The 123,450-nt window shown below is 47.8% G+C and overlaps 2 protein-coding genes across 7 annotated transcripts; both read left to right on the forward strand.

Annotated features, from left to right (window-relative positions):
• Positions 1-8,474: 8,474 nt before the first annotated feature.
• Positions 8,475-55,463, forward strand: LOC104552654 (serine/threonine-protein kinase tousled-like 2). 6 transcript variants are annotated; one of them, XM_062016656.1, is made up of 23 exons: positions 8,475-9,156; positions 11,214-11,302; positions 13,066-13,131; positions 20,537-20,608; positions 23,236-23,305; positions 24,308-24,351; positions 24,622-24,717; positions 27,430-27,597; positions 28,141-28,236; positions 30,958-31,050; positions 33,361-33,471; positions 34,982-35,118; positions 36,344-36,496; positions 39,683-39,749; positions 41,608-41,705; positions 42,034-42,115; positions 44,456-44,547; positions 46,251-46,340; positions 46,766-46,935; positions 48,456-48,594; positions 49,661-49,772; positions 51,716-51,823; positions 52,739-55,463. In XM_062016656.1, the coding sequence occupies exons 2-23, from the start codon at positions 11,222-11,224 to the stop codon at positions 52,910-52,912; spliced, it is 2,319 nt and encodes a 772-aa protein (XP_061872640.1). In that variant the 5' UTR covers positions 8,475-9,156; positions 11,214-11,221; the 3' UTR covers positions 52,913-55,463. The 6 variants fall into 6 exon arrangements, with proteins under 6 accessions (XP_061872640.1, XP_061872641.1, XP_061872644.1 ...); XM_062016657.1 differs by having other exon boundaries at positions 11,217-11,302; XM_062016658.1 differs by lacking the exon at positions 8,475-9,156 and adding an exon at positions 9,436-9,500.
• Positions 55,464-63,779: 8,316 nt separating this feature from the next.
• Positions 63,780-88,518, forward strand: LOC133628570 (C-type mannose receptor 2-like). The gene is made up of 30 exons (XM_062016938.1): positions 63,780-64,014; positions 70,101-70,499; positions 71,251-71,424; positions 71,641-71,805; positions 72,005-72,118; positions 72,982-73,125; positions 74,069-74,257; positions 75,090-75,244; positions 75,495-75,602; positions 77,847-77,962; positions 78,061-78,209; positions 78,341-78,558; positions 79,697-79,839; positions 80,062-80,164; positions 80,278-80,416; positions 81,263-81,298; positions 81,628-81,788; positions 82,794-82,861; positions 83,040-83,140; positions 83,231-83,376; positions 83,702-83,816; positions 83,917-84,080; positions 85,025-85,133; positions 85,468-85,706; positions 85,799-85,967; positions 86,148-86,297; positions 86,575-86,694; positions 87,024-87,203; positions 87,521-87,547; positions 88,298-88,518. The coding sequence occupies exons 1-30, from the start codon at positions 63,921-63,923 to the stop codon at positions 88,516-88,518; spliced, it is 4,416 nt and encodes a 1,471-aa protein (XP_061872922.1). The 5' UTR covers positions 63,780-63,920.
• The last annotated feature ends 34,932 nt before the right edge of the window (positions 88,519-123,450 follow it).

Here is a 123,450-nt window from a genome sequence, read left to right on the forward strand (position 1 = left end):
TGCCCTGTCATGATGATATACTAAACCCAAATAGACAAGACTCCTGTCTTTGATAAGAAATTTGTCTTTGATTGCTTGTTGAATTTCTTAGAGGAAGCCAAAATTGTGGCTTTCTCAAGGTATTTCCCTCCCTCCTTGCTTGAACAGCAAATACCTTTCATCTCAGCTTGTTTTCTTTTGTCATTTGGAGGGTGTGGTACAGCAGGTATTAAGAAGAAATGTTGTGGTAATGCTTTTCAGGGCTGGTTTGATGAATGGTAAGTCAGACTTGCACAGCAACTCACATGCTTCTGCAAGCCTGCTGTCAAGGGTTTGGGCCACCATTAGGTTACTACAGTTGTTTGCCTCTTCTGGTAGCATGAGTGTCTGGTTTCCTCTTTCAAGAGGGGAAAGCCTTGACTGCTATCTCCTACTAGTACATGAAGCAACAACATCTGTTGTGTGTGCACTGCTAGCTGAAGAGCAGGCCATGCTACACAAAGCCTCTTGGTTTTGTTAGCTAGACACTTGTATTGGGAACATACAGTTGCTTAAGAATAACTGTCAGCTAGAGTGGGTTATGAAATAACTGCTGGCTTGAAGAAGAGGAGGAAGGGTGAATGAGGAAATGGCATTGCTGTCTTTGGAGAGCCCACAGGAGTCCTGGAGAGTCAGGCCCTGGTTTGTAAAGCACTAGAAGGGGCTGTAGCAATCCTCAGGAGCACAACTTCATGGTTGCTGTGTTACCCTGCAGGTATTGGTGTGTCTGCTACCTGAAGGCTTGTGGCTCAGGATATTTCAGCCCTTTCTGGGGAAGGCTGACCCAGCAAATCCATTCACACCATCAAGGCAGGTTGCAATGCTGGGGCAGGAATGGAAATGTACCATTGCTTTGTTTAAACAGCTATGTAGCTCTTTAAACAATGTTGAAAGGGAATCAACTGAGAAGAGAATCCTTCAGAGAATTTGCTCTACTGTCCTTTCAACAGGAGGCTAAGAGACTTCCCATCTGCAAACGAACTAGGAGATAAGGTTTCTTTCTTTCTAAGCACTATTTGGCTTCTGCCCCAATACAGAGCTTGTGCAGTTGCTGTTACATGTTCATTCTAAACCTACAAAGTCTATTTCCCTGCCAAGGTTGGTACCTCAGACAAGGTCTAGGCAAAACTACGCTTTAAGGCCTCTGGGAGCTGAACAAGCTCATGTCTCCTCATCTGAGCCAGGGAAAGAGTCAGGCTTGGCAAAAGAAGTCCTGGGAGAGCATTTGAGGTGATGTGACTTGTGTAACCAGCTCTGTTGCTTTCAGTAAAAGACCTCCCATGTGTTCCTGGTCCCTTAGGGGAGTTCCCTGGGGTCCTTTCCCTCTTGGTCCCTAGAGGGATAATTCCTCCTGGGATAACTTTATCTCCCTAGAAGAAAAATTACTGATTAGGGTAAAAAAACAAGCAACATAATGAGTGTTAATTGAAAATTGCCTTATTAATCATCCAAAGGCTTGTAAGGAGCACAGGGAAAGATGCTTGTGATTATCAACATGATTTGCATCGAGTGGATGGACTCCCCTTGAAATTTCAACTCCTTGAAAGGGAGAAAATGAAGCCTGGTGATTAATTTGTTGCCACTTTGAAGGCTTCATGCAAAAACTTGCAGCCCTGTGAGCCTGCAGCCATTGAAGTGAGATGAGAGGCAGGGGAAGGACCTGATCTAGGTTGACCTGCTTCTGCAAGGGGGTTGGACTAAATGATCTCTAAAGGTCCCTTCCAGCCTCTATGATTCTAAGTGGCTCTTTGCTGTTCTTAGTGCTCTTCTTTCTGCCTGGAGTATTGAAGCACTCACTCAAACATGAGCCACTCTGGGCAGACATGCTTTTTGGTTCCAATCCTGTTGATGGTGTTCAGAAAGCATCAAGTTAACAACCATGCATTGAACCAGGCCAGATATTGCCTGAGCTTCCTTCTCTGAAGCTGCTGCTCTCCTGCTGTTCCAGGCACAGCCCTGCTCAGGTACCTTGGTCCTGACTTGCAGCAGCTTCTGTCATTCCCACTTTGGGCCTGCTGAGCAGGCTGGGTTACACAACTGCTTTCTACTACATCCAAAGGAAAGCTCCAAAGTGACTTCTAGTATCTTGAAAATCCAGGTTAAAGTGCCTTTGGTTTTCTTCTTCTCTGGAGCTTTCCTTTTTAGCATTAGCTTTAAAGCTCTCCTGAATGTATCTGCTTAGATTCTGTTGCCAGCATTCCAGCCTTGTGGTCTTTGGGTTATAGGCAATGCCAACATAGCCATTGAACTTCCCAAACAGAAGAGATGGAGCCAGATATTGTTACACTACCAGAGGATAGTGGATTTCCTTGGAGGTTTACAGATTGTTTTGGCTGGAAGGGAACTTTATTATCACCTCTTCTGACCCTTTGCATAACCTTTTCATGTAGGGATTGTAGTATCAAGCCTGTGACTTGAGCTAAGCCAGAACCAGTCCTTCAGAAAGGCTTTTGATGCAGCCATGATGCTGAGGGAATGGCAAAGAACCATCAGGTACATTGCTCCTCTCGTGGCTTCTTGATTTCACAGGCTTAGAAACTGGGAGGCAGGAAGAGAATAAGGGTCTGGGGGGTAATTCTTGATAGCATGACTTCAAAAGTAATCAAATGGTTCAATTCCCCTGAAAACTGGAGTTGTCTCAGGATCTCCCTGACCACACAGACTCTTCACTCTCAAATACATCAACTCCAGCTTTTCTTTAGGGTATGTCCCCACCATTTCTAAGTCTGTAGTTAACTGTAGAGATCCAGGATAAAAGAGACCTGATTATTTTCCTCAAAGCAGAAGTGTGAGCAGAAGGAACCTCCATGTATGCACTGCCAGTGCCTTCTGGCATTGCATCTTTAACTAAAGCTGACAGAGCTTCCTTTTGTCCTTGGCATAGAGGTGAAACCCTGGCTGGTCCCCAGTTGGATTCCCTACAAGAATCACAGAACCAAACTGAATTGGACTTGGTTTTTCCTGAGCACACAAAGGAAAGAGGCACAGGTTTGAGTGGCTGGAAGTGAGGACAGAGGTGAGGATGAGGCCTCGGGGATTGAGTTAAGGGGTTTGGGGAACATCTTTCCATCTCTAAAGAGAGATGGAGGGCTGTTTAGTCTGGAGAAGAGGAGACTGAGGGGGGATCTCATTCATAGTTACCAAGATCTAAATGGTGGGGGTCAGGAGGTTGGGGCAGCACTTTTTTTCTGTTGTATCCAGTGACAGGACTAGGGGTGATGGGATGAAGCTGGAACACAAACAGTTCCATTTAAACATAAGGCCAAACTGTTTCAGTGTGAGGTGAGGGAGCCCTGGCCCAGGCTGCCCAGGGAAGGTGTGGAGGCTCCTTCCTTGGAGCTCTTCAGGACCCACCTGGACACGTTCCTGTGTGACCTGATCTAGGTGGGAGCTGCTTCTGCAGGGGGGTTGCACTGGATGAGCTCTAAAGGTCCCTTCCATCCCCCACCATTCTGTGATTCTATGATTTGTTGGGCAGAGCAGTGCCACCACTTTTGGGTTGGGGAAAATAAGGGTGAAAGAGCAAGATCACTTTTGCTGTTGTAGCTGCATTGACAGGGATGTGTGCTTGGTGTATTCTCATTCTAACACTGGTGTCATGTATGTTTGGAGGGCAAGATGGAATTTACTAGAAAAGCAAGGAGGAGGGAGGGATTATTTTGGTGAACTCTGCTGCAAGGCAAAGTGCTCTAGAGGGAAAGGAATTGTCAGGCTCTGTGCTTAATCAGCAAGGCTTTGGAGTTTGTGCTTAGCTCTTGCTGAAGGCAGTAAGTTCCTGTGCATAAGTGCCTCACTGAATGAGAGCTTGTCTTGTTTAGAAAGTGGGACACAGCGCAGGAAATTACCTGTGTAGGCAACAGTGAGTTCTGATCTGAAGCAAACAGGATACAGCTACTTTTGTTCTGGAGAGCACAGGCCAGAGCTGGTGACTTGGCTGGAACACAGGCACAGGGAGAAGCAAAAGAATCTTGGCCATGTGTGCCTCTGGTTTTTACCTCCTACCCAAAGGTATGACAGGAGGTGTGATGCCAGGGAAAGCCTTTACTCTTGAAAGGATGCTCTTTCACTCCCAGCTGGATGAGTGGGAGCTGGCTGTGGTTGGAAAGCACTGATGGCAAAGATCACTAGCAAATCTAACATGTCAGCACCTGCCTGGAGCTCTCAGCTCTGCTGCTCCATGGCTGTTTCCAGGGAGGAAGAACATCCTGGTGGGGTTTGGACCCAATCACTATAAACTCTGCTCCCTGGTATTGAATAACCCCAAAGAGTCTTCAAGTGCAAACACAGCAACTTGCTTTTGGGGTGGAGTGTGAGCCTGACTGCTGGATTTAGGTTGGTTTGAGGGTTTATAGTCCAAAGCATCCTTGTAGCTCTTGCATTATTGTGTCATTTGGAGGTTACTGGGATTTGCAGCCAATCCTTTGGCCTAGGAAACTTGTTCAGCTCGTGGGAAGTTGCTGTTTGCAGCCCTAGGTCACAGAGGCCAGGCTCACACTGCTGTGGTGTGTGTGGGGAACTGTTCTACAGCCATCAATAGATACCTCTGCTGTCTTCATTTAGAGAGAAAACATACTCCTTCATCCATGAAACCAAGCACAAAGCACAGTGCTGGCTGCTTCTCATCTGGGGAGTCTTTCATTCTACAGCCTTTCATTACACAGCCACGCATTTTTTCCCACATTTAGTGCCAAAGGTGGATGTGAAGAGGTCACTCAGGGTTGTGTAGAAAACTAAATCTGGCTTTTCCTGCAGCTTCAAGTGACTTCTCCCCTTACTAAGACAAGCCCTGTTATGAGAGTTGGTTTGTATTTACAGACAGAGGCTGAACATACTTAGAGAAGTATGCATGGAGCTTGACAATAGGATGTTGATTTAATCTTCCTTTTTGAAAACTCAGCAGTTGGTTTCATTGAGGCTTTGCAAAGCCTTGGAAGGTAAGGTGTTATTAGACTTGGTTTATGCAGGAGGAAGGGAAGCAGGGAGCAAATCCTGCTGAGGAGTAATACCCTCTTGTATTCTAGGAAGCTGGTAGTGAGGAGAAGAAAGGACTTGCTGGCACAGAAAGGGAAATGGCATCATTTCAGGTATGTGCAGAAGGAGGAACAGTTTGCTGGTGCCATGTGGGGAAAGCAAGCACGATCCCACACGTGTTCCTTGTCCTGTTTGGCTCAGGGCAAAGCTCTGAGGTTGCCCTTGGCTTATGCTGTATGTGTGGAGGTTTGAGAGACCTGGATGCTTTCCTACTGGGTTTGGGTAGCAAAACCTCCTTAATGGGATACCTGAAGGTGTAGACAGAGGGAGGGGCAGGAACAACCTCTGAGATAAACCCCATTGTGTGGGAGGGTGGAGGCTGTGGCCTCAGGAAGGAGTCAGGTGAGGGCATGTTATCTCTGAGTAGTTGAGAGGCCAACTTTCTCCCTGTTGAATGAAAATAAGGAAAGACCCTTTGTAATGTTCCTAGTGAGGGAAAGGCTGCATGCTGGGAGCCTTAACCTTACTAAAATGCTTAAATCCACAAAAAGGATGAGATGTTTTGAATGCCCCAAGTCTGGAAAAGTCTTCCCTTGTGATTGGTGCCTCTGCAGACAAAGGTGGATGTGATGCCTAGGGGTGAGATCATCCATCCCTCAGTGCTAAAACCTGATGAACACTTTCTGTATTGGCTTGGTTTGTTTTTCTCAATGGCTGTAAAGTTTTGGGATTTGAGGTGACTGTTGCCAGCTTTTGCATTTGAAAAGCTCAGGCTATTTGATGCTCAAGTCTCCAGCTCCTAGCAGCCTGCTATCAGCTGTCCTCTTTATGGATGTGTTAGATGATGTCAATACCTTTATCTAGACCTCATGGCACTACAGAAAAGATACTGCTGACATCCAAAGAGAAGCAATGCAAGGAGATGAGAGGGGATGTAATAAGAAGCATTACCAGTGGGTGACAGCAAACCTGGAGAGCAGGATGCTGTCCAGGAGAAATCTGGCAGAGATGATGGTGTAGGAGGGCTGGCTGTGTTGCTGATAACCATCCCATCTCCAGCTCTTAAACCAGCTTATGGGCTCTGGCTGCACTGGGAAATCAATCCATTAACTCTCCTTCTACTGAGGCTATCTGACAAACTTGTCTAAACCTCCTTCCCTTGTTGACAGCAAAATCTACTCCCAGTTTTCCATGTCCAGAAATACAGTTGCAAGTGATTGATTCCCTCTCCCCCTCTGCACCACAGAAACACAAATTGCCATGGCCAATGGGAGCTGCTGTTTTGGCATCTTGGAAAGGAAAATACATCTCAAAGGGTTCCCCTGAGCTGCTCTTCAGAGGCTGAAGGTGGAAAGGACAAGAGTTGAGTTTGTAGGGAAGGGATGTGACTGTGTGGCTAGCCAAGGCTAAGAGGAAAGGGTTTGTGAGCACTTGCAGCTCACTGAAAGTCAAGGAAAGGAGCAGACCATGAGGGCTGTGTTCCCAAAGCTCCCCCAAAACACACTGATGTGCTTCAAGGGAACACACTTCATCCCTGAAATCATAAGTGAGAAACCATTTTGCTAAGTGTAGAGGAATATGGAGCAGGGAGAGAGGCAAGATCCAAGAGGAGGATGGTGCAACTTCAGCTTATCAGGTTTGTTATCAGAAGCCACCACCAAGTCTTTGAGGAGATGTTTCTCTCTGCAGGAAATTCTCTGGGAGGCTATTACCTCCCTGGGCATCTGATCTGGCCAGAGGAAAGAAAAGCAGAGTCGTTGACGTGTCTGACTGTGGTGAAACACCAAGAGGAAATGGCAGCCCCATGGCCTTTTTGTGGTCACTTCCATGAAAAGATTGGTGGCCACGTGGTCTCTGGCAACACATGGAAAAGGAAGGGAGAGGAGCCTCAGCAAGCTCCCTCCAAAAAGCAGGGGGGAAATGAGATCAAAGTGACCCCCTAAAACATAAAGTGGGGAGAAGTGCCATCAATTTGGTGTCTGATCCCTGGCTGAGAGGGTGAACTCCTGGCTTTAAAGCTGGGGGCATTTCTAGGGCTGTGGTGGTGAGGGTCCAAAAGAGCCAAGTGGTTACTGGAAGTGGATCCCTTGATTGGGTACAAAGGCTCCCCAAATCTCTTCCCTCCACCCCAAATCAAACAGAAAGGCACAAACTTCTACCTCCCTGAACAATGTTACCAGCAAATGGTCCTAATTAACACTCCCTTAAATAGCTGTGAGGAGTTTTACCAGCTGATGGAATATTTACTCTAGAATTGTTTCTTTCTGTTAAAGAAAAAAATCAACCAACACACACAAAAAAACCCTCTCTGCAATAAATAGCATTATTTATTTATTTACTGCATAAATTCCTGCCAGTGGTTGTGCTGAAAATGTGACTTAAGGACCAGAAGCTGAAACCGGAGCATCTCAAAAAAGCAGCTGAACGGGTTGAGGGGGGGGATGTTCAATAACACAACTTCCCTTGGTTGCCTATGAGAGAAGGGGGTTTGGGGGTGGGGTTCTACTTCTCCACATCATCCCTTTTGCCAAACTGGTAGGTTCCAGTTGGGTTATAAATCACTGGATGTGAGTGAGGGATGCCCCTGCCCCGGCCAATCCTTGTTAGAGCTCTAGGAACCTCTGTTCCCATCGCTAATCCAGGCCTGCCTCCCCTTGGACAGGCCTTTTTACCCAACAAACCTCTGGCGCTTTTTGTTGTTGTTGTTGGTTTTGGGTTTTTTTTTTTTTTCCCTGCTTGTTTGCTTTGCAGAAAGCTGATTCAGCCCTTCAAGCCCAGTGGATTCCAACACCAGCAGCGTTTCTCCTGGGAGGAAGGCAAATAAACCGCCATGGAATCACTCGTTCTGCTCCAGGATGAGCCTTTATTTTGTATCGTTTTCATCTTTTCAGGGGCTTTTTTGAACACCTAAATGTTATGGCAGCCTTGGGCTCAGACAGGAGAGGGCAGACAATGGTTAACAGGAAGCTGGGGGTTGTTTCACATGCCATGGCCATATTTGATCAGCACTGTGGGGCTGGGCTGGTTCCTGAAGGATGAAAGGGTGGGGAGGGGGTGCTGGGGTGCCCCTTGCACCTTCCCTGAGGGTGGCTTTGGAAGCCAGGTCACTCCTGGCTGTGGGAGGTGGAGAATGGAGAGGGGGTGAGGAAGTAAGGGCTGTGTGTATGGACACCCCACCTTCAGATCAACCTCCTCACCCCTGAGGGGAAAATACCCCCAGCTGCCCTTCTCTGACCCCCAGACCTCTCCACAGCTCCCATCTCACCCCACTTTGTGCCTGCTGTCCCCCTCAATCACCCCTCTAGACCTATGTGACCCCCCCATCCCTTCCCTGTACCTGCCGCCCCCCCATGGCCGCCCTGACCACCCCTGTGTACCTGCCCCTCAGCGCTGGCCCCGCCCCCCCTCTGACCTTCCCCCCCCCGACCTGCCCTCCCCCGCCCTCTCGCCGCCGTGCAAATCTCGCGAGACGCTGTGTGCTTTCACTAGTGTGTGTTGCACCTAACGAGCCGGGCTGGGCCTAGCGCCGCGGGGAGGGGGCGAGCATTGGCCCCGGCACCTGCCCGCGTCCCGTTCCCCCCCCCCCCCCCCCCCGAAAGCGAGGAGGGGGTCCCCCGTGCACGGTAGCCCCGTGCCCTTCTTCTCCACGCAACCCCAACTCGCTCTCTCCCACCTGACCGGGCGCCGCCGTCCCGCCGAACCCTCCCTCGGGCCTTTGTCCTGCCGCCAAGGCCTTGCGGGCCGCCGCCGGCCTACGCGCACCCCGGCCGCGCAAGGGTTTTTACGCGAGGCCGGGGATCCGCGGCCTATCCGGCCCTTCTCGCTCCCCTCTACGCCCGCCCCGGAGCCGGCGAGGGGAGAGCCCCCACCTTTCCCCCCCCCCCACCCCAACCGCTGCCACCGCCCTCCTCCCCTCCGCCCTTCTCCCCCGCGTGCAGCCTGGGTGCCCGCAGCGGCGGCGGCGCCTGGCTCACGAGAGGCCGCGGAGCCGCCCTTGGCCTCCCCCTCCCGCCCGTGCCGCTGCCGCCGCCGCAGCAGGTTCCCTCCCTCCCCTTCTCCTCCTCCTCCTGTTCCTGCCCCCGGCGGCGGCGGGATCCGAGCGGTGCCCGGGGAGCGGTCGTCCCGGGCAGGAGGGGAGAGGGTCGGCGGCAGGAGCAGCAGCGCCAGGTGAGCGAGCCCGGGGGCCGCAGGGGAAACGCGGGGACCCCCTCTCCTTCTCCTTCGCCTCCCTGCCCGGCGCCGGGCCGCTCTGGGGGTTGGCGGGGCCGAGGGTAGGAGGGAGGGAGGGAGGGAGGGAGGGAGGTGGGTGGGGAAGCCGGGCCAACGACCCTGGGCCGCGAGCAAGGAGGCGGCAGTTACACGCTCTCCGCCGCCGGCTGCGGCGGGGCCGGGCCGGTGTCACGGCGGAAGGGCCCGCGGCCTGGGCCTCGGGTGCCCGTCTCGCCGGGCCACGGCGCAGCACCGCAGGCCCCGAGGCGCGGCCAGGCCCGGCCCGGCCCGGCGGGCGGGGGGTAAGAACGAAGTGGGGGGGGAACGAGGAGGCCTTGGGGCGCTGGGGAGAGGAGTGGGCACGGCCTGCGGATCCCCGGCCTGGGAGTTGAGACGGTGCTGCCTGCGGTGCCGGGGAGGAGGAGGCAGGCCGAGGCGGTGCAGCAGCTGGCAGCGGGGCAAGGCTGCTCACTCACCGGCTGCTTTTCAAACGCATGCCTCTGTTTCCCGAGTTGAGGGGGGGAAGAAAGGATGGGAGAGAGAGGTGCTGAAAATCACCCCGCTAAGGAGTCGGGGAGGGTAGGGAGGGCAATGCCATCCCCTGCTGGGAGGGACGGCGCGGGGCAAAGGAGGGGGGGGATCCGGCGCAGTCCCCAGGCGAGAAGGGGAAGGCCCTGGAACTTGTGGCAGTGTCTTCCCCACATCAGCATCTTGGCGTGGGGATGTGATTCCCTGCTGGATGGTCACCCTGTGCCCAGTAATGCAAGAGAGACCTGGGAGCACTTGAACATCTTTGCCTTCATGGCTTGTCTGTCATTTTCCTCGGTGCACAGTTTTCCTGTTTTGAAAAGCTGTCAGCTTTGTTATGGTTTAAAGCCCAGGGTAGAAATGGCCTTAATAACCACCACATTTAGTATCCTATTAGTTTTATTTGTAGTCTTATTATCTATTGAGAAGAAGAGTTGAAAAATACCGCCTGGATGGATTCACTTTGTCCCCTGGAACTTAGATCCTCAGTGTTTGGAGGAAACAGCAGGGACAAAATGGACAGTGAATAAAAGGAACAATTGTATACTGCCTATTCTAGAGGGCACTTGCTGCCCTTCAAGAACTTTCCTCATTGCATATTCTCTTAATACAGCAAATTTTTATCACCCTTCTCTCTTTCTGTATGGTGGTTGGTGGGTTTTTTTTCCTCCAACTTTAGTCCAGAAAATGAAACTGGAACAGACATTTCTGGAAATGAATTTGATTGGTGTAGTTGGGAAGATGTGATTCACACTTATCAACGTTGCAATTTGTCCCATTTTTTGGTGGTTGTTTTTCAGTTCAAATTCTCCATTTCCTGCTCTTTTTTTAACCTCTTTACACTGCTTTTGAGGGGGATGTTTTTAACCCTCCCAGTGTTGACATCCTTTGTGTTGGATTGCCAAGAGAATACCCTTCCCCCAGTCTATAGAAGTACTTGTTAGGTTAAAGTTATCTAATGCTTTATCAATTAAAAGGTGTTACATGAGCCTTATTATCTTCTTATAATCCTTTTCTGTGCTGTTGGCAATGAAACCTGGAGTTTGGTGAGATCTGGGGTTTCCAGGATTAGCCAAAAATCAAATGATGGGGGTAAAAGAATGTTGCTGCTTCTTTTCCTCTTCTAGTCATGAGCAGCATGAATGAAAAGCTTTGAAGCTTTGAGTCATACCACACTGATCCCATGGGGTTTTTTCCCCCCTTCCTTCCTTTTAATAAAGCATCCAGTGGGAGAATGTGACATAATTGGTTTCTTGGATTTCCAGATCTCGAAATGGCTGGTACAACAGAAGAGAAAACTATCCAGTGGAGTTGTGGTTTAAATACAGTAACACGGTGGCAAAGTCATGTTGTTATTGCGTGTCAATGCTTTCTACGTGGTTATGCTACACAACAGGCACTTTGGGAGTCTTGTCAGTGGCAGGGAATAGTCTATAGCTCTCAATCCTTCCTTTGCATTGTGTAATCTGAGTGGTGTTCTTTCACAGCAGCAGAAATGATGGAAGAATTGCATAGCCTGGACCCACGAAGGCAGGAACTACTGGAGGCCAGGTTCACTGGAGTTGGGGTTGCTAAGGTAAGTGTTAAATCCCTTTGGGAACAGGCATGACTGCTTCTCCAGCCTTTCTTACACTGTGATTTCCATTCTACATTGCTGATCTTGCTTTGCCAGCAAGGTGGCTTGTATCAATAGGTTATGTTTCGACCACTGATTTCCTTGGAATGTTGAAGAGGAATGAAAATGGGATCTCTATGAGAAGATGCTTTACTACACAGAAGATTTTTGGGGTCCTAATGAAGTTCTTAGGTGTTGCTTCATCTGAAGGCAACTTGTACAGCCCCTCCCCCAAAAAAACACCAACCCCCATGACAACTTTGGAAGTGTGAATCTCATCTGTCTTTTTCCTTTTTCTCAAGTGTGACAACTGAATTTAGCTGCTTGTTTGACACAGTTTCATGTTGTTTGCTACAATGTGTAACCAGACTCCACTGAGGTATTTGTTCAGCTCATTTGTGGGTGCAGTGTGTTAAAATGATGGACTTGGTCACATAGATCACACACTTAGGTATTTGAAGGTAAGCTTTCCTGTATCCTTGATCCACAACCTGCTAGTAAAATCCTTGTGCACAACTTCACAACTGCTCTGCAGCTGCTTTCCTTAAGGCACTTCAGTTGTTTGGTTGCTTCTCAGTTTAGCATGAAGCTGTTATTTCTCCAGATGTTGATTGCTGGTGTTAATTTGATAGTCTCTCTTAAGCAATGAAACGGTGGCAGAACTCATCTTGAAACCAGGGCAGTGATAAGGAGTTTACTTTCAAGGAAGACAACTGAATTTGGGACAGCATCAAAGCAGAGGGTAAAACAACCAGATAGTTTACAGAAACCTCTTTAGAATGATTTGGGAGAAGAAACTTTGTAGGTGCTCTTATCCCTTAGAAGAAATCAAAGGACATCAGAGCTCGAAAAGGGGTTTTTTCTTGAGTTCATTCTTTGCTTTCTGATCTGTACTTCAGTCAGGACTTGAAACAGGGTGAAGTCTTGGAAGGGAACGTGAGGAAGTGGAGTGGTTCATCTCTAAGAGTAGTAAGGAAGATTCACACTAGAGGTTGTTAAGGGGTAACAGTTTTGGTTCTTGAAGTAAGTACGTGATGGGTTTTGATCTTTTCCCTCCCTCTTTAAGCCTTTTTTCCTAATCTTAAGGCTTTTACTAGCATAAAAGTTTATATTTATGATCTTGGGACACTTGTTTTATCCAATACTACAACTTTTGATGTACTATTTCATCTGTTTCTTACCTCTTCCCCTCCCCACCTACATCACTTGAACATCTTTAGCTGTACTAGCATAGATAACACCCAACAACTTTCCAGAACTGCTGTCATTACTTTAAAACACTGTCAATATCCTCAATGTTCACAAAGAATGTTAGGAACTACTCATTTGAAAGGAATAAGCTTTAAAAAGCACAGGAAAGCAAGTCTCCGTTACCTTTTCAATACGTTTGGAGCAGAAAGTATGTGCCCTTCGCTCTGCACGAGTCAAGATTGAAAACTAATCCTTGTTCCTAAAGCATATGCAAGTGAAAAAGTCTCATTTCTGAGAGGTTTCATTTGAAGCAAAGCTGTTCTGTACCTGAGTTTTATTTGTACCTGTTGTACAGTGTCTTTCTACTCATCAGTAAACTGCTAAAAGTGTATTTTTCACTTAAACCAACATCATTTCCTTGAATACTTGCTGATTTACAAGAGCTTGAAGCAACCATTGATATGAATTAGCATGACTCTGTTGCAGCAAATCTTGGTTGCAATATTAATCTCAGCTACTACATTCCCTCCCAGGTTGGTGCTTCAAATTCCCTCCCTACCCCTCCAAGCCTCCATCCGTCATGCTCTGCACTGGCATTGGTAGGTCACTATCTTCAAGGGAATAATATTGGGACTTCAAGGGAGTAATATTGGGAAAGCTGGGATATAGTTTTGTCTGATTCAACTAAGATATGGGGTTTTGTGGGTTTTTTAAGCTCTCTTAAAGCTATGTAGAGTAAATTAGTGCCACCTAGTGGGACTGGGATTGGCACATCCTCCTGGGATAAGAAGGTATTTATTCTCTTGCTGTTTATTGCCGAAAAGGAAGAAATGTCATCTTAGATGCTCTCCTATTGGGTGAAGGCAGCAGGCAGTTGTAACTGAGCTTCTTGCCTGGCTCTATCACTGTTTGGTTAGCTTTCTTCCATGTTTAAAAAGACAGGATATATTTTGGACCTGCATACAACTAATGCACTGGTTTACATCCTTAATACCACTGCAGCTTTAAAGCTCACTTTTTCTCTCCACCTTTAGAAGTGAAGCACCTGATTCTGAGAAATGAATGAGACTCGGCAGATCTAGAATCACTTTTTTAGGCTCCAAACTAGGGAGAAATAAAAGCTTCAAGCTGTCAGAGTCATGGGATTCTGGAAGAGCTTTCCAGTAACAGTAGTAGAGGACAGAAATCCTAAACTGTTTTGGAAGCAACTGTGAGCTGTCACCTCCTGTGGTAGCTGAAGGCACAACCCAATGACCAAGGTCATTTGCAGTCCCAAATGCCTCCAAATTCTGTTGCAAGGCCATGATGAATTCTCTAATTTAGTACCTGGAGAAGATATTTCTCTAGAAGCTTGGAGTTAATACATGGAATCAATCTATGAGCAAGGAATGTTTCTAGGCAACTGTTAGACTCATGTGGTTCATCCAGGTCACTGGGTAGCTTCAAAAAGCCAGTGATGCTTTAGATATATCTTCTTGCCATATGGTGAAGTGCCATTCTTCCCCAAATTCCCAAAGGAAGTCCTTGAATTAACAGCTGATTGTCTGACACCTACCAGCATTCCTGCTTCTTTAGCTCCTGTTTGTGTTTACTTACCAGGGGAAATCTGAAGTGTATTCACTCTAGGTATTATTCTGACTGTTCACCTCAGACATCTTGCTTGGGTCAGTAGGTACAGGAGACAAAATGCAGTTTCTTTCTTGAGATAACATGCTTTAATTTTTGCCTGTTCTCATCTGTGTGCTGCCTTTTAAGACACCAGGCAGGATTTGTGTCATTTCCACAGCCTTTTCATGGGTAAGAGCTGGAATAGATAATTGTGATGGGTGAAGCTGTAGTTGCACGTGGCTTAACCAAGGGCAGACAGTCACAGCAGCATGTTTGTCTTCTACAAGTTTTGGTCTTTAAAAGATCCTCTCGCTAAACTTAGAAGGCTGAAATATGTCTAGATAAGAGTAAACTTCTCCACCATGCTGCACTATGATCAGTTTGGATTTTACCCTTTCTCTGTCATTCTTGAGCAGTAACTGGCAGCTGTGTGCTCTACGTAGCAACACTTTGAGCAGCAAAGTTGCCGAGGAGTCATGGTGGAGAAGAATCAGGCCTTCCTTGGTGTTGCATAGTGCTGGTCCTTCCTAGGAGAACTAGGTAGTAAGAGTTTTGAAACTTGGAATGAGACTTATCAGCTGCCACAGAATGTGTTGAGATACTTGACAATTGTTTGGATGCAACGTTACTTGTTTCAGACGTGTAGAGCCCACAAATAGTTGTCAGATCTTGATTCAGTTTCTACCCCTGAACTTAGATTTAGGGGCAATTTCATGACCTTTCTGTCCAGTTTGCTGTCAGTAAAAGTGTTATTTTCTTCAACCTGAGAGAACTCTTTGAGGCATAATGGAAGCTTGAGTAAATCCTCTTGCAAATCTGCTTTACCCATCTGATACAGTAGAGTTTACATGTGAATAGCTGCCAGTAGATTAACTTCTCATGGCAAAAAAAGACCTAGGTGATTTAGAGATTTCATCATTGGCTATCATACTGAGCTTTTCAAAAGCCCAATTAAGGAGCAGCCTGTAATTCTCCGACATCTGTGATGCTTGAAATAAGCTAAGAATATGTTCATTAAACCTGTCTTTACACAGTAGCCCTGGACCTGAGTAACTGGAAAGTCATTCAACCATTTCACTTTGGTGTTAAGCCTGTGTGGAGTCAGCACTAACTTTTAGTGGAACTAAGGATTGACTTCCCTCCCCCCCCCCCCCCCCCCCCTTCTTTGAGATCTCTTGATTTGCTGCAGAATTGAGAAGAACTCAGGTTACCTTGGCTGGGAATAATGAAGCATGTCTCCTCCAGTTAGTTAGCAAGTGAATTTTGCGATGCATGTCCACCTTGGAGGCTCTGGCTTAGAATTGTTAGAGCCTCCCTTTTAATAGGAGCAGTTGTAGAGCACAAAGTGGAGTCTGGCCAATGGAAGAGTTGCACACAGGCCTGAGGGATCATTTTGGGGAGGTTGGAGAGGCTGAGGAAATGCACAAGTCACGTGAAGCAGAGGGTAACCTGGAAGAAGAGCCTGAGTCAGACTGACTTTAAGGAAGATACAATGACAACTATTATTGGGCTAAGTTGTTTCTACTGAATCTACAGACATTGTAGCTTCAGTGGTGGTCTTTCCTAGGGCTTTTACAAAGAGATAAATGACTAGTCAGCTTGTGTGAGTGGCCAGATTCTTGCCTTTGAGTAGGAGTCTTGAGAGCTCCCTTTACCTTTCTATCCACTTCCCACCAGGTTTTGTTGTGCATAGGTAGATCACAGACTCAAAAGCAGCAGTTGATAGGTGAATCACAAGGGAAAAGAACATGCCAACTTATCAGAGAGAGAAATTCCTTGTGGAGGAGGAAGTGTGTGCTGTTCTTGTGCTTGTCATTTGGATAAACACTATAGAAACGATTAACTCCTTTCAGATGACCACGTCTTTGGAATTTTTGCTGAGCCCCCATCATCAATTCTCTCGACAGGGTACAGTGGATGAGTGGGCTGGAAGTGCTATCAGAGAAGTGCAGTGTTATCCCTAAGTAGCCTCTGTTAGATGCCAGTGCAGATGACTTCTTCTGGAACAAAATTCATAAGCCTTTTCTGTGTAAACTATTGCATGTTTATTATTCCCTACTGCTACTTTGCCTCTGCTTACTTACTTACTTGATTTTTTTTCCCCCCCTAAAATTCAGGTTTGTTTCTTTAATTCCTTTTGTGTCATGACCATTTCAAATGATGTGCTAAATTAAGGCCTGAACATTTATCCAATGACAGTTGCTGAGTTAAATATAAACAGTCAGGAATGATAAAACATACATTTGAAGGGGTTTTTATTTATACACACACTCCCTGCCTGTTAGTTGAAGGGGGAGATGCACAGATGTATGGTTTCTCATCTCCATTGTCTAAATCTGTTGCTATAAGCAGTTGATAAGATGAGGTTATCTGTGATACTAAAATCTAGCTATGGATGATCAGGGAAACTTGCTTTGCTTTTCTCTTGCCTTAAATACATGAGAAGAGGTGCAGCTGAGGACTAGACTGGGTTCCTTAAGCATCCTAGGTATTGCATCTTTATTGCTTCCAGCACAGCATGTTCCAGTGAAGAATTTATGTTTCCATAGTCAGAATACCTCAAAACAAGACTCTTTTTGGGCCAACTTTGACATGAACAAGGCACTTCAGCTTCTTGCCTGTAAGATAGGGAGGATCAGTGAAAGGCCCTCTAGAAGATAACTTAGAGAAAGGAGATTTCATGCAGTGGAAATGGGTCAAAACTTGTCTACAGAGAATTAATTGTTCACAATATTAATACACATGACAGTGACCTTGCTGGATACTTGTAGACAGCTGACAAACTGTTCTTTTCTGCTTCCATATCTAAGTAGTTTAGTTCCTTATCACTCTACTGCTGTGTTGAGTTCAATTTCAGGATTTTATCAGTGTAGTTTGAAGAAGAAGTTTTCAACTAAAGGAGAAAGAAAGTTGCTTGGGGTTGGCTTTTTTTTTTGCTGTTCAAGAATCTGAGATCACAAGTGAACTGCTTGGGTTTGATTCCAACTGCTAGAGCTGTACATTTCCAAGGCAGAAGAGTCAGTACAGGTAGTTGTGGTACTGGAAGTTGGTTTTTTATGCCTGGAGAGGATAAACTTGTGTTTTTAGGGGAGGGAAACAAAAATCTCTTAGGCTTGTTTCTATTTCTAGATGGCCTTATCAGTTTGTTTCTCTGAATGGCTCTAGAATACAAATCCATTACTGAAACATTGACCCTTCATCCCCTTACAACCACAACATTCCTGAAAAGCACAAATGTGACATTTTGGGAGCAGCTGTTGCTGTCATTTGCTATCCACGTGCAAAATAGAGACAGCAAGTGTGGGAACAGCTTTCACTTTCATCTTGATGATAACAGAACTCCACCCTGTCCATCTGAGACCAGCAAATGTGAATTGAACAAGATTCTCCTGCACCTAAATCAAGTTTTCTTGCTTGCATAGAAGGTTGATGTCTTGGACTTGCTGCTGGGGGGTTTGAGTTCATGAGAGGAAGGGAAGGATTTTAGAGGATAGTATCTGTGCAGTTTACAAACCAGCTTTCTACATGGGTGAAAAGATGAACTTACCATTGCCACTTGCTATAAGACGCTGAGTTTCTTTATCAATGACACTTTGATGTGCACATAGCTAAATTTACTGTTGACATTTCTGTTAAGTCCTGTTGACCAAGAAATAAACCCCTGGAAGAGGAAGGAAACTTACTACTTCATTGAAAAAGCAACTATTGCTGAAGAGATGAGGTAAAATATCTTTCTGGTCTTGAGCTATTTGTAATGGTATGGCTTAAAAGAGTATAAATCAGCGGTTTCTCTTCAAGCAACTCCCTTTTCAAAAGGAATCTTAAATGTGTGGCTTCTTGAGCTACTCAAATGATTTGGTTTGTGTTTGTCGAAGCAACTAAGCATATCCTTTTAGGAGAAACAAACTTGGTAGTTAACATTCACAGTGTAATACAGAAGGTAAAGAGAACTTTTAATTTCTGTAGGTGCCTGCTTGGAGATTGGGGTTTGTAACAGCTAGGTTATGTCACAAGTTTCATTTGATGGTGATGTTTGTCTCATAAATGGGAAAGGAAGAACCTGCTGCCCCCAAAATTAATCTCCTGTGGGATTCTTCTGTGATGTTAAGGCTTCTCCTCCACCCCTCCCATAAGTCTTCTGCTCAAGTGTATCATGAAAAGTGGTTTTGCTTTGAGGGAAGATTGATTGGTGGGAAATGAGTGCAAGAATAAGAATGCTAAAATAGAATGAAGCTTGAGGAAAAGATGCTCCCCGAGTTATTAATGGAGAGGTGACTTTCTCATGTCATTCTTCTTGTTCATACATCCCATCAATAATCATGAATCTTGTTTTTATACCTTTGTCAAATTTCTCTACATTTTTTAAGTTAGATCTGTAGGAGGATATTTTGGGTCAGAGCCTGAGGCTAAAACACAGTGACTTTGCATGATTCATAGGATCATGGAATGGTGGGGGTTGGAAGGGACCTTTAGAGCTCATCCAGTCCAACCCCCCTGCAGAAGCAGCTCCCACCATCAGGTCACACAGGAACGTGTCCAGGTGGGTCTTGAAGCCCTCCAAGGAAGGAGCCTCCACACCTTCCCTGGGCAGCCTGGGCCAGGGCTCCCTCACCTCACACTGAAACAGTTTGGCCTTATGTTTAAATGGAACTGTTTGTGTTCCAGCTTCATCCCATCACCCCTTGTCTTGTTGCTAGGTGCAACAGAAAAAAAGTGCTGCCCCAACCTCCTGACACCCACCATTTGGATCTTGGTAACTGTGAATGAGATCCTCCCTCAGCCTCCTCTTCTCCAGACTAAACAGCCCCAGGGCCCACAGCCTTTCCTCAGCAGGAAGATGCTCCAGTGCCCTGAGCATCTTGGTGGCCCTGTGCTGGCCTCTCTCCAGCACCTCCCTGTCCCTCTGCAGCTGGGGAGCCCACAACTGGACACAGGATTCCAGATGAGGCCTCAGCAGATGTGGTAGAGCAGAGGGGGAGCAGAACCTCCCTGGCCCTGCTGCCCACACTCTGGATGCCCCCAGGCTGCCATTGGCGTTTTGCCCACGAGGGCACGTTGCTGCTTATGGTCAGTTTATTATCCCCCAGCACTGCCAGGTCTCTCTCCTTGAGCTGCTCTCCAGCAGGTTACCCCCAGCCTGGCCTGCTGCAGGGGGTTGTTCCTCCCCAGCTGCAGATACCTTTGGGCAGTTTGCAGATCCAGTCCAGCTGGGCTTCACACTGCATAGGCAGGGAGTTGTTCTGACTGGCCCCAGAACTGATCCCTGTGGAACTCCACTGGCCACGGGCCTACAACTCCATTCTGTGCCATTGATCACCCCCCTCTGAGCTCTGTCATTCAGCCAGCTCTCCATCCACCTCACCTGCACTCATCCAAGCCACACTGCCTGAGCTTTCTGATGAGATTGTTGTGGGAGACAGTGTCCAAAGCCTTGCTGAAGTCAAGGTAGATGCCATTCACTTCTCTCCCCTCATCTAGCCACCCAGTTATGCACTCATAGAGGGCATCAGGTTGGTCAAACAGGATTTCCCTTTGGTGAATCCATGTTGACTCCCCCAATAACCACCTTTTCCTTCATTCACTTTTCTTTCCTTTTTAAAACCAGTTTTGATCACATTTTGGTTTCAAAACTGCTTGGATACATCAGAAAAAAAGCAGATATGTATCCAGGAGAGCCTATGCAAAGATGCACACAGCCTCTTGTAGTTATCTGGATGCTATTAGGGTAAATCAGTCTCTTGAATTTCTACTTGAGCCTTGTAGGAGCAATTGCTTCTTTAGTAGATCAGCCATGGATGCATAGAATAGCCTGGGAGGAGAAGTTGTCTCATGGGTGCCATTTGTACTGCTGTTAACACAACTTTCACTTGTTTGTTTTACTTAGAGGTCAAATAAAAGCCTAAAAACCACACATTTGAAGAAAAATGAGTGGTACTGACAACATCTGATAGCAGTAATAGCTGCCTTGCCAGATGCCTCTGAATTCTTAGCCTAAGGTCAGACAGATGCTTGCCTGAAGAGCTGAGCTTGGAACTATTGCTGCTCAACTCATCAGAAGTTTTGTTTCTCAAACCAAAGACTTTCATGCATCCTTGCCTTGGCTGATTTGGGGATGTGGTTAAATAGAGCAGCTAGTCTATGAATTGATACAGAAATATTGCAAAGGCTGAATCAGTGTACTGAGGAAAGACCGTCCAACTGGCTGTCCAACTTCCACCTCTACTCTAAACGACTTTTTAGTGCCCCATCATTTGTTCAGGTATTTGACTCATGTTGCTGCTGTAGCCACATGATTTAGAGCAGCCTAGTTAACCCAGAGATGCAATATTTGCTAAGACATTACCTGCCTTGTATGGATGTTGTTTCTAACAAGTCTTTGCTTGTCCTTTTCACTAGGGTCCATTAAATAGTGAGTCTTCCAACCAGAGCTTGTGCAGCGTGGGTTCTCTGAGTGATAAAGAATTGGAGGTAAGCAGGCACAAACCCTTGTGGTAGTTGAGTTTAAGGTGGACATGATTGAAGTATTTAGTCTGAATCTTGACCCTACAGTCTTTAGACCACGCTGTCAAACAGTCTTCCCCAACCCAAAGGACACAGCATTGGTAAAACTCAGCTTCTGAAATAGTTTTCAACTGCATTGTGATTTGTTTGCTGCTCTTGGATCCAGTTTGAACCCAAAACATTAAAAAGCAAGAGTGGAAAAGTTTGTCTTACCTATCAAATCTGCGACTCTGCAGAAGTCTGTAGAGAGCAGAGCGACTGGAGGAATTGCTCTGTGGCAATGTGGGGAGATGAAAATGGATGCTTTGTCCCTGTTGAATCTCACTGCTCTAGGATTAACTGTTTGAAAACACTTGCTAAAGCAGCAAAATGAATTGCAGGGTTCCATTTTTCCCTTCAAATTCCATGTTAATGAAACAAAACCCTTCAACTGCTTTTTCTTATGCGTCTAAAGAACTTTCCACGTGGTTATCGGGTAAGTTTTGCATCAGATTTCCCTCTGGTATGCGGCAGTATTGATATGAGGTGGCTGGTGAAGCTGAGTCTTTTGAGAACACAATCTCTTAAACTCCATCCACATGAGTTTAGTTAATAGTGGAAAAGTGACTCTTCATTCTTAACTTGGATGTTTTGATGAACCAACTGGAGAGGGGTTTAAAATGACCGAGCTGATCTCATCAGATCTCCCATTCCTTGCTTTTTCAGCCTTTAACAGATAATGCTGTGTGTGGTTTTGGGTTGGTTTTTTTTTGTTTTTTGGGTTTTTTGGGGGTTTTTTTTGTTATGTAAGTGCTTGAATGGAAGAAAAACAACTTCATCTGAATCTCATTAATATGCCTGCAGCTCCATGGAGGCTGTAATGGAGCCTGTGGTGTTACAGTCACGCCAACACTGTTCATGACTTCATGATGCAGTGAGGAGGCTGTGGCACTGACTTTTACACATCCAGGAGCTGGCACAGCAAGTCTCTAGACAGTTAGGGAGTTTTCAGTCCCCCTCATTCTAAAAAGGACTTCACAGACACAACAGCCACCTTTTTGTCTTAACATCCCCTCCATCCTTTAGCCAAAACCATAACGTGTCAGTGACTGCCCAGCTGGTAAAATGGGACTGTAGATGTCCAGCATCCACTGGGGACACAGCCAGATTTAGATTCTGCCTGTGTCAGCTTTTACCTCCTTGAATGAAAAGGATAGATTGATTTCTGTGCTTCCTGTGTGCAAGTCTTTTGGCAGAGATCTTTAAACAGGGTACTTTGGACTTTGGTTCCAAAGAGCATTAAACTCAGGTTTACCACAAACTTTCTGGCCATGGCTATCCTTCCCTCAGAGTTTGTGCTTTGCACGCTGTGGTTTGCTTCCTTCTCTCAGCCTGTACTTTAGTAGTCACTGAAGTGATTGTAAAACAAATTATTTGAGACCCTTTGGGCTAAAAGATGTTTTGAAAACGACATTGATGATGGAAATGAGGAGATACCTTTTGTTCAGGAAGCTGATTCTAGCATAGTGAGGTCACCCTTCCCTGTTGAGCTGAGGGAGCACTGGAAGGGGCTGCCCAGATGGGCTGTGGACTCTCCTTCTCTGGAGACATCCCAAACCCAGCTGGATGAGTTCCTGTGTGCCCTACTCTAGGTGGTGCTGCTCTGGCAGGGGGGTTGCACTGGATGAGTTTTCCAGGTCCCTTCCAGCCCTTGAGATTCTGTGATAGTGCTTGCTAATGTTTTCACCAGATTTGGCCACATAAGGGACCCTGGTGATGAGGAAAGCACCATGCCAGGGGCTCCTCCACTCTCCCTTGTCTAGGCTTCTTAGCCTTGTTCAGACAGCTAGGCATGATGCTTTTGAAGCCTTCAGGACTCTCACCTGTGTGCTGTGTTGGGCCTGTGGTTAAATATATCACTGTCCACTGATAAGTTGCCTCTCAGTTCTCTTGATTGCTCACAGAAATGGCAGATGCAACTGCCCCTTGACTTTAATGAGAGCAGATGAGGAGCAAACCAAAGCCCAGGTGAACTGCTGCATCTGTGGCAGCTTTCCCTTGGGGATCTGTGTCTTGTTTTGTGTAAGGTTCCAGTCATGCACCAGTAGACAAGATACAGATCTTGTAGCCATCTGCAAAAGGCTTTGGGAAAGAAGCATGAGCTGCAGACAAGATGAATTGTCCTGATAAAAGTTGAGTAGCCACTGAATTGCACATTTGGATGTCTGTACTCAAACATCTCATCCTTACTCCTCCTGTACCAATACCCTCATGGTGCTGAAACACTTCACACAGGTTTTTATTAGTGTCTGAACTTGTGCTGACTACATGAGGTAACTAGGCAGTAGAAACTGGCTTGCTGCAGCTCAAATAGAAGGAGAAAAAGCCTAATTAACCTCATTACTAATCACATTCTCCCCCTTCTGCAGTACATATGTCAGAAAGCAGCAGTTATTTCTTTAAGCACTAGCAGTAGTAACAAAGAATGGCAGCAGAGAAGTGAACTAGCCCCTGGGGATGTGGAACAGAGATGATTGTGTTTTGCCTTTCTCTTTTTTGTTCTTGAAATCTTGCAATAACTGCAGAAATGTTAATTTTGAAGTATTGTTTAACAGACTCCTGAGAAAAAACAGAATGACCAGAGGAATAGAAAAAGGAAAGCAGAAGCATATGAGACCAGTCAAGGTAATTCATGCTCCTGGTTCTTCACACTCAGTGTCCTAGGAAACTAATGGCTCTCCTCTAGGGTGTGTCAGGCAGCTTGTTATAAACTACTCCACTGTGGTTTATCTCTCTTCTGGGAGCCTTGTTACCCTCATTGGCAAAAGAATACTCTGTGTTCAGCTTATTCACACTAAAGTATTGCATTTTTTAGAGGACTTAATGCCCAAAGGCTTAATGTGGCTTCTCTCAAGTGTTGTTTTGGTCCTGCGTCTCCACTCACACAAAATACAGGCTGTACTCCCTTTCTTGCCTTTTGAGATGTGTGTGTCTGCCTCCTTAGAGCAAGTTCTCACTGTAACAAATGAAGAATGAACTGTGCTTCAAGTATAAAGCAGGCAGTACTATCTGAGTACTGAGAAAAACTCAGAGTGTTCAAATCCAAGTGAAGGTTTTGTAGTAAATGGGCATAGGGGCACATTTCTGTTTCTTTTTCTTCTTCACCATGAGGGTTGTGTTGACAGAAGTGGTTTGATAATATTATAAGAGAAAAGGGCTAAGTTTTAATGAGGTGGTATTAAGCCACTACTAATTATCTCTCCGACTCTCACAAGAATGTTTGTGAGAGATCTTAATATACAGTAATTTACTTGAAGGCTGAGGAATAAAAGTGTGCTTTGCTCTGTCCTTATCTTGAAGGGAATTTTACACAACCTGTGCAACAGTCAACCACATTTAGTGTTTTCTAAGTACTTGAGCAAGTGCAAGTGTTGGTTTGATTGCATTTGACATGTTTGGAATTGAGAGTTAATTGAATTGTCAATGGTAAACCCTCTCAACAACAGCACTAGAGCTGTAACCCTGGGGCAGTCTTTTGTTGTGCACAAGCTTTTTGTTGTGATAGATGTTGCACCTTTCTGCAGGGGAATGAGTGTCCGAATATAGGAAGAGGAGTTTTCTTTAGAATGGCCTAATAACTTCTGGAGTACAAACCATCATTTTCACCTTTTTCTCTTCTCTTTTTAGGAAAAGGCACTCCTAGAGGACATAAAATTAGTGATTATTTTGAGGTAAGGATGTCTACATGTACATTGAGAGTTGGGCACAGAGGAACCTGCTGAGGTTCACCAAGGGCAAGGGCAGAGTCCTGCAGCTGGGGAGGAACAACCCCCTGCAGCAGGCCAGGCTGGGGGTGACCTGCTGGAGAGATTTGTTTAAAGGAGTCCCTAGAGACTCTAAGACTTACTTTTAAAACTAATATGACCACCTCTGTGTTAAATTTGGTTAAATCTAATATCTCTGTGGTGTTACTGATGATCAAATGTGTTCCTTTTGGTCAGTTTGCTGGGGGAAGTGGCCCAGGAACCAGTCCAGGTAGAAGCGTTCCGCCTGTCGCCAGATCCTCACCGCAGCATTCCTTATCCAACCCCTTGCCCGTAAGTTCTCTCCCTGGGGACACAGCTGGTGGCATGGCATTCATTTAGACTGGTGACCCTGCTTCAGACACATAACAAAAGGTTCTGAAGAGGGAAAGAGGTGTCTCTTGATGAGCAATTTGCCACTTTCTCTCTTCAGGGATTTGTTTGTTTGGGATTTAAATCCGAATGTGGGTTCTGGCAGCAAAGCCAGATGTTCAGGACCCTGTAACAGTGTCCAGTTGGAAGTGATGTAAATATCTGAGCTTAAAGCATGCAAGGTGAATGTTTTTAGCATGTTTTGTGTTTACAGATAGATTACTGCCCTTAACAAAAGTTGGAACTGCCCTATGAGTCCTATTTCACTCTCGTTATGAGCTTCATTGAGTTGTAGGAGTATGTTGTATTCCACTGTAGCTCATGAACTCCTCCATTGACTTAGGAGGATGTTGTGGTTGTGCAGCACCAGCACAGTGATATTCCCACCTTGATTTGGACCCTTTGGGGACACTGAAAAAGGTTCATACCACAATGATACTAGAAGGACTTTTACTTCTGTTTCCATGCATGTGACTTGTAAGGAGCCTTAGCAAAGAAAGCTTGCAGAGAAAGCTCTCTTAGCTTGCAGAGAAATGTATATACATGCACATCTGTTGCTATTTAGGGGGTGTTTTTTTGTAATCCCATTTTGCTGTCACAGCATTTCTGCAAGGTCTGAATGGGAAGAAATAACCAGTGTTTTTAAGCCATTTTAGCACAGAGCAGCTAAAGAAATTACTTTCAACCAGCAAAGCAATATTCAGGTGCTCTGGTGCCTCTAAGTTTTCACCATTGCCTGAGCCCCTCTTAATAAATTGTGTCACAAAAGTACACAGAGCATTGTAGGAAAGTCTTTAGTGATAACATTACCTTTGCACAGTTTGTGAGTGTGGACTGAGCTAAATCCCAACACTGAATCCTTGCCCTGCTTGGAATCCAACGTGGTGTTGGTTTTCAGCAGCTCTGTGATGCTGCTTGAAGGGAGAGCTTCACATATGCTTCTAGATACTTTTTTGATGTTTATTAAAACTAATATGCACTTTGTTAATTGAATGGCCTTTCCTTCTGGCTTCTGTTAATTCACTGCTAACATCCCTTTAAAAGGAAGGGAACGAAAGAAACGCCGTCCCTGACTCTTGCAGATCTGTGATGTATGAGAGACAGCTCTTCCAGCAGAGGTGCCCTGCAGGTGTTTAGAATGGGATGAGTGGGATCCCTCCTTTTAGTTTTCTTCTGCACTTTTATCTACTTGATACATAAAAGTTTGAACAGAGGACTTCTCATGTAGTGAGTACTGATGTTACAGTTAGTTTCAGCTTGGCTAGTTTGTCATTCTCCTTACACAGGTGCTCTTTGTGTTTCTTATCTTCTGTTCCTTCCTCTTGCAGCTAAACCTAGAATGTTTGCTTATTCAGAAGGAGATAGTATGTACACTTGCAAAATCTGTCCTCTTCTTTAACTGAGCATCAATGGTTTGAGCTAAGCCCCTCCAAGTGAGTGAAAATTTGAGAAGATTGAGTATCTTACTCATCACAAGTGTCAACGTGGTCTAGGAAAAGAGCAAAGTGATCAAGTATCTTTCAAAATGAGACCAAGCTCCTCCAAAGCTCTGAGTTAATCTGTAGTGTACTGGGAAATACTCTGCAGTCAGGACTTGCATAGGAATTGTAATGGTTTCAGGATGTTATTTTTTGTCTTCAAATATCTTGACTGCTTTGAATTGCCTTGTTTCTCCTTTGATCACAGGAACGATCTGCAGGTCTTCAAGCTCTTGCAAGGTCTCTCTCATATCCAAGCATTCTTTTGGGGAAGAAAGCACACTCTTGACATTTGTCATGGTAGCCAGAAAATATATTTCAGGCTGCAATTTAAGCTTTTAAGAACAAAGAAAGTCAGGTCAGGCTTCAGTATATGTGGCATATGCCTGGCCCGGAGTTACAGCTTGGAAGGACTTTGATTATTACCCAGACTGCCAAGTTTTAGCAGTGATGGACTGGCTTTTAGAGCAAAGGCAATGAGATTCTGAGTGCTGTAATCAATGGAGCTCAGATGATTCTGGTTCTTATTGAACACAGTTCCTGTATCAGAGTCAGAGAAATGAACGTACTGCAGGAGAAAGGAGGTGGCTTTGGGGAGATGTAATGCATCTTTAAAAGAGTTGGGAAACACAGGAGTTGATCTGGCAAGAGATTGGTCAGAAATGAGCTTACTATGACATCTGGGTCCCTAGACATGGTGAGCTTCCTGACATTTAGCAGTTGTGACTCAGTTTTATATCACTGTATCGTGACATTGGCTCTGGTCAGTGTGTTGACCAAAACTGCAGCTCGCAAAGATGTTGAGACCTACAGCCTAAAATCTGCCCCCACTACCTCTGAAACAAGTGGATTTACAAAGCCAAAGGGCTGTGTTAACTGCCAAGGAATCCCGTCCTGTGTCTTCATTTGTTTTACTCCCTTTTGAATTGTTGACTTCATCTCCTTGTTGATGTCTGTCGTTGGAAGGATCGTTTTAGGAGCCCCATTTGAGCTCTCAGCCCCTCACCGCGCTGCCTGCCCATTCCTGAGCTGCTGCTTCACTGACAACACTTTTGGCAGAGTCAGAGAAATGCTTTTTAATGATTCTTTGAAAATAAGAAGGAAGAAAAAAAAGCGGGACAAGTAGTTGATTGTCTTTTCTTTGACTGTGTTACAGCGGCGAGTGGAGCAGCCGCTCTATGGGGTAGACGGCAGCACAGCAAAGGAACCGCAGGAGGAACATTCTGCTCTGCCAACGCTGATGTCTGTGATGCTGGCGAAACAGAGGCTAGAGAATGAGCAGCTGGCACAGAGGGGAGGTGGCCTCTGTTTTACTTTTGTCTCGGTGAGCAGCTGGGCAAAGATTGGAAATGCTTAAGGGATGGTTTCTAGTTGAAGGACTGGGGAATTGGGAAGCTTTTTGTGGTCTCAAAGGCAGTAGAGCCTTGGGTAATTGATGATCATCTTCTGATAAGTTCTAGCTTGTGAAGAGTTCTAGGTCCCAGGCTTTGCTTGTTGAATAAAATTATGTGTGTAGGTGAAAAGAATAGCATCCAAGAGGCTGAGCTGCTAGATGCAACCAAACAAAAGGATGAAGTATAGTCTTGCCCTGAGAAAGTGTTTGTTTTGGCTTTGCTTAATCTCAGCTGACATGAAATCTATTAGGCTTAAAAGCTTTTTCTTTTAGCAGGTTGGACCAGGCTTCTTTAAAGAAACTGACTCTCTTGTTTTTACTGAACTAAATCTCTAGAGCTTTTTCTTAAACCTTAACATGATAAATATGGTACCCAGGCCAGGCTGCACCTCCCATGTCAAGATAAGTGTGTCTGCATGGGCACTAGTGATCATGCTGAGGAGCATATAACAATACACTAACTTTCTTTTACAGGCCCAGCAAGGCAGCCCATCTTCTACTGGATCAGGGAACACTGAACATTCCTGCACTTCCCAAAAACAGATTTCCATCCAGCACAAACAGTCACAGGTATAGCTCACTAGATGCTACATCTTATGGATGTGAGATTGAAGCTTGATGCCAGAGGGTCCAACTTGTAGGAAATACATTGCTAGTAAAAAGAGACAGTAGTCCTAACTCGGTCTGTAACTGCTGATTGAAGTGAATCACTCCAAACTTTGTTCCTTATCCCATAAAAGATGCTTTCAGCTGCTGCTACTGGAGTTTGTCCAATCTGTTCCTGAGGCTTTCCTGTGTCAATGCTGTGGGCAGGTCTTCAGCTGCATGTAAAATGTGCTCAGGAGAGGAGCACCTTTGACTCTGCCTGTTTCAGTTCTGTTGTATCAGGAGTGTTCTTCCTTTCTCTCTCTCTAAGTGAAGACATGAAGGAAACCTGGGTGATAGTTGTGAATGCCTCTGTTAAAGTGCTGGGTTATGGGATGGGTCCACACTGCATGCAGTACAAATATCCCCAGTCTAGCTGGGAGTTCTTTGACCTCTGCAGCTTACACCCATGGAATAGTTTGTCCTGTCAAGGTGTGTTCCTGATAGTGCCTCTCAGCAACTGCACTGGCCTGAAGTCAAGGAGTAGCTCTTTTTACTGTCCTGCTGTCTATTTGGTGCTTTTAATTGTTAAGATTCTTGTGGCTTTGTGGAGAGATTTACATTTAGCTCTGTCATCTTCTGTTGCTCATAAGGATGTTCAGCTTTACCTGCCATGCACTTTGCTTATTTCTTCTCCAAGCCTGCTTTTAATCTTCTTCAGATTTTCATTTCTGATGCCTCTGTGACTGACCCTTCCCTTGAATGACTTTTCAACACTTTTGGGTCAATCATTTTCTCACATCAATCTCTGTCAGGGATGATTTCATTGCTGAGAGAAGTTCATTCTCCCTCTCCCCAGCAGGTGGTACAAGTTCTTTGTGCCTCAAGAGCAGCAGTCCTAGCTCTGGGGATGCTCACTAGCTCAAGTCTGAGTTCTCCTGTGTCACTAGGATCACATTTGTTGTCTGTATTGTTAAAATGCTGGTCTTGTGAAGATCCCTGTTTCTTGTTTAGTGCATGGAGAATTCTTGGATGAGAATGATGCCATAACTCAAGAACCTGCCAGAGATACCTTTCAGTCTTTGCTATCCCAACACCCACACTTAAGACAGTGGATCCCATGTGAACTGAGCAAGATGGTTTTCTTTTCTCCTGTGCTTAATCTAGGAAGAGACTTAGCTGAATGATGAGAGGATGTGTGTACCTTCTTGTTTGTCCCTTCCAAACCTGTTTGGAGTTTAAATAAGTAAATCAGCCCTCAGTGATTTCCAGTTTGAATCACTTCTGGCAAATGACAAAAGCAAGTCAGAATGAGCATGACATTCTTTGCCTTTTCAGTCAGTGCTAGGGCCCTCCAAGAGCTCTGAGACAAGGTGAGTTGTGATGAAGCCATGGGTAAGAATGTGCCTCCTGAAATGTGACTTCACCTGAGCCAGTGCAAGCATCTGCATTTGGCAAAGGAACTTAACTAAAACACATTTCCTGCTGCTTGGCTGAGTGGATGTAACTTTGGCTTTCAACAGACAGCCTGCTCCTTGCTCAGTGACAAAAGCTTGTCACACATGCTTCCTCCAGGCTGTTGGGAAGCATAAACCAAGTTAGGCAGAAGGAAGGTGACCTGCCCAAGCCCTTCTCTTTGTCTTTTGGGATTTAGGCTCATCTTGCTTGATGTTCAATGCTGGCAGGTGTCCTTTTTGACCTTTTCCCATACTGGGCATATGTAGGGAAGCAACAGTCAGACAGGTTTGTCTCTTTATGGTGTTAGCTTCCAGGCAAGCCTGAGATGTGGAGAACAGTTATGTCCCAACTCCCCAGGTAAGTCTCTGCTAACTCTTCTCAGAACCAACATAGTTGCTTGCCAGCAAGCTGTGGATGTAGTCAGAGAGAGAGATTCACTTTTGTTGACTTGGGTGGTTTAGATGCTGTGTTGATGTACATACTGATTCCTTCCCCACCTATTAATGAGACTGATGAGCTGGAAATATTCCTACTGCTAGAGAATAGATTATATGTCTGTTGTCTTCTGTTCCTGGATGTAACTCACTTCATTGCTGAAGGTATTTGAGATAAGCTGCACCCCATAAAACTTTCCAACTAAGTTTCACTGGAGTACTAGAAAACTCTTGTCCCTAGTGATCACTAATACATCAGTTTGTCAGAAACTAAAGCTTGTGCCTAATATTCCTGCTGACTATCTGGTAGGTGAAAATGAGGACCTGTGTTTTCTGTCAAGACCACCTTAAAAACCCCCAGATACTGACCTTTGTGTGGCAGGTGATTCTGTCCATGAAAGAGCTCATAGCTTTGACAGTTCAGCTGAGAGTTGGGATGAGTCTTTTTCTTATACAAGCTATTGGTGCACTGTAGGAAAGGACAACTGAATGTTAGAGCCCACCAAGGAGTAGACAGAACACAAGTATATCAAACCAGACTTTGCAGGGCACTGAGGATATTGCAGCCCTTTACTACACATCCCTAGTTTGTGTTCTCCAGAGCATCTTGACTGATACCTACCATGCAATAAGAAGAATGGAGAAAGTTCTTCCCCTGACTGCTAAGCTGCAGGGAATGAGTCCTTCCTTCTTGAACCTCACTGTTCAGACCAGAGCAGAGTCACACTGTGATGTTACATGCTGACTATCTGAAATCATATCTATTTTTCTTCAGTGTGGTTTATGGTGATTTCATTTTTTTTGTCCCTTACAGTCTGACCTCACAATGGAAAAAATATCTGCACTAGAAAACAGTAAGAACTCTGACTTGGAGAAGAAGGAGGGCAGGATAGATGATTTATTAAGAGTAAGTATTTCAAGTGGGACACACCTCTAAGCTGCTATTTAAAAACACTTAAAATGCATGTGGTAGCCAGGCTTTTCTGTTGTATGCTGTTTGGAAAACTAACACTTGCAAGGCAAATCAAATGCAGTCATCCCTTAATTACAAGAGAATTAGCTTGTAGATGTTGGGCCTGCTTGAATCCACAAGCACTGTAGCTGTGAGTGTGGCCTGTGGCCACTGGAGTTGCACAGGGATGGGTTCTGAAGCTGATCTTGGTCAACATCTTCATCAAGCACCTGGGTGAGGGCACAGAGGGACCCTCAGCAAGTGCCCTGCTGGCACCAAACTGGGAGGACTGGCTGATTCACCAGAGGCTGTGCTGCCAGTCAGCCAGATCTCAACCAGCTGGAGAGTTGGGCACAGAGGAACCTGCTGAGCTTCAACAAGGGCAAGGGCAGAGTCCTGCAGCTGAGGAGGAACAACCCCCTGCAGCAGGCCAGGCTAGGGGTGACCTGCTGGAGAGCAGCTCAAGGAGAGAGACCTGGCAGTGCTGGGGGATAATAAACTGACCATGAGCCAGCAACGTGCCCTCGTGGGCAAGAAGCCAATGGCAGCCTGGGGGCATCCAGCAGAGTGTGGGCAGCAGGGCCAGGGAGGTTCTGCTTCCCTTCTGCTCTGCCACATCTGCTGAGGCCTCATCTGGAGTCCTGTGTCCAGTTGTGGGCTCCCCAGCTGCAGAGGGATAGGGAAGTGCTGGAGAGAGGCCAGCACAGGGCCACCAAGATGCTCAGGGCACTGGAGCATCTTCCTGCTGAGGAAAGGCTGTGGGCCCTGGGGCTGTTTAGTCTGGAGAAGAGGAGACTGAGGGGGGATCTCATTCATATTGACCAATAGCTCAATGGTGGGTGTCAGGAGGTTGGGGCAGCACTTTTTTTCTGTTGTATCTGGTGACAGGACAAGAGGTGATGGGATGAAGCTGGAACACAAACAGTTCCATTTAAACATAAGGCCAAACTGTTTCAGTGTGAGATGAGGGAGCCCTGGCCCAGGCTGCCCAGGGAGGGTGTGGAGGCTCCTTCCTTGGAGCTCTTCAAGACCCACCTGGACACGTTCCTGTGTGACCTGATCTAGGTGGGATCTGCTTGTGCAGGGGGGTTGGAATGCATGAGCTCTAAAGGTCCCTTCCAACCCCCACACTCTGCTGTCTGGCTATACGGTGCAGAGTTATTGTAGCTCAGGTGTTTGTGTCCTCACCACATTTTGGCCTTTGTTTATGTCTTTTGCTTCTGAACCTGACATGTTCCTCTTCAGAATTATTCCCCTCTTGTAAGTACTGAGGAGCTGCCTCTGTGTTTTGCCTCTCAGTAGACTGGGAAGCTGTATTCTGAAGTGCTCATTCATGAGTCAGTGATACATATAGAGATGAGGAGAACATCTTTTGGTCAGCCTGAAAGAATAAAGCTTCTCTTAACTCATTAGCATTCTCCAGTAAAAGAGAAATACCTTCGCAATCAAGAGAACTTGGAATTGATTTCACTTTCATCAGCCAGAGAGGCATCACTCACAATGTGTTGAAAAGGCTTAGGAAACACATTAAAGGGAGAAGAGGGAAGGCTGTGTGTGTGTGTGTGTCTGGTCTCAGCCACCTAAAAGGGCTTGGATAGACATGCAGAGGCACTGTGGGTTTTCAGAACACAATCCATGGACCAGGAAATAGATCTTTTTGTAAGTGTTTTGTTTAATCGGAAGCCAGACTTGGTTGAAATGGAGGGGGATGGTTCAATTTAACTTCTCAATGCCAATGACTCCATGTAAAATCCTGCTGGATGCTGTGGTGGTGGTAGAAACAGCAACTGTTGCTGGGAGCAGTCAGTTGTAGCACTGATGATGGATGATAACTCTAATAAGCATTTCATTGAAAGTGCAAAAGGAATTACCCCCATCCTTTTCCTCTCCCGGTCTTATAGCTGAAGAGGGAGGATGGTCCAGGGATGACTAAGTTATTTTTGAGACTCAGGATCTGTGTCAAGGTCTTAATTGTTTTTCCTTTTGCTTGTGTTTAGTCTCTTTGTACCTTAATTCCTGTATGTGAAAGCCAGGATGATAGCACTGCCTTATTCTAGAGGGATATTAAGATCTGAGTGGGTTAAAACTTGAAGAGCTTGGCTTGGATATTTTGCTAAGGGGAAACCTAGTCTTATACCCTGCTGCTTTTTGCTTGCTTTAATCTGATGCCTAGAGCTAACTGGAGAAACCTCTCTCTAGTTGTTGCTTTGTTTGGCTCTTGGAATGGTTTAAAGTCAAAGGCTTTTCTCCTCTGTTCACTTTTAGGCCAACTGTGATTTGAGACGGCAGATAGATGAACAGCAAAAGATGCTGGAGAAGTACAAAGAGCGGTTGAATAGATGTGTAACAATGAGCAAGAAGCTTCTTATAGAGAAGGTAAGCAGGGGATTGATAACGGAAGAGTTAGTAAAGGTAACAACGTAATTTCTCTCTCATACTGATGACTGATCTTTCATGTATTTGTTGTGCCACAGCCTCTTCCCACCTGGACGAGTTCCTGTGTGCCCTACTCTAGGTGGTCCTGTTCTGGCTAGGGGGGTTGGACTGGATGAGCTTTCAAAGTCCCTTCCAACCCTTCAGATTCTGTGTGAAAAGTGGTTTTTCCACATCTCTGCAGTCACAGTTGACAACTTATCATCTTTTGAGCAGAGAAAAACTGCTCCCATGGTTTCGTGAGAACAGCCAACTGGAATTGTGTCCTGAGTTGATTATTTCTCTGCAAATAAGAACATAATCCTAAAAGTGTAATGGTTGAGGATGTGTTGGTTTGGTTGCTTTTCACAGTCTTAACAATGTTATCTCCCTTTCTTAAGTCTGAGCTCTAAATGCAGCAGTAGTTTTAGGAACTCATACACCTAAAGCAACATAATCCAGCTCTGGCAATACAGGAGCAGTATCCCATTGTGCTGTCTAATTGCCAGATATTTTCTGTGACCTGGACAAGTGATTACTTCCCTTCCTTCACTTGGCAAAGTTGGAGGTTGTTGCTTTGTCTAACACTCAACACATTAAAGACACTGGGGAAAGTGCCAGGTTGCTGTTTCCCAGCCTCCAGCCTGATGGTTAAACAATGTGAGGCTTTAATTGCTCTTTCACCTTTCGGCCAATTCCACCTATTGTTTCTGGGCATTGGGTGGGCAAAAGTACCAGGGTGCTGAGCAGTACATGCACTTTGTTTGAGCTGATTTGGTCACAGAACTGGTTGTTGTTTGTCTGAATGGGACTCCCCTTTCTGAGAGGGCTAGATGTTAGGTAGATTTGGCATTCAGAGAGGTGATGTAGAGCTCCAGAGAGGAGCTTTGCTGGTTGGCAGTGGTTGGACTTGATGATCTTAAAGGTCTTTTCCAACCAACAGGATTCAATCGATTCTATTTAGTCTTAAGTGGCTGAAACTTTGCTGCTCTCATCTCAGGCCTCTGACTCACCAGAAACACTCCTTGGCAGACACTATTACCAGTTTTTAGGGATGTTAGTGATCTAACTGAGATTGTGTCACTTCACAAAAGTGGCTGATAACTTTATCTTGCTCTGAAGTAGATCCAGAGTGTATTTTCTTCCTTCAGCTCCTGGTTGAATGAAGGGCTTGATCAGTCTGGAGTCTAGATAAGCTACTGATACAAAGGGATAGTTGTCATCCTACTGTTAGGCTGCTTTTAAGTGATGATAGAATGGATGAGCTGCCCAAACTGCTGTGGGGAAAGAAAGGTGAGACTGAAATGCCCCAAAGGAGGGAGTCGGATTACCTGATCAGATTCTCTTCAGCTGGATTTCAGATAAGAGACAATAGAAAGCCTTAGGAACTGACAGTGATTTCAAACCCAGCACAGCTCTTGGCTGTTAATTTATGGCTGTATATTTTGATGTGTGTGTTTCTCTTTGTTTTCAGTCAAAACAGGAGAAGATGGCCTGCAGAGATAAGAGCATGCAGGATCGATTGAGGCTAGGTCACTTCACCACGGTGCGACACGGGGCTTCTTTCACTGAGCAGTGGACAGATGGTTATGCCTTCCAGAACCTCATCAAGTGAGGGCCAAAACAGGCTTGTCTTGAAACTTCAGAGGCAGAAACAGAACATCTACAAGTTGTTTATGTGTGATGTCTTGCATGTAAAACTTGAGGATGGCCGTGAGTGATGCGTGAAAGGATCAGATAGGAGCTCAGCTCCTTGACAACGGGGGGGGGGGGGGGGAGGAGTTTGAGTTGGTGCTTGGGGTGCAGGGGTGAATTAAACTCTCATGTGCATCTCAAGTCAGTTGATGTTATTTGCATTTATTAGTCAAGGAAAGCTAATTAGCTTTTTCTTTTAAAGCAGAGAAGCTTAAAAGAGAAAATCCATACTATTTAACTATTTTGCCTCCTGGTAACAGGGATCACAGGGTCTGCAGAAACCTGGAAATGAAGATGAGAGACCCCTTTTATGCAAGATGTTAATGGAAATAGCCAGTCGATTCCCACCTGGCCTAGACCTTGAAGTAGGACATGGCAAATGAATTGCATTAGAAAATGTTATGTGGCAATCCTTTAAAATTATCTCACTTCTCTGTAGTCTGACAAAGGAGGTGCAGCTCTTGTTAGGCACAGATTAAGGACTTCATCATTCATCCTTAGTGCTTTAAGACATGGAAGAAATACTTCTGCAGTCTTTCCCTTCAGTCTCTTTTAAAGAGTGAATGAAGTATGCAAATGCTCAAATCATTTAGGCTTGAGATTTCAAGAGTGCTTTTATCACTGTAAAAATGTTTTAAGGTAGACTTTTCATCTCAGAGGACTGTCTGTTTTCTTAGTGAACTTGGGAATGGTGTCAGTTGTGTTTCAGAGGACTGAGGATAGTTCAACTGTACCCTTGAAGGATAAGGATACCTTCTCAGACAGTGCCAGGCTTCAGGAGTTACTTTTTTTAACAGTGAAGTCTTGAGAACAGAGCCTTCTAGGAAAAAGTGTGTGGAAAGTCAGTGATCCCTGGCTGGTTTTGGATATCCACTGCATGAATAAAGCCTTTCACTTACTGAAAGGTTTCTGGAAGGGGGAGGAGGCAGAAAAAGAATCACCTTATATGTAAAAACCAAAACACCTTTAAGAATCTTGAGTCATAATATTTGGCACATCCCCTTTTTCTTTCTGTACAAGCAGCTTTTGTTCCCAGTCTTCCAACCTTCTGATTGGAAATTCACTGCTGTTAACAACAAACAAGTTACACACAGCTGTCTGCTTGATTGGAGTGCTTTTATTTCTCCTCTCTTCATCGCAGACAACAAGAAAGGATAAATTCCCAACGAGAAGAAATAGAAAGACAAAGGAAAATGTTAGCAAAACGAAAGCCACCTGCAATGGGTCAGACCCCTCCAGCAAGCAACGAGCAAAAACAGCGCAAGAACAAGACCAACGGAGCAGAAAATGAAACGTAAGTTGCCTGCCTGCCTCTGTGCATCGTGTTCCAGCACAAAACATCATCTAGTGGGAAATGGAATGTTAGCTTTGCCTCTAGGCTTCACTGCATGCACAAATGGATGTTGTGCAATCAGCCTGGCATTCAGCAACAGCTGGCTGTGGTTCTAAATAGTTGGAGTAAAAGAAGGAACATTGCTGAGTCCAGGTTTTGGATGAGCTGAACTTCATTTTTCTTTCCTGAATGCAACAACTTCTTGAGTGGTTCTTGTTGAAAAGTGATCTGTCTTCTGTGTTGCAACTTCACAATGGCTTTTAGTATCACTGGTGCTTGCTTTTAAGAGGGGGAAAAAAAGCAGTTTGTATACATTTAAGAGCCTTTATTTCCATATTTCACTGTTTGGTGAAGCTTTCCAAACAGTTAACTGAAGGAAACAAGGTGCTGTCTATAGAGAACAGTGCCTTAAGCATTGACCTGGATCTCCAAACAGCCCTTCACACGTACCCAAGGCAGAGAAATGGAAAGGTAGTTGAAGTGCTGCTCTCTTCTCACAGAAGATTTGGTCATTTCTCCCTATCTCTTTACAAGTTAGTGATGCTTTAAGAGCCCTGATGTTCTTAGAGAGGAAAGCTGTGTTTCACAAGAAATGGAGAACATTATTGGTCTGGAATTCATTGTGAGTTGCATGTTAAATCAGACACTTTCCCTTCCACCACTTTCCTTCCCAGTCTTCACTTGATTGCTGCTGGCTAATAGCATCACTCTCAATTACACTTTTCATCTTGCACATCTTGTTAAATCTCCTGGCCGTGATTTGACCTCAGAGTTCCTGGAGTCTTTGGAATCCTTGGTCTTGGTCTTTAAAAGTACATGTGAAGCAAAAAATCTCTCTCTGCCTTTTGCAGTCAGAGCAGTGAATCTGATGTTCAGAGTGCTCTCAGCATCCAGGGTAGTGCCTGAACATCAGGTATGTTGCATTGGAGGGAACTGTGTGCATTCTTCAGATAAGTAGCTTGAATAGAGACATTTCCCTCTCATTCTGGCTTTGAAAGAACTAAATCAAGTTTTCAAGCAATCCTTTTCCATCACAGATTGGGTTTGGAGAAGGAAATGCAGTGTCTGTGAGTTCATTGTGATAACCTTTGTTTGAAGGGCCAGGATGAGAGTTTCCCCCATTTCTAGAAGGAGGTTTTCCCCCAGCAGACTGGTGCAGCTGAAATGTGAGTTCTTCAGAAGGTCTTTTTGTTTTACTTCTGGGTTTCTTGCTGCTTTATCATCCTTTGCTGATATATTTCCAGGCTTTTATCTTTGTGATTTCAAAGAGCTTCTTGTGGGATCCTTGATTAAAACACCTACTTTGCCAGTGGATGAATGTGGTTCATGTAGAGTCATTTAGCTTATGAAAACATTGGTTTTGCAAGTCAGCTGAAGCTTGTGCTGACTACTTAATGATTAGTTATCCTGTAAATGCATTTGGACTGAGGTGTATCAGGTATGAAATCTGATTTTTGGAGTGGTTATAGGGTTTTCTTTTCTAGTTGAATTCTTCCAGAGGTTCTTTTGAGGCAAATTGAATCTGTTTCTAAAAGTTGAATGAGAAGCAGCCAGCCAAATTCCTTCATTTGAATTTCTTAGTTCCTCTTTGTTTCATGCTTGTTGCTGTGCCTTAAAAAGGAGAGAGGAAGATCCCATGATGCTAATTGAAACTAGTTTCTAGTTTCAAATGGAAACAAAGTTTTTCATTGGGGAAGATTCATCTGCTGTGGTTTGTTGAGGTGGTTTAGGGCAAGTTGGGCAATCTTCAGCTGCATTAGAAGTAGTGGATTTCAAACATGTGACTGTGAATCAAGGCAATGTTCATCTCGGACATCCTCCCCCCTCCTTGACTTTTGTAGTGCTTGCTGCTAACAGCTATTTTGGGCAGTGTTAGCCTGGTGGTACTCATTACATCCCTTGCTTAATGAGCAGACTGTTGATATTTAGCCCTGGATTTCATTTGTGCACATGAATATGGGAGAAACTCGTTGCTGCTTCATTCAATTGTCTTTTTATTCTTTATACAGCAACACCAAGCAAAGACTTTATGAACTTTTGGGAGGGTCTTTTAAATAGGCTGAATCTAACTTCAGGCTGTTGGAGGAAGTGAATCAACATGCTTTTCTATCAACTGTGTGACCTGATCTAGGTGGGACCTGCTTTAGCAGAGGGGTTGGATTGGGTGATCTCTAAAAGTCCCTTCCAACCCCTACCATGCTGTGTTTCTATGATTTATGGTACCAGCTGTGGTTTGTGATGTATCTTGAAGTTTGTAATAAGCAATTCCTTATGGTCAAGATTGTTTCAAAGGGAACTTGTGGGTTATGCATTAAATTTATCAGCTAACAAACTGCTTTAACACTTCAGCTCTGTGGCCCTTCTGTATTAACAGCAGTGGAGCTAAGTTGGGGCATTTCAAGATGAGCATTTAATCAGCTGAATCCTCTTCAGTTTATTGTCCAGGGAGTCATGTTCCTGTGGACAGAGGACTTGGTCCTCTGTTGAAACCAGTTGTATTGATATTGTGGAGAAAATCTAGTGTGAGAAAATCTAGTGATTCATTGCTCTAACCTTCATGTTGTTGCATTTGACAAAGCAATGGGATGGGTCATTTGAGTGTTAAGACTGTACTTTGCCTTTGTTCTACATAGAATCATACACACATGCATAGCACACTGGCTATGAAAGACATTGTGAAACCACCCAGGATGGAAACTTTACACATCATTTGCCATCAATGAAATGGGAATTAACCCCCTGAAACAGGTACAAGTTCTGAGTCCCAGGGCATCACAGCTCTGCTTGCTATGGCCAGGTGTACAGAGTGAATAGATGGCTTGCGTTTTGCTGCCTCTATTACAAATTGCAAACACTAAAACAACCTTGAAATGGCAAAACAAGCTGTGGAACACTGATGCTTCAGTGTCCCATGTCTACATTATGGTTCAGCTTTGTTAAAAGCCAATTGCTAGCCTAAACAGATGTTATTGGGGACTTTGGATATGAAAGGAATCTGTTGCTTGAGGTTTATGGTATCTAAAAAGCTTCCTGTTGGGCTGTTGACATGCTCTGTGTGGTTGTCATTTCCACTGGTGATGTGTGTTGTGCAGGCAGTTCACTTGAGGATGTGTGTTGAAAGCCACTGCGCTGCCTCTGTCTCTGCAGGTTAACGTTAGCAGAGTACCACGAACAGGAGGAGATCTTCAAACTCCGACTAGGTCATCTTAAAAAGGTAAGAACCAAGTGCAGAAAAGCCTTTTGGGTAGGTTTATTGATACAATATTTTATGAACAACAGCATTTCTCTGTAGAGATCACTAGTTTGGTTGAGAATTGAGAAGGTTTTGGGGTTTAGGCATGAAAGGGATAGACAGATTTTTCTCCCAAGGTGCTGGTGTTCAGGAAAGGCGTTCTTTGCTTCAATAAATAGATTTCTGTGTCTTTACGCTTCTGATTTCATACAAGGAGTTCCACTGTTTTGATACATCTCATTCTGTCATGATGACTTGCCTAGTGCTGGGCTGTCTAATACAGGGCAACATGAAGGAATGGACCAAGGGAAGAAAACTCCAGGACACAACAAACTGCAGCTATCACTCACTTGACCATTTCTTTGCTATATCGAGTAACCATCAGTAGCAGTAACAAGCCAATCAAATCTCTTGGGCTTTTGGAAACTGATAATTTGTAGGTAGTTGTAATGCAGATTTGTTCTCCAGCAGATGGATTCCTGCAGGATCTGTACCTGCAAGTGGGGTTACATTTAGATAAGCTGTTGGGTACCTTTTCAAGTCATTGCAATAACCTATAAATAAGTTTTCTGGGCCACTTGAACAAATGAAATAGTGAAAAAATAACCCCAAACAGATGTTTTCTGCTACTTCTTGATTAGTTGTGATCTCTGCTAAGGCCAAAGAGTTTCCTTTCCCATACAAAACAAAGAGGAAGTGTGCAAATGCATTGCTGGAGTCCCTTTTCTCAGGTGGTGCCTGAGCTCTACACTTAGTCTTAACCTTGACACACAAGTTGAACCCAAGGCCTCAGAACCACTACTCGTTTTTTTTAGGGCAAGTTAATGCACACATGGAACCCTCTGGTGCTCTGCCTGTTGTTTTATTGACCTGTGAGTAAAGATAAGTGATACAGGCTGTTGCTTAGTTGCTGGCTGGGCTTGAAACCACAGCAGTATGCTAAAGGCATATCTGCTCCTCGGCTTCCTCATTGCTGGAGTGGATTAGCTGCAGGTCCATCTCTACTGGCATGTGGTGTGGCCACCCTGCAACAGAGGGGATCTGTTTGGAAACAGACCTGAAAGGAAAATGAAGTCATGTTCTGGGATTGTGGTATTGTCTGAAACTCTGCTTTATCTTTCTCCACTTTCGGAAACTGACTCATTCTTTAGGCCTAAAAATAGAACCAAGTTGAGAAGGGAAGGAACAAGAGGCACAAGACAAACGGGTAACTATGTCCCTTGAGTCGTCTCTACCAAATGGTACTGCTCAAGGTGCACATTCTAATTGAGGCTTACAACCCTGTCCACAACAAAGTGAAATCCGGTGTGTTGGAGGGCATTAGTGCTTCCAGCTCTACAAACATACTCTTCCACATGGCACTAAGCTATGCTCTGACCTGTTCTACCATTTACCTCCAGAAAGACCCATTGTTGTCTTTCCACATCCTTTTCAGCTGCTGCTGCCCCATCCCTATGTGGCATCATGACATCCCTCTTCCTTGCTCTTGGCCCAGCAGAGGCTGAGTTCCTACACAAACAGCTTCATAACCCTTAAATCAAGGAAAGGAGCAGCAGCAGAGCAACAAGGCTTCTTAATTACAGAAAAAGAAGGCATGGAGATGTATCTGCTCCTGGCTGTGTGTGTAGGTGTAAACAAAACTGTCCAGTCAGTTCTCATTCCTTTCACCTCCCACCTGACCCTTAGTTGACTTTGAGCATCTCTCTAATCTCCCAGACTTCTTTTTCAGGGACTTCTGTGGAATTCCCAAGTGGAATTCCCTTTTGCGTTTCCGTAAGTGAAGTGGAAATGCCACCTGTGCACTGTCTTACCCCAAGCTTGTGTTTTTCCCCTCATGCAGGAAGAAGCAGAGATCCAGGCAGAGTTGGAACGACTAGAGAGGGTTAGAAATCTACACATCAGGGAATTGAAAAGGATACACAATGAAGATAATTCACAGTAAGCAAGTGGGATTCAGCAACAAAAATGTCTAAACATTGTGTTATCTGTCCCTTTCAGCATGGGGAAACAAACTTTTGACTTTTCAGTTGGTGTTACAACTTAATGTATCACTTTTATGGGGGAGGGGGTTGCACAGCGATACAACCTGTAAGACAAAGGCTTCCAATTGCATATGATCAAACAGTATCAAATCTACCAGTTGTTAACACAGTCTTAATATGTTTCTATCATCCTATAGAAATGTTGCTCCTAACCTTTGCAATGGTTGGCATTTATTGAGCATTCTTTCTGTTCAATCTCCTTAAGCTGTGTCTTTCTCTCCCAGATTTAAAGACCATCCAACGCTAAATGATAGATATTTGTTGCTACATCTTCTGGGTAGAGGTGGCTTCAGTGAAGTATATAAGGTAAATTTGAAGTGGCAGGCTGGTGTAAACTGAATCTGCAGGGAAATGTGGCAGTAAGCAGCATTTCTACCCTTGTTTTTCTCAATGGTGTATGTGGTTGTGGAGGGGGGAAAAAGGGAGAGGACAAAGCACATGTTGCATCTGGCTTGCATTAGACAGCAGCCTTGAGATTTTTGAGGTTCTGTCTTTTGGCCTCAGAGGTCAGATTTGCTGCAAAATAAGGCACCAAGTCTGCAAGTTTGATAAGGTGGTGATGCAAACCAGTTGTTTCTTCACGTGCTACACAACAATACCTCAGATAGTTGGAGTATGGCATAGCAGGTCTGAACATCACTGTGGAGAAGAGGAAATAGCTCCTATAAGAAGAGCAAAACCTTAGTTTCCTGGGGATAAAAGGCCTTTTTTCCCCTTGTACCTTTATTTTACACTCAAAAGTATCAGACTGTGTATATGTGTGCAGTCTTGGGATTCCCTTGGAACTGAGGGTTACTCCTGTGTCAGCACTTTTGCATGGCCAAGACCTGTGATACTTTGGTACTTGCTGTTTGAGTTTTCTGTTTAAAGCCTTTCCAGTTCTTAAATATTCCCCATCTGTAGCCAGCAGTAGTGGATTCATGTTGAATTTGGCCACAATGAAATGAACTATGCCAATGCAAATATTGGAAACTTCATGGTGCCTGAAGATTTTGAAACAGTACAATAATAGATACCTAAACCAAGGAAAGGGGGGAGCTGGACTGCTCAGGTAGTGACAAAAACATGCATGTAAGCACTCTGAATTGCTCTTTAGAGGCTTTGCTGACTAAGTGGAAAGCTTTGGCTGCACAAATGAAAGTAAGAGGGTATGAATGCTTCATACCTGATTGAGCTGAAGAGTTGTAACTGTGTTAGTAAAACAAAGAGATGCTTAGCCTTTGCTCTCCAAGGTCTTGGCCAATGTGTTGAGCACAGAGCTTTGGAGATGGACACAGTTTAGCTCTGCTTACAAGAAGATTTTTGCTTCATCCTATAAATTATTAGCTGTTGTCACTCTCAGACAAGCTGAGAGATGTCTGCACTTGTCTAAGAGCACAGTTGCAATGATCTATTCTTTCAATGCTGCCTAAATAACAAGGGGAAAAAAATATGGCACAAGATTTATGCAGTTCTACCATTGGATTCTCCAGCTTCCAACTGAGCTGAAATGACCTCCAAGATGGAGAGTTGAGCTACCAATCAGAGAATCCGAAGGGTTGGAAGGGACCTGGAAAGCTCATCCAGTGCAACGCCCCTGCCAGAGCAGCACCACCTAGAGTAGGGCACACAGGAACCCATCCAGCTGGGCTTGGGATGTCTCCAGAGAAGGAGACTCCACAGCCCATCTGGGCAGCCCCTTCCAGTGCTCCCTCACCTCAACAGGGAAGAAATTCTGCCTTGTGTTGCTTTGGAACCTCTTCTGTTCCAGCTTGTACCCATTGCCCCTTGTCCTATCATTGGCCATCACTGAGCACAGCCTGGCTCCAGCCTCCTCACACCCACCCTTGATGTGTTTGAACATGAATGAGGTCACCCCTCAGGCTCCTCTTCTCCAAGCTGCAGAGCCCCAGCTCCCTCAGCCTTTCAGCACAAGGGAGATGCTCCACTCCCTTCAGCATCTCTGTGGCCCTGCACTGAACTCTCTCCAGCAGCTCCCTGTCCTTCTGGAACTGAGAGGCCCAGCACTGGACACAATATTCCAGGTGCAGCCTCAGGAGGGCAGAGCAGAGGGGGAGCAGAACCTCTCTGCACCTCCTGCCCACAGCCCTTCTAATCCAGCCCAGGATGCTGTTGGCCTTGTTGGCCACGAGGCCACGTTGCTGGCTCCTGCTCATCCTGCTGCCCACCAGCACCCCCAGCTCCCTTTCCCCTCGCCTGCTCTCTAATAGTTCATTCCCCACACCTTGGAGATGGAGAGTTACATTTTGGGTGGGTTTTTTGTTCAACTGAGTGTAGAAAATGTGCTCAGTGCTTTGTGGGAGTTGTGACAGTGTCTCTCAATGTGATTAACTGTCTATACCTTGATCATTTGGCCTTTCTGATCCCATTGTAGCTATGGTGATAAAATATCAGGGTAAGGGTTAACAACAGAGCCTGTGGGGGGAAGGTAGGATCAAAGCACAAGGATATTGAATTGTTTTCAGAGTTGCTTGGTTTCATTAGGGAAACTAATTACATCAGAATGTGGCTTTGCTCCTTGCTCAATATGTTAATACTTCTTTCCTGGGTGAGGGATGTTTGTTTGTTAGTTTAGTCTGCTCTTACACTGCTAACTTGGAAATTGTGATTCCTACTGACTTATTTTTTCAACTCCTCTCTCTCCAGGCATTCGATTTAACGGAACAGAGATATGTAGCTGTGAAAATACACCAGTTAAATAAAAACTGGAGGGATGAGAAGAAAGAAAACTATCACAAGTAAGTAAGGCTGGAAAAGAGCCACCCATGGTTTTAAACTCCAGGGTCTAGTTGGAGGTCTGTGTCTAGTGGAGTCCCTCAGGGGTCAATGCTGGGACTGGGGCTGGTTAATCTATTCATTGACCTTGCTGAGGGAACAGAGGCACTGTCAGCACATTTGCTGATGATACTGAATTGGGGGCAGTGGCTGACACCCCAGAGACTGTGCTGTCATTCAACCAGCCCTGGACAGGCTGGAGGGTTGGGCAGGGAGACATCCAATGACATTCACCAAGGGTAAGTGTAGAGTCTTGCATCTGGGAAAGAACAACCACATGCAGCAGCACAGGCTGGGGAATGAACTGTTAGAGAGCAGGCTAGGGGAAAGGGAGCTGGGGGTGCTGGTGGGCAGCAGGATGAGCAGGAGCCAGCAACGTGGCCTCATGGCCAACAAGGCCAATGGCATCCTGGGCTGGATTAGAAGGGCTGTGGGCAGGAGGTGCAGAGAGGTTCTGCTCCCCCTCTGCTCTGCCCTCCTGAGGCTGCACCTGGAATATTGTGTCCAGTGCTGGGCCCCTCAGTTCCAGAAGGACAGGGAGCTGCTGGAGAGAGTTCAGTGCAGGGCCACAGAGATGCTGAAGGGAGTGGAGCATCTCCCTTGTGCTGAAAGGCTGAGGGAGCTGGGGCTCTGCATCTTGGAGAAGAGGAGCCTGAGGGGTGACCTCATTCATGTTACAAACACATCAAGGGTGGGTGTGAGGAGACTGGAGCCAGGCTGTGCTCAGTGATGGCCAATGATAGGACAAGGGGCAATGGGTACAAGCTGGAACAGAAGAGGTTCCAAAGCAACACAAGGCAGAATTTCTTCCCTTTTGAGGTGAGGGAGCACTGGAAGGGGCTGCCCAGATGGGCTGTGGAGTCTCCTTCTCTGGAGACATCCCAAGCCCAGCTGGATGGGTTCCTGTGTGCCCTACTCTAGGTGGTGCTGCTCTGGCAGGGGCGTTGCACTGGATGAGCTTTCCAGGTGCCTTCCAGCCCTCAAGACTCTGTGTTTGTGTGTGATTAGAAGTGTTTTAAATGTGCACACACACAGAGTTTTGTGTAAACGTGACAGCACATGGTTTTGAAGCACCAGCTTCTTCCATGAATGACTTCTCCTCTCTGCTCTGGTAGGGACCAATTATTGGTGCCCATCTGCCAGGTCCACACTTGCATTGTGCTCCTTGAAAGCCTTCCCCTTCCATTTGCTTCCTAGAATACTTACCCACATCCCTTATCAAATGGGAAAGGGTTATGTCATGGCCTAGAAGGGAGGTACAGGAAGACCTTTGGTGCTGCTAACACTTGCTCCCTGATGCTCTGGGTAAGATAAGCTCTGCAGAATGGCAGCAAAGCCTGCTTGACACAGCTTCGGAGATAAAGCTGAGAGCTTCTTTCTTCAAGTCATTGGGGACAAACTAAGCTGCATTTGAAGATGGGCAGCTGGACTGTTGAGCATGATGGAACTGTTGTAGAACATGCTGATTTGGTGTCTTCTGCTGTCTTGGATCCCTTAAGGATTTATTATGAGGTTCTTTTGGTTGTCAAGAACTGTTCCTCGTTTGCTTGCCTGAAGGTGTCTGAATCAAGTGCATGGCCTTACTTGATGTTGATTTGCTATGTGGTATGTCTTGGTTTGCTATTTGCTAAACAAGTGACTAATGTTCAGGCTTCTCTGTTTGCAGACATGCATGTAGAGAGTACAGAATTCACAAAGAACTGGATCATCCTCGAATAGTTAAGCTATACGACTACTTTTCGCTGGATACTGACTCGTAAGTTACCTTCCTGTGTCCTTTTCACTCCATTTGACCTCTGCACTGCAAAATATTTAGTCTCTAAAACTTGCCAGAAGAGTCCAGAGAGTGTTTCCACCAGTGTTAGAGACTGCACCTCAGAGATAGCTGAGGCATTTTCCACATACATTGCTTTTCTAGAGGCATTAGCTCACAAAGCAGCGATGTTATGTTTGACTAGTAAGTTCTACCCTTTGTTGGCCCCAGCTGATATGGCTTCTGGATTTAACACTTAATGGGGCATTTTTGTACAATTAAGCAAGCTCCTGGTAGCTTAGAAAGGGGTTAATAGATTGGAAGACTCTTTAATAGACTGAGCCTTACAGACAAACATTAACAAAGTCTTTTGGTTTCTATTGGTTGCCTTAATAACAACACCAACTGGGGGTTTTTTTTGCCTTCAGGTTTTGTACAGTGTTAGAATACTGTGAGGGAAATGATCTGGATTTCTACCTGAAACAGCACAAGTTAATGTCTGAGAAAGAAGCACGATCCATCATCATGCAGATTGTGAATGCTTTAAAATACCTAAATGAAATCAAACCTCCCATCATCCACTATGACCTTAAACCAGGTATGTTGTGCTGCTAGCTGAAATGTTTCAGGATGTTTAACTAAAGGCTTTAGAAATAACATGGGGAAGTTTTGATCTGACAGCAAAAAAAGAGGAGACAGGGTAGTGTGGGAGAACTTTAACATGCAACAGGAATCAAAACCTCCCCCAAAATGCATAGAACATGCTGTGCAATGGGTATCGTCTCCTAGAATTGCAACATCAAACAAGGAAGTAGCATTCCAAACCAAGTTGAGAAGAAGCCCTTGAAGCACCAAGTTGTCTGTGTGTGGTTTCTGTGCCTGTATTCTGCTGTTGAGAGCTTCTGTTATTGCTTCATCAAGGTTCCCATGATTATTACTGGGTTTTATGTTCTCATTCTTCTGGATTCTTCTTCCTTCCCTTGATTAACTGGCTGCAAATTTGGTGGCTGAAGTTAACTTTGGAAGTGTTTATTGTTTCATATCACTTGACAGCTCACAAAGCTGTGGACTTGGAGTCAAACTGCTCAAGCCTGCCTTTGAATTCAGTAGCATCTGCCATGTAGAAGCTCCTCTCCAAACATTGCTGCACATTTCCCTTGAGTTGCTGCAGATTCTTCCCTTTAATTGGACAGAGTCAGGAGGTTGGGGTGGGAAATGGAAGTGCTATCTTTTAGGGTGACTTGTGTTGCCTACAGAGCCTTTTTCTTCCCCCTTAGTGCAGTAAAATTCAGCCACCTCCTTGTACAGTTATCCCTGGCCTGTCCCCCTGTACTGGTGGTACTTCATCAGCATTGTGCAACTGCTATGTGATGTGGTTTATTGCATCAGCATGACGAATCTGCACAGGAGGTGGTGCTGTTGCTCTAGTTCTAGGGACCCTGTTTGGGTTTTTTCTCCCCTCAGCTGTTCTGTTGTCTGAGCATGCTGCAGAGCTCTGCCTACACTTGGCTGAGCTGTGATTCATCCACTGCCATCACACACCATTCTGCTGCTTTATTGTAAGCTTGGAGGAAAGGAAAAAAAACCCAACGATGATGTGATTTCTTGATCCTTGATGGGTTTGTAAAAGACTTTTGCCTAAGCAGTCATTGTCCTTTTTGAGCTTAGAATGTCACTGAGGATCACTGCCAGGAAGGAGAGTTTTTTGACTTACTGAGAGGAGAGGGCAAGTCAGGACTTCTGAGCAGAATGACTCATAACTGTGGATGTGTACTTCTCTCCTTAATACTCCTTTTTGACCTGCTCTTCCAACTGACTCTTTGGGAGGAGTCAAAACATCAAGCTAATAGGGATCAGAATCTGGAGGCTCCAAGTCATGTCAGGCCACTGCATCATTCAAAGATGGGCAGATCAATAATAGCAATTGGTGGGAGCTGAGTTGTCTCTGGATATTGAGTGTTCAGACATCTACTCCAGGCTGCTGCAGCTCACTGTTGCAGGTTCCTTGTCCTCTTGTGCAGAGTGACAAGAGTTCAATGCAATTTGATTCTCATGGGGTTTTTTTTTGCCTTACTAGATGTGTTTTATCCTGAGGGATAGTTTCTTTCCTCTGTCTAGGTAACATCCTTCTAGTCAATGGTACTGCATGTGGAGAGATAAAAATCACAGACTTTGGCCTTTCCAAAATCATGGATGATGACAGCTACAACTCTGTTGATGGCATGGAACTGACATCTCAGGGGGCTGGTACTTACTGGTAAGCATCACCCTGGGGCACTTGCAAGTTACACATCAAAAAAGAAGAGTTTATAAACAGCTTTGGCTCTGTGTTACCTCTGTATGTGCTGCCATTGTCTGTGACGGCTTGAAACCCTGGAAACTGCTCTTGCTGTCACACAACTCCTTTGGACTGGCAGCTTTTTGCTTTTCACTGGGTTTAGTGTTTTATACCTTTGCAAGCTGTCTCTTATTTAAAGGGCTTGGTGGAAAACTTCATATGCTTCTGAGACAGCAAGCTCTGGAGTGGAGCTTGGCTGCTGTTTCCCAGTCCACAATGGCGCTGTCTGACAGTTTAAGCAAGGATGAGGGAAATCCAATATCTATTCTGAAACTCAGGTACATCAGGGAGGTGGAAAGTGTATTTCACTCAAATGAGGAGGTGAAAATCCACAGTCACCTCTTATAAAAGCTGTAAATCTCAGTTCTGTCTATAGCCAGAGCTTCACCTTGAAGTGTCACCTTCAAGATGTTTGCAGCAATACTTTCTCCTCACTGAATCACCAGTGGATGAGAGCAAAAACCTTTAGTGAGTACCACTGAGTGACTCTTGGATCCAAGCTGCAGTTGTATAGGAACATTTGTTACCTTTACAGTTTTGGTTCTGTTCTCAGAAATGAAACTGTAGCTGTAGTTTGAGGAGGGTTGAATGTCTCTAATGAGGATGTGGCATCTGGAGGGATGTATTTCTAGCAACATGTCTTTTTAGCTTTGTGTTTCTATTGTGGAATTGTTGGTGAAACCCTTTTTAACAAGAAATACCAGTTCTGAAGAGAAAAGAAGATGAGATTTGTTTTATGTGCTCTGCTGTAAACAAACTGCCTATGTTGACTAGCTCAGAGCATGAGTGTTTGGAGAGTCTGTGGCATCACCGTTCCCAGAAAGATGATGCATTTGGTGATCTTGGCCCAGAGATGCACAGGAATGAAACTGGGTCACTCCATTCCCAAGCCAATATCTGATCACAGAAGCTGTTTCTTTCCTTTCTAAAGAAAATGAGATGAGGTTATTTTGTTCATAACCTGTTGTCACTTCCTTCTCACCAGGTATTTGCCACCAGAATGTTTTGTGGTTGGGAAAGAACCTCCAAAGATTTCAAATAAAGTCGATGTGTGGTCAGTGGGAGTCATCTTCTATCAGTGTCTCTATGGCAGAAAGGTAAGAAGACATTTCACTCCTTTCTTGATGGTGATTCCTAAACCTCTCGGAGGCAGCCATTGCTTCCTTCTCCTCTGAAGGCTTTAAAGTTGCTTCCACCTTGTCTCTTTGCCATCAGTTTCAAGGCAGAGGCCATGCTAATGAAGTGAGGAGATGCACTAGGTTGTGTTTTGCTCTACATGACCCTTTCTTCAGAAGAAATCTTCTGCAGAACATCTTTTTTTCCACTGGATGTGTTCATACTTGTCGTGGTTTAGGCCCATCAGGGAACAAAGGCCACGATTAGCCTCGAGTACCGAAGAGGCTGAGGATTGCTCGAGGGCAGGGAGGGCTTAATTGCCGCTTAAGGTTCAGGACAAAACAGACCAGGCTACTCGGTTTTGGGGAAGAAAACAGAAAATAATTTAATGCAAAATCAACCAAAACATAACCAAAATGAAACAACCCAGAGTAATACATCAATGGAGAGTCCAACCAGCCTTTTTAAGAACACCTTCTTGCCACCCCTCCCCTCTTCCCGGGTTCAGAGCCCTGATCCCGGTGTTTTTACCTTGCCCCCCCCCGAACGGTTCGGGGGGGCAGGCAGTGGGGGGTTCAGTCAGTCGGTTTCCGAGAGCTTCTGCCGTTTGTCCCTCCTCAGGACGGGTGAACTCCATGCCAGTCCTCCCTGCAAGTCCGTGGGGTAACTCACAAGCATGGCAGACTTGCACGGGCTGCTCCGATGCCCACTTATTCCAAAGGCTGCAGCTCCTCTCTGCCTCTCGTGTGGGGCTGCTCTGCGGCGCGCAGGCTCTCCAGCACGGCCTGGGCCATGGCCATCTCCCCACACAGTCCCCCGCCCGTCCGGGCTCACCCACACGGAGCTGTTGGTGGCTCTCAGTCTTGCCACGAATCTCCATAGGTTTCAGGGGCACAGCTTGTATTCTCGCCACGGCTTGCAGAAGGGTCTCCGGTCTACTGCTTCTCGTTCCTTCCTCCCTCTCTGGCTGAAGGGTCCGCGTGGTGGCCTCCATCTTGTATCACTCTCCACCTCCCGACTCGCATTTCAAATTCCCGTCCCCTAAATAGTGATCGCAGAGGCGCCAGATTGGCCCAGCCGGGCCGGAGGTGGGTCTGAACCTAGGAGCCGGGGGAGGGTCTTCACTGCAACCCGCTCCCCCTGTTACCAAGCCAAAAGCTGCTCCTGGCTAAACCAGGACAATACTGAGGCCATAGTGGGCAGGACAAATGTATTGTTCAGGGCCAGACACCTGAGGTTCTTGGTCTGGCATTGTTTTGTCATGCCTCCAATGCATTAAGTCTTTGCTGAGGCTGATGCTGCTTGATGGCTGCAAGGATTTTAGGGGGTGAATAAAAAGATAGTAAGTACAAAGACCCACTGTAAAAGTTTTTAGGGTGGCTTTTGGAAGGGAAGAGTCTGGCTCAGGAAAGTTTGTCCCGAGAAAAGGTAATTTGTTTCACATCAACAGAAGAATCAAGTTGGAGATGGGAAAGGATTCCATCACCTCTTGTTTTCACAAGTCCTTGGTAACCAAGTGTTGTGAAGCCCAGGCTGACACACACACTGTGTTGCTCAGTGTTGTCAGTCAAAGGGTGGAACCAGAAGTGGATGAATCCCACTTAGATAGATGAAGGCCCTCCTGCATGTGCTGAAGATGACCTACGAGATCTGAAAGCAGATGGAGATCCCTCTGATGTGAGCTGGAGACACCCCAGACATGTTCCAGCTTGATCCTTTTGTTCAGTTGAAGCGTGGGAGCAGTGTGTCCTGTTCATCTGTCTGGAATCTGCAGCACCTCTGTGGCATTCCTGGGCTGCTTGCCCAGAAACATGCCGATGACAAGTGATGATAAACACATTACAGGGGAGGTTTTTTAAGGCCTGTCACCAGCCATTAACAGCTTTTTTTTTTTTTTTTTCCCCCATTCTTTTGTTTTTGGTAGCCCTTTGGTCACAACCAGTCACAACAAGACATTCTGCAGGAGAACACAATCCTGAAAGCTACCGAGGTGCAGTACCCTCCAAAGCCAGTAGTCACACCAGAAGCCAAGGTAAATCCTGCAGTCACTTTGGTCACCTTGTGTAGTTCCCTCAGTGATGGTCACTAGCAGTTCTCTCGGTTACCTTAAAACCTGGAGGAGTTCTGTGTGTAACCCCTGCCTCCTGCAGAGCATCTAGTGCCTTTGTGTTGTAGTAATGAGGCTGAGGACTCAGCAGAGTGCAGCCTGGGCCTCTGTCTGTGCTTTATCACAGAATCATTATGGTTGGAAAAGCCCTTGAAGCTCCTGTAGTCCCAGCTCTGCCCTCACCCTGCCCAGCCCAGCACTACCCCATGGCCCTCAGCTCCATGGCTTTGGGATCCCTCCAGGGCTGGGGACTCTCCCAGCTCCCTGGGCAGCCTGGCACAGGGGCTGACAACCCTCCCAGGGAAACAGTTCTGCCTCAGCTCCAATCTCAACCTCCCCTGGGGCAACTTGAGGCCGTTTCCTCTTGCCCTGTTGATTGTGACTTGGGAGCAAAGATGGCCGCCCCTCCTCCCCTCAGCCTCTTGTCAGGGAGCTTCAGAGAGTGCTCCTGTCTCCCCTCAGCCTCCTCTTCTCCAGGCTCAACACCCCCATTCCCTCAGCCCCTCCCCAGCACCCTTGTGCTCCAGCCCCTTCCCCACCCCCTTCCTTGGCTCTGGCCACTCTCCAGTGTCCCTCTGACAGTGACTGAGGGGCCCAACACTGAACACAGCCCTCGAGCTGCAGCCTCCCCAGGGCACCCAGCACGGGACAGTCCCTGCCCTGGGCCTGCTTGACCACGCTTTCTCCTGTGAGAAATGAATGACCTTGCTGTCTCTGTGGTCACTGAGCAAACAATTCCCACCCTGGGGCTGTGAGATTGATCCCTCAGGGATCTGTTAAGGAAAGTTTCCTCTATGTGTCCATCTCCTAACTGGTGTTTTGCCTCTGGGGTGCCCACAGGCATTCATCAGGCGCTGCCTGGCCTATCGCAAGGAGGACAGGATAGATGTCCAGCAGCTGGCCTGTGACCCCTACCTGCTGCCTCACATCCGTAAATCAGTGTCCACCAGCAGCCCAGCTGGAGCTGCCGTTGCCTCAACCTCTGGATCATCCAATAACAGCTCTTCAAACTGAGACAGAGTAATAAGCCAAAACAGAAAAACAAACCACCAAACCCCACCCATACTGCTGGAGAAAGCAGCAAAAACAACCCAGACTGAGCAAACAGCTTTGGAACAGAGGAATCCACAAAGGTCTCAAGAAAAACCTGCAGCAGGTGCTTTTTTGTTTGTTTGTTTCCCTTTTCTCTTGCTTTTTTTTTCCATCCATAGAGCATGACAACATCAAATCTTCATCAAGAAAACCTTTTGGTCATCTAGGCCAGGCCAAGTGGATAAAGAGAAATGGAAATGGCTTGAGCTTTAACCACTAAATGACCACAAAAAAAAAAAGGTGAATTTTAAAGGAGGGAAAGTCAAGATAATATACCCAAAACCAACAAAATAAAAAGACGTGGTTCCATGTACTGTGAACTTCTGAACATGCAGCCTTGGGGAATCCAGGATGCCATGTGGACTTTGGAGAGAGACACACAAAACAAAGACTGGGCTAGTCCAGTGTTGATATTTAAACATTGTTCTTTTTTGTTGTTGTTGTTGTTCTTTTAATAAAGTTTAGGTAACATCTCCTGAAAAGCTCCAAGCACCAAGATTCAGCTGGGGATGGTTATATGACTCTTTGCCCTTTGGAGGGGAAAAAAAACCGCATTGATCCTGCCTGTTGATGGCACTAGAGTTAGTGTTTCACCCCTAATTAATTTCAGGCTTTTTTAAAAAAGAAAATAACCTTCTTTTTGTTTTGGAAGAAAACAGTTTTGTGGTCTCCCAAGTGAAACCCTTATTAGCAGGTTCCTTCTGGGGATGGTGCAGCTCTCTGCTCCCTTAGGGCAACCTCTGCTGAAACCAATTCAGCTTCTCAGGAGGGATCCTGAAGGCCAGGAATCACAGGTCTGTGGAGATGTCGTGTGGAGCACAGCTCTGACTGCCACAAGCTTCTCAAGCTGCCGCTCTGTAGCTCTCACACAACAGTTGCAACTCCTTTATTTATTGGAAGTGCTGTTCTTTTTTTGCTCTCTGCTCTCAGGAGCAGCATCTCTTGGCTGTTGAAAAGGCAGGCAGCAAACAGGAAAGGATCAGAGCACAACTCCCTTGATCCACAGGTGGGATTTGTGCTTACCCACTACTCTGCACACCTTGTTCAGAGACATCTCAAGCTGGGGGACTTGTCTGCCCTTCTCAAGCAGGTGATCTGGCAGCAAAGCTTCCTCACTCCTTTAACACTTTCCTTTGACAACTTGCTGACTTTTCCTAACTCCCTACCATGACTGCACCCCATTTCAGATGAGAGGGAAGGACTTAATGTCCTCAAAGGGAGTAAGCACTCTGACCTTTATTTGTCTCCCTTCTGGAACCTGCCTGGAGGGCTCTTTACCCCTCTTTCAGCTGGAGTTTGCCTCCTGTGGAACACAAACCCCCACTCTACCCCCCTTTTTTCTTTCCCCCTCCCTTCCCCATTGAAGGAAAACTGAAAAGCACAGCACTTAAACATGTGGCAGCCAGGTTGGAGTGCTCCTTGCATGTGGCAGGACTTCAGAGCCAGAGAGATTTAAAGATGCAGTGTTGAAGGTTTGTCTTGGGAGGGAGCTCAGAGGTGCACTGCTGCAATTCAGGGTGCTGTTTAAAACACAAATGACCTTGTGTACACTTTTTAACCCCCTATCCCGACCACCATGGTGTGAGTTCCCCTCTGTGTGGTACCTCCAGGCTTGTGCCCACAGCTCAGCGTCTGTTTGGGGTGCTCAGGACCCCACCAGTGTCCTCAGGGCTGCGCCATTCTCAGTCACACGCCTTCAGAGAGTATTACCACTTGTCTGCCTTACTTTAAACCATCATCTGCAAATATTCTGTTGAAATCCTGATCAGGAACTTGAAGTTAACTGGAAAAGTGAGAAGCCTGTTGAAATGAAGCAATGGACCTGGCAAGTGGAGAACTCTACTGTGTTGATTTGGGGCTTTTATTGCTATTTTTTGTAGCGACTCTTGGGCTTTTAATTGGATGGATTCACTGGCAGCTGCATTAAGGTGGTCTCTAAACTCTGAAACAGAGCAAAGGAATAACTGTATCTTTAAATCCTCAGCCATCATTTCTTAGCCTTTTCCATCAGTTAAGTGTTGAGCTGTTGCTCTGATGTCCAATTCAGCCTCTCTCAGGTGAAATCAGGGTTGATGCTTCACCCCATTTTGCTGAAATTCATGGGTTTTGGTGTCTGTTTCACATCAAGGAGAATTCTAGAAGGGTTTTTTTTATCCCAGTCCCATTGTTTCTTGGCCATCCAGTCTGTGCTATCTCTGTGGGTGTGCTTAGTTTTATGTCAGATGCACTGATTACCTGCTGTGTGACACCCATCCAGGGGCCTGGGGACAAACCTTACCTGGGGCTGATAAAGCAGTTGAAGAAAAAAACCCTTGGTAGAATTCTGGCTGGGATGCTTTCCTTGTTAATATGGGTTTCACTTCCAATACCAGACCCTCTTGCCACACTGTTCATTTACTTCAAGAAAGAGTGTATGAAGAATTTGTAACTCGAACCAGGCCAAACTGTTTTGGCTCTACCCAACAGATGAGATATGGATATTAAAATAAGTTTTAAGAAACTCATTTGCTTGACTCTTTTTAACCCTTTTGCTTTTCCTACTGTGGGCATGAGCTCTCTTGCAGTGACTGCAGCTAAAGGGGGGGATACAGGAGAATAGGAGGAAGGATGGAGGAAAGTTGCATTCAACAGCTCAGAGCAGGGAGCTGTATGCAGCAGAGGGGAGAAGTCACTGTCAGTCACCACATCTTCATTACTGACATTGATCTTGTTCTGGACTATTAAGATACACAGCCAAGGTGGGTTTTTCTCCTTTCCATTAAAGCACTAACTGCCTTTAGAAGCTGTTTATATATAAACCCACCTATTTTGTGTCTGTGCATGACAATTGGTGGTGATTTTCCGTGCCAAGAGCTCATGGCAACAACCAGCCACTTGCTCCCTGGTCCTCAGGTAACCAGAGAGCTCTGTCACCCACAATAACCACGTTGAGCAGTGATGAGAAACTTGGTGCCATTAATTCCACTTCAGCTGAGACTTGGCAGCTTTAAAAAAATCATATCCAATAGAAAATTGTGTGTCTTATGAGGAAAGGCTGTGGGAGCTGGGGCTGTTCAGCTTGGAGAAGGCTGAGAGGGGAGCTCATTGACACTTATAAGTTACCTAAAGGGTGGGTGTCCAGAGGATTGGGTCAGTGTTTGTTGTGTAGTGGCCAATGACAGGATAAAGGGTGATGGACACAAGCTGGAACACAAAAAGTTCCAGTGGAACATGAGGAGAAAGTCCTTTGGTGCTGAGGTGAGGGAGCCCTGGCACAAGATGCCCAGGGAGGGTGTGGAGGCACCTCAGGAGGTTTCCAACCCCACCTGGACACATTCCTGTGCCCCCTGAGCGAGGGGAACATGCTTTAGCAGAGGATTTGGACGAGATGATCTCTGCAGGGACCTTCCAACTCCTGCCATCCTCTAGTTCTGTGATGCAGAGAAATTCAGGGTCTAGGTGCAAAGATTCATTGGCATTTGGTAGAAAAGGCATCACTGGGTTGGGTGTGGATCAGAGCTGTGCCTGGTCCTGCTTCCATGTGCTGTAAATCTCTCCGTGCTGGGAGTGGGGAAGGTTGAGTTAAAGCTGCTCAAGCCAGACTCAATAGCACCCGGAAAAGAACATCCTCTGTCAGCACCCCCCAGGGAGACACTGGCAGCAGTAGCAAAGCTCATGTTGAAACTTTTCCAGGTCACAAAATAAACTGGGATTGGCCCAGTTGGCAGAAGAGAAGCTCATTGCATGGTGTGACTGGTAATGGTTAACGTGGGAGCCCCTTTTCCCTCCCACCAAGCACAACCTGGCTACCTGATCCCCAGGCCTGGCCAGCACCATGGGATAACTTGTGCATGAGCTATTGAAATGCCATCACCACCTCCCCCTGCCCAAATCTGTGTGGGATGGGCAGAACTGGTACAGGGGGCTGTGAACTAATCACTTGCAGGTGTGGGAAGGAGCCAAGTGGCTGCTGGTGTTGGGTTTCACTGGAGCGCAGCCCAAGGCTGACTTGAACTTCAAGTGCAGGGTGGCTGATGTCAGGTTGGCAGCAAAACACTCATCCCCAGCAGCTCTTCCTTCAGAGGAGCCAGGCTCTGAGGGCACAGGGGATGCCCTGCACAGAGGCTGGGACATGCCTGCAGAGGAGCTGGGCCTGGGAACTGGTGCTCCACCGTTCTTAGTGCACAGGGGTGAGCAGACTCAGTGTCATCAGCTGTCAAGATCCTTTTTCATTTCATAGAAGCATAAATGGTTGGGTTGGAAGGGTCCTGCAGAGCTCCTCCAGCCCAACCCCCTGCTAAAGCAGGTTCCCCTGGCTCAGGGGGCACAGGAACGTGTCCAGGTGGGTTTGGAAACCTCCTGAGAAGGAGCCTCCACACCCTCCCTGGGCAGCCTGGGCCAGGGTCCCTCACCTCAGCACCAAAGTAGTTTCTCCTCCTGTGTCAGGGGCACTGCCTGTGTGCCAGCCTGTGCCCCTTACCCCTTGCTCTGTCACAGGCCACCACACAACAAACACTAGCCCCAGCCTCTGACACTCACCCTTTTAGGTACTTTTAAGTGTCATTGAGATTCCCCCCCTCAGTCTCCTCTGCTCCAGACTAAACAGCCCCGGGTCCTTCAGATTTTCCTCCTCACACAGATGTTCCAGTCCCCTGAGCATCTTGGTGGCTTCACCCCAGCCCTGGAGGTTGGATTAGATAATCTTTAGAAGTCCCTTCCAACCCCCACCATTCTGTGATTCCTGGGCTGCAGCTCAGTCTTTCTACTGCTCTTTGTTTCCAAACACCAGCTGGCTGCTGGGTGTTGTCATGGTTTGACATGACAGCCTTTTCTGGTAATGGGGAAGGGGCTGTAAAGATGGCTCCTGTAAGAAGTTGCTCGCATCTCTCCCCAGCTCTGAGCCAGACCCACTTCTGGGGCTGAGCCAATTAGACACCTCCACGATCACTTTTTAAGAAGCCGGAAGGGGAGGCTTCTTTCTCCTTCCTTCTTCTGCCCCTTTTCTTCTTCTGGCTGGTGGTGGTGCAAGGAGTAGGAACAGTGAGAGAAACAACCATGCGGACTCCAAGGTCAGTGATGAAAGAGAGGAGGAGGTGTGCTGGAGCAGAGACTCCCCTGCATTCTATGGAGAGAACTGGTGAAGCTGAGATTTATTTGCATTTCTTTAAAGACCCCGCATTGGCGGTAGAGACTCATTTTGATAATGAGCCCCTATCAGGGGCAGAGACTCATTTTGCTAAAGCTGGCCCCAGACCAGGGGCAGTGATTCACTTCATTAAAGGCCCCAAGCCAGGGACAGTGACCATGGCCGGAAGAGGTCGTGTCCCGAAGGAGGGGCCCTTTATCACTATGGCCGGAGCAGGCCATGTCCCGAGGAAGGGACCCAATATCCAGTGCTGTAACTGTGGGGAGGAACCCACGACAAAGCAGCTCATTAAACTTAGGCCCAGAAGAGGCCTTGTCCTGAGAGAGGGACCCTGCAACTGCAGAAACTGCAACCGTGGCAAAGAATCCATACCAGAGATATTCACCAAGGACTGTGTCCCGTGTGAGGGACCCTGTATCGGCAGAAGCTGCAGCTGCTGGGAACAACCCACACCAGAGAAGTTTGTTAAGGACTGTGTTCCGGGGGAGGAACCCCGTGCTGGAGCAGGGGAAGAATGTTAGGAGTCGTCCTCATCTGAGCAGAGAGAAGCAGCAGAGCCCATCTGTGAGAGACTGACCACATCCCCCATTCCCTGCCCCCCTGAGCCGCTGAGGGGGGAGGAGATAGAGATATTGGGAGCAGTGAGCTGGGCCCGGGAAGAAAGGAGGGATGGGGGAGGGAGATCTTAAAGTGCTGGTTGTAATTTTCTCATCATCCTACTCCCTTTTTGCTTTTATTCTGTTCTGTTTCTTGTAGAATAAACTTTCCTACTTTCCTCTCTAAGTCGAGTACTGGAGTCTGTTTTGCCCAGAACCATAATTGGCAGTGAGCCCTCCCTGCCCTTGTCTTAATCCACAACAATCTTGCTTATCTTTTTCCTCCCATTTTGCTGGGTCCTCTGTCATCCTGAGGGTGGGAGTGAATGGGGGAACTGAATGAGAGACTGTCGTGGTGTTGCTGTGCTAGCTGGGCCAAACCACAACACAGGGGAGGTTCTGTGCTTCCAGCTGATCCAGGAAAACCTGAAACAGAGGTTGGTCACCATCTGCCTCAGCAGCCCCGAGCCGCTCTGTCATCCACTGTTACTTGGGCTGCAGTGATGGGGTGGAAGGATGCAATGGTCTAGCTGGAGCTAGAAAGGCATGGGCTGGAGCTGGAACTGCAGCAGTGCTGTGGGGAGCAGCAGAGTGAACAGGGCCTCACGTGAAGCTCAGATCTCCCATCCCACCCCAGCAGCCATGGGGAAGGCAGGCAGCAAGTTTACAAGGTGCTTGGCTCTGGTTTGCTTTCATGGGAAGAAAAAAACCAGAGCTCTGCTCAGCCCTGTCCTCTCTTGACTCAAAGGCTTTGGCTCTGCAGGACACGGCTGCCGTGGGGGCAACCTCCTGCTTAAACCAAGAGGGCTCCAAACTCACCCCAGCTCCTGCTAATCCTGAACACCCAAACCCAGAAGAGGAGCTGGGACCGATGTCAGAACCCCTCCAGGGACAGAGGTGGAAGGGGTGCCTTAGGTTATGAGCTAAGGCAATGTCAGAAGTGGAAATGAAGCATCTGGGGCCGTGGCCACTGGGCTCTGGCTGGAAAGGGCTGAGGGACAGGGTGGGATCTGTGTTCTTCAGCCCCATCCCTGCTTCCTCCCTCCAGTCCAGCTGCCTTCTCTCCCCTCTCTGCAATCCACCTCTGCTCATTTGCTCGAGTCACGCAGAGAAAGTGTGTGTGGGGGAAAACAAATGTCTTAGAAATGGCTGGAATTTCTCTTTGTCCCTTTCCAGGAGCCCTGGGGGAGAGAGGAAGGAGAAGAGGCTGGGGTGGGTTCAGAGGGCAACGCTCCTTCCCCAGGGTAGCCCCCGGCTCCTCTTGCCCCCATGGTGGAAGGGCAGGGATCTGTGCTCTGGGCCCTCCCAGGGCTGGAGAGCCCTGAAATTCCTCGTGGCAGCTTTGGAGTGAGCACATCTGGTTTTAATAAATTATTTGCAGCTTCAACTTGCCTGACTTTTAAAGGCTTTGCAGAAGAGACAGCAGCAAAGAGCTTGGGAGAGCCACAGCACAGGGTACACACAAATGGCCCCCTTTTTGGGAGCCTGGGCAGTTGAGGGGGGAACTGGGACTAACCAAGCCCCAGCAGCTGCCAAAACCCCATCTGCTTCCTGCAAGAGTCAGTTTGGAGGCAGGGAAATGGCCCTTCTTTTTGGCCTGGATCCTTCTACCCGCAGCTGGGTGTCTAGTAAAGCTGGGGCTGACCCTAAACGTTGTCTCTTTGTGCTCAGGCGAGGAGCACGAGGGGCAAAACCCCCCTGTCCCAGCTCTGAACCCCCCGAGAGCATCAACATACCCCGGGGCTATGGAGGAGCTGAGGCTCATTCTCTGAGGGAAGGCTGCAAATACCAAATGGGCCCAGCGAGGGGGCTGCCAACCCCACAGCTTGTGAGGGGAAGCCCACTCCAGGACTGGGGCTGCCCTGTCCGTGCTCCGCCCGTCTCCGCCGCCACAGGGAGAGCGACGTGGCCCTTCCCCGCTGCTGGGAGAGGAGCCGGCGGCCGCCAAGACGGCCCCTTCCGTCAGCAGTGACCTCAGCTCGACGCCTGCTGCCAGGTGTCTGTTGATGTTGGCCCGGCCGGGGCCGTCTGGGGGCTGGGAGGAGGTCGGGGCGGTGCAGGGCTGGCGGGGGCCGAGCCTGAGGCCGGGCCGGGCCGGGGCTGAGCCTGAGGGCTGGCTGAGGCCGGGCAGGTGCCGCAGCTCCCTGTCTGCCATCGCTGAGGTGAAGCAAAGCCCGCGGCACCCGCAGCCCTTCACCAGCCGCTGCCCACGGGCAGGGCTTTGCTGTCCTGGAGCCCTCAGCTCTGTAGAGAGCCATGAGATGGGGGAAACAGCCTTGGAAGAGCATGATGGAGCAGGACATGGTGCTGTCCTGGTTATATAATGTACTCCCCTGTCCTCCCCAGGCTCTAAATGAGACTCTTTGAACCTGACAGTCCTCAGAGGTGGCTGATGGCTTGGTGCAGATCTTGGTGCTACAGACACTGCTCTCATAGGCCATGGCTCCCCAAATCCTGCCCTCAGACACTAAACCTGCCCCATATCATCCCCAAACTCGGTAATTCAGAGGGTGCCTCGCTGCCCTTGTGCACCCCAGCTTCAAACTGGGTCTCACAACTCGGTGATGATGTTTATTTTGCAGCCTGTGGGAAGCTGAGCATCCTGAGCAATGCATCTGCTGCCAGTGCTGCTGCCCAGGGCAAAGCTCCAGCCAAAGGCGTATGAGTGGCACACATCCACCTCAGGAAATGTGTTCCAACAGCCTTCTGCAGGGTGATTCTCACTCAAACCCCAGCCCATCGCTCCACTCTGACCACTCCCCATACGGTAACATCGCTTCAGTGTTTATTTTTCCAACTGGGGGACAGATGCTCTGAGTGGGAAGGGGGTGAAACTGACCCCAGAACCTTCCCATCCCAAGTGCTGGGTGACCTTGGGATGAGCTGGGAGCTCTCCCGAGAGCGTGGCGGGTGCTGCAGTCCCACAGCCACGTCCCCTGCTCCCGAGGGCCAGCGAGGTCAGACAGTTTGGAAACATCCCAGCAGAGAGGGGAGGGACAAATGCATTTCCTCCTGATCCACTCCAAGGAGTGGCAACTCAACTGGTACTAAACCGGATTAGGAGGTGGGGATTAATGATTAGGAAGTGCTAATTATCTTCTAATCACATGCAGACTCCAACACATCAGATGAACCAGGCCAGGAGGCAGTACTGCTCTGGGGGATCTGAAGCCTTTTGGCTCTGTAGTAGATGAGATTTGCCTCCCAGGAAGAGGATGGGATGTCAGGTTTGTCCAGGATGGGTGGAAGGTGCTGGTACCTCGGTGGGTGGCATCTCCCAGGAGTGGGTCTCCAAGGTTTAGGGATGGGAGTGAGGATCTGGGCAATTCCTTCCCCTTCTCCAGGCTGTTGTGCTTGCTCCCAGCACACATCCAGCCATGGAGGGCTGATTCTCCCAGCACTGCCTCAATTAAAGCATAATCCCTGGCTTCAAAACAAGCCAACAGCCCAGATGCTGATGTGCTTAATTGGTCTCCCTCAGAGGTTTCGCATCCCCAAAGCCCATCCTGGCACTCAGCTGCAGGTCCTGAGAAACAACAGATCCATTTAATTCACCAAGAACAGCCAAACACCACCTGGGTGATTTACACATGTCCCCCCCTCCACATGGGACCACCTCGGGGCCAGATCCTGCTCCTCCCTCTAGTTCCCACTGACAGAACTGTCTCACCTGATTTTTGGCCATATGGTGAGGTCTGAAGTGCTCCCAAATATCTGAAGAGCTCCAGGTGAAGCTCCTGCATCCTCAGGGATGTTCCCATGAGGTGGGCACTGTGGGCAGCACCCTTTCCACACACCGGTGCCACCAAACCAAGACAGAACTTGGACCCTTTCAGGGAAAGGATGAGTTTGCTGCTTTTCAGATGGGTCTGAGCACAACACTACAGTGCCAGGGCACACAGTGGGCACCAGCTCCCTAGGGCTTTGCCAGCAAAGTCCTTGCAAAACAGTGTTCAACCCAGGACCCACTGGGCTTCCAGATGTCCTACCTCCCTGCTCAGAGCTTGCTGGATTGCTCCAGAAATGAAGACCCAGCTCTCCAGCAGCCAGGCAGGGCAATGCCCAGCTGCCCAAGACCAATTTCCTCCTTCCAGGTTGCAGGGATTTGGGGTTTTGATTTGGTTCAAGCAAACTGAACCTCCTCCAGGTGCTTTGGGCTGACCTGCAACCTCTAGCCAGAGCTCTGGGAAAGCCTGAGCAGCTGTGTTGCTTTGGCGCTGATGGTTTGGAAGGTGCGACTGGCTTTTAGGACTGAAGAAACCTTCTTGAGTAGGGGTTTGTGGTGCTCCTGTTGCAGCAGCCATCCTTGCACAGAAACTTGTGGCCCAGCAGCTGTGTGAAGATGAGAAAGTGCTAGTTTTCAGTAGTTTTTATGGATGTTGCCTTCTTTGGGTGGCTTTCAGGGGGCTGGGCAGCCTTGTTGGGTATGGGATAGATGTACCTGGGATACGATGTGATGTTCTTCCCCCCCCCGTGCTCCTCAGCAGGACAACAGGAAGGTGAAGCGTTGCCTCAGCACCCCTATGGCCGTGGCTGCAGCCTAGGAAAGGTAAGTGGAAGATGCAATGAGCTGTGCCTGACCTCAGCACCCCTGTTTCACATGCAAATGACTGGGCCAGCTGCCCAGCTCCATGCTACAGGCAGAGAGGAGGATTCACCTGGGCTGGCTGGGATGAAATAACCCATTCAGGCATTCTGAGCTGCACCCAAAAACACGCAGCTACAGCTCACAGGGGCCCTTGGCTGCTCACGCTCCTGGCTGGGGGAAGGAAGCTGCAGCCAGACCTGGTGTGGGGCAGGAGGGGCTCCCTCCCTCCATCCCCGGGGGGGGGGGGGGAGTCTGCCTCAGCCCCATCCCGAGGGGCTGCAGAGCCGATGTACCCCGCATTCCCCCGGCGCTCTGCAGCCGGCCGTGCCCCTGTGCCGAGCCGCGACCCCCCGCCGCCGTCCTGGGCCGGGCTCATGGGCGCGGGGCTGACGCAGTGTCTGAGGCCGCCCACACACTCCGGATCGGGCTTTTCCCCCCCCCCCCCCCGTCTACTTTCTTTTTTGAACTTCTTTGCTTTTCCCCTCCTTTTCTTTTCCTTCTCCCCTCCCTCTCTCTCTCTTTTTTCCATGTCTCTCCTCCTCGTTTCCCTCCCTCCTCCCTCCGTCCCCCCTGGCCAGGCAGCAGTAGTCGGGCCCGGAGCGGACCGGGACAGCGCTGGGGATGGGGCGCGGTTCGGCGGCACCGCGGCCCCTCCGCGCCCCCCTCTACTGCTGCTTCCTCGGCCTCCAGCTGCTGCTCAGCGCTGCGCACCCAGGTGGGATCCCACTTCCCTCCTCCTCAAAGACCCCCTCTTTTCCTCCGACACCCCTGACAAATCCCCCCCTCTTCCATCCGCCCCCCCAACTTAATTATAACTGGGGGGGTTGCGAGGAGAAAGGCAGCGTGGGACGATGGAGAGAGACCTCCGTGCCCCCCCTCCATCCCCGTCCCGGCTCCGCAAGGCTCTCCCCCCATGGATTTAAGGGGGGGGAAGGGATGCGGCTCGCTCCATTGGGTTTCACACCGCTCCGCTTTTCTTTTCACCCGGCATGTTTTCATCGCTTCCACTGTGGTTTGTTTTACTCCGTCTCCCTTCTGTCTCCATTCGTCCCGCCGCGTTTTGTTTTCGCCGCTTTACACCCGCTACATCTCTCCCTTCGCTCCTCGTTCCGCCGCCTTTGCGCTCACTTTTAGAGTGGTTTTACTTGAACTCCCCGGCGGAAATGCGTCCGGAGCAGCTCCAGAGGTTTGGTTTTTTTTTTTTTGGGGGGGGGGGTGTCTCCAGCACCCCGTAACCTTTTCTCTCATTCGGGAGGGCAGTTGGCGGAAAGTCGAGAAGTGTTTTGTTGGAGGTTTCCTCCCTTTCCCTCGCCTCCCGACGTGTTAATCCTATAGAAAAGCTCCCCGAGCGAGTGGGTAGTTGCAGGATCCCTTCCCCCACCCCCCCCCATCACTTCTCAGAGGGTTGGAGGTTGGCTTGGGTGGATTTTTTTGCCCCCTCCCCCCCCCAACCTTCTGAAGATCCTCCTTGGTATGGCCCTTGGATTTGAGACTTTTTTTAACCCCACGAGCTGCTTTTGTTGCTTCTTTGAATTAATTTGGCCCTACCTTGTTGTGTTTTGGGGGAGGGGTTAAAAAAGAGCAAACTAATTAATGTTCAAGCAAAAATAGACAAGTTTGGCTTCTCTTATTAGAGGGTGTCTCCAAAGCTTAAGTAGAAATGGAAATGGCTGCAGGAGAGGGCACTCTCCTCCTCTTCCTCCTCCTCCTTCTCATGAGCCCCCTGGAGCTGCTCTTGCTTTGGGGGGGGGGGGGGGGGGGTGATGCCTGAAGGATTAATTGGAGCTCCATGGCCATGAGCAACTGCTTGGCTGAGAGGTGAAGAAAGGAGGTGATGAAAAAGGACTCCCCCATACCTTGGGGTATCCAGGAGAGACATCTCAGCTGTCCTCCCCCCATCAGTTTCCCACAGTTGCTTTCCAGTTCAACCTCGCTGTAATTTACTTGAAAGCCTTGAATTCTTCCTTGGGAAGAGGTTTTTAGGGGCTTGCTGGATTTCAGCTGGGCTTAGTTAACTGTAAAGACCCATTTTTTTGGTTGTTTGGGCTTGAAGAATGTCAGTGGGATCCAAGGGCTGGGGCCTGAGGACAGAGGCACCTCTGTGCATGGCAGCTCGTTGCGGTGAGGCAGGAGCTGACCCCGTGCCGGGACAGGGGGAGGAACAAGGGGGGCTTTCAGCTACCTCCAGCTTAAGGGGTTGTGCTGAGTGTCCTGCTGAAGCCCCCTCAGTTTTCCCCTCCCCACTTTACCACTGGCTGTCTCAGTGTTGCTTTCCCTAGGGAGCTATTGCTTCCTTGAGGAGGTTCCTGCTAGATCCTCACCTCTTGAGAAGCTGGAGCAGGAGGTTTGGGGCCCCTGGGTGAGAGTTCACCACTGGCTGCTTCATCTCTGCCCCACTGAAGAGCTTTTTCCATCAGAGGGTTGTCAGCCCCTGTGCCAGGCTGCCCAGGGAGCTGGGGGAGACCCCAGCCCTGGAGGGATCCCAAAGCTGAGGTGCCGAGGGCCATGGGGTAGTGCTGGGCTTGGCAGGGTGAGGGCAGGGCTTGGATTTGATGAGCTGAGAGTCATTTTGGTTGGAAAAGACCTTTGTGTGTCTGTAGGAGCTGCTGGGGCTTTGTGGTGAGAGGAAGAGGCAAAAAGGGACCTGGGGGAGAATTTCCAGCCTGTAAAACAACCAGAGCAGCCTTTGCATGACTCTCCCCGGTTTCCTTTTTGCTTGTTGCACAGCAAATGCACCTCCAAGAAGGGCTGACTCCATGCTCTTTGGCTGTCTTGGGAGCAGGAGAAGAGGAATGGAGGTGTTGGCTTTGCTGCTGAGAGCACAGCAGCTCCCTGTCTGGTGGCACTGGGCTGAGACATCAGGGAGAGAGAGGGATGGCAGCTTGTAGAAGAACAGGAATGAGGAGCAAGAGAGATGGAGGCTGTGGTGTAAAACTGTTCCCTCCCTCCCCCTAGAAGACACCCACAGAGGTTTGGTGGCCCCAGGAGGTTTCCCACCTGAAGGTGCTGCCTGGGACACCTCAGAAGGTTTCCTCAGGCCTGAGGGTGCTGGTGCTGCTTGAAGCCACGTTGCAGATCTCTCTCTTCTGGCTGTGTTTTGTACCTTTCCCTGCAGGGCAGAGCCACTTTCCCTTTTCCCTTGAAATCAAAGCAAATGGCTGTTGAGGGGCTCAAATCACTGCTCAATTCATCTTTCCCATCTGATCCATTCTGGTACCTCACTGAGCGGCCAGAGAAGGGCAGCAAAGGGCTATCACTCACCTTGGCACTGGCACAGCTCAGTCTGAGGCTGATTCTTGGGTGAGAAGATGGAAAGTAGTTCCCTTGAAAGGCTTTTTGAAGCAGTTTGTGTGTTCCTCATGTGGAGAGGAGCAGCTTTGTCATGAATTTGAACTGGGCCCAGCCTCTGGAGCATCGACATTTTTCTCATTCTTTAGATTGCTCAGAGCCCCCAAAGAAAACCACACAGATGCTTTTTTTTTTTTTTTTTTTTTTTTTTTGCTTCAAGGACCCATCTTTAATTAATTAAAGGATTAGAAAACGATTAGTGGGTTGACTTGGAGATTCCTGGGAGTATTCTGCAGCTCTGGAGTAAAGGTTGGGTTGTTTGCAGGGGGCTGTTTGCAGGCCTGATGCTCTTTCAAGCCTCATCCCAGACAGAGCTCAATCCTGCACTGCATCTCCTGCTGTCACAACAGGGGTGTAAATGGGATTTGGGGTGTAAAGCAGCATGTTTGCAGGATGCTGCTGAGACAGGGAGTGAGGAGATCAAGCCCTGAACGCTGTGACTTTAGGCTCTGCAGCCTTGCCTTTGAGTGCTGAGCAAAGAGAACTCGGTGAGAAAACTTTTGTGTTAAACTGTTTGAAAGGAAAAAAAAAAGCAGCTGTGGGATACTGAGGGCCTGATCCTTGCTGTGCCAATGAGCTTGGTCATGGTGAAATCGGGGATCTCTCATCCTGAGATACCACTTGAGGGAATGGATATCAGGAATTGTGCTGGAGGAACAAGGAGGAGAAATCTCTGGGTCTTTCTTGAAGTGAGGGGGGAGTTTCTTTGGTTGATTTCAAGACCATGAGACCATGTGTCCCTCAAGTCACCGCACACAGTGATGACTTTGCTGCCATGGGGGTGGGTGATGCTTCAAGGGGAGCAAATCAGGGGTGGTCAGATGAGCTGGGGCCAGAGCAGCCCCCCAGGATGTGGCTGTGGGACAAGACATTTAAGGGGACATTTGCCACCATGCCTGAGAGGGATCCTTTGCCACTCTTGGTCCTATTGCTGCCAGCTGGAGATGATTGGATGGGTGACTCTCAGCAAACTTGGCATTTCCATCTCTGGATATGTGTAACTGCTGCAGGACTAGAGCCTGGAGAGGCTCCTGAGGGGAAATTTGGGGACTATTTCCATCTTTCCACCTTTTGCAGGCTGCTGGAGGGCAGATGCTGGGACTCCTGGCTCCCTTGTCCTCCTGCCCATGAGCAAACATCCACTGTGGGATGCATTTATTCAGGCAGAGAGAAGGGAGAATGGGCTTTTGAATGCCTGTCAAGAGGCTGAAGTGTGGTCTGTGGACCTCATCCAACATCTTGATGAGACAGCAGAGGGTGAGCAGGGTGGTAGGTGCCTTCATAGGCTCAGCCAAGGAAGGAGCTTGTCTCACAGCTCCCAAATTTCTCTCTAAGCTTTTCAGCTCTCAAGCGCAGGTCTTGCTGCTTCATCCCTTCAACCAAGCCACTGGGAGCTTTGCATTCTCCCCTGTCCCAAGAGATCTATCAGCTCCTTATTCCCTGAGGCTTAGTTTTATTAAAGCAAAGCCAAACCAGAGCAACCACCACTCTTTTGCTGCTGGAGCTTGGCTTGGAGCACCCAGACTTGCTTCTGGCTTAGTCTGGCTCCAGCTGAGCCTGTGGGACATCAGGCAACATGGCTGTTTTGATGCAGACCTCTAATTTAGGAGCTTTGGAGGTGAGGAGGTCAGTGACTGCCATCAATTCTGGTGCAGAAAGCCAGTGTCCCTTCCCCTGTTAAGCCAGAAGCTGAAGGCATGCCCTGAGGCTGCTGATTCCTTCTGTACTTCCTTCCCTGCTGTGTTTTGAACCTGAAGTTCCTCTTTAAGGGATTGCATAGAGTTTATCAATGCCCAAAAAGCAGTTTGGGAGGGAGGTGAAGCAGCAATGACCTTCCCATGAGGCTGGGGTTGCTCTCATACCCTGAGGGAGATATATATACACATACACACACACACACACACACACACCCCTTTCTTGGGCCAAAAACTGCTTCTCTTTATGGCAGTGACTATGCTTTTGGTCCTCTCCATGCCAAGACCTTGGGGATGGCATCAGCCATGCCTGGACTGACTGGGATCTCCTTCCCAGGAAGAGAATTTTCCTCTACAGGACTGTTTCCATGCAGTAAGATGGAGTTTAAGATGCAGCTGGGGGTTTTGCTGTGCCCCATCAGTGCCAAGGTGCAGCCCTGGGCTCTTGCACTCCCAAACATCACTTGGAGGGGGAGGTTTTGGGTTGAGTCTCTCTCAATCCCTTCAGTTCCCTGTGCTCCTGCAGCACTGAGGCTCACCCTTGGTGAATGAAACCCTCCTATATTCAACATGAAAGACATTGGGGCTCTTTTTCTCTTGTGTTTTAGTTCCTGTTGCTGAACTTCCCCCCCCCAGAGTTTAGTGCATCCTCCCCAGCCATCCCTGCAGCAGGGCTTTGGGAGATGCTGCTCAGCCCTGGGCAGCAGTCATGGGCTGAGAAGGCAGTGGGTAGAAGCTTGGGGCCATGGGGTAGTGCTGGGCTTGGCACTGTGATGAGGGCAGGGCTTGGATTTGATGAGCTGAAGATCACTTTGGTTGGAAAAGACCTTTATGATGTCTGCAGCATCCATGGGGCAGGAGCTGCTGGGGCTTTGTGGTGAGAGGAGGAGGCAAAAAGGGACCCGCGGGAGAATTTCCAGCATTGGGCTGTCATTGGGCTCCTCAGGGTAGGGGAAAGGTTGCTGGGGGTGCTGGTGGGCAGCAGGATGAGCAGGAGCCAGCAACGTGGCCTCGTGGCCAACAAGGCCAATGGCAGCCTGGACTGGATTAGAAGGGCTGTGGGCAGGAGGTGCAGAGAGGTTCTGCTCCCCCTCTGCTCTGCCCTCCTGAGACTGCACCTGGAATATTGTGTCCAGTGCTGGGCCCCTCAGTTCCAGAAGGACAGGGAGCTGCTGGAGAGAGTTCAGTGCAGGGCCACAGAGATGCTGAAGGGAGTGGAGCATCTCCCTTGTGCTGAAAGGCTGAGGGAGCTGGGGCTCTGCAGCTTGGAGAAGAGGAGCCTGAGGGGTGACCTCATTCATGTTACAAACACATCAAGGGTGGGTGTGAGGAGGCTGGAGCCAGGCTGTGCTCAGTGATGGCCAATGATAGGACAAGGGGCAATGGGTAAAGGCTGGAACAGAAGAGGTTCCAAAGCAACACAAGGCAGAATTTCTTCCCTGTTGAGGTGAGGGAGCACTGGAAGGGGCTGCCCAGATGGGCTGTGGAGTCTCCTTCTCTGGAGACATCCCAAGCCCAGCTGGATGAGTTCATGTGTGCCCTACTCTAGGTGGTGCTGCTCTGGCAGGAGGGTTGCACTGCATGAGCTTTCCAGGTGCCTTCCAACCCTTGAGATCCTGTGCACAAAGATACATCCCCAAACTCCCTCATAGAAAGGAAGCCAGGCTACTCTGGCCAGGCAGAGAGCAACAGCTTGGGGAGATGCTGAATCCTCAGTGCTGCTTTAACCCTTTCCCCCTCTTGTTTTGTTTTCATCCAGACTCCAAAATCTTCCTCATCTACAACACGGGCTCCCAGAGCTGCCTGGAAACCAAAGACTCACTGGTGAGGCTCAGCAAGAGCTGCAACACTAGTGCCCCAGCCCAGCAGTGGAAATGGGTCTCCAGGAATCGTCTCTTCAACGTGGGGGCCATGCAGTGCCTGGGGGTGTCATGGAAAGAGGCCAATGCCACAGGAGAGTCCCAACCCTTGGGCACCTACGAGTGCGACCGTGAGACTGTCACCATGCGCTGGAGCTGCCGTGGTCTCGGGGAGCAGCTCAGCCAACAGCTCCCTGCACCCCTTGCCAATTCTTCTCTGGACAGGAGGGATCAGGCACGTGGCTCACAGTGGAGGACTTACGGAACTGAAGAGGATCTGTGCTCTGTGCCTTATGCTGGTAAGAACTTGTTGGGCATTTGGGTTCTCTTGGGACTCAAAGTAGGGTGGTGCTGCTGCAGTTGGGTCCTGGCAGGGTCACAAAGGTGATGCTGAAGGGAGTGGAGCATCTGCCTTGTGCTGAAAGGCTGAGGGAGCTGGGGCTCTGCAGCTTGGAGAAGAGGGGCCTGAGAGGTGACCTCATTCATGTTACAAATCCATGAGTTCCTGTGTGCCCTACTCTAGGTGGTGCTGCTCTGGCAGGGGAGTTGCACTGGATGAGCTTTCCAGGTCCCTTCCAACCCTTGAGATGCTGTGATTCTGTGACTCTGTCTCAGCTCACTGGGGCTGCAAAACCAGCCAGGGTCAGGGCAATGGGGAGCAGGCACCCAAGTAATGAGTGATAGGATGAGAAGGAACAGCCTCAAGTTGCCTCAGGGGAGGTTGAGATTGCAGCTGAGGCAGAACTGTTTCCCTGAGCCGGTTGTCAGCCCCTGTGCCAGGCTGCCCAGCCCTGGAGGGATCCCAAAGACACAGAGCTGAGGTGCTGAGGGCCATGGGTTAGTAGTGAGTTTGGAAGTGTGAGGGGAAGGCTGGGACTCAATGAGCTTAAAGCTCTCTTCCAACCGAAGAATTCCTTCATTCTATACTAGGCCAACCCACAGCACTTGCTCCAAACCTCCCTCCAGCTCCCTCCCTGTAGACTCAGCCTCAAGTGAGGACTTCTCTTTTTTTTTTTTTTTTTTTTTTTTCCCCCCCCCTCTCTCTCCCAGAGATTTACACCATCCAGGGCAACTCTCATGGGAAGCCATGCACCATCCCCTTCAAATATGATAACCAATGGTTCCATGAGTGCACCGGTACGGGGCGAGAGGATGGGCACCTGTGGTGTGCCACCACTCAGGACTATGGCAAGGACGAGCGATGGGGCTTCTGCCCCATTAAGAGTAAGTCAAGGGGGACACATCCAACAGGGAAAAGGATAAAATAAACCCTGTTCATCCCTCCCAGGAGCTTTCCTGACTGTCCCTTTCTCTCCTTCTATCTCTTTCCTTCATCCCTTTTCCTGAGAGGTGCTGGAGCAGCCTCTCTGGCTTCTCTCTCTCTGGGTTGTTGGGGTCTTTTGGTGCTGTGTTGGCTGCTCACCCTCCTTGTTCCTGCAGGCAATGACTGTGAGACCTTTTGGGACAAGGACCGCCTCACCAACAACTGCTACCAGTTCAATTTCCAGTCCACACTGTCGTGGCAGGAGGCCTGGAATAGCTGTGAGCAGCAAGGGGCCAACCTGCTCAGCATCACTGAGATCCACGAGCAGACCTACATCAACGGTGAGGTGATGGCAGCCTGTCTGCACTCCACTTCCCTCTCACCCAGGGCAAAGCTGGTGCTACCATGGCCATAAGCAGTGCCAGGTTGCTTTGCCTTGCCCTGGGTGGTTGGTTGGTTTAGGAGGGTTAGGACAGGCTGGATGTTGAGCTGGGACTGGGAGGACTGATCCTATCCTCCCACTATCTGTGTTGGTCCAAGGGTTACTGACAGGGTACAGCTCCACGCTCTGGATTGGGCTCAACGACCTGGACATCAATGGAGGCTGGCAGTGGTCAGACAACTCGCCCCTCAAGTACCTCAACTGGGAGAGTGGTGAGAGAAGGGGAGATCATGGTGGCAATGGAAGGGCCTGTGACCATTAGAGATGGAAGGGAAGGTGGCTCAGGTTGCTGTGGGGTCTCTTCTTGCTGCCTGTTGATGGAAAACCTGTGGGGCTGCTCAGATGTCTACTGGGTGACCTGATCTAGGTGGGACCTGCTTTGGCAGGGGGTTGAACTGGAGGATCTCTAAAGGTCCCTTTCAACCCCCACCATTCCCTGTGGAGCTGGAGTTGGGGACACAGGGTGCTGGAGGGGGTGACTGTCCCTCTGCAAGCCCTCAGCAGCCCTATGGGTTGAGTTGGATAACCTGGGTTGAGTTGCCTTGCTTCAAGGGTTGTTGCATCCCAGCTCATTGCTGGAGGGTGACTGAGGAATGGTCCTTATCTGCATACATCCATCTCTCACCCTGGGGTGCTCAGGGGACACAAGGACCCATTGTGGGGGCTGCTCTGCTCATGCCCAGAGGCATTCATGAGGACAGGGATACCCCAGGAAGAGGTTTGGGGGTGGGCAGGAGTAGTTCAGGTCTGAAATCGAGTTGTGTGTGTGTCTGAGGAAGAGCTTTTTCCCTCAGAGGGTTGTCAGCCCCTGGAGTCCTCAGCCCTGGAGGGATTGAAAAGACACATGGATGAGGTGCTGAGGGCTGTGGGATTAGTGCTGGGTTTGGAAGTGTGAGAGGAGGAGTCGAACTCAATGAGCTTAAAGTTCTTTTCCAACCAAAACGCTTCTATGTCTGTGATTCCACTCTGACTGCCCTCACACACACAGTACCCATCCCACCTGGGCAGCCTCTGCAGCAATGCCCCAGCTCCTCAACCAACCTGTGTTCCCCTTCTCCTCACCCCCTTGTTCCAGACCAGCCTGACAACCCCAGCGAGGAGAACTGCGGGGTGATCCGCACCGAGTCCTTCGGGGGCTGGCAGAACCGCGACTGCGGCATCGCCCTCCCCTACATCTGCAAGAAGAAACCCAACGCCACTGCTGACGCCTTCCTCACAGGTAAGCTCTGGGGACGGCCCAGCATGGGCACTGCTGCTGCTCTGCATGTCAGAGCAGTGGTGGAGCTCGCCAGGGTTGGCTAGAGAAGCGTTTGGTGTGATGATGACAGGGTGGAGTGGTCCCTGTGGTCCCTAGGGGATGGGATGAGTTCTGCTCTGCCATTGCTCCTCCAAAAATAAAAGGGGGTTTGATTTGTCCCTTGGAGCTCTAAAGCTGCATCTTGCTGTTGAATCAACAGAGATTCCCTCTCTGCTCTGCCCTCCTGAGACTGCACCTGGAATATTGTGTCCAGTGCTGGGCCCCTCAGTTCCAGAAGGACAGGGAGCTGCTGGAGAGAGTTCAGTGCAGGGCCACAGAGATGCTGAAGGGAGTGGAGCATCTCCCTTGTGCTGAAAGGCTGAGGGAGCTGGGGCTCTGCAGCTTGGAGAAGAGGAGCCTGAGGGGTGACCTCATTCATGTTACAAACACATCAAGGGTGGATGTGAGGAGGCTGGAGCCAGGCTGTGCTCAGTGATGGCCAATGATAGGACAAGGGGCAATGGGTACAAGCTGGAACAGAAGAGATTCCAAAGCAACACAAGGCAGAATTTCTTCCCTGTTGAGCTGAGGGAGCACTGGAAGGGGCTGCCCAGATGGGCTGTGGAGTCTCCTTCTCTGGAGACATCCCAAGCCCAGCTGGATGAGTTCCTGTGTGCCCTACTCTAGGTGGTGCTGCTCTGGCAGGGGCGTTGCACTGGATGAGCTTTCCAGGTTCCTTTCCAAACCTTAAGCTCCTGTGATTCTGTGGATGTTATATTTCAACTGTGGCTTTACCACTGTTGCTGTGGCTTGGTCTCCTGAGCATCCCGGGGGAACTGAGATCCCTCCCCCATGGTCTCCTCCCTGCCAAGGAGAGGGTTAGAGAGCAGGACAGAAGACCTCAGGCTGCCTTGTGTCCTGCCAGACTCGTGGTCAGAAGTGAAGGTAGACTGTGAGCCCAGCTGGCAGCCCTTCCAGTCCAGCTGCTACAGGATAGTGGGAGAGAAGAAGAGCTGGCAAGAAGCAAAGACAACCTGTCTGCGGAGTGGAGGGGACCTGGTCAGCATCCACACCCTCTCTGAGCTGGAGTTTGTCACCAAACAGATCAAGCAAGGTAAGAGGGAGCCCACTGCCAACAGCACCCTTCCCATGGCTTTTGGGGGCCACTGAAAGGTCACTTCTGTGTGCTGGAGGCTGCAGAGTCCTGTGAATGGAGTGGAGACCTCAGGCTGGGAGGTGATGCGTTGTTTGCCCTGGGCTCATGCTCCAGCCAGCAGTAAAAGCCGTTCCCAGGAGGAAAATCCAATGGCACAAGTCTCAGGTGGTTAATGCAGAGAAAGATGGGGGTGGAAAAAAGGTCTTGCTGGAGGAAGCTTCACCTCTCCCTGCTAAACCTGCCCAGGAGATGAGTGTCTCTTGCAGTAGGACAAGCAAAGAGGGAACAGCTTCCTCCTTTTTCCATTTCTGGCTTCACCCAGGTGGAATTGCCTTGAAGTTTTGCCACATGAAGATGTGGTGGAGCTGGGATGGTACATGGGAAGTTGCAGCCCGAGCAGTTCCATGGCAGCATGGAGGAGCAGCTGTGCCACCATCCCCTGGCCCCTGCTTGTGCCACCTTTCGCTAGCGTCACCCTCAACTTATCTTCTTAAGAGGGGGAAGTGCTAGTGCTCTCAGATAGGGATGGGATGGGAGGGAATGGTTAAAAACCAGGATCTTGCTGTCCTTGAACCTTGGAATCCAGACTTTTACCTCTCTGTAAACTGCCGGCAAATGTCCCTGAGGGTCTGTCCTTGCCCTGCTCTGCCTTGTCCTCTCCTGGCCATGGGGTTTTTGGCAGGTGCCATCCTGCCAGGCTCATGTCACAGCTGAGAGAGGGGAAAGGTTCTTTAAGCTTTCAACCAGGCAGAGGAGGGAATTTCAGCTCTCAAATCTCTTGCCTTGGCAGATGTGGAAGAGCTCTGGATTGGCCTAAACGACCTCAAGCTGCAGATGAACTTTGAGTGGTCAGATGGGACCCCTGTGAGGTTCACGTACTGGCACCCCTTTGAACCCAACAACTTCCGTGACAGCCTGGAGGACTGTGTGACCATCTGGGGACCGGTGAGAGCTCAGGGGAGACTCCATCCTGCACCTCCTCATGCCTGGGGAAGGGATACCACAAGGGGGAGTTATCCCTGGCTGGGCTAGAACCTGGCTCATCACAGCCGTGGGGATGGGAGGGATCCAACGCAGCATCCGCGGGGGTTTGATGTAGGAAAGTTTGTGGAGCTAAGGTGGGGATGGATGGGGTTGGGAAATGCTCCAGGCTGTTGGAAAGGCTCAATCCTGCTCTTCTTCCCTGCTGTTGCAGGAAGGGAGGTGGAATGACAGCCCATGTAACCAGACCCTGCCTTCCGTTTGCAAAAAGCCTGGCCGGGTGAGCCAGGAGAAGGCAGAAGATGACCACGGGTGCCGAAAGGTGAGGGGGGGATTTGGGGCAGGAGGTGCCTCTGACTCCTCCACAGCTCTGCTTTGTGTTTGGGGCTTTGGACACCTCTCCCCAGAGCTTTGATAAGCAGCAGCTAGAGCTGCAGGTCTGTGCCTTGAGGGGCTGCTGACCCTCTTGCTTCTGGGCACAGGCAGCTCTCCCCAGATCCCTGATGTGCAGCAGCTGGAGCTGCAGGGCTGTGCTGAGCTTCTTGCTTCTGGGCTTGCATGAGACTGTGGGGAAAAAATTAGGACAAAATGCATGTCTTCAACATCCAAGATCCTTCCCCTTTGGGCTGGCTCAGTGTGAGCTTTATGCCAAAACTCATCAGGAAAGCTCCTCCACGTGGCAGCCCGGCGGACTGGGGGCACTGCCAACCCTGTGCCTTGGTATGATGGCAGACTGCTTTCTCCAGGAGGGACGGGGAGGTTCTGGGGACACAGCCACCAAGCTGGCAGGTTCTCCCCAGCCTGCTCCCTGCCTCAGTTTCCCCCCTAGTGGAGCAAAGCTGAGGCCAACCCATTCCTATGCTTGCTGGGAAGTGGCTTTTGTGCCTTTTTGACAAGCGCTGAGCCTGGCACCTCCTCCCCTCGTGAACATCTCCCAGCATTTCAAAGCAAGCCAGCACTCACTTGGACTAACAAGCAGCCCCTCTGGGCCAGCTCCCAGAGGTGCTTCTAGGACCCTCCCAAGCACTTTACCCTGTCATCACAGCAGAAACAAAACCCAGGAGCCACTTGGCTCTGCAAGAGTTGGCACAGGGGGGCTGCCAGCCAGAGCCAGAGGAGCCTCTGGTGTCAGTGGGTGCTCAGGAGAAGGGGCTCTGGGTCCTGATCAAGGGCTAAAAGGCAGATTTATCACCTTCCTCCCTCTCCAGCCAAGGTCTTACCTTGGCTCTGGGTACCCAGCAGAGATGCTCCCACTGGGAAACAAACTGGGAGTGTTAAATGAACCAAGGAGAGACCTTTTTCCATCCTTCTTCCTCCTCCTCATCCTCACTGGGGTCATTTGCCACTCAGGTGCAGATGCTGATAGAGAGGAGGCAGCATCTTGCTCAGAGGATCAGCCTCTGTCCTGTCTGGCCACAGTGCTGGGTTTTTGTTAGCTTTACTGCTTTTCCTCTTCCCATTCCAACCCCCCTCTGTTTTTGGAAAGAGCTTGAAGGGAGGTGATGGGGAATGGAGGTTTGGGAGATGGGAAAGGCAGAGCTGGAGAGGGATGTGGGGGGTACACTGGTATTGGAAGCTGGAGGCAACGCTTGGGGTTGATGGTCCCATCCTGATCCCCTTTGGGATCACAGGGGTTTGCTGGGAGTGCTCAGTACATGGGAGAGTGCAGGTGCTTTTAGTGGTGCTGAGGCCCAGGGCTCGTTGGGGACCTCTCTGTGTACATTGGGGACCTGCAGTACCCCATGCCAGGCTGTCTTTTGGCTGCTCAGGGGTGTCTTTGCAGGATCCAGCTGGTGAGTCTCTCCTTGGATTTATAACTCTGGAGAAGGGCTGGAGGAGGAGGGGGAAATATGGGATCATTTTCCCTTTGCTCTCTCAAACTACTGTCCCACTTCCCTCCTCACTGTGCTGATGAAGATGACACATGTCCCCCACTGTCCTAAAACCCCAGTGCTTCTTCCTGCTGTGCCAGGAGGGTCCCTGAGCCTAAGGCCACCTTGCCTCCCCAGCTGAGCCCCTTCATCCTTCCCACCCCAACTTCCTCTCCAGCACGTGTCCCTTTTTTGCTGCCGAGCCCCTCATGTCCCTTCCAATGCCACCAGCCCATTGGGGGCCACTCTGCTCCCTTCTCTGGCTGAAAACAGCCACTATTGTGTGTCTGGCTCTGGAGAGGCTCCAACATCAATAAGGCAGAGGATGAAAGCAGGCTGCGGTGGGGCTCGCGCTGTGTTGGGCCTTGCAGCAGATAGAGGAGGACTCTGTTCCCTTCCCTGCACCCAGGCTGGGGCTGGATGCTGGCAGGAGAAGCATTTATCTGCCTTTGAAGCTGCCTGGCTGTTTGTTTTCCTTGCAGTGATGTCTTCTGAGCCCTGAGGGCTTGGTAGAGCTCAGAGCTGAGGCAGGGTCAAGCTGGGGCAGCCAGGGGGCAGGGGACCTCCTTAGAAGGAGGTGGTGTCAGAGGATGTGGGACATTGCTCTCACCCCTCCTCCATGGGTTTGCTCCTGTCTTTCTGGGGGGAGGGCTGGAGGGAGCAGTGGCAGATGATCCCCTGTCCCTCATCCCCAGGGCTGGAAGTGGCACAGTCCCTCATGCTTCTGGCTGGGTGAGGACCGTGTCCCCTACAGTGACGCCCGCAAGACCTGCTCCGACTACGGCTCCACGCTGGTCACCATCACCAACAGGTCAGTGTGGGGAGAGAGGAGGTTGCCCCCAAAATGAGCCCTTCAAGTTGGGGTTGGACTATTTGGCATCTGAGCTCGTGGCACTGCCACCCCTCCAGATTTGAGCAGGCTTATGTGAGCAGCCTCATCTACAGCTGGGAAGGGGAGTACTTTTGGACAGCACTGCAGGACATCACCGAGACGGGTGCTTTCCGCTGGCTCAGTGGTGATGAGGTGACCTACACCCACTGGAACCGTAACCAGCCCGGTAAGAGGGTGGTTCAGGATGAGATGGGGATGTGTCAACCCCCTCAGTGCAGTGTGGCTGCTGGTAATGCCACCTGGCACAGCCAAGAACCTAAAGCTGCCATCCCCTCCCCGTTCCCACGAGCACTTCAGGTTACAACAAGGGTGGCTGCGTGGCCCTGGCCACTGGCAGCTCTGTGGGGCTGTGGGAGGTGAAGAACTGCAGCACTTTCAAAGCCAAGTACATCTGCCGGCAGAACCTGGGCACCCCAGTGAACCCTGAGCTGCCAGGGCCCTACCCCACACCGAGCCTCACCGCTGCCTGCTCCCCAGGATGGAGCTCGGACTCCAAACTCCGCCACTGCTACAAGGTAAAGGCTTGTGCTGGGTGCCAGGGACACACCAAGTTGTTCCATCACTCCCCGTTCTTCAACTGGACTGAGGAGAGAGAAATGGGACAAAGGGCGCTTGGGTTGGGATAAAGACAAGGGAGATCACAGCTGGGATGTGGTGTCTGGGCCCCTCAGGGTAGGGGAAAGGTTGCTGGGGGTGCTGGTGGGCAGCAGGATGAGCAGGAGCCAGCAATGTGGCCGCGTGGCCAACAAGGCCAATGGCATCCTGGGCTGGATTAGAAGGGCTGTGGGCAGGAGGTGCAGAGAGGTTCTGCTCCCCCTCTGCTCTGCCCTCCTGAGGCTGCACCTGGAATATTGTGTCCAGTGCTGGGCCTCTCAGTTCCAGAAGGACAGGGAGCTGCTGGAGAGAGTTCAGTGCAGGGCCACAGAGATGCTGAAGGGAGTGGAGCATCTCCCTTGTGCTGAAAGGCTGAGGGAGCTGGGGCTCTGCAGCTTGGAGAAGAGGAGCTTGAGGCGTGACCTCATTCATGTTACAAACACATCAAGGTTGGATGTGAGGAGGCTGGAGCCAGGCTGTGCTCAGTGATGGCCAATGATAGGACAAGGGGCAATGGGTAAAGGCTGGAACAGAAGAGATTCCAAAGCAACACAAGGCAGAATTTCTTCCCTGTTGAGCTGAGGGAGCACTGGAAGGGGCTGCCCAGATGGGCTGTGGAGTCTCCTTCTCTGGAGACATCCCAAGCCCAGCTGGATGAGTTCCTGTGTGCCCTACTCTAGGTGGTGCTGCTCTGGCAGGGGCGTTGCACTGGATGAGCTTTCCAGGTGCCTTCCAACCCTTCATGTTCTGTGTGATCACTCAGCAATTACCATCACAGGCAAAACAGACTCACCTTGAGCAGAACTGCTTTGATTTATCAACAATCAGAGCAGGGAGATGGGAAATAAAAACTGAATCTTAACACCTCCCCTCACCCCTCCCTTCATCCTGGGTTTCTCCCTCCTCTTCCCCAACAGTGCAGGGGGATGGTCAGTCTGTCACAGATGGTCTCTGCTGCTGCTTTCTCTCAAGAGGAGAGAATCCCACCATGCTGGGATTCTATGATCAACTCCTCTCCTGGTGCTGAGCCCCCTCCACTGCCTGTTCCTCCCTCACCAGGTGTTCAGCTCTGAAACACTACAAGAGAAGAAGACGTGGGTTGCAGCACAGGAGTTCTGCCGGGGGCTGGGGGCCCAGCTGCTCAGCCTGGGGAGCTATGAGGAGGAGCACTTTGTTGCCAACACCCTCAACAAGATTTTTGGGTGAGAGGCTTCACATTCCTGCTGGCCAAGTGTGCTTGGCACGAGCCCACAGCCCTCCCTGTGCATGTAGATGAGTGGACAGGGCACGGCTGTGGCTCTGTGAGTGTGAGCTTGTGTGCAGACGGTGCTTCAGTTGGTGTTTGGGATTGTGTGGAAGCATAAAAAGCTGTGTTGTAGAGCTGTGGGGTGTGTACTCAGCCTTCCCTTTGTCTCTCCTCACAGGGAGGCAGAGCCAGAGCTCCATGAGCAGCACTGGTTCTGGATCGGCCTGAACCGCCGGGATCCCATGGGGGACAGGAGCTGGAGCTGGAGTGATGGGCTGGGGGTGAGTCCTTCACCAAGATCACTTCAGTTGGCAATTTGAGGAGCAGGGAGGAGGGAAAGGCCAAATCCGATGCTGGTGGAAATGCACACCACCTCCCATCTCTCAACTCCCAGTTTTTCTACCACAACTTTGACCACAATCACTACGATGATGATGACATCCGGAGCTGCACCGTGCTGGATCTGTCCTCCCTACACTGGATGCCCATGCAGTGTGAGGCCCAGCTGGACTGGATCTGCAAACTGCCCAAAGGTATCTGCAGCTGGGGAGGAACAACCCCCTGCAGCAGGCCACGCTGGGGGTGACCTGCTGGAAAGCAGCTCCAGGAGAGAGACCTGGCAGTGCTGGGGGATAATAAACTGACCATGAGCCAGCAACGTGCCCTCGTGGGCAAAACGCCAATGGCAGCCTGGGGGCATCCAGCAGAGTGTGGGCAGCAGGGCCAGGGAGGTTCTGTTCCCCCTCTGCTCTGCCATATGTGCTGAGGCCTCATCTGGAGCCCTGTGTCCAGTTGTGGGCTCCCCAGCTTCAGAGGGACAGGGAAGTGCTGGAGAGAGGCCAGCACAGGGCCACCAAGATGCTCAGGGCACTGGAGCATCTTCCTGCTGAGGAAAGGCTGTGGGCCCTGGGGCTGTTTAGTCTGGAGAAGAGGAGACTGAGGGGGGATCTCATTCATAGTGACCAAGATCTAAATGGTGGGTGTCAGGAGGTTGGGGCAGCACTTTTTTTCTGTTGCACCTAGCAACAGGACAAGGGGTGATGGGATGAAGCTGGAACACAAACAGTTCCATTTAAACATAAGGCCAAACAGTGTGAAATGAGGGAGCCCTGGCCCAGGCTACCCAGGGAAGGTGTGGAGGCTCCTTCTCAGGAGGTTTCCAAACCCACCTGGACATGTTCTTGTGCCCCCTGAGCAAGGGGAACCTGCTGTAGGGGTTGGGCTGAGTGAGATCTGGAGGTCCCTTCCATCATCCTGGGGTTCTGTAATTGAGTGGCTGGGGAAGGTACTGTCCATCCTGGGGGGATTTGGAAGGGCAGGAAAGCAGCAGCATCCTAATCCCACACCCCACTGACAGCTTCTCCTTGCCCTTTGGCCAGGTGCTGAAGTGAAGGAGCCGGAGATCATGACCCAAGGTGTGTTGGCCTGTGGCCCCGTGTCCATCTGGTGTGGACCATTCAGCCCATGGCACCTGCCGTCCCGTGGCACCTGCCGTCCCGTGGCACCTGCCGTCCCGTGGCACCTGCCGTCCCGTGGCACCTGCCGTCCCGTGGCACGCCTCCTGCTACTCCTCTCTGCAAAGCATGGCTGCAGGGCCAAGGCAGGATCAGGCCCCTCAGCTGCAGGAGATGGGCAATAACCAAGCAGCCCAGCTCACGGGGGACCGAGGGATGGGGTGGTGGGTGCCAGTGTCTGTGGCAGGGGGTGACATAGCCCTGGCATGACAGCAGTGCCTTGCCTGCAGGCAGCAAAGAGTGGGTGAAGTACCAGGATGCTGAGTACAAGTTCTTTGAGCATCACTCGACGTGGGTGCAGGCTCAGCGCATCTGTGGCTGGCTCCAGGCAGAGCTGGTGTCGGTGCACAGTGAGGCCGAGCTGCGCTTCCTGGGCCAGAACCTCAAGAAGGTAGCGGGGGATGGGAACCTCTGTGGGTGCTCATGGGCTCTGCTGCCTTCCTCCCTGCTTGAGAGGCTTAGAATAATTTCAGCTGGAAAAGAGCTCTATGATCAATTGAGGCCAAGCCCAGCACTACCCCATGGCCCTCAGCACCTCAGCTCCATGGCTTTGGGATCCCTCCAGGGCTGGGCACTCCCCCAGCTCCCTGGGCAGCCTGGTACAGGGGCTGACAACCCTCTCAGGGAAACAGTTCTGCCTCAGCTCCAACCTCAACCTCCCCTGGTGCAACCTGAGGCTGTTTCCTCTTGTCCTGTCACTTGGGAGCAGAGACAGACTCCCCCAGCTCACTGCAGCCTCCTGTCACCTCTGTGCCCCAAACTCCATCTCCAGTTCACTCTGCCCTGGAGCAGCTCCAGTCAGCTCAAGGGGTCTACTCCTCCTTCATGCTACAGCCAGACACCCCAGAGCTCACTTGGATGCTGGAAATAGTCCCCTGAGCCCAGTGCAGCTGGGAGGGCTGAGTGCTGCCCCAGGTGCCCACGGGCTCTGCTACCTTTCTCCCTGCTTTAGAGGCTTGGAATTATTTCAGATAGAAAAGAGCTTTAAGATTGAGTCCAGCCCCTGCCATCACCCTGCCCAGCCCAGCACTAACCCATGGCCCTCAGCTCTGTGTCTTTGGGATCCCTCCAGGGCTGGGCACTCCCCAGCTCCCTGGGCAGCCTGGCACAGGGGCTGACAACCCTCTCAGGGAAATAGTTCTGCCTCAGCTCCAATCTCAACCTCCCCTGGTGCAATTTGAGCCTGTTTCCTCTTTTCCATCTGGCTTTGTTCCTCCTTTGTTGGAGGGACAATCCGTGGGGCCAGCCCCATGATGGGGCTTGTGCAGTGGTGGCAGGTCCTGGTGCCAGGGTTGTCTTTGGGGCTTGGGAAGGTGGTGCTTTCTATCACTTGTTGTTGACCCAAGGGACAACCCAGTCCCTATGAACCACTGACATGTCCTCTCTGGGTGTGCAGTTCTCCAGGGGCCAGGAGCAGCATTGGTGGATTGGGCTGCACACCTATGAGAACAACGGGAGGTTCAAGTGAGTTGGATGTCCCCTGCATGTCCCCATGTCACCCTCCCTGTCTCCATCTCAGGGGTCTCATCCTGGGCTTCTGGGATGGAAGTTCTTCATCTGAGAAAGGGCAGTGTGCTCCCAGTCAGGGTGTGCAACTGGTTCTATTTGCTTGGCCTCATCCTCTGGACTATGCTTTTCCCAGGTGGATTGATGGATCCCTCCTCAACTTTGTCTCTTGGGCACCAGGCAAGCCCCGGCCTACCACCAAGGACAAGAAATGTGTGTACATGACAGCAAGCAGAGGTGAGGGGCGCAGCATCTGGGGTGTCTGGGGCTGCACCTCAACCCCAGTGCTTGCAGAGGGGATGATACCTGGCCTGTCCTTTCCCATAGAGGACTGGGGGGATCAGAAGTGCATGACAGCCCTGCCCTACATCTGCAAGCGGAGCAATGGGACGGCTGTGAGGCCCTCGCTGCCCTCACCACCTCCCGCCACGAGTGGGGGCTGTCCCCGGGGCTGGTTTCCCTTCCTCAGCAAGGTATGGCAGGAGGGAGAGGGGACAGCCTCCTCCTGGCCTTCTGCTGAAGAGGGGAGGTTGAGAAATGGCAGGAGTGAGAGGGCCACGGTGTGTTTTGGGGGAGATGCTGGGAGGAGTGAGTGGCCAGGGGTGCTGGAGAGGGGTGTTGAAGGAGGAGGGGTGGGGAAGGGGGCACACATTTGTGCTGGGTGAGGTGGGGGGGTGAGTGCAGGAGGGATTGGGGGCTGGCAGGCCTGAGGGTGTGCCAAGGGGACTGTTAGGGTACAGTGGGAATGGTGCAGGGGCTTGGGGAAGAGGGGATGGCTGCAGCCCTGGCCCTGTGCAGTGTTTCAGCTTCAACGGCCAGGACAAAGCTGAGATAGTGAAGTGGGCAGAGGCTAAGCAGGCATGTGAGAGCCAAGGGGCTGTCCTGGCCACCATTGCCAGCCCCCTGGAGCAGGGTAGGTTCCCTCCCCCTTCCCCTCCCCACCCCCCACTCCGCCCTCCTCTCCACACCCCTGGGGAGGGATGATCCTCAGCACCTTCTCCCATCACCTGCAGCTTTCATCACCTCCATGCTGCCCAACATCTCCTTCGACCTCTGGATCGGCCTCCACGATGCCCAGAGGGAGTTTGGGTGGGTGGAGGAGGAGCCGCTGCAGCACACGAGCTGGGCCCCAGGCGAGCCCTCGGGCTGCAGTGCATCTGGCCCCCGGGACAGGCCGGTGAGTCACAGCCCCTAGAGCATCCCCCACTCCCTGAGAAGGTCTCAGCTTCATGTCCTACTGTGAGGATCATGGAATGATGGAATAATTTTGGTTGGAAAAGACATTTAAGCTCATTGAGTCTAGCCCCTGTCCTCACACTGCCACAGCCACTGCTAACCCATGGCCCTCAGTGCCTCTGCTTCACGACTTTGGGATCTCTCCAGGACTGGACACTCCCTCAGCTCCCTGGGCAGCCTGACACAGGGGCTGACAACCCTCTCAGGGAAACAGTTCTGCCTCAGCTCCAATCTCAACCTCCCCTGGGGCAACTTGAGCCTGTTTTTTCTCCTTCTGTTGCTTGTGATTTGGGAGCAAAGATGGCCGCCTCTCCTCCCCTCAGCCTCCTGTCAGGGAGCTGCAGAGTGCTCCTGTCTCCCCTCAGCCTCCTCTTCTCCAGGCTCAACACCCCTATTCCCTCAGCCCCTCCCCAGCACCCTTGTGCTCCAGCCCCTTCCCCAGCTCCTTTTTCCGGCTCTGGCCACGCTGCAGCCCCTCAGTGTCCTTCTGGTAGTCAGTGAGGGGCCCAGCACTGAACACAGCCCTGGAGCTGCAGCCTCCCCAGGGCCCAGCATAGGGGACAGTCCCTGTCCTGTTCCTGCTGCTACCCCAGTGCTGATCCCAGCCAGGATGCGTGCCCTTGGCTTTCTTGCCCACCTGGGCAAGCTGCTGCCTCCTGTTCAACCCCCCCAGGCCCTTTTCCTCCAGCAGCTTCCCAACCCCTCTGCCTCAGCCTGGAGGCCCAAGTGCAGGTCCTCGGCCTTGTTCAACCTCAGCCTATGAAGGATGTGAGGATGGAAGGTTTCCTAGGAGAGCTGGGATGGCTCTGGCCTTGTGTGGTGGTATCCCTGGAGGTGAGATGACAATGCTGAGGGTGGTGCTGAGCTCGTGGCTTGGCTTTGCAGACCAACTGCGTGCTGGTGTGGCACGGCTCACCTCCTCACTTCACCGGGCACTGGGACGACCGGAGCTGCCTGGAGGAAAAGCATGGCTACATCTGCCAGCAGAGCATAGGTAGGAGGGGGATGAGGGTGGAGCTGGGGAGCTTGGGGTGATGGGCTCAGCTTGAGGGTGATGGGCTGAGCCTGGGGTGACAGGCTCAGCTTGGGGAGAGCTCAGTGTGCTGGAGGAACTCTGGGAGACAGGCTTGGCTTGGGCTGGGAGTGTTGTCCCTGGTCCCTGTGCATGTGTGGCAGCCTGGCTCAGCGTGGGGGTGGCACGGGGCTGTCACTGCTCCTCAGTCCTGGGGAATGTGGCCTCTCCACCCTCCCCAGCTGCACCCAGCAGCATGTCCTGGCATGCAGGGATGTCCTCTGTGCCCTCTGACCATGTTTCTTTGCTCCCCCAGACCCATCCCTGAGCTCCATATGGACGTCGTACCCCCCCTCGCCCACCGGTGCCCTCTTTTACCACAACACCACTTACCGTATCCTGCAGAAACCCCTCAGGTGGCACGAGGCACTGCTGCTCTGTGAGACCCTCAATACCACCCTGGCCACCATCCCTGACCCCTACAGCCAGGCTTTCCTCACCCAGGCTGTCAGCACCCTGCGGGCTCCGCTCTGGATCGGGTTGGCCAACATGGAGGTAAGGGAAAATTGGGGGTGCACATGGCATGTGGGTCTCTTGGGAGGGGATCATGGCAACCCCCCAGCTTCTTTCTCCCCTCTTTTCTCCAGGGCGGTCGGAGCTACTCGTGGCTGTCAGAGGAGAATCTCTTCTACACCAACTGGCAGGATGGGGAGCCTCAGCAGTTCATGGGCTGTGCCTATGTGGACCTGGATGGGAGCTGGCGCACGGCCGGCTGTGACACCAAACTGCAGGGGGGCATCTGCCAGCTCCAAGCAGGTGCTGGCCTGGGGGGCACCAGGGGGACAGGTCTGGGTAGGGAGCAACCAAGGGCTGAAGATATCATCCCACCAGGGACCTTCTGGAGCTCTGGGTATATGATTGTAGGGCTGGGTGTCCCAACGTGCTGTGGAACCTCAATACTCTGTGCCCACCCCTAATGCCCTGTGTGCTCCCTAGGTGCCCCTCGCACACACAAGTGGAGCTACAGTGGCAGTTGTCCCAAATTCCTGGAGGACTCATCCTGGATCCCTTTTCGGGACCACTGCTACACCTTCCACATGGAGATCACCCTGGGGCAGAAGGATGCCATGAGGAGGTGCCAGAAAGGTATCAGGTGGGGGGCTGTGGTGGTGGAGGGGGAGTGATACACCCTTGGAAATGGAAGAGGATGGGGTGTCAAGGATAGCAGAGCACCCATGAGTGGGACCTCTGTCCCTGTACCCACATCCAGCCTTGGTCAGCCATCATCTCCTCCTTGCTGTTACATGTTGGGGTTCCTCAGCTACCTCATGGTTTTAAGGTGGTTGCTCAGCTTTATCCACTGCTGCTCCTGAGCTCCATCCTCTGAGGTCTGGGCTCTTCTTTGGCACTCTTTCCTTTGCAGTTGGTGGCACGGTGTTGTCCATCCAGGACGAGATGGAGAACATCTTCGTGTGGGAGCATCTCCAGGCGTATGAGGGCCCATCCAAGGGGGCCTGGCTGGGCATGACCTTCAACACTAAAGGTACAAAGGAAGGAGCAAGGTTTTAAATATTCCCCTCAGGCACCACCATGAACTCCCACCAGCTTTGTGGTGAGCAGAGGAAGCCTGTTGTGGTGCTGGCACCAGGTGCCATGAGGTGCCCTAGTGCCACAGGCTGTGCTGGACATACTATGTGTGTCCTCTGACTGAGTGGGATGGCTTTGAAGCCCAGAGCCTTTGGAAGCCTGCAGGTTCAGAAGGGTGCCCTGCAGCCCCTGACCCTCCCTATCACCCCATCACATCTTCCTGTGCTTTCTGAACTAGGGCAATCCCTTTTCAACCTCCCCAAACCTAATTCTTCTGTTGCTTAGGTGGCACCTTGGTCTGGCACGACAACACCGCTGTCAACTACTCCAACTGGGGCCAGTATGACACAGGGCCCAGCATGCTGAGCCAGAACAGCTGCTACTGGATCCAGAGCAGCAATGGTGTGTGGCGTCTGGGCTCCTGCACCAACGTCACCATGGGGGTCATCTGCAAGATCCCCCGAGGTAAAGCCCTTCTCTTCCTGCCTGAGGTGCCTGGACTGATGTGGGGTGAGCTGGGAGGCTGGGCAGAGCTCTGTCCCACTGGCAGCATGGTCCACGTGTTCTGGGCATTTGTGTAGGGGGGTTGTAGGGGTTGGTGCTTGAGGCAGGATGGGGCCGGGGGGGGCTGTGGTGGAACAGACCCAGAGCTGCACATCACCCAGTGTCTGATGGTGTGGTACTGGGAGAGCAAAGGGAGAATGGAGGGGCAGTGTTGCTGGTGCTGTGAAGAGGGGAGGGTGATGTGGCTGTGCACTCATCTGTCTGTGTTGCTGTTGCAGTGGAGGAGAGCAGCTTTTCCAGGGCAGGTGAGTGGCACCATCAGCCTGGGCACAGTTCTTGGACCAGGAACAGGTGCTGGGAGGCTGTGCTGCAGCCCAGCTTAGAATTGGTTTGGTTGAAAAAGACCTCTTCCTCTTCTCCAGTCTAAACCTCCCCTGGGGCAACTTGAGGCCATTTACTGTTGTACTTCTGTCAGGGAGTTGCAGAGAGTGTTCATGTCCCCCCTCAGTCTCCTCTTCTCCAGACTAAAAAGCCCCAGGGCCCACAGGCTTTCCTCAGCAGGAAGATGCTCCAGTGCCCTGAACATCTTGGTGGCCCTGTGCTGGCCTCTCTCCAGCACTTCCCTGTCCCTCTGCAGCTGGGGAGCCCACAACTGGACACAGGACTCCAGATGAGGCCTCAGCAGATATGGCAGAGCAGAGGGGGAGCAGAACCTCCCTTGCCCTGATGCCCACACTCGATACCCCAGGACGCCATTGTCTTCTTGCCCACGAGGGCACAGTACTGGCTCATGCTTAGTTTGCTGACAAGTGAGATCCCAAAGATCCATCCCAGGCAGCTGTCACACATTCACACCATGATGCATCCATGATGTCCCACACAGACTGCCCGCCCCTGGAGGCTTTACCATGGGCAGCTTATCCCCAGAACATGTCCCACTCCAGTCCCCTCCTGCTCTGACCAAGAGAAAGTAGGAGCTCCACCACCCATCGTTGCAAACCGAGCTGTTGTGAGGTGTGGGGCTGCCATTCACCCGCCTCTCCTCCTTCCCACAGCCCTACCGGAGAACACGGCAGCCATCGCTGTGGTGGTGCTGGCGGCTCTGGTGCTTGGTGCCATCTTAGGCTTTGCCTTCTACCTGTACCGGCGGCGGCGGAGCTTGGAGCTCAGCTCCTTCGAGAGCGCCCGCTACAGCCGCACCACCTCCAACCCCTTTGAGGCCGCCGAGAAGAACATCCTGGTGTCCGACATGGAGATGAACGAGCAGCAGGACTGATGGCGGGGGGGGGGGGGGGGGGGCAGCGGGGGCGGGGCAGGGAGGGGGGAGGATGGGCAAAGGCGTTAATCCCCACAGGGCAGGGGGCGGGGAAGTGGGGGGTGGGGTTGGGGGCTGGCCAGAGTGGCTGAGCAGAGGGAATTGGGAGTCCTTTCCTGCTCTTGTCATCTCTGGGTTTGTCCTCAGTTGCCTGCAGTAGCTGTAGAGGCAGTTCCAGGGCTCAAAAGCTTCAAGGAGAGTTGCTTCAGGAGTTGAAGTGGGCTCCCAGACACCTTCCCCTTGGGAGAAGGCAGTTGCAGGCGTTCAGGGCCCTGCAGTGGCCTTGTTCCCTCAGGATCCCAGCCGGTGCCCCAGAAGGATCCCCTCCTGGGTGAGAGGTCTCTAAAGCTGATCTACCTCCCTTCCCTGCACAGCGGTGAGGGCCCTGCCAGCCCCCCATCCCCACCATCATGCCGCTCCTCGCCCTCCTCGGCCTCATCCCCCACCTCTGGCAGTTGGAGCTGAGCTTGGACCCCCCTCCTGGCACTGGCCTCCATGGCTGCTCCCCTTAGGCTGCTCTGCTCTCTGTTCCCTTTGGTGTGTGTCCCCTTAAATAACTGAGATGGCACCAGAGCAAACGGCTGGGCAGGAGCAGCCTTGGCAGCCCAGGTTCTGCAGGAGGAGCTGGGGGCTGTGGCATGAGGTGCTGCCAGAGAGTCAAGCCCACCCTTTGCCCATTACCAGGCAGGGCTGGCATGGAGCTGGGGATCACCCCCTACCCCATCCCCATGCAGGAATGGCATAAGGTTACCCCCTACCCTTTTTGCCAGGCAGGGCTGGCACGGGGCTGGAGTTGCTGGTTGGGGCCAGAAGGACAAGCATCAGTGCTGTAGGGGGAGGGGGGGTGATTTGGAAGCTTTTGGTGGTGATTTTTGGAGGTTTGGTGGGGTTTTTGTTCTTAAGGAAATGATAGCTTTTTTTGCTATACTGTATTGAGTGTGTGCTGAATATATACATACTTTCACACAGCTGGCTGGGGTGTTTGTGGTTGCCTGTTCTCCCTGTAGAGAGGAAGAGGAGGAAGGTGGTACAGGGCTAAACCTCTGCTTGGCTTTTGAGCTGTGCAAAAAGGAGTTGAGGGTGGACTTGAGCCATCCTCCTCTGTCAGCAACCTATGCCAGAATCTGGACAAGAGGATACCTGGAGACAACAATTCAGAGCCTGAGGGGAGGGTTCCCTGCTGGGAATGGGACCCAAAGAGCCCTTTAGACCCCTGGAGTGGCATAACCTCTACAAGAGACATGTCATTTAGCCCTTTGTCTCCAAAGCTTGTTGGGGGTTGGTTGGTGTTTTGTTCTGACAACAAGGGGGAACTAGGTGATTTTTATTACTCCTTTTATTTTGCCACCTGTGTGGATTTTAAAATCTGTTAATTTCACTTAAGCTGGACATTAAGTGTTTAAGAAACTGTTTTTTGGGAGGGGTGGGAACAAGGGATGTTTGGGGTTTTGTTTACTTTTTTGGTAATATCCAAAAGCTGCCACAATACTTCAGGGTGAGCTAGAAGCTGGAATGCACAGAGCTGCCCCAGCTCCATTTCTCTCTGTTGGCTTTCTCTGCATTTATTTCCTGAAAATCCTTTCTGGTTTGGAGCTGTTTCCTTTGTTATTGGGTTTCCTGATGGTGGGTGCTAGATCCCGAAAAGCTGAGTGGGAATCCTTCTTCATCCCCAAGAGAGTGTTGAAGTACCAAGCAGCAAGTTTGGAGTGGGAATAGCAGGAAGGATGCTGAGCTGGAAGCTGTGCTGCTGATGGGGATGGAGCTCTGGGGTTCACTCCTGGATGAGCAGAGCTGTTAGGAAGTCCTGAAAAATACAGGTGGAAGTTAAGATGGATGGGAAGGAGCAGGAGAAGAGTGGTGCTGAGGTTGAAGGGTGCAGCTGGGCAGGGTTGGGGCTCATTTGGGGAAGTCCCTGGGCACAGGGAAGCTTGGAAGGTACTGCTGGGATGGTGCTGGAGGCACCAGTGCTGGGTGTTAGGATGAAGGTCCTGTAGGTGTGCTGGAGGCATTACATCTGGCTTTGACACAGGCTTTGACCTTAGCTAAGAGAGTTCTTTTTTTCCCCCCTCCTTGATAAGCTTGTTATTTTCCCTCTTTTTTTGCTTTCAAGAAGAGAAACCTCTACCATGGAGGGGAAGTTTTGTATGAGAAGAGTTTTGTCAGCTGTTGGCAGTGGATTAGAGGAAAAAACACATATATGGCTAAGTGATGTCTCCTGTTTCCATTAGAATAATGTGAAGAATTGCTTAAGAGGAACCTGTCAATTATATATATATATATATATAGTTTTCCAGTTGTTTTACCATCTGTGGTTTGTAAGATCCTTTTAGAAGCTTCGAAATAAAATTTCCTTCCCAACCTATTTTCTTCCTTCTTATTTTTTCTCCTTGTTGTGCTTTGGCCCAGCTAGCACAGCAGCACCACGACAGTCTTGTAAGAAACTATGAACTAAGGTATTGTTTATTGAGATTTATGTTAAGCTCAATGTAAAGGTTAGACAACAAAAGACAGGAAAATTGCTTATGCGAACAGCTGCCAGACATCACTTGTGTGAGATAAGATAACCATAATTGCCTTTACATACCAATACCACCTATGCAAGCAGAAGAGATACTGCTCAAAGATAACTACAGGATGTTCTGAGGAACAAAGGAGGAAGACTCCTTACTCAACAACCACCGGAAGGCAGAAAACGACCCCCTTCACAGCAACTGAAGCATGCGCAGAGTACCTACAGTGCTTCACGGCCACGGACTAAAATGTATAAAAAGGGACTGTTTAAACTGATCAGTACGGCAGTTGGCGGAGCGCAGACTCCCCTGCCGTCCAGCGCTGTCTTTGCTCATATTCTACTTGCTAAAATTAATAAAATTATAATTGGATTATGACTCATTGTGGTCTCAATTTATGACAATTTCTTGGTGCCGTGACTCGGATAAGGAACGGTGAGCTTCAGTCCTCCGGGGAGGCGCCCCGCGGCAATCCGCGGCCCCGCGACTGACAGTCTACCTCAACCTTACCGACGAACCTAAATTCTAGAATAATGAGCAAAGGGGAAACCGGTAAAATCCCATAAAAATTCTGTGCACGGGAGTCCGGACGAAGACGCAGGACGCGTAAGTATATTGCGAATTGATTCGCGGGTTATCCGTTCGGGCGGGATTGGGTTTCCTGGATTATAACAAATGAGAGGTTCGACACACTGAACCAAGCGAGTGTGGACCCTTAAGTACTGCGTTTCCCACCTCCCGCGAGGGACTGGGCCAGGAACAAGGGGAGTGAGTGAGTGTGTGTTTGTGGATAATCCAGAAGATGGGGGCGAAGGGCAGCAAGCCTTCGACTCCCATGGGGAGGGTACCTACTGTACCTAAGGATACCCCTCTGGCATATATCTTAGACGGTTGGAGATATTTCCCTGGAATACTAGGGAAAGATAAGCAAAAAATGATAGAAGACTGTACTAAGATATGGGGAGGGAAGAAGATTTCAAAAAATGATAGAATCTGAAAATATCTTTTGGCTAGTCTGCAGGCCAGAAGAAGATTGGATAAGACAACAATTAAATCTCTGGGTTAATAATAAAAAAACCTCTTAACCCGGAAGAAAGTCAATATGCGGAAGTATGGCTAAAAAGACCGGGGGCTAGACTTTACCCGTTGAATAAAATAAAAACCAAACAAAGGAAAAAGAAAGATCAGAGCCCTACTGAGTGGCTGGAACAACTGAGGAAAGCCCTTCAGCTGTATTCTGGGGTAAATCCAGTCGACCCTGTAGGGCAAGCACTCCTCAAAACTCAGTTTGTAGCAAAATCATGGGGGGATATCAGAAAGAAGATTGAAAAGTTAGAAGACTGGCAAGTGAGAGGGTTGGATGAATTATTGAGGGAAGCCCAGAAAGTCTATGTAAGGCAAGAGGAGGAGAGCAGCAAGCGGCAAGTGAAAATGATGGTAGCAGCGGTCAGAGAGGATCGTAAAAGACAAACTGCTGCTGGAACGAAACAAGGGAATATAGTAGTAAAGAAGGAACAGAGGTGTTGTTTTTACTGTGGAAAAAAGGGACATATAAAGAAGGATTGCAGAGAAAGGATCAGGGATGAGGAAATGTTAAAGACAGAATAGGAGAGTCAGGGACTCTATATTTTAGGGGGACCGGAGTCATCATGAGCCCTTGATAAAAATAAAATTAGGTCCCCATAAACAAGAGTTCACCTTTTTAGTAGACACTGGGGCTGAGAAATCGACTATTAGGCAAATACCTGAGGGATGTAAAGTATCCCCTGAAAAAAGTACAAGTGATTGGAGCAAAAGGAGAACCCTTTAAAGTAAGTAAAATCAAAAATGTGGTATTCGAAACTGAAAATAAATTTGGAATGGGTGAACTCTTGCTCGTCCCTGAAGCAGAATTTAATCTGCTAGGACGAGATTTAATTGTTGAATTGCAATTAGAAATTAAAGAATCAAGAGCTAACAGTGTCTGCTTATCCTTTGACCGTGGAGGATAAAAAACAAATCAACCCTGATTTCTGGTACTCTCCGGACACAATTAGTAGACTGGAAATCCCACCGATTAAAGTCCAAACTTCTGAACCCCACATACCTGTGAGGGTAAAGCAATATCCCATATCCCTAGAAGGACGGAGAGGATTAAAACCAGAAATTGATCGATTATTAGCACAAGGAATTTTAGAGCCTTGTATGTCACCCTTTAACACCCGCATTCTGCCTGTAAAGAAACCTAATGGGAAATATCGGCTCTTACATGATTTAAGGGAAATAAACAAAAGAACTATCACCCGGTTCCCTGTAGTAGCAAATCCATATACATTGCTAAGCAAGCTAGGACCCCATAACTCCTGGTATAGTGTGGTTGATTCAAAGGATGCCTTTTGGGCCTGTCCACTGGCAGAAGAATGCCGTGATTATTTTGCCTTTGAATGGGAAGACATAGAAACAGGCCGTAGACAGCAATTGAGATGGACTGTGCTCCCCCAAGGGTTCACTGAGTCTCCTAATCTGTTTGGACAGGCCCTGGAAGAGCTCTTAAAGGAATACCAGGCACAAACGGGAAATGTGCTGTTACAATATGTAGATGATCTGCTCATAGCAGGGAATAATAAGGAAGATGTAAGGAAAGAAAGCATTCGACTCCTAAACTTTCTTGCACAAAAGGGACTACGGGTATCACGAGAAAAGTTACAATTTGTGGAGGAAAAAGTGAAATATTTGGGACATTATTTGTTTAACAGAAAAAAGATATTGGATCCAGAACGCATTAAAGGAATTCTGGAATTACCTATGCCTGTTACTAAGAGACAAATTCGGCAGGCATTAGGACTATTTGGATATTGTAGACAATGGATAGAGAATTATAGCTTTAAAGTTAAATTCTTATATGAACAACTGTCTAAAGACAGAATACCCAAATGGACCCCTCAGGATCAAGAGCAGTTTGCCAGCCTCAAAAGAGAGCTAAGTCAAGCACCGGTTTTAAGCTTACCAGACTTAAAGCGGCCGTTCCATTTATTTGTTAACATACATGAAGGGACAGCATTCGGAGTATTAACTCAGGAATGGGCCGGACAAAAGAAACCGGTGGCATACCTATCAAAGCTGTTAGACCCTGTGAGCAGGGGCTGGCCGAGCTGCTTACAAATTACTGTTGCTGCTGCCTTATTACTTGAAGAAACAAATCGCATTACCTTTAATGGAGAAGTTGTCTTATATGCGCCTCATAACATCAGGGGAGTGTTACAACAAAAAGCAGAGAAATGGCTTACAGATAGCCGATTATTAAAGTATGAGGGGATACTTATAGAATCCCCTAAACTATCTTTGAAAACTATTGGAGCAGCTAACCCCGCGGAATTTTTGTACCCAGGAGAAGGTAATGAACTATTGCACAATTGTTTTCAAACAATTGAACAGCGGCAAGTACATATTGCCAGATGGGAGAGAAGTTTTGCCAAAGGGCATAGCACTTGAAATATTTTCAAAAATACATAGTAAAACACACTGGGGAACCCAGGCGTTAGTTGATCATTTCAATCGACAATTTGCATGTATAGGTGTATATAACATAGCAAAAACGGTCACAGCAGCCTGCGAGATCTGTCAAAGGGTTAATCGAAACAACATGAGACAAAAACCTCTTGGAGGACGTTCCCCAACATACAGACCCTTCTCACACATACAAGTGGATTTTACTGAACTACCTAGGGTAGGGCGTTACAAATATTTATTAGTAATGGTGGATCATTTAACACATTATGTTGAGGCTTTTTCTACCTCCAAGGCAACTGCTAACCAAGTTACTAAGATATTACTTGAACACATTATACCTCGATATGGAGTACCTGATGTAATCGACTCGGACAGAGGAACACATTTTGTGTCAAAAATTGTTAGAGATCTAATAGAAAACTTGGGTATTAAGTGGGAATACCATACGCCATGGCTTCCACAAAGTTCGGGAAAGGTTGAAAGGATGAATGGAGAAATCAAAACTACTTTGACTAAATTAATGATAGAAACCAAATTATCATGGATTAAGTGCCTACCCATGGCACTATTAATTCTCAGAACCAGGTCCCGAGCAGATGTGGGAATATCAGCATTTGAAATGGTGTATGGAATGTCATATAGAATTGAAAGTCCACAAACAAATGTTTTAATTCGAGATCCTGTAATTAATGAATATGTTTCGCAATTAGCAGCACATCGTAACAAGCTCTGGGAACATGGACTGATTGTGCAACGACCCCTCTTGGACTTAAAAATTCACAATGTTAAACCTGGGTGATTAAAGTGTGGAAGGAAGAAACCCTAAAGCCCAATTGGGAGGGACCTTATCTTGTTTTGCTTACAACAGAAACAGCTGTCCGGACTGCTGAGTGTGGATGGACTCATGCCAGTCACATTAAAGGCCCGGTAACGAGACCCCACTAGAAAGTAATCAGTACTCCAGGTGACACCAAGATAACCCTGAAAAGATAACGTAATGACAAAGACTTTATTTGATTATTTTGTTGTGTTACCTTTCGGTATAAAGTGTGTGTTGTTGTTTACATTTGGAATAATTATTTCTTTGTTTATCTATTATATATGGAAGCGTACAAAGTGTGCTGAAGTAAATTACTAAACTTATGCAACTATAAAATATTGAATATAGAGGATATACTGATGTAAATAATATATGCACTCAGAGTATATGAATTGGGCTTAATGATTTGAATTATAATCTTTGAACTGTAATCGTTATCCATTTACTTGTTTTAGGAGTAAGGTATGCCAGGATAAATGGTGGACCCACTGTGAATGTGAATACCCTCCAATAGGAGTTTGCACACAGTGTTGATGAATCCAAAGAACTCTCACTGAGTGGAAATTAAAACAATTAGAGTCTAAACAAGAAATTACTCAAAAATTCCATGAGTGGTGGGAAATCTTTGCCAAAAGGAATAAACTCTTGTTACCATTTCAACGAATCAGTCCCCTTTGTAGCTGAAATCCTGGCTATAAAGTGCAGAAGGGAAGTGCTAACTGTGTCTTGCTTTGTCCCATTAGTTAAAGCTGCGAAGTGGGAAGCCTATGTAAACAGGCAGAAAGCCCGAAACAGCTGTTCTCCTGAAGAGTTCCCTTGCTGCCGAGAAGATGGTACACCCCGTGGCTCGAAGCAACTGAGTCGACGGGCGAGGCAGAGGAGGAACAAACTGTGGAGAAAAGAACCAGAACAGTGGGACACAAAAGCAGCAATGGTCAAACTTCCCCAGGACTGGTAAAAACATACTTAAATTAGCAAAATTGATAAATACCCTTTCTCTTGGTATACCGTTAGTGTTGTTCTTAGTAATAATCCAAGTAAATGGGAACCCCCATGAGCCAATGCTCTGGAAATTATATAACTTACAAGAAAGTAAACTTATACAAAGTCGAAATAGTATAGAAGAAAATTGGAATTTTACAGTGACTGAATTCATACGGGGATGTCTTGAAGGAAGTGCCGGAGTTTGTAAAGCATGGTATATATGTCCAGCCTCAAACCCTGGAAAGAGCTATTGTAATTACCCGGGACATTATTATTGTGAATATTGGGGTTGTGAGACAATAGCTTCAGAGTGGAAAACAACAGGAGATAAATATGAAAATTGGTTTAACGTTTCACCCTGGCTAACCACTTTATTGTCTGCTTTAGCAGGACCACTTATTATGTTGATTCTGGGGCTTATATTTGGACCATGCATATTACGCTATATTTTACATTTTATTAAGGAGCGGTTTGACATAGCTAAACTACTCATTCTAACTACGAGGCCTGAGACAAATTATAAAAGCGTATCTACTAATGAAGATGAAGATGATGAAGATTGTTGTGAATGCGTTATGCCACGTGAAAACTATGATTGTAATTGTAAGGTATTATCTTGTGAGTGTTATGGTAAATGTTGGGATTGTGGAAAAAGGTTTGCTTGCAGTGCCGAAAATGAAAATAGCGTCTAATAAACAATAATAGGATAAAAGAAAAAGGGGGGATTGTAAGAAACTATGAACTAAGGTATTGTTTATTGAGATTTATGTTAAGCTCAATGTAAAGGTTAGACAACAAAAGACAGGAAAATTGCTTATGCGAACAGCTGCCAGACATCACTTGTGTGAGATAAGATAACCGTAATTGCCTTCACATACCAATACCACCTGTGCAAGCAGAAGAGATACTGCTCAAAGATAACTACAGGATGTTCTGAGGAACAAAGGAGGAAGACTCCTTACTCAACAACCACCGGAAGGCAGAAAACGACCCCCTTCACAGCAACTGAAGCATGCGCAGAGTACCTACAGTGCTTCACGGCCACGGACTAAAATGTATAAAAAAGGGACTGTTTGAACTGATCAGCACGGCAGTTGGCGGAGCGCAGACTCCCCTGCCGTCCAGCGCTGTCTTTGCTCATATTCTACTTGCTACAATTAATAAAATTATAATTGGATTATGATCCATTGTGGTCTCAATTTATGACAGCATGTCTACATTACTACTAATTACTACAGCAAATAATTACCAGAACAATAGAAGCAGTGCAAGTATTAAGAAACACTACTCTAGGCAGCTTTGGGGAAGTATTTCCTTTTTTATTCTTCCCCTTTCACAACACTTTCTTAGATACAGAATCCAGCATTTTATTTTCTCAGCTTTTTCTGAACTTGAGATCTTGGTGATTGTTTTTTCAGGACACCACTACTTAGTTATCAAAGACAGGTGGGCCATTGCTACATGCTTAGCCAGTGCCTCTGGTCTGGTGATTGTTTGAGAGAATGCAGGCCACTGGAGTGAAGCATCACTGGAGTGAATTTAGCTACTTCTGTTCCCTTTCTCTCTTCCTATGCTACATACTTACAACCCAGTTTCAGTTCTTTTAAGCTACAGCAGGAAGTGTCAGAAAAATCCTGCAGTTCATTCCCACAGCACTGTAGCTCAGCTGGGCACAATGAGCAGAGACCACCAGGAAAGTGCAAGGGGCTAATTTGGAAGTTAAAACATTCAGCACCATAGCTAGAACTTCATCTCCAAGACCAGGCTGCCCTGCTGCAACAATGATGAGCTTTGAAAACCTTCAGCCAACAAGCATCCCTCTGTTTTCTTTCAGCAAGCATGAAGTGTTACCAGAGTCCTTTCTCCTTACTTGCTGTGATAAAAGTGATTTCCAGTAGTGCCAGAAGGAGGGTCAGAAGTACCATTTCCTAGGGGCAGATTTCTTGGAGATTGGAGGGAGGATTGTAGGAGATACATGAATTGCTAGGAGATTTAACCCCTCCCAATATTTTCTGAGGCTTACACAACTGTGCTTTGTCTTGCTTCCCCAATATCCCTGTGTCCATACACTTGCATTGAACTTTCCTCTTTGTCTCTAGTGCTGAGTGGTGACTCCCCTGAGGAAAGCTGCAAGAAAGCCAAGTGTGTGCCAAAAATGATACAAGGGTGGCCAGATGAAGAAGTTCCTGACAAGACTGAATCAATTAAAACCCTCCACAGCTGCACTGGGAATGCTTGCAACCATGGACCAACTGGAGGCAGCTCTGTAAAGCCATAAAACAGATCTGGAATACACCTGGCAGAAGTAAGTGCTGAGAAATTCAGATGCAGGTGTAAGAAACTTTTTTTTTCACGAAAGACTCAGGTCAGACTCTTCAGTGAAGCACTTTTATTTAGCGTTCTTGCAAGACCGGGTGTCCTAGCTAGCAGGCACACCTGATGGATACAACATTCGGCTTTTTATTCCCTATCCCATCCCCAAGTCCCCTCCCTTGTTTCTCCATTGATTAAGTACTCCAAGGTTTACAACTTCCTGAGGCACCTACAGTCCCCTCAGGGGATATCAGGTTCTTATTTACAATCTTATCATTAGAAATTCTTTGTCTTAATCCATTTTTTAAATTCCCTTTTTTTTTTATATACATTTGTTGCTTTTTGCAATGACTCTTCCAGGTTAGACAACATTATTATTAGTAGAATGGCCTGGACAGCAGAGGACTTGCCCTGGGTGGAAGAGGAAGAGGTTAAAGACTTATTGGCCAAGCTTAAGGCTCATAAGTCAATGGGTCCTGATGGGATGCATCCTAGAGTGCTGAGGGAGCTGGCTGATGTGATTACTAATCCGCTCTCCATCATTTTTGAATAATCATGGAGGACAGGCGAGGTGCCTGAGGACTGGAGAAAGACAAATGTCACTCCAGTCTTCAAAAAGGGCAGGAAGGACAACCCAGGAAACTACAAGGCCGGTCAGCCTCACCTCCATCCCTGGAAAGGTGATGGAACAACTCATCCTGAATGTACTCACTAAACATATGAAGGAAAAGATAGTTATCAGGGGTGTCAACATGGATTCACCAAGGGGAAATCCTGTTTGACCAACCTGATAGCCTTCTATGAGGGCATAACTGATTCATAGGTAGATAGGTAAGTTTAGATTATGGAAGTTTGCTTATTAAAACTTACAATATTAGTTAGAAAATCACACATTTTATGAAATTGCTAGTCTTGTAAGCCCACAAACAGCTATTAGAACGACACAGCTATTTCTCGTAACATAACTATTGCTTAACACTGATAGTTTCAAGGCTAGTATGTACCTAAATGAAGTTACTATTGCTTAGCCCTGATAGTTCCAAGAATGGTATGTACCTAAACAAAATTATTATGGAGAAGCTATTACGTTAGTTCTACACTTGAACATTTGGACATTGTACACCACTGATAATTACAAGGCCTGCCTAGCCCTAAACAAAACTGTTATCTGGGATGGCAGAGCTTTTAGGCCAGTTTTCATCCTGTCTAAGGTCCCAGGAATAAAAATACATCGCAAGGAAAGTTTGGATCTTAATCCAACAGCAATCCCTAATGACCACTGAAGGAAGCAACACACCAAAAGAAACAAGACAGAGGCATAACTTGGGTGGACCAAGACAGGACTATGGGTGTGCCCTTTCCTGGAAATGTGATTCATGTTTGCTGTAAATATAAACTGAAAATCAAAAGGCTGAAGTGGGCACATTGGGTGGAGAAATCCCCCGTGTTCCCCAGCACTGCAATAAAGAATACCTGCTTAATAGTCTCTTTGGCTATTGAGTCCTGACTGGCTTCTTCATAGCATCATAACTGCCTGGCTAGATGAGGGGAGAGCAGCGGAGGAACCTCATGAGGTTCAACAAGGACAAGTGCAGAGTCCTGCACCTAGGGAGGAACAACCCTATGCACCAGTACAGACTGAGGGTCGAACTGCTGAAGAGCAGCTCTGCAGAGAGAGACCTGGGAGTTCTGATTGATAATAAACTAAACATGAGCCAGCAATGTGCCCTCATGGCCAAGAAGAATACCCCTCCAAATGTTAGTTTTTCTGCTTTCTTTTACCCAGAGGGCAGTGGCAGCTATTGCCTGTACACATTCTGGCAACCTCCTTCCTGTAGCTCATAGGGTTAGAGCCAGTCAATTCTAAGCTGGACCGTATTCCTGACCCAAGCCTGGCCAATTAGTGATGGAGATAACGCCTCTGTGAATAACATATTTGAGGAGAAGTTGCGCAGTTGCTAAATGGCAGCAGCAACAGGGAGTGAGAATGTGAAAACATCTCCGCAGGCACCAAGGTCAGTGGAGGGGGAGGAGGATGCTTAGGCCCTAGAAGAAAGACTCCCCTGTGATATGTGGTGAGGACCATGGTGAAGCGGGTTGTCCCCCTGCAGTCCATGGAGGACCACCGGGAAGCAGAGACCCACTCACAGCCCGTGGAGGACCCCTCGCTGGAGCGGGTGGATGTCTGAAGGAGGCTGTGACTCCTTAAGTTTATCCTGGAGCAGATTCCTGGCAGGACCTGGGAGTCTGTGGGGGAGGTGCCCACACCAGAGCAGGTTTGCTGTCAGGACTTGTGATCCTGTGAGGGACTCACGCAGGAGCAGTCTGTTACAGCTCTGTAAAGCCATAAAACAGATCTGGAATACACCTAGCAGAAGTAAGTGCTGAGAAATTCAGATGCAGGTGTAAGAAACAAACAATTTTTTTCACGAAAGACTCAGGTCAGACTCTGCAGTGAAGCACTTTTATTTAGGGTTCTTGGAAGAGCGGGTGTCCTAGCTAGCAGGCACACCTGATGGATACAACATTCCCCTCACTTGTTTCTCCATTGATTAGGTACTCCAAGATTTACAACTTCCCAAGGCACCTACAATCCCCTCAGGGGATGTCTGATTCTTATTCACAATCTTATCAGTAGAAATTATTTGTCTTAATCCCCTTGGCTCCATGCTGCAAAAACAATATTAACATTCTCTACATAGGAGTATCATAGAATCATAGAATGGTAGGGGTTGGAAGGGACCTTTAGAGATCATCTAGTCCAACCCCCCTGCAGAAGCAGATTCACCTAGATCAGGTTGCATAGGAACATGTCCAGACGGATCTTGAAGACCTCCAAGGAAGGAGACTGCTGAAGACGACGGGAGACAAGCCCACCCTGTAGTGCAACAAGTCTCAACTTTATTTGCAAAGATACAACTCTTTTATAGATACAATAATCAGGCTCATACATATTGCAAAAGCTAAGCTCATCATTGGTTCCCAGTTAGGTGCAAACCTCGCCCTTGTTTCAACAAACTCCAGATACTTGTGGCTGCTTAACCCAAACTAAGCTCCTGCTTTTTCATCCTGTTATCATACAGCTCTCTTGCTCTCATGGCCTTGAGTAGGAGTCCAATAGCTTATCGCTTAGTGCTTACTGCCTAACCAGCTGTATTCTATCATGTCCTCTTTTCTCTAGCCAAGTCTCCACAAAACTCCCGACAGGAGACTCCACAACCCCTCTGGCAGCCTGTTCCACTGCTTCCTCACCCTCACAGTAAAATAGTTTATTCTTATATTTAAGTGGAACTTTTTGTGTTCCAGCTTTATCCCATTACCCCTTGTCCTGTTACTATCAACTATAGAAAAAAGGGATGTCCCAACCTCCTGACACCCACCCTTTAGATATTTAAAAATATTAATCAGATTCCCCCCTCAGTCTCCTCCAGACTAAACAGCCCCAGTTCCCACAGCCTTTCCTCATATGAAAGATGTTCCAGTCCTCTGATCATCTTGGTGGCCCTGAGCTGGACTCTCTTGCTGGAACCTGTACCTCTTGAGCTGAGGAGTCTAGAACTGGACACAGGACCCCAGATGAGGCCTCACCAGGGCAGACTAGAGGGGGAGAAGAACCTCCCTCGACCTGCTGGCCCACACTCTTCTTGATGCATCCCAGGATGCCATTGGCTTTCTTGGACACGAGGGCACATTGCTGGCTCATGGTTAGCTTATTGTCAACCAGCACTCCCAGGTCTCTCTGCGGAGCTATTCTCCAGCAGGTTGACCCCCAGCCTGTACTGGTGCATGGGGTTGTTCCTCCCCAGGTGCAGGACTCTGCACTTGTCCTTGTTGAACCTCAAGAGGTTCCTCTCTGCCCAACTCTCAAGCCGGTTGAGATCCCGCTGAATGGCAGCACAGCCTTCTGGGGAATCAGCCAGTCCTCCCAGTTTGGTGTCATCAGTGAACTTGCTGAGGGTCCACTCTGTCCCCTCATCCAGGACGTTGATGAAGATGTTGAACAAGACTGGCCCCAGAACCGATCCCTGTGGAACTCCACTGGCCACAGGCCTCTAACTCAATTCTGTGCCATTGATCACCACCCTCTGGGCTCTGTCATTCAGCCAGCTCTCGATTCACCTCACTGTCCATCCATCCAAGCCACACTGCTTGAGCTTTCTGATGATGGGTAAGCATACCTGTCTTGAGGTACTTGAGATATTTTATCACCAGGTAATGTAATTCTCACCTGGATATTTAACAGAGTAACACATTTGGAATCTGCCCAAGTATCATGATCTCTAGTAACTTATTGTATCTGCTATTTCAAAAATATGGAACCCGAAGCAGATTTTTAAAGGACCTAGACTGCCTGGCACATCTAAATCTCAGCTGAAGCAAAGGAAAAGAGAACATGAGTCCTAGGCTCAGCACTTTAACCTCTAGGATACATTTCCTTTCTCAGGAAAGTCAGACTCTAAATTGTACAAGTTTTCTGCTACAATGTTTCTTTTCATCTACATTCGAACCAGGCTTGAAATATTTATCAGAGGTACAGCTACCTGCCCATACAGAGCACATCCTGCAGCTCTTTTGGCTAAACCAGAATGGAGCAAAATATGTCTTTAAGGTTTAGTGAGAGTTTTGCAAAACATGGGAGAAAACTCTGAACAGTTGTTTGAAATTATTTTGGGTTTATTCTTGCCAGTGTTCCATAAGACTTTTGAAAATGTAACTGACTCGTGGTTTATCATTTCCACAGATGACTTTTTAAAACGAATAGTGAGTGGTTTGAGAAATTCCTGCCTCTTTCATGATGCTCTCCACTCCCCAGTTATGCCCAATATAGTTCAGAATTAGCAGTGGAGAAGCAGGAAGGAGATGAAGCATTTTCAGGGGAGAGGCAGTTATGACTGGGGCGGCTTTGCCCTCTGGTGGCTGAAGCGAGGGGAGACGCAGGTCCCGACTCATCAGCCTCAGTGAAGCGTTTATCCTCTCCTCAGCTTTTCCATTTGTAAGGTAAGGGCAGTCAGAGCTGCCTACTTCTGAAGATGGGAGCGAGGACTAGTTAAGGAAAAAAAGTCCACAGGTTATGTTATTATAGGAGTTGCCTCTAGTGTGGGGGCAAAGGCTCCTTCAGAGCCCAGGAAGTAGGGCCTGGCAGCAGGAGTCTGTAGACACGCTGCAGACATGGGTTGGGGGGTCTTCAATTTTCTCTTGGGCAGAAATCTGTTAGTGTTAGGGACCCAGGAGCTGGTAAGGGACTTCTGTGGGACCCACAAAGCAACAAAGAGAAACTGAAGCAAAGAAAAGTAGAAAGATTTTCACAGGAACAGCCAGATATGCACCAAAAATGTCCAAATCAAAGACAAAATTAAACCATTTTCCCCTGTGGATAAAGTGAAAAAAACTACCTTGATTTTATGACTTCTAGACTAATGTTGGTCCTTTACCTCTGTCTCCACACTTAGAATCCCAGAATGGTGGGGGTTGGAAGGGTCCTCCAGAGCTCATCCAGGCCAACTCCCTGCTAAAGCAGGTTCCCCTCGGTCAGGTGGCACAGGAACGTGTCCAGGTGGGTTTGGAAACCTCCTGAGAAGGAGACTCCACACCCTCCCTGGGCAGCCTGTGCCAGGGCTCCCTCACCTCAACACAAGTTTCTCCCCTGTTCCAGTGGAACTTCCTGTGTTCCAGCTTGTGCTTATTATCCCTTGTCCTGTCAGGAACAATTCAGTCACTGTGATCTCTTCTTTTGAACACAGCAACCTGCCAGTGGCCTTATCCAGAGCCCTTGAGAACACTAGCAGAGTTTACTTTCGGATCAGCAGATTTCCAGCAAGCTATCAACGTGTATGTAAAATTAGTACCAGAAAAGGCCTAAGGTTGTGTTTTTAATTAAATAATGTCTTTTACCTTTTAAATTCATACTGCTAGCAAGGGGAGGGCTGTGAGATTTTCCATACCAACAGTACCTGTAACTTTTTGTTTATAGAATCAGTGGTTGAATTTATAACCACATTCAGTGACATTTGGGAAATATCTCCCTTTCTTACTCTCTGCTTGAAGGTGGGAGGAATCATAGAATCATTGAATGGTAGGGGTTGGAAGGGACCTTTAGAGATCATATAGTTCCACCCCCCTGCAGAAGCATGTCCATCTAGATCAGATCGCATATGAACATGTCCAGGTGGGTTTTGAAGACCTCCAGAGAAGGAGATTCCACAACCTCCCTGGGCAGCCTGTGCCAGGGCTCCCTCATCCTCACATTGAAATAGTTTTTTCTTACGTTTACAGTAAAATAGTTTATTCTTATATTTAAGTGGAACTTTTTGTGTTCCAGTTTCATCTCATTACTCCTTGTCCTGTCACTAGATACCACAGAAAAAAGGGATGTCCCAACCTCCTGATATCCACCCTTTAGATATTTAAAAATATTAATGAGATCCCCCCTCAGTCTCCTCCAGAATAAACATCCCCAGTTCCCGCAGCCTTTCCTCGGATGAAAGATGTTAAACATCTTCATCAATGAATTGGATGAGGGGACAGAATGTACCTTCAGCAAGTTCGCTGATGACACCATTTTGGATATGTGGGCAAAAAGCATATAACGAATTACCAAAGAGATGGAGAGGTAGCTGTTCCATTGGAATGATCCAACCCGCCTTTTTCTTGCTGCCAAAAATGAAAAATAATCATTTGGGAATACCTTTGTATGAGACCCTGAACCGAAGAAAGAGAAGTATATTAATAGGGGGAGCACAAAAGTGGAAAGATAATGAATGGCCCCCTGAATGAATCATTAATTATTATGACCCAGCTACATGGGCACAAGATGGAAGTTGGGGTTATAGAACTCCTATCTACATGCTAAAATGCATCATTCGGTTACAAGCAGTAGTTGAAATAATTACTAATCAAACTGCTTGGGCTTTAGAATTAGTAGCAAAACAATTATCTCAAACTCGAGCAGCCGTATATCAGAATCGGCTAGCCTTGGATTATCTACTGGCAGCAGAAGGAGGCGTGTGTGGAAAATTTAATACATCTGAATGTTATATAGAAATTGATGATCATGGGGATAAAATTACAAAGATTGCAGATGAAATTAAACGAGTCGCACATGTACCTGTACAACGATGGGACTCAATTTTAAAAAATGACTGGTGGGATAATTTATTTGGCAGTGCTTGGTGGAAGAAATTAGGATTTATGATATTGTGTTCAATATCATAAGCTTATTGGTTTTACCTTGTATGATCCCGTGTTTGATTAGACTGATCCACTCTATAATCCAAGATATGCAAATTACTGCTATGCCCATAGATCCTGAAAAAGCAACAAGGGGTAAAACCAACCCTTTGATGATATTAAAATTAAAGGAAGATCCAAAATTTATATCGATCAAACAAGTATTAACTCAGTTAGAAGCTAAAACACGAATCAATAGTATCAAAAATAAAATGGGGGATTGTGAAATGTGTTCCCTTGATTCGTGTCAATGTGGATCAATGAACATGGATGATAATTTTTGGTAGCTTTATTTGTTCTTGTGTAACTTGTTCTTGCTTTTCGTAACGGCAGCTTGACAGGTGTCTTGGAAGACTAGCTTGAACCAGGTTTTGATAAGGAGGGTGTTTCTGCTTCTTGTAATGGCAGCTTGGCAGATGTTTTGGTGAGTGTGAGAAACTAAGAATCAGGGTATTGTTTATTGAAAATTTATGTTGGGCTCGATGTAAAGGTTAAACAACAGAAGACAGGAAGTCGCTTATGCAAACAGCTACCAGACATCCTTGTGTGAGATAAGATAACTGCAATGGCATATACAAAACGGATATCGATTATGCAAGCAGGGGATATACTGGTCAAAAATAACCATAGGATGTTCTGAGAAACTGGCAGATGTGGGATGAACGACTCCGTATAAAGACATACAAGTGAGAGATCAACTATGGAACAATGGAGGAAGACTCCTTGCTCAACAACCACCGGAAGGCGGAAAACGACCCCCTCACAGGAAAACGACCATCTCACAGCACCTGGAGCACGTACAGAATACCTACATTACTTCACGTCCACGAATTTAAAATGTATAAAAAGGGACTGTTCGAACTGATCAGGGCGGCAGTTGGTGGAGCGCAGACTCCCCTGTCGTCCAGCGCTGTCTTTGCTCATATTCTACTTGCTACAATTAATAAAACTATAATTGGATTATGATCCACTGTGGTCTTAATTTATGACAATTTCCTGGTGCCGTGACTCGGATAAGGAACGGTGAGCTTCAGTCCTCCGGGGAGGCGCCCCGTGGCAATCCGCGGCCCCGTGACTGACAGCCTACCTCAACCTTACCGACGAACCTAAATTCTAGAATAATGAGCAAAGGGGAAACCGGTAAAATCCCATAAAAATTCTGTGCACAGGAGTCCGGACGAAGACGCAGGGACGCGTAAGTATATTGCGAAATTGGTTCGCGGGTTATCCGTTCGGGCGGGATTGGGTTTCCTGGATTATAACGAATGAGAGGTTCGATACACTGAACCAAGCGAGTGTGGACCCTTAAGTACTGCGTTTCCCACCTCCCGCGAGGGACTGGGCCAGGAACAAGGGGAGTGAGTGAGTGTGTGTTTGTGGATAATCCAGAAGATGGGGGCGAAGGGCAGCAAGCCTTCGACACCCATGGGGAGGGTACCCACTGTACCTAAGGATACCCCTCTGGCATATATCTTAGACAATTGGAGATATTTCCCTGAAACCCTAGGGAAAGATAAGCAGAAAATGATAGAATACTGTACTAAGACATGGGGAGGGAAGAAGATTTCTAAAAATGTCTTTTGGCCAGTCTATGGGTCAGAAGAAGATTGGATAAGACAACAATTAAATCTCTGGGTTAATAATAAAAAACCCCTTAACCCGGAAGAAAGTCAGTATGCGGAAGTGTGGCTAAAAAGACCAGTAGCTAGACTTTACCCACTGGGTGAAATAAAAACTAAACAAAAGAAAAAGAAGGAAGAAATAGACGAAATCCTTCTAACCCCCCCTCCTTACATTTCCCCTCCTGCTCCCACAACCCCTCCAGAGGTCCCTAGAGCGCCCACTCCCCCACCGGAGTCGGAACAAGAGTCTCCCCCTCCTCCTAGACGTGTAACTAGAAGCCACAAAGGGGCAGCTCAGATGTACCCCCTAAGGGAAATGCCCATGGGGGGACCTCAACCCGTGATTGGATATATTGCTGTACCCCTGAACTCGGCAGACTTAAGAGATTTTAAAAGAACCAAGATGGGAAATTTAATTGAGGACCCACTCGGAGTGGCTGAAAAATTAGATCAATTCTTGGGACCAAACCTTTATACTTGGGATGAGATGCAATCTATCCTTGGTCAATTATTTACTACCGAGGAAAGAGATATGATTAGACGAGCAGGAATGAGATTGTGGGATACCCAACATGCCCAGGGACCTCAAGCAGATATTAAATGGCCACTCCAAAGACCTAATTGGGATAATCAGGATCCGGTGCATAGAACTCATATGCAGGACCTGAGAACTATAGTAATACAGGGAATTAGAGAAGCAGTACCCCGTGGCCAAAATATCAATAAAGCATTTAATGAAATGCAAAAGAAAGATGAGAGTCCTGCTGAGTGGCTGGAACGACTAAGAAAAGTCCTTCAGCTGTATTCTGGAATGAATCCAGATGACCCTTTAGGGCAGGCGCTTCTCAAGATTCAGTTTGTGGCAAAATCATGGGAAGATATTAGAAAGAAGATTGAAAAGTTAGAGGACTGGCAGAGTAGAGGATTGGATGAATTATTGAGGGAAGCTCAGAAAGTTTACGTAAGGCGAGAAGAAGAGAATAGCAAGCGGCAAGTAAAGATGATGGTTGCGGCGGTCAGAGAGGACCGTAAAGAACGGACTAATGGACATAAGTCTGCTGGAATGAAACAAGGGAATGTAGTAGTAAAGAAGGAACAGAGATGTTGTTTTTACTGTGGAAAAAAAGGACATATAAAGAAGGATTGCAGAGAAAGGATCAGGGATGAGGAAATATTGAAAGCGGAATAGGAAAGTCAGGGGCTCTATATTCTGGGGGACCGGAGTCATCATGAGCCCTTGATAAAATTAAAAGTAGGTCCCCATAAACAAGAGTTCATCTTTTTAGTAGACACTGGGGCTGAGAAATCGACTATTAGGCAAATACCTGAGGGATGTAAAGTATCCCCTGAAAGAGTACAAGTGATTGGAGCAAAAGGAGAACCCTTTAAGGTAAATAAAATCAAAAATGTGGTCTTTGAAACAGAAAATAAATTCGGAATGGGTGAACTCTTGCTCGTTCCTGAAGCAGAATTTAATTTGTTAGGACGAGATCTAATTGTTGAGTTGCAATTAGAAATCAAAGTAAAGAATCAAGAGCTAACAGTGTCTGCTTATCCTTTGACCGTGGATGATCAAAAACAAATTAACCCTGACGTCTGGTACTCTCCGGACACAATTAGTAAACTGGAAATCCCACCGATTAAAATCCAAATTTCTGAACCCCACATACCTGTGAGGGTAAAGCAATATCCCATATCCCTAGAAGGACGGAGAGGATTAAAACCAGAAATTGATCGATTATTAACACAAGGAATCTTAGAGCCTTGTATGTCACCCTTTAACACCCCCATTCTGCCTGTAAAGAAACCAAATGGGAAATATCGGCTCTTACATGATTTAAGGGAAATAAACAAAAGAACTATCACCCGGTTCCCTGTGGTAGCAAATCCATACACACTACTAAGCAAGCTAGGACCCCATAACTCCTGGTATAGTGTGATTGATTTAAAGGATGCCTTTTGGGCCTGTCCACTGGCAGAAGAATGCCGTGATTATTTTGCCTTCGAATGGGAAGACATAGAAACAGGCCGTAGACAGCAATTGAGATGGACTGTGCTCCCCCAAGGGTTCACAGAGTCCCCTAATATGTTTGGACAGGCCCTGGAAGAGCTCTTAAAAGAATATCAGGTACAAATGGGAAACGTGCTGCTACAGTATGTAGATGATCTGCTCATAGCAGGGAATAATAAGGAAAATGTAAGAAAAGAAAGTATTCGACTCCTAAACTTTCTTGCACAAAAAGGACTACGGGTATCACCAGAAAAGTTACAATTTGTGGAGGAAAAAGTGAAATATTTGGGACATTATTTGTTTAATGGGAAAAAGATATTGGATCCAGAGCGTATTAAAGGAATTCTGGAATTACCTATGCCTGTCACTAAAAGACAAATTCGGCAGGTATTAGGGCTATTTGGGTATTGTAGGCAATGGATAGAGAACTATAGCTTTAAAGTTAAATTCTTATATGAACAATTGTCTAAAGACAGAATACCCAAATGGACCCCTCAGGATCAAGAGCAGTTTGCCAGTCTCAAAAGGGAGTTAAGTCAAGCACCAGTTTTAAGCTTACCAGACTTAAAGCGGCCGTTCCATTTATTTGTTAACATACATGAAGGGACGGCATTCGGAGTATTAACTCAGGAATGGGCCGGACAAAAGAAACCGGTGGCATACTTATCAAAGCTGTTAGACCCTGTGAGCAGGGGTTGGCCGAGCTGTTTACAAATCATTGTTGCTGCTGCCTTATTACTTGAGGAAACAAATCATATTACCTTTAATGGAGAAGTTGTCCTATATGCGCCTCATAACATCAGAGGAGTGTTACAACAAAAAGCAGAGAAATGGCTTACAGATAGCCGATTATTAAAGTATGAAGGAATACTTATAGAATCCCCTAAACTATCTTTGAAAACTATTGGAGCAGTTAACCCTGCGGAATTTTTGTACCCAGGGGAAAGTAATGAATTATTGCACGATTGTTTTCAAACAATTGAACAGCAGACACGCATTAGACCCGATTTAGAAGAAGAAGAACTACAATATGGGGAAGTATTATTTATAGATGGGTCATCACGAATAGTGGAAGGTAAACGACTGTCCGGATATGCCATTGTTAAGATGGAAAAAGGAGAGTTTAAGACAGTAGAATCAGGCCCCCTGAGTGCCAGCTGGTCGGCTCAAGCTTGTGAATTATATGCATTGTGGAAAGCATTAGTGTCACTAAAGGAAAAGGATGGAACTATATATACAGACTCACGTTATGCGTTCGGAGTAGTACACACTTTTGGAAAAATATGGGAGGAAAGAGGATTTGTTAACTCACAGGGAAAAGAATTAATACACCCGGAATTGATTCGGCGAGTTCTGGGGGCATTAAAATTGCCAAATAAAATAGCAGTTGTACATATAAAGGGACACCAGCGAGGTACAAATTATCAAGTTAGGGGAAATAATGCAGCTGACACAGAAGCAAAACGAGTGGCAGGCAATTATAATACGATTTTGACTGTGCAACAAGTACCTGTTAGTAAAAATTTGAGTTTTGAGCCTGTAGAAAAGGAAAAACTAGAACAAATGGGAGCTAAAGAACAGAATAGTAAGTACATATTGCCAGATGGGAGAGAAGTCCTACCAAAGGGCATAGCACTCGAAATATTTTCAAAAATACACAGTAAAACACACTGGGGAACCCAGGCGTTAGTTGATCACTTCAATCGACAGTTTGCCTGTATAGGCGTATATAACATAGCAAAAACGGTCACAGCAGCCTGCGAGACCTGTCAAAGGGTAAATCGAAACAACATGAGACAAAAACCTCTTGGAGGACGTTCCCCAGCATACAGACCCTTCTCACACATACAAGTGGATTTTACTGAACTACCTAGGGTAGGGCGTTACAAATATTTATTAGTAATGGTGGATCATTTAACACATTATGTTGAGGCTTTTCCTACCTCCAAGGCAACTGCTAACCAAGTTACTAAGATGTTACTTGAACACATTATACCTCGATATGGAGTGCCTGATGTAATCGACTCAGACAGAGGAACACATTTTGTGTCAAAAATTGTTAGAGATCTAACAGAAAACTTGGGTATTAAGTGGGAATACCATACACCATGGCATCCACAAAGTTCGGGAAAGGTTGAAAGGATGAATGGAGAAATCAAAACTACTTTGACTAAATTAATGATAGAAACCAAATTATCATGGATTAAGTGCCTACCTATGGCACTATTAATTCTCAGAACCAGGCGCCGAGCAGATGTAGGAATATCAGCATTTGAAATGGTGTATGGAATGCCCTATAGAATTGAAAGCCCACAAACAAATGTTTTAATTCGAGATCGTGTAATTAATGAATATGTTTCGCAATTAGCAGAACATCGTAAAGAGCTTTGGGAACATGGATTGATTGTGCAACGACCCCCATTAGACCTAAAAATTCACAATGTTAAACCTGGCGATTGGATATTGATTAAAGTGTGGAAGGAAGAAACCCTAAAACCCAATTGGGAGGGACCTTATCTTGTTTTGCTTACAACAGAAACGACTGTTCGGACTGCTGAGCGTGGATGGACTCATGCCAGTCGAATTAAAGGTCCAGTGACAAGACCCCACTGGAAAGTAATCAGTACTCCAGGTGACACTAGGATAACTCTGAAAAGATAATACAATGATAGAGACTTTATTTGATTATTTTGCTGAGTTACCTTTTGCTGTAAAGTGTGTATTGTTGTTTATATTCGCAATAATTTTTTCTTTGTTTATCTATTATATATGGAAACATACAAAGTGTGCTGAGGGAAATTGCTAAACTTATGTGACCATACAATATTGAATATAGAAGATATGAATATATATATACAAGATATATGAATTAAATGAATCACAATTGCTATCCATTTGCTTGTTTTAGGTGTAAAGTATGCCAGGATAAACGGTAGACACATTGTGAATATTAAAGTTCGCACACAGTATTGGAGAATCTAAAGAACTTTCATTGAGCAAAGTTAAAACAATTCCAACAAACCAGTTCCCTTTTGTAGCAAAAACCTTGACTATAAAGTGCAGAAGGGGAGTGCTAACTGTGTCTTGCTTTGTCCCATTAGTTAAAGCTGCGAAGTGGGAAGCCTATGTAAACAGGCAGAAAGCCCGAAACAGCTGTTCTCCTGAAGAATTCCCCTGCTGCCAAGAAGATGGTATACCCCGTGGCTCGAAGCAACCGAGTCGACGGGCGAGGCAGAGGAGAAACAAACCGTGGAGAAAGGAACCAAAACAATGGGATGCAAATGCAACCATGGTCGAACTTCCCTAGGACTGGTAAAATTATATTTAAAATGGTAAAATTGACAAATACCGTTTTTCCTGGTATACTGTTAGTTTTGATATTGATCTTAACTCAAGCAGATGGAAACCCCCATGAGCCGATGCTCTGGAAACTATATAACCTACAAGAATCTAAACTAGTCCAAAGTCAAACCTCTCCAGGAGACTGGAATTTTACTGTGCCATTAGTCTCACTGATTCCTGTCGATATTAAAAGAGGTTGGGAGGAAACGGAAGCCAACTCTAAAGCATTCTATGTGTGTCCAGCTTCCAACCCTGGGAAGAGTTATTGTAATTATCCAGGCCATTATTATTGTGGTTATTGGGGGTGCGAGACAATAGCCTCAGACTGGAAAACAGCAGGAGATAGATATATAAACATTACTTGGGGTCCCCCAGGATGCAGTCCACCACAGCATGGATCTGACGGCTCCGGGGTCTGGGGGTCCGTAAGGGGAATGAAATCATCCCCATCAGAATGTGATAAAATAGAAATTAAAGTCAAGCAACCCCAAGATGACACATGGTTAATTGGCCGTATCTGGGGAATTAGATATTGGGAACCAGGAACAGATAGGGGAAGTTTCTTTAGAATAGTCAAAGAAAAGCTTCCTCATGATCCTTTGCCAATAGGACCAAATCTGGTCCTAAATCCACCCACTCTCCCTAAAGAGAAGCCAATGAGACCAAATCTGGTCCTGAATCCACCCACTCTCCCTAAAGAGAAGCCAATGAGACCAAATCTGGTCCTGAATCCACCCACTTTCTCTAAAGAAAAGGTTGCCCCCATAAGTGTCACAACCACTTCTCCAAACTCCTTTTCGGAAACAACTAATGACACTGTAACTGAATTCTCCTTATCCAGGAATGCAGAGTTGTCAGAATCCAAGGACCCCTTATGGAATCTAATGCAAGCCTCTTATCATGCTCTTAATGAAAGCAAACCAAATTTAACTAAGGAATGCTGGTTATGTTATAATGTTAGACCACCGTATTTTGAAGCAATTGGAAAACCAGGTAAAATTCACTGGTCTAATGGTTCAAACCCACGAGAATGTCCATGGGATGACCAGAGGAATCATACGCAAGGAATTACTATTCAATTAATAACAGGTCAAGGAAAATGTATAGGTACAGTGCCCGAAAAATATCAGCCTCTGTGCAACCGAACAGCCACTAATATTAATATAGAGAGACACAAGAACCAAAATGACAAATGGGTTATCCCGACACCAGGAGCTAAGTGGGTTTGCTCAGACATCGGAGTAACGCCTTGTTTATCCCTAGATGTGTTTAATCAATCTCAGTTTTGCGTACAGGTGATTATTGTTCCTCGTCTGATCTATCACACCTCTGAGGAGGTGTTGCACCACTTTGAAGGAAATCTGAATAGACAAAAACGAGAGCCAATTACAGTAGTAACCTTAGCTACGCTGCTGATAGCGGGCGGAGTTGGAGCAGGTACAGGCATAGCCTCCCTAGTAAAAGGTCAGGAATTACAAAGTTTGCAGATGGCTGTAGATGAGGATTTAGCAAAAATAGAACAATCTATTCAAAGTTTAGCCAATTCAGTAAAGTCTTTATCAGAAGTAGTATTGCAAAACAGAAGAGGATTAGACCTATTGTTCTTAAAGGAAGGAGGGTTATGTGTAGCTCTCAATGAAGAATGTTGTTCTTTTGCTGATCATACGGGAATCGTCCAAGACACAATGTCTGAACTTCGGAAAAGGTTAGATCAACGTAAAAAAGATCGTGAGGTGGGCATATCATGGTATGAAAACTGGTTTAACGTTTCACCTTGGCTAACCACTTTGTTATCTGCTTTAGCAGGACCACTAATTATATTGATTCTGGGGCTTGTATTTGGACCATGCATATTACGCTATATTTTAGATTTTATTAAGGATCGGTTTGACGTAGCTAAATTACTTATTCTAACCACGAGATCTGAGATAGAGTATAACAGTGTATCTACTAATGAAGATGAAGATGATAAAGATTGTTGTGAATGCGTTATGCCACGTGAAAACTATGATTGTAATTGTAAGGCATTATATTGTGAGTGTTATGATAAATGTAGGAATTGTGGAAAAAGGTTTGCTTGCAGTTCTGAAAATGAAAATAGCGTCTAATAAACAATAATAGGATAAAAGAAAAAGGGGGGATTGTGAGAAACTAAGAATCAGGGTATTGTTTATTGAAAATTTATGTTGGGCTCGATGTAAAGGTTAAACAACAGAAGACAGGAAGTCGCTTATGCAAACAGCTACCAGACATCCTTGTGTGAGATAAGATAACTGCAATGGCATATACAAAACGGATATCGATTATGCAAGCAGGGGATATACTGGTCAAAAATAACCATAGGATGTTCTGAGAAACTGGCAGATGTGGGATGAACGACTCCGTATAAAGACATACAAGTGAGAGATCAACTATGGAACAATGGAGGAAGACTCCTTGCTCAACAACCACCGGAAGGCGGAAAACGACCCCCTCACAGGAAAACGACCATCTCACAGCACCTGGAGCACGTACAGAATACCTACATTACTTCACGTCCACGAATTTAAAATGTATAAAAAGGGACTGTTCGAACTGATCAGGGCGGCAGTTGGTGGAGCGCAGACTCCCCTGTCATCCAGCGCTGTCTTTGCTCATATTCTACTTGCTACAATTAATAAAATTATAATTGGATTATGATCCACTGTGGTCTTAATTTATGACAGTGAGATTAGCTTGAACCAGTTTTGCAGAGATATACACACGGAGGTCGCCTGGGGGACACCGTGAGGAAGACTACTGACTTCCTCCAACGACCACCTAAAGAGGGTGAAAAAGATCCCCAAGATGGAACAAAGCATGCACAAGAAGGAGAGGACCCCTTCCCAGAAATGATTAACATTTTTCAGCCCCTTCGAGGAAAAGTAATGAATACGTATAAGGCCTATCCTACTTAATGCGAACTCGGGATGTGACGGGTGTGCGTCCTGATAGAGAAGAGGCTCTCAGCACACCCAGCGCTGTTTGCTTGCTCTTATTCATCCAATAAACTCCAAAATTCAACTAGAATCCTGTTAGAGGATACTTCATTTATCACATTCTCTGATGGGCCTAAACCACAGATATGTGCTGCTGTTATTTGTTTCCGCAATAGCTATAAATCCTTGCCTTAACTACATTATCTCAATGTCACTCCATTTTTTTTTGAGTTAAAAGTGCCCAATGGAATTTCTAGACTGCCTCTAAAGTTACTGGAGAATGTCTGCTCATAGCCTCAGGACTTGACATAATTTATTTGCTCTCAATGTTTTACTGAGACAACTCTATTCCCACAGCATCTCTAAATATGTATTTTTAGGAATGCCTGTTAGAGAGCAAAAGAAGCTACCACAGCAGCCTTGGGTAGCATTGGAAGGGGCTGGGAGCTGTGAGGGAGGATGGAAAGAGGTAGGATGTGTGCCTTGCTTTGCAGACAGACAAACAAGATGTGCTTGCTCTCATTTGTCATGTTTGCAAGAGCTCCCCTCTCCTTGGGCTGCATTGACTTTGACACTGGGATAATAAAGTGCGGTTATTTTTAGCAGACTAAATATTAGGTGTGAGTGTTTATGGTGACAAGAATAAGGTTTTGATTCTATGAAGAAAGATAGGGTGCTTCAGAAATGGTTCCTGATGCTGTTTTGAAATGATATTGAATTGGAAGCTGCAGTCATGTTGGAGTTCTACATGACAATAATTCTCTGAAATCAGGAACACTTATTTTTTTTAACATCTTTTGCCCTTTCTGTAGGTTCTCCTTTTCTATTTTAACACTGGAATTGCATTTGAAAAGATGTCGGCGACAAATTTGACTGGCAGTTCTTAAGCCTGGTTAACAGCTTTCAATAACAGTCCTTACTCAAGTCCAACTTGTTTCATTCTAGAGGCATACAGAGAATGCAACCTGCTTACTACTACTCTTTTCCCCAGAATAAATATTTTTGTCTATTTTTTCTTCCTGCTCTAGGGAAAAAGTGCTTTCTTTCTAATGATAGCTAGTTATTCCCTGGCATATTCTGTGCTTGCTTATAGGATGAATAACCCAATTATTACTAATGATTATTACTCAGAAGGTAGCACAAGAAGTAACTGGAGTATTTAAACTGTTTCCTTCTGTGAGCTTTAAGCGGAGCATCTATTTTGTGATGGCACGGGCACTTTGGCCATCTTACTGAGCCATTCAAATACTTCACTGTCTACATACTCAGATGGAATCTGAGCTCCTCTATGTTGGTGCCTTTCTGCACAGAAACCATCCTCAGCGTGCTTTTGTGTTTCTTGCTACATTGGCTGTGCTTGGGGAGCAGTGACAGGCCCCCCAGTCACTCAATTCAGCATAAGCCAGTGGTTGAACTTCTGTCAGTAGTCTGACCCCTCAGAAAAATCAAAACTCCTTATTGACCTCTGGCTGATCACAAGGCTCAGTTCTGATGTTTGATACATGGCAGACAGGTTCACTGGGATGAAGTTTTCTTTTAGATAAATATTTAATGCAGATAAAAATAAATGCATCTTTGACACCTATGACTTTGTTCCATATGAGAAAGAAAATTTATAGCCTTGAGATCAGAAATCATTTACTTATGACAGTTTAGAGTATACTCTTTAGAAGAGAAGAAAGCCATCTCCAGGAAAGGCATGAAATTGGGAAGCTGCTTCCAAGACATCTAGATTCTGAAACAAAAAGTAGACAGTGATGTAAATGTGCTCTGATTTTGATAATACTGGCTACGTTTTCTTTTCCCTTCAGAAAAAGACATGGGGGATTGCTATTTTGCCTGCAGTCAAGCTCAGGCTGAAAATGTTGTATGCTGTAAGAAAACAAGTGGGAGGAATGGTTTATCCTCTCCTGTTGCCTTGACACTCCCTGGTACTGCACTGAAGAAATGGCAGGTGTGTTACACAGATCCCACAACAGCAAACCTGGGGTGCTGTGTAGTTTGAGACACGTTGCCTTAGCTGAGTGCTCCCCTAGACGTGGGCGATGCACAGAGCTGGCAAGTTTGGTAAAGGCAGAGTGGTGGCTGGGACAAGCCCCAAGGATTCTGCCTCTCCCCACAGGCAAAGCTGGACCAAAACAGTTCTATCTTATCAGGTGAATAATGGGGAGGCACAGCCTCAGCTCTGTGTTTGCTTCGATTTTTTTTTTTTTTTTTTTTTTTTTTTCACTGAGCTGATTGGGAGTTTTCTCTGAGAACTGGGCTCTTTCTGATTGCCTTTTTTGGGTTTTTTTGCATTTGTTTTATTCCCCCCCCCCCCCCCCAATTCAGACTAGGTAGCCATATCAGCCAAAGCCATCTCTGAGCAGATGGGGAAGGAGTTTTTGTATATCTGTATATCCTCTGCCATCCAGAATCGTTTCAAGTATGCCCGTGTCACCCCATCCACTGACTGGGCACAACTCACCCAGGACCACCCTTGGCTTCTGAGCGAGGTAAGGAGAGTGATTTGCTTTCCTGCAGAGGTTGGGCCCCAGACAAGTCTCAGCCCACCCCAGCTGCTCCCCATTGCCATGGCACATCAGGCTGTGGCAGTCTGTTAGCAGAACTGTGCTCCAGATCTTTCCTGAAGGACCGGTAGCTGCTGCAGTTGCTCTGCCACTTTCATTTGCAACACTGATGAAGAAACAGGCCTTGCTTCAAGGCTATTGTATCACCTTCTGAGGAGCTGATTATAAAAGTTGTTTAAGGGCTGTGAAATACATGAGCAGAGAGATCTGCAAACAAGAAGCTACTAATAACTGCATGGAAGGTAAAGGAGGCTGATTCAGGCAAAGCAAGAGTCACTTAATGTCAGTCCTTGTTCTCAAACCCTTACTTTCTGAAATCATGGAGCACTTTCTCCAGAGGTAGCTTTTATGTTAAGTTAGGGTACTGCTCAGGTTTCCTGCCTCCAAGCAAAATGTTAGGCAAGACTTCATTTTTTGTTTTTTCAATGCAAGGTCATTTATATCTCTTTGTGTTTCATAGCCGTGTACATTATGGAGAGAAAACATATCCAGAGCTCTTTTTATTAGCTGTCCATGCCGTCTTCTTTTGAGTGATTTAATATAATTAAGTCCCGGATTGGTAGAAGATGCGTGTTTCAGTCCTTTACCCACCTGACTGATAGAAGCAACAGTCTCTGCTTGCTGTGTCCCTAATACTTTCTCCTTATGATCCTCTGCTCACAAAGAAATATTAATTTCATGATGTATTTGATAGAGACAGTTTGAAAAACTGACAGGATGCTGTGTACTTTTCAGCATGTTTTTGTTGTTTTCTTTAACAGAAAGTGAGTACTTATATCGCATCCTAACAGCTACTTTGAAAGAGTTATCAAAGTTCATAAGGGAAAAAAAAAGTCAAAACACAACTGTCACCTCAGATGTATACTGAGTAGAAGTAAGGCAGCACTTCTCAAAATATAGTGTATTCAGCAAGTGACTTCAGCAAGGCTTTTGGCACTGTCTCCCATAACATCCTCATCAGAAAGCTCAGGCAGTGTGGCTTGGATGAGTGGACAGTGAGGTGGATCGAGAGCTGGCTGAATGACAGAGCCCAGAGGGTGGTGATCAATGGCACAGAATCGAGTTGGAGGCCTGTGGCCAGTGGAGTTCCACAGGGATCGGTTCTGGGGCCAGTCTTGTTCAACATCTTCATCAACGACCTGGATGAGGGGACAGAGTGGACCCTCAGCAAGTTCACTGATGACACCAAACTGGGAGGACTGGCTGATTCCCCAGAAGGCTGTGCTGCCATTCAGTGGGATGTCGACCGGCTTGAGAGTTGGGCAGAGAGGAACCTCTTGAGGTTCAACAAGAACAAGTGCAGAGTCCTGCACCTGAGGAGGAACAACCCCATGCACCAGTACAGGCTGGGGGTCGACCTGCTGGAGAATAGCTCCGCAGAGAGACCTGGGAGTCCTGGTTGACAATAAGCTAACCATGAGCCAGCAATGTGCCCTCGTGTCCAAGAAAGCCAATGGCATCCTGGGATGCATCAAGAAGAGTGTGGGCAGCAGGTCAAGGGAGATTCTGCTCCCCCTCTACTCTGCCCTTGTGAGGCCTCATCTGGAGTCCTATGTCCAGTTCTGGGCTCCTCAGCTCAAGAAGGACAGAGAACTGCTGGAGAGAGTCCAGCTCAGGGCCACCAAGATGATCAGGGGACTGGATCATCTTTCATATGAGGAAAGGCTGCGGGAACTGGGGCTGTTTAGTCTGGAGAAGAGGAGACTGAGGGGGGATCTCATTAATATTTACAAATATCTAAATGATGGGTGTCAGGAGGTTGGGGCATCCCTTTTTTTGATGGTATCTAGCAACAGGACAAGGAGTAATGGGATGAAGCTGGAACACGAAAAGTTCCTTTTAAACATAAGAAAAAACTATTTCACTGTGAGAATGACGGAGCGGTGGAACAGGCTGCCCAGGGAGGATGTGGAGTCTCCTTCCTTGGAGGTCTTCAAGACCCGCCTGGACATGTTCCTATGCGACCTGATCTAGGCTGACCTGCTTCTGCATGGTGGTTGGACTAGATGATCTCTAAAGGTCCCTTGCAACCCTACCATTCTATGATTCTATGATTAAAAAAAAAAAAGAGTTACCATGAGATGGATTTGCCAAGAGATTAAAGAGATTCTGCAAGGACAGTTGCTTGATGAAACTTAAGTTTTTGTTTGGAGTGTCTACAGGGAATTGCTTGAGCAAAATCACTTTCTAATAATCTCTTTCTTTTAATCTCTCGTGCATAATGTTGTAGCATTTAGTGGTGAAGCCAGATCAGCTAATAAAGAGACGTGGGAAGCTTGGGCTCATTGGAATTGACCTCACTCTGGACCAGGTGAAGGTTTGGCTCAAACAGCATCTGGGCCAAGAAACCACAGTGAGTGCCACCTTAGCAACAAACATAAGGCTGTTTTGTTCTTTTTTGCCTGCCAGTGTGACAAAAGCTGGTGTGCAGGTTTTATTCTTGCTTATTGTGGTTTAAAATGCATCTTATGCTGAAGCAAGTGCAAAACTGTTCCAGGTGAGAACTTCCTGCTGGTAAAGGAGCACTGAGAAATGACCCACCTTGTCAAGAAGCACAGATCAATGCTCTTTGTTTCCTTCTGTTATGTGGAGCCTATGCAGTGGGAGCTCAGCAAGAATTAGTGCCATTCTGAAAGTCCCTTCCTCTTGGGTAGCTCCAATGCTGTATCTGGCATAGCTGCTTTATTTTAATACCCAAGGCAGGTTTAGCAAGGCAAGTATAAAAGTTGTCATAAAATTGGCCTTTATTGTAGCCAGCCAGTATGTTTTGGCTGATGAGTGTTACTTCAAGTTCTTATTTTAGCTCAGTGCTGGTTTGTAATATTTATTCTTCTGGGAATGACACTGCAATGCTAATGATAAAGGAACGGCTGCCATCCTAGATGCTGTGTTTCAGGAGCTGACAGAGTTCTGCTGCCTCAAGGAAACTGATGTCTTGGCCTTACTATGATTGATTGGTACCTGAAGACTGTTATGAAACAGTGGGCAACTTCATCTTGTGTGCCTGCCCATCAGGAAACTATGGGTATTGAAATCATTTCTTTAGCACAACACGACCCCCTTGTCTAAGGGAAGGACTGTGCCAAGGATTCATGACTAATGGTGCTGGCTCCTGAAGCAGTGTCTTCAGGAGCAGGGAGTATCTCCCATGAGCCAGGAAAGTTCAGTTTGGATAGCAAGAAGGTGCCTGTGCAGGGCAGTTCCTGGGACCTTGATGTAGCTGCCAGTGGCTGTAGGAAGAGGCTAAAGGCTTCTCTTACTCTTCCATGCTCACCGATGTCACTTCCAGGGTGAGTGCTGGGCAGAGGCCTCTGCTGTTGCCATTCCCTCTGTAGCTCAGGAGTTCTCTCACTTTGGATTTTTTCAAAGCTCCAAAAGATACTCAAGCCATAGTGTTTCAGGCTGCACTAAGCAGTGCCCTAGGCAGGTACTGTCTCTGGGACAGGAGATGAGAGCAGCCATTCTGGTGTAAGCATAATGTTAGGAAAGGGGAAGGTGACTGACTCCTATAACTTATGAATGTCAAATACCCTGAGTGGTACAGCAGCATGCCTAGCAGTGACAGTGCTTGATGCTGTGCTGGAGAGTGAGCACAGGAAACACAGTCAAGATGCTTGGGAGGAAGTGACTTTAGAATAATGTTGATAAATTCTTGAAGCTTGCTTTACACTGTCATAAGTGTGGATTTGGGGCAAGTGTTCATTGTTGTTTGTCTTGTTTTCTGCCTACAGATTGGTAACGCTAAGGGAATCCTAAAGAATTTTCTAATTGAACCCTTCGTCCCTCACAAACAGGTTGGTATACCAAATAAAGCACTAAAAAGTGTTTTTAAATCTCTTTTGATTTGCGTGCAGCTTGGATTGATAGAGTGGAAAAAGCAGGAGTTTGGGAGCCTGCTGTTAAGCTGACAGTGTCAATGCCTGTGCTCAGAGCTGTGCGGGCACAGCATTAGTCTGTGCAAATAGTTTTTAATAGTTTTTAATCACGTTGGTTGCTGTTACTCTGCTGGGAGGAGATTACAGATCACCTGAGAGGTGACCCAGTTGGTTGGTCAGGGCAGCTCATTGCTTCTTGCATCTGGTACTCTAATGGATAACAAACTGTTGATGTGAGATCTCATTTTCTGCTCGTGAAATACTCCTACTCTGCCATGTTTTGCAGGAAGGTAAAATTACCTACGTTACAGGTGTTTTCGGTGCACACAAGGATGGGCCCTGGTTTGCTTTGTGTAAGATGGGAGCAGTTTTCTCCATAAATGGGAAGTGTTTTCCCTGGCATGTTTCACCAGGATGAAGCACTCTGGGCCCTTCTGTTCTCCCTCACAGCCCATACAACCCTGAGGAGTGTCCAGGCTGCTCCAGCGCTGCTTCTCCTTGGAAAGCTTAGCCATGGGTTCAGGTGCCCCTTCCCCTAGCATTGACACAAAAGCCTCTTCTTCAAAGTCTTCTCTTTGTGTGACTTGCTAATGCTTGTGTCTGGGTCTGTGGTACAGGAGGAAGAGTTCTACATGTGCATATATGCTGCTCATGAGGGAGACTATGTCCTTTTCCACCATGAGGGGGGTGTGGATGTGGGAGTTGTTGATGCCAAAGCTCAGAAGTTGCTTGTGGCAGTGGATGAAAAGCTTAATGAATCGGATGTAAAGAAATATCTTCTGAAGCATGCACCAGCAAATAAAAAGGAGTAAGTATAGATGCCCAGTTGTGGGCATGGCAAGATACTCAGAAGCTCCTCCCTTTTATTTTAGTATGACATCCCTTTGTTCTGTTCCATCCTAAAGCCTTCCCTACTACCCTTTTCGCTGCTCTCAAGAATATGCCACACAGCCTATGTCCAAGTACTTTGATTTTATCTGAGCTGCTTGTAAAGCTCAAAATAAGTGTTCATAGTTCTTGGAGCCTTCACTTGACAGGTATACTTTTCAATCTGCTGAAGTCTTGATCTCTGGGATGTTGGGGATGTGTATTGAATGTTGATCCCTCGTGCCAACATAGAAGAGTTTCTTTTATTTAGTTGTGTCCTAGGTTTGGCGGGGATAGGGTTAACTT

The sequence above is a fragment of the Colius striatus genome, chromosome W (assembly GCF_028858725.1).
Source record: "Colius striatus isolate bColStr4 chromosome W, bColStr4.1.hap1, whole genome shotgun sequence".
Taxonomy (NCBI): Eukaryota; Metazoa; Chordata; class Aves; order Coliiformes; family Coliidae; genus Colius; species Colius striatus.

Coding starts and splice junctions, on each gene's coding strand:
- LOC104552654 (XM_062016656.1), top strand. CDS start 11,222: ATGATGGAAGAATTGCATAGCCTGGACCCACGAAGGCAGGAACTACTG. Junction 13,132..20,536: donor CATGCTCTGCACTGGCATTG/GTAGGTCACTAT, acceptor CCTTTTCACTAG/GGTCCATTAAATAGTGAGTC. Junction 46,936..48,455: donor CCACTATGACCTTAAACCAG/GTATGTTGTGCT, acceptor TCCTCTGTCTAG/GTAACATCCTTCTAGTCAAT.
- LOC133628570 (XM_062016938.1), top strand. CDS start 63,921: ATGGGGCGCGGTTCGGCGGCACCGCGGCCCCTCCGCGCCCCCCTCTAC. Junction 80,417..81,262: donor GATCTGCAAACTGCCCAAAG/GTATCTGCAGCT, acceptor CCCTTTGGCCAG/GTGCTGAAGTGAAGGAGCCG. Junction 83,377..83,701: donor GGTTTCCCTTCCTCAGCAAG/GTATGGCAGGAG, acceptor GGCCCTGTGCAG/TGTTTCAGCTTCAACGGCCA.